Genomic DNA, 113,301 nt, shown 5'->3' on the forward strand with positions numbered 1-113,301 from the left:
AAGTGGCGGAAGGAAGGAAGGAAGTGGCGGAAGGAAGGAAGTGGCGGAAGGAAGGAAGTGGCGGAAGGAAGGAAGTGGCGGAAGGAAGTGGCGGAAGGAAGTGGCGGAAGGAAGTGGCGGAAGGAAGTGGCGGAAGGAAGGAAGGAAGGAAGTGGCGGAAGGAAGTGGCGGAAGGAAGTGGCGGAAGGAAGTGGCGGAAGGAAGGAAGGAAGGAAGGAAGGAAGGAAGGAAGGAAGGAAGGAAGGAAGGAAGGAAGGAAGGAAGGAAGTGGCGGAAGGAAGGAAGTGGCGGAAGGAAGGAAGTGGGGAAGGAAGGAAGTGGCGGAAGGAAGGAAGTGGCGGAAGGAAGGAAGGAAGGAAGGAAGGAAGGAAGGAAGGAAGGAAGGAAGGAAGGAAGGAAGGAAGGAAGGAAGGAAGGAAGGAAGGAAGGAAGGAAGGAAGGAAGGAAGGAAGGAAGGAAGGAAGGAAGGAAGGAAGTGGCGGAAGGAAGGAAGGAAGGAAGGAAGTGGCGGAAGGAAGGAAGTGGCGGAAGGAAGGAAGTGGCGGAAGGAAGGAAGTGGCGGAAGGAAGGAAGTGGCGGAAGGAAGGAAGGAAGGAAGGAAGGAAGGAAGGAAGGAAGGAAGGAAGGAAGGAAGGAAGGAAGGAAGGAAGGAAGGAAGGAAGGAAGGAAGGAAGGAAGGAAGGAAGTGGCGGAAGGAAGGAAGTGGCGGAAGGAAGGAAGGAAGTGGCGGAAGGAAGGAAGGAAGTGGCGGAAGGAAGGAAGGAAGTGGCGGAAGGAAGGAAGTGGCGGAAGGAAGGAAGTGGCGGAAGGAAGGAAGTGGCGGAAGGAAGGAAGTGGCGGAAGGAAGGAAGGAAGGAAGTGGCGGAAGGAAGGAAGGAAGGAAGGAAGTGGCGGAAGGAAGGAAGGAAGTGGCGGAAGGAAGTGGCGGAAGGAAGTGGCGGAAGGAAGTGGCGGAAGGAAGGAAGGAAGGAAGTGGCGGAAGGAAGGAAGGAAGTGGCGGAAGGAAGGAAGGAAGGAAGGAAGGAAGGAAGGAAGGAAGGAAGGAAGGAAGGAAGGAAGGAAGGAAGGAAGGAAGGAAGGAAGGAAGGAAGGAAGGAAGGAAGGAAGGAAGGAAGGAAGGAAGGAAGTGGCGGAAGGAAGGAAGGAAGGAAGGAAGGAAGTGGCGGAAGGAAGGAAGTGGCGGAAGGAAGGAAGGAAGTGGCGGAAGGAAGGAAGGAAGTGGCGGAAGGAAGGAAAGAAGGAAGGAAGGAAGTGGCGGAAGGAAGGAAGGAAGTGGCGGAAGGAAGGAAGGAAGGAAGGAAGTGGCGGAAGGAAGGAAGGAAGGAAGGAAGGAAGGAAGGAAGGAAGGAAGGAAGGAAGGAAGGAAGGAAGGAAGTGGCGGAAGGAAGTGGCGGAAGGAAGTGGCGGAAGGAAGTGGCGGAAGGAAGGAAGTGGCGGAAGGAAGGAAGTGGCGGAAGGAAGGAAGTGGCGGAAGTGGCGGAAGGAAGGAAGTGGCGGAAGGAAGGAAGTGGCGGAAGGAAGTGGCGGAAGGAAGTGGCGGAAGGAAGTGGCGGAAGGAAGGAAGGAAGGAAGTGGCGGAAGGAAGGAAGGAAGGAAGGAAGGAAGGAAGGAAGGAAGGAAGGAAGGAAGGAAGGAAGGAAGGAAGTGGCGGAAGGAAGGAAGTGGCGGAAGGAAGGAAGTGGGGAAGGAAGGAAGTGGCGGAAGGAAGGAAGTGGCGGAAGGAAGGAAGGAAGGAAGGAAGGAAGGAAGGAAGGAAGGAAGGAAGGAAGGAAGGAAGGAAGGAAGGAAGGAAGGAAGGAAGGAAGGAAGGAAGGAAGGAAGGAAGGAAGGAAGGAAGTGGCGGAAGGAAGGAAGGAAGTGGCGGAAGGAAGTGGCGGAAGGAAGGAAGTGGCGGAAGGAAGGAAGTGGCGGAAGGAAGGAAGTGGCGGAAGGAAGGAAGGAAGGAAGGAAGGAAGGAAGGAAGGAAGGAAGGAAGGAAGGAAGGAAGGAAGGAAGGAAGGAAGGAAGTGGCGGAAGGAAGGAAGTGGGGAAGGAAGGAAGTGGCGGAAGGAAGGAAGTGGCGGAAGGAAGGAAGTGGCGGAAGGAAGGAAGTGGCGGAAGGAAGGAAGGAAGGAAGGAAGGAAGGAAGGAAGGAAGGAAGGAAGGAAGGAAGGAAGGAAGGAAGGAAGGAAGGAAGGAAGTGGCGGAAGGAAGGAAGTGGCGGAAGGAAGGAAGTGGCGGAAGGAAGGAAGTGGCGGAAGGAAGGAAGGAAGGAAGTGGCGGAAGGAAGGAAGTGGCGGAAGGAAGGAAGTGGCGGAAGGAAGGAAGTGGCGGAAGGAAGGAAGGAAGGAAGGAAGGAAGGAAGTGGCGGAAGGAAGGAAGGAAGTGGCGGAAGGAAGGAAGTGGCGGAAGGAAGGAAGTGGCGGAAGGAAGGAAGGAAGGAAGTGGCGGAAGGAAGGAAGTGGCGGAAGGAAGGAAGTGGCGGAAGGAAGGAAGGAAGGAAGTGGCGGAAGGAAGGAAGTGGCGGAAGGAAGGAAGTGGCGGAAGGAAGGAAGTGGCGGAAGGAAGGAAGTGGCGGAAGGAAGGAAGGAAGGAAGGAAGGAAGGAAGGAAGGAAGGAAGGAAGGAAGGAAGTGGCGGAAGGAAGGAAGTGGCGGAAGGAAGGAAGGAAGTGGCGGAAGGAAGGAAGGAAGTGGCGGAAGGAAGGAAGGAAGTGGCGGAAGGAAGGAAGTGGCGGAAGGAAGGAAGGAAGGAAGTGGCGGAAGGAAGGAAGGAAGGAAGTGGCGGAAGGAAGGAAGGAAGTGGCGGAAGGAAGGAAGGAAGGAAGGAAGTGGCGGAAGGAAGGAAGGAAGGAAGGAAGTGGCGGAAGGAAGGAAGGAAGTGGCGGAAGGAAGTGGCGGAAGGAAGTGGCGGAAGGAAGTGGCGGAAGGAAGTGGCGGAAGGAAGTGGCGGAAGGAAGTGGCGGAAGGAAGTGGCGGAAGGAAGTGGCGGAAGGAAGTGGCGGAAGGAAGGAAGGAAGGAAGGAAGGAAGGAAGGAAGGAAGGAAGGAAGGAAGGAAGGAAGGAAGGAAGGAAGGAAGGAAGGAAGGAAGGAAGGAAGGAAGGAAGGAAGTGGCGGAAGGAAGGAAGTGGCGGAAGGAAGGAAGTGGCGGAAGGAAGGAAGTGGGGAAGGAAGGAAGTGGCGGAAGGAAGGAAGTGGCGGAAGGAAGGAAGTGGCGGAAGGAAGGAAGTGGCGGAAGGAAGTGGCGGAAGGAAGGAAGGAAGGAAGGAAGGAAGGAAGGAAGGAAGGAAGGAAGGAAGGAAGGAAGGAAGGAAGGAAGGAAGGAAGGAAGGAAGGAAGGAAGGAAGGAAGGAAGGAAGGAAGGAAGGAAGGAAGTGGCGGAAGGAAGGAAGGAAGGAAGGAAGTGGCGGAAGGAAGGAAGTGGCGGAAGGAAGGAAGTGGCGGAAGGAAGGAAGGAAGGAAGGAAGGAAGGAAGGAAGGAAGGAAGGAAGGAAGGAAGGAAGGAAGTGGCGGAAGGAAGGAAGTGGGGAAGGAAGGAAGTGGCGGAAGGAAGGAAGTGGGGAAGGAAGGAAGTGGCGGAAGGAAGGAAGGAAGGAAGTGGCGGAAGGAAGGAAGTGGCGGAAGGAAGGAAGTGGCGGAAGGAAGGAAGTGGCGGAAGGAAGGAAGTGGCGGAAGGAAGGAAGTGGCGGAAGGAAGGAAGGAAGGAAGGAAGGAAGGAAGTGGCGGAAGGAAGGAAGTGGCGGAAGGAAGGAAGGAAGTGGCGGAAGGAAGTGGCGGAAGGAAGGAAGGAAGTGGCGGAAGGAAGGAAGGAAGTGGCGGAAGGAAGGAAGGAAGTGGCGGAAGGAAGGAAGGAAGGAAGGAAGGAAGGAAGGAAGGAAGGAAGGAAGGAAGGAAGTGGCGGAAGGAAGGAAGGAAGGAAGGAAGGAAGGAAGGAAGGAAGGAAGGAAGGAAGGAAGGAAGGAAGGAAGGAAGGAAGGAAGGAAGGAAGGAAGGAAGTAAGTGGCGGAAGGAAGGAAGTGGCGGAAGGAAGGAAGTGGCGGAAGGAAGGAAGTGGCGGAAGGAAGGAAGTGGCGGAAGGAAGGAAGTGGCGGAAGGAAGGAAGTGGCGGAAGGAAGGAAGGAAGTGGCGGAAGGAAGGAAGGAAGTGGCGGAAGGAAGGAAGGAAGTGGCGGAAGGAAGGAAGTGGCGGAAGGAAGGAAGTGGCGGAAGGAAGGAAGGAAGGAAGTGGCGGAAGGAAGGAAGTGGCGGAAGGAAGGAAGTGGCGGAAGGAAGGAAGTGGCGGAAGGAAGGAAGTGGCGGAAGGAAGGAAGTGGCGGAAGGAAGGAAGGAAGGAAGTGGCGGAAGGAAGGAAGTGGCGGAAGGAAGGAAGGAAGTGGCGGAAGGAAGGAAGGAAGTGGCGGAAGGAAGGAAGGAAGTGGCGGAAGGAAGGAAGTGGCGGAAGGAAGGAAGTGGCGGAAGGAAGGAAGTGGCGGAAGGAAGGAAGTGGCGGAAGGAAGGAAGGAAGTGGCGGAAGGAAGGAAGGAAGTGGCGGAAGGAAGGAAGTGGCGGAAGGAAGGAAGTGGCGGAAGGAAGGAAGTGGCGGAAGGAAGGAAGTGGCGGAAGGAAGGAAGTGGCGGAAGGAAGGAAGGAAGGAAGTGGCGGAAGGAAGGAAGGAAGGAAGTGGCGGAAGGAAGGAAGGAAGTGGCGGAAGGAAGGAAGGAAGGAAGTGGCGGAAGGAAGTGGCGGAAGGAAGGAAGGAAGTGGCGGAAGGAAGGAAGTGGCGGAAGGAAGTGGCGGAAGGAAGTGGCGGAAGGAAGTGGCGGAAGGAAGTGGCGGAAGGAAGGAAGTGGCGGAAGGAAGGAAGGAAGGAAGGAAGTGGCGGAAGGAAGGAAGGAAGGAAGGAAGGAAGTGGCGGAAGGAAGTGGCGGAAGGAAGGAAGGAAGTGGCGGAAGGAAGGAAGGAAGTGGCGGAAGGAAGGAAGTAGCGGAAGTGGCGGAAGGAAGGAAGTGGCGGAAGGAAGGAAGGAAGGAAGGAAGGAAGGAAGTGGCGGAAGGAAGTGGCGGAAGGAAGTGGCGGAAGGAAGTGGCGGAAGGAAGTGGCGGAAGGAAGGAAGGAAGTGGCGGAAGGAAGGAAGTGGCGGAAGGAAGGAAGTGGCGGAAGGAAGGAAGTGGCGGAAGGAAGGAAGGAAGTGGCGGAAGGAAGGAAGGAAGTGGCGGAAGGAAGGAAGGAAGGAAGGAAGGAAGGAAGGAAGGATGTGGCGGAAGGAAGGAAGTGGCGGAAGGAAGTGGCGGAAGGAAGTGGCGGAAGGAAGTGGCGGAAGGAAGTGGCGGAAGGAAGGAAGTGGCGGAAGGAAGGAAGGAAGTGGCGGAAGGAAGTGGCGGAAGGAAGGAAGGAAGTGGCGGAAGGAAGGAAGTGGCGGAAGGAAGGAAGTGGCGGAAGGAAGGAAGGAAGGAAGGAAGGAAGTGGCGGAAGGAAGGAAGTGGCGGAAGGAAGGAAGTGGCGGAAGGAAGGAAGTGGCGGAAGGAAGTGGCGGAAGGAAGTGGTGGAAGGAAGTGGCGGAAGGAAGGAAGGAAGGAAGGAAGGAAGGAAGGAAGGAAGGAAGGAAGGAAGGAAGGAAGGAAGGAAGGAAGGAAGGAAGGAAGGAAGGAAGGAAGGAATCTGGTGTTTGCTGGCACCACCAGTGCCCAGATCTGATAATTTGCTGGTGTCAGGCTCCAGATCCGGCAAATTGCCAGTGCTGGCACCGCCCAAGTCTGGCACCGGTACCACCCAGACCTGGCAATTTCCTGATGCTGGGGCACTCAAAGGGTCTGGCTGAGCAGGAAAGGTGATCCTGAGCCAGGAGCTTTCCTTGACTGCAGCAAAGCCTCAGCATGGAAAGACTTTCCTGGAACTCTGCCCTTGGCCAGAAGAGATTGTGCCAGGAGAGCTGACCCTAAATTTCTTCTCCCAGGCAAGCTTTAGGACACGGAACACAGAAAAGCCAGAGCTGAGTCTCAGCTCTCTGCAGTCCTCCATAAAAATCCTGTGTGTGAAGCAGCCTTTGAGCAGGGTTTATATGCCAGGTGGGGGCAATTCAGAGCCCTTTTCTTTCCCTGTAGGCTGATGCTCTGACCCTTGCCCTTTCCAAAGGCCCTAGAGCTGCCTGCCAAGGGGTCTTTTTCACTGGGATGAGAAGAGTCCTGCTGCAAGGCTGTCCTCAACCTGCTTTTGCTGCATATCTGCCTGAGGAGTGCTCATTGCTTTTAGTCTCAGGTCCTGTGTGAGTGCAGGTGAAATTAGGGAAGGAGGGAGCAGCTCTGAAGGGTGGAGTTGGCTTTTTTTGGTGTTTTTTTCTTTTTAATGTACCTTCCCTGTCAGCTCTGGGCAGAGCTATGTAACTGTATCTGACACTTGCCGGTGGCACTGTGGAGGTGGCCAGGGGGACCTTCCCTGAGCCCAGGCCAGGGTGTTCATTGGCCGGTCAGTTCCATTGACTGGCTGTGGCTGTGGGCGCGTCCCTTGAAGCGTCTCCGGGGAGGGAATGCTGGGGCTGTCACCGCTGGGGTGTCACACACAGGGGAACGCTGGGGCTGCCCTGCTCCTGCCCTGTCACCAATAGCTCTGCCAGTGCCTCGAGGGGACACAAAGGCTGAGCCAAAGGGTGAGAATTGCAGAAAGGGCTAAGATGGGAGGGAGCCAGCAGAATCATGGGGTGTAGCCCCTGGCCCTGCACAGACAGCCCAACAATGGCAGCCTGTGCATCCCTGGGAGCGGTGTCCAAAGGCTCCTGGAGCTCCGGCAGCTTCGGATCAATCCAAACACAGCAAGGAGGAGAGGGGCGGGCGGCGGGGAGGTGCCGCCGGGTCCGGGCGCGGGGCGGATTTGGCGCGGGGCCAAGAGCAGGGTCAGGCGGCCAAGGGCGGCCGGACATGCAGAGTCCCTTTCGACTGTCGGCAGCAGCGGCCTGCGGGAGGCACAGCAGACCGCAGTGGTTCCAGGGCCGTAGGCAGGCGCAGCGCCGGCAGCAGGCGCGGCACGGCCGCGGGGGCAGCGCGCGAAGGCGTCGGGCAAGGCTTAAGGGCGGCACGGGGGCGACCGGCATGGGGCTGAGTGGGCCTGTGCTTTGTGGCACGAGTTTGCCGTATCTTATGTACTCGGCTGAGATGAAGCACACGTTTCGACTTTCAGCAATTCATTAGCAGAGATGGCCTTGAGAGGTTTTTAAGATTCTGCCGTCTTTTAGGAGGAAGGCTTTTGCTGCAGGGTTTACTCCGGCACACATCCCACCCCCGATCCGAGGCTGTTGTGGTACGGTGGTGACTGAAGGAAACGGACAACGCCCAGTGGAACATTTCTGAATAAGTTCTAGACAGAAATCTGAATGGAGAATTAACCCTCACACTAACCCTAATCCCTAACCGTAATCCCCAATCCTAATCCTAACCCAAGTTGTTTTCCACGTTGATTCTAAAGAGGTTAGTGTTTGGGGAAGGCCCAATGGATAAACGTGGAGGAACCCGAGTGTATGACAATCATGTCTCTCCTCAGGATTTCCTGGAGCAGCAGCCTTGCAGATGCCTTGCTGGGCCCTCCCCCCTCACAGTGGGTTCACCCAGACGGGCAAAGACCTTCCCAAACAGTCAGGCTCCAAACTGACAGGGCCTCCTCACAAAACAAGGTGAGCTCCCCCAAACAGTCAAGGATCTTCTCCTTGCTCTTCTGCAGGGGGACATACATGCAGGGCTTCATCTGCCCCTCCTCCCCCTTGATTTGGAGTGTTTCATTTCCATTAGCAACCCCTGACATCCCTTGGGTGAAAGATGACACCCCTCGTGTCAGCCATGCTATGGGGGTCTCAGGCCCTTTCTCCCCTCCTGTTCCTCTCCACAACAACATGAGGCCTTTCACACTGCCTGATGTGAGGGAGGCTCCCCGTGTTTTGGTGTGCCATTTAGGGTCTGTGCCCCCTGGGATCTGTGCTGGTTTCCCCTGGGGCTGACCTTGGCCGAGGGAAATGCAGCAATAAAGAATGGAATCTTGAAGCAGATCTGGAGGGCCCCCGCAGCCTGAAGGGGTGCAGGAAGGGGGGAGTGAGAGCAGCCACCTCAACATGGGGTTTCCCCCCTAGTACCTGCCGACCAGTTTGGTCTCAGCACTAGTACAATCCCCTTACATTGGAAAGCCACTTCTTTTGGGGAGGACACAGGGGCCTAAAACAACCCCCACCTCCCAGCCAGGGGGAGGAAGCCTTTTCACCTCCCCATTGGAGTGGAGGGGCTTTGTGACCCTCAAGCTGGGGGATGGGCAGGCACTTTGTGACCTCACCCAGCTGGGATGTCTGTGACCCCCTCAATTTGGGTGCAGGGGTTTTATTATCTCTCCCAAGTTGGAGTGTAGGCACTTTGTGACCCCTCCTCCCCTTTGGGGTGGGGGGCTTTATGAGACCCCACAAACACAGTTGGGGTGTGCTTTGTTACCCTAAAGTAGAGTGTGAGGACTTTGTGACCACTATAACTGGGGTGTGGATGCTTTGTGAACCCCCCAGTGGGATATGAGGTCTCTTCGATCCCCAGTTGAGTTTCAGAAGCTTTATGACCCCCTGAATTGGAGTATGGGGTCTCTGTGAGCCCCCCTGACTTCCCAGGGCCCTCTTGAAACATTTTTGGGGTGCAGGGGAGCAGAGTCCTGTAAATAACCCAACTCTCCCCTGCCCCAGGCAGTTTCTGTGTATTTGCAATTTTGGGAGTCACACAGTGAGGGCAGGGTCACGCAGAGTCAGGAGGTGTCACACACTGAAGGGGTGTCACACACACCTGGTGAGGAGTTAGACCTGGGGGGATGCCAAAGTCTGAGGGGGGTTACAGCGTGTGGAGGCATCACACACAGCCAGGGCATATCAGACATGGGGGCCATTGCACTGCTGGGGGCTGTCAGAGCTAGGGGGAGGGTCACACAGCCAGGGAGGTCATACCTTTGAGGGGGTTCACATGGTGTGTGGGGGATCACACAGCTGGGGAGGGGTCAGGGCTGGGCTGTCACAGCTTGGAGGGGATCACAGGTGCAGAGGGGGCAGAGCTAGGGGGGTCATAGCTGGAGCAGGGGAGTCACACAGCTGTGCAGGGGAGTTGTCACAGTCCTGGGAGGTGTCCCACAGCTGGGGAGGGTCACACATTGGGGGGTTACACATACAGCCAGGACAGGGCCCCTTTTAGGGGAGATGCTTGAGCAGCCCAGGGGAGGGGGCTGTAATTAAAGCCACAATAATTTATTGCGATTTAAGGCAACTCAATACAAACCCACATGGACACAGGCAACACAGCAAGGGAGAACATCAAAACACTGGGGACCCCAGTAGGATCAGCCCAGGTAATGCAGGAGAACCATGGATTTGGGGAGGCTGGTGAGGTGAGGAGGGGTCATGCATCATGCTAGGGGGGCACTCCACATTTGGTGGAGGCTCCTGTGCACCCCAGCTTTCTGGTCAGGCTGCTGAAGACCCCCTACTACTTTTCTAGGGGAAAGGACAGTCCTGGATGGGTATAGGGGACAGTCCCATAGCCAAGAATGCTCAGGCAACACCATCCCAATTCCCCCGAGAAACCCAAAAGCTGGTTTATGGGTGTGGTGGTGGGAACCCGGATTGGGGAGGGGACCCCAAGGTTGTGGAAAGGAGGAGAAGGACCTCCAGTCCCAGGTCCCTGACAAGAGTATGCCTGGATAGAGGGTTCTGGGGTAGGATGAAGGGACATGGTGTGTTGGGAGTGGACAGTCAGGATGGGAGGGTTTCAGGGGACATGGGAGGGATGGGGGTGTGGTTTTATGCCCCGTGCCTTCATGTAAGAGAGGAGCTGGTCGGGAATCTCAGCGAGGACTTCTCGTGCCAGCCCTGCCATGCTCAGCCCCGCACCGGGACCCCCCGTCATGTAGTCACGAAATGGAACAAACTGGAGGGGGGCACAGCGACTGAGGGGGTCCAGGACCGGGAAGGCCCCGGAACTGTGTGCCCTACACACAGCAGCTCCAGTGTCCCCTCCCCATTCCTGATGTCTCAGTGTCCCTCACATCCAGGTACATACTAAGACCCAGTGCTCCCCCCCCCCCCCCCCATCCTGGTACCCCCCCCCCCTCCATGTCCTAATGTACTCCCACATCCCAGTGTTCCCCATTTCCCAATACAGCCCTCTTCATGTCCCAGGGCACCCCCACATCCATGCGCATCCCAAGCCCCAATGCCCCTCCATATCCCAGTGCCTCCCATTTCCCACAGCCCCCACATCCCAGTGTCTCTTCCTATTTCCCAATACACCCCATGTCCCAGTGCCTCTTCCTATTTCCCAATACACCCCATGTCCCAATGCTCCCCCCATCCGGGTCCATCCTGGTGCCCAGTGCCCCCTTCATTTGCCAGCGCACCCTCCTCATGTCCCAGTGCCCCCCACATCCAGGTGCATCCCATATCCCATTGCCTCCCTCCAATGTCCCAGTGTTCCTGCCTGCTAATGATCTGGGCTTCCCCCCACATCCAGGAATATCCTAAGTCTCACTGCACTCTTTTTTCACAGCACAGCCCCCCCCAGAATGTCTTAGTACACGTCCTCTTCATGTCCCAGTGAAACTACATATCCCAGTATATGCCCCTCCATGTCCCAGTGCCCCCCACATCCCAGTGTCCCCCCCTTTCCCAGTACCAACCCCCTTCATGCCAAAGTGCCCCCCATATCCTGATAGACCTCCATGTCCCACTGCCCCCCCATTCCAAGTTACATTCCAAATCTCAGTGTACCCACTTTTCCCAGTGAAGGCCTCCAACATGTACCCAGTGCACCCAATGTCCCAGTGTCTCCCTCCACTGAGGTACATTCCAAACCCCATTCCATTCCTTTTTCCCAGTGCATCCCTCCCATGTCACAGTGCACTGCTTCTGTGTCCCAGCACATCCCTGACATCTCAATTGCAACCCCCCCACTATTTCCCAGTAAACTTCCTTTCACGTGCTATCGTCTCCTTCATGGCTCAGTGCTTCCCATATCCTAATACGCTCCCATGTCGCAGTGCACCCTCATTCCAAGGTACATCCCAAGTCCCAGGGCACCTTCTTTTCCCAGTGAAGTGCCCCTACCATGTGCCAGTGCACCCCCAAATCCCAGTGCATCCCCCCATCTAGGTGCATCCCAAACCCATTGCATCCCCATGTCCCAGTGCCCCCCATGTCCCAGTCCACCTTATCATTCCTCCATACCAGTCCCACCAAGTGCTCTCCAGGAGTGATGGGGCTGATTTGAGCTCCCCAGGGCACCCCCTCACCACCACCCTGCTGGGTGGGCTGGGAGGGGGTCCCCAAATTCCTCATTGGTGAGGTTGGTTACCTGGACGATATCACGCTCAGCCACTTTGCCACGGGAAGAGATGCGGATGTCATCCCCATCTAGCTCCACCATGGCTGGGAGCAATGTAGGGGGGAGGTCAGCAGCACCCCAGTGCCTCCCATCCCAGGATGGGATCCCATTATGTCCCTCTCAACCTCACAGCCAGAACCCCCAAGCTGGGGTGTGCTGAGTCCATTCATATGCTGACACATTTAACTCATAGTTCAGTGGCCAAAGGACCCCGCCCCCATCCCCTCAGCCTTCCCCTAGTTCCCCCCAGCCCCCAGATCTTACCATCAAACTCGGCCTGGCCAACCCCCACGATGATAATGGACATGGGCAATTTGGCAGCCTGAAGGAGCCAGGGGGTAAAGGCAGAGCCATGAAATTTAATGATGCTGCCACCAAATGAGCCACCGCCCCCCTCCCTGCAGCACCCAGGGGTGCCAACACCCCCTCCCCCAAGGATTCCAGTCCCTTACCACCCCCCCATCACCCAAAGGTCTCAGACCTCCCCAATGGCACCAGGGGGTTCCAGGAACTTCCCAGTCCCCTTGCAGCACCCAGGGGTTCCAGACACCCCTGCACATCGAACCCTGGGGGTCCAAGCCCTTTCCCACCTCTCACTGGTCCCAGTCCCTCCTCACTGCCTCCAGCACCCAGGGGTCCACACCCCCCCCAGCACCCAGGGCTCCCAGCCCCTTCCCCATCCCTCCAATATGCAAGGGTGCCAACCCACCCCTTCCCTCTCAGCTTCAGGGTCCCAGCTCCTCTTCACCCATCCCATCACCCAAAGGGTCCCAACTACCCCCAACCCCTCAGAACCCAGGAGTTCAAGCCCCTTCCTATCCCCCTTCTAGCTCCTCCTCAACCCCCCAGCACCCAGGGGTCTCCATCCTTTCCTATCCCCTTCAAGGGTCCCAATCCCTCTCCACTGCCCCCATCACCCAAGGGTCCCAAGTCCCCAGCACCCAGGGGTGCCACCACCCACCCCAATGCCACTATGAGGGTCTCACATTGACAATGGCCTCCTTGGTCTGGGCCATGTCAGAGATGACACCATCGGTGATGATGAGGAGGACAAAGTACTGGGATCCGTCCAGCACCGTGGCCGCTGAGCTAGGGGGACCCTGCGTGACGCCAAGGACACAGGGACCCCACCCCAGGGCATGGGGCCCCCCTTACCGGGCAACATGGTTGACAACAGGGGCAAAGTTGGTGGGGCCGTAGAGCTGGACATGGCGCAGGCTGCGCTGATACGCCTCCAGCACCCCCGCAATGCCATGGCACGCCGGGTTTGATGCATCCCCATTCTGCCGCAGGGTCACCAGGAGCACGGTGACACCACAGCCCCCCCCCCATGGACAGGATGACACCATGCACCCCACCCACAGACAAAGATGGCATTGCCGTGGCCCCCAAATGCTAACAAGGACGATCCCACAATGTCCACAATGTGATAACAAGGGAGACACCAACATGTTCCCAACTCAGTGTCAAGGATGATACTGCCATGGCCCCAACCCAGTGACAAAATGATGATGCCACTATGTTCCCAACCCAAGACAAGGATGACACCACCACATCCCCAACCCAGTGACAAGAATGATACCACTATGTCCCCAACACAGTGAGAATAGGTGACAAGGACAACATCATCATATGCCCGGCACAGTGACAAAGACCACACCACCACATCCTGAACCTGGTGACGAGGATGATACTACTATGTCTCCAACCTGGTGACACTGCCATGACCCCAAACCAGTCACAAAATGATGATGCCACTATGTTCCCAGCCCAAGAATAAGGATGACACCACCACATCCCCAGTCCAGATCCAATCCAAACACACCATATACCCAACTTGGTGATCAAGGATGAGACCACTATGACCCCAAACTAGTGACAACACCAAGCCCCTTCCTAACCTGGTGATAGGGATGACACTGCCATGGCCCCAGACCAGTGACAAGGATCACACCACCACAGCCCCAACCCAAGGACAATGTCCCTCCATGTCCCAAACAACGTGACAGGATGATTCCACCATGGCCCCAACTTTGTGACAAGGACACCACCCTTCATCCACAGTCCTGTCCCGCCTTGGCCCCTCACCAGTGGGAACTCGTGGGACACGTGCCCATCCGGGGGGACCTTGGCACCAAAGCCAAGGGCTGGGAACATTTTGTCACTGTCGTAGTCCTGGATGATGTCCCCCACAGCCCTCAGTGCCAGGCTGTAGGCATTCAGCTGGAAGGGGCTCAGGTAGTGCAGGGACGTGGGCTGTGAGGGGTTCCCTGCACAGGCATGGGGCTCAGCACCCCCACAGCCCCCCCAGCACCCCCATAACACCCCCAGCATTCCCACAACCATGGCACCACTATGGCCCCAACCCAGTGGCAAGGATGATGTCATTCCCAACACGGTGACAAGGACAAGGATGATCCCACCATGTCTCCAAATGCCACCACATCCCCAACCCAGTCACAAGGGTGACACCACCATATTCCCAATTTGGTGACAAAGGTGATGCCACCACGTCCCCAACCTGGTGACAGCTGGTGACACGGATGACACCACCATGGAACCAACAGTGACAAGGAAGACATTGCCATGACCCCAAGCCAGTGACAAGAATGGCACCACCAAACTCAGTGGTGATGATGGCACCAAATCCCCAACCCAGAGACAACTGGTGACAAGTATGACACCACTGTAGTACCAATACAGTGACAAATATAACACCGCCATGGCCCCAAACCCACAATAAGGACAATGCCATCATGACCCCAACCCAAGGGAGTGACAAGGGAGACGCCACTGGGTCCCCAACCCAGTGACAAGGGAGATGTGACCATGTTCCCAACACAACTACAAGGAGAACAACACCATGTCCCCAAGCTGGTGACAAGGATGACACCACCAAACTGATTACAACTGTCCCAAATAAATCCCTCAGGGGGAACACAGTTGCCACTCACCATTGGATGCCGTGAAGTCTATAGCCACTGTGAAGTTGAGTTGGGTCCTGGGGGGTTAAAGTGGCCTTGGGGTGATCTAGGGGGTAACTTGTGGGTTTGGGGTGGGGCACCCCTCTGGCCACAGGCTGGACTGGGTGCACCCATATCACAATTCAGAGCACCCCCAAGTATCCCTGCACTGAGGTGTCAGTGCTGCACCTAAAGGAGTGGCTGCGGGTGCTGAGGAGCCCCAAATGACCAATTTGGGAGTGCTGGGGAGCCCCTGCCCATGAGGGAGCATCTGGGTGGGGTGCTGAGGATTCACAATGGAGAAGATGGGAGTGGTGGGGATCCTCTTTTCCCAAAGGAGCAACTGTGGGTGTTGGGGACCCCAAAGCTGTTGGAAGTGCTGGAGACTTCTAAAGGGAGCAATTGTGGGTGCTGGGGACTACCTGTGAAGCAGCTGTCAGTGATGGGGACAGCCTGCCTGCAAGGAGGCATCTGGGTGGGAGTGCTGAGACCCCCAATGGAGGAGCTAGGTGTGCTGAGGACCCCCCAGTGGAGCAACTGGGGGTGTTGGGGATCCCACAGGGAGGAGCTGAGGACAGCAGGAACACCATCCACCCCTCCCCCCCATCCCCGAGGGAGCAGCTGTGGGTACTGGGGACCTCCAAGGGAGGAGATGGCAGTCCTGGGGACTGCCCTGCCAGTGAAATAGAGGCTGGGGATGCTGGGGATTCTCTGCCCTTGAGGGAGCAGCTCAGAGTGCTGGGTACTCCCAAGGAAGGAGCTGGGGGTGTTCGGGACCCTCAAAAATGCAGCTGGAGGTGCTGGGGACCCCCTCCTCACCCGCCCCTGATGTAGTCCAGGAAGGTGTGCTCAGCCTCCACAGTGAAGGACAGCAGTGTCACCTGTGGGGACATGGGACTCAGGGGAGAAGTGCCCACTCCCCCTGTGTCCTCCCCCTCTGCACATCCCCATCCTCACTGTCCCTGAGTTCAGGTACTTCTTCTTCTTCATCTTCTTCCGGGGGTTCACCACCTGCAGGGATGAGAGGAGAGCGAAGGGGTCTGCTTCTCACAGGGACAGGAGGCTCCAGGGAGCAGTGTAATGGACTGTCACATCTAGGGGGACAGGGGGGCACAGAATACTCTGGGAGGCAGCAGTGGGAGCACTGTACTGAGGTGCAGAGAGGGACCTTGAGAAGCACATGGTAGGCTGTGACACCCACGGGTGCATGTGGGGACCCTGGGGATTGTAGTGCAGCTGGAGATCCATGGTGGGGGCTGGGGACCCTCAAGGGAGCAGCTGTGGATGCTGCACCCCAGGGTGCAGCATGGAAACCATAACACCCCAGGGGTGCAGTGTGGGGATCCCAACACCCTAGGCACAGGGAATCATGGGGACTATAAACCTCTATGGCTGCAGCATGAGCACCCTGGGCATCACTGCACCTCAGAGTGCAGGAGAGGGACCCTTGGGTATATGGCACACCAAGGTGCAGGATTGGGAGGGACCCTGGGGACCACAACATCCCGGGATTGCATCACGGGGATCCAGGGGTATGTAGCACCTACACAGAGACACCGGCACACAGAGGTGCAGCAGAGACGGACCCTGGGGACCATAACACCCAAGGAGTGCAGTGTTAAGACCCCAACACACAGAGGTGCAGCACAGGGTCCCTGGGCGCCGTAACATCTGGGGGTGCAGCAGTGGGACCATGACCCCCATGGGGGGTGGTGCAGGACCCCCATGCCCATGTACCCATCCCCCCTCACCTCGTACACGTTGAAGTGGCTCTGGCCTCGTGCCAGCTCCCGATAACTGGTGGTGAACTCCCCGATGAAGTCGTGGCTGCACAGCCAGTGAATCTCCATCAGTCCGGTTTGGGAGGTTCCCATTAGCCGGGGGATCCCCACCAGTCAGTGGTGTGGGGATGGGGGGCTTCCCATTGCCCAGGAGGTTTCCCATCAGCCAGAGAGTCCCGAATAGCCAGGGGGGATTCCCATCAACTGGGGGGGGGGGCTCCATCTCCCCGGGGATGCAGGGGTGGTGGGGGGTCCCTGTCACCTGAGGGGGGCAGGTGCAGGGTGTGGAGGATCTCCAGGACCACACACAGCTCACCTGCCGTCACGGTCCCAGTCATATACTTCCACCTTGATGGCTCTGCAAGGCAGAGGGGGGGTCACCGACACCCCCAAATCCCAACCTCCTCCCCCCCCTCCCCTCCCCTGGGCACCCGTCACACACAACCCCCCACTCCCTGTGGGATTTGTTTTGACGCCTCTGTGGGCTTTTTCCTGCTTCCTTCTCCTCCTCAGGATATTTTTATCCATCGTTGCCACAGCAACATTCAACATGGGGCCAAAGCAATGTGAAGAGATTTTTGCCAGGACAGTAGCTGATGACACTGGTTTGGGATTGGGGGGGGGAGGAATAGCTTGGTGACAGCTGCGATGCCGATTGCTCAGATGGGTAAACTGAGGCAAAAGGGCAAAAGCGGGTAACACTGGGGGGGCAGGGGGGGGCGGGGGTGTGCTACTGGTACCACAGAGACAGGGGAAGGGGTTCTGGGAGTTGAGGTGGCCACAGAGGGTGTCTCATGGGGCCACAGAGAAGGTGGATGGACAGCAGGGGGTCCCGAGGTACCACAGATATGAGGAGAAGGGGGTAAAGAGGGTCCTGAGGTACCACAGGCACAGGGGAAGGGATTCTGGGGTACTGCAGAGAGAGGGGAAGGGGATCCAGGGGTACCATGGACATGGAGTGAGGGAGGCTCTGAGAGTCCAGAGGTACCACACAGATGGGGACATGGGGTGCAGGGATTCCTGGAGGACCTTGGAGATGGGAGAAAGAAGGAAAAGGGGGTCCTGAGGGCCCATAGAGATGGGAGGAAGGGGGTTCTGGGGGTCTCAGAAGACCACAAAGATGGGAGTGCAGGGTGTCCCCGGGTATGACAGAGAGGGGAGAAGGGGGTTCAGGGGTCCTAGTGGACCCTAGAGATGGGGGGAAGAGGGAGAAGGAGGTCTTTGGGGCCAAAGAGGGGGTGCAGGGGGTAGCAGTCCCCTGACACTCACCGGTCATGGTCCCCGTTGCAGAGGGCACGCACAGGAATGGCAAAGGCTGCCCAGACGGGGTTCAGTGTGTTCCGCACCACTTCCGTCTTGTGGCAGATGGTGAAACTGGGGGAAAGACAAGGAGTAAAAGGGAGTCACTCCCCCAGCCCAACAGCCCCCCAATCTGTCACCCCCACAGTGCAGTGAGGATTTTTAGATACTCCTGCCAATGCCAGCCCATGGGGACGTAAGGGTGTCCTGTGCTGGGGCTGAGCCCTCCCATGAGGTGTGGGAGGGTCACTGCAGTTTTGAAGGGGGGTCGCTCACGTCCCGTCTTCGTTGCTGCGGTAGAAGACCATGAAGGGGTCAGATTTTCCGAAGAAATCCTTCTTATCCAGCTTGTTGGCGCAGAACTGGAGTGTGGCCACGTCCTGGGGGGTGGAATCGGGGGGATCATCCACCCTGCACTCCCCTCAGGGGTGGGATCCTTTGGGGCAGCTGCTCCATGAGGGAAGGAGGGATCCAGGACAGGCGGGATACAGCGTGAGGATAAACAGCCCACACTCTCATCTGCGGGCTAGTGTGTCTCAGCCAACCCCGATATTCCGGGGTTCCCAAGCTACGCCCCCTCCCCTGCCCCGCCGCAGCTCACCCGGCAGTTTCCCAACTCTTCAGCGAGGAGTATGATGGTGCCGCACTTCTTCCCCGGAATGCCACTGCCGGGATGAGATGTGAGCAGAGTGGGGGCACACATGGTGCCCTGGGGGGGTCCCCCGCGCACTGAGCACCCCAAAACTTACACATGGGAGGCAGCCGGGACAGGTCTTCTGCCCCGGGGGTGCATGGTGGCTGTCCCCATCCTGCAGGGACACATGCTGAAGGGTGATGGAGGGGATCCCCACCCAATAAAAAGCCCCCCATTCCCAAAAAAGGAAGTCTACAAAAAAAAAACCCAGCTCCCTCCCAGATTCCAGCACCCTAAAAAGAAGCTGTTTCTCCCCTCAAAAAAGCCAGTCCCCAAAAGACATTCAGCCCCCCCAAATAGTCAATTCCCACAAAACAAACTGCCCCTGAAAAAGCCAACCCCAAAAAGTCAGACCCTTCCAAAAGCCAGAGCCCCCCTAAAAGCCAGATCCTTCAAAAGGATCCTTCTTTTTTCCCAAGAAAAAGCCAGACCCATCAAACCCCACCAAAAAATGCCACTGTTGGCTCTAGGGTCTGAGTCCATCCTGGGCACACCAAAAGGGACCTAGGGAGACATGAGGACACTGGGACCATGGGGGTTCATGTCAAGGGCTTCTCCAGGGGGACATGGGGACACTGAGTTTCCCACTTTTCTCCAAAACACTGGTTTTGGAGAAACCCAGGATTTTCTCCAAAGAGAACATAGTGACCTCAGGGACACTGGGGCACAAGCAGGACTCATGTCAGGAGCTTCTCCATGGGAGAGGTCATGGGGACATTGGGATCAGTGGGGGCGGCAGCTCACATTGGGAGCTTCCCTGGGGCAGAGACATAGGGACCATGGGACACTGGGGACAAGGGGGGCTACCATCAGGAGTTTCTCCAGTGCAGGGCATGGGGACCCTGAGGACTCCGGGGGAGACACTGGACCACAGTGGAGGCTCAAATGAGGGGTTTCTTGGGGAAAGGGAGGGGGGAGGGAGGTGGGTGGGGGCAGAGACATGGGGACTCTGGGGTTCATGTCAGGGGCTTCTCTAGGAAGAACATGGGCATACTGGGGCACAAGAGGGCTCACATCAGGGGCTTTACTGGGGTGGGACATGGGGACACTTGGGGAAAGGGGGGGGGGGGCTCACGTCAGGGGCTTCTCCAGGCGGCTGCCAGCTGAGCCCACGATCTCCCCCAGGGTGCAGAATGCCTGGCCCAGGAAATCCTGCAGGATCAGGAATACTGGGTGTCACCAGGGGGATGCCCATCCCAGGGAGGCCAGGGGAGCAGGGCTGACTGATCCTGCACTTACATGCTTGGAGAGGTCAGGGCTCTTGGAGTCCACATCATACCTGGGGGCAGAGGGAACATGTAGGCATGGAACAGGAAGGAGGGGCCTTGGATGGGACAGGGATGGGAACAGGGATGGAGACAGGGATGGGATGGGAGGGAGACAGGGAGTGGGAGGGATGGAATTAGAAAGGGATGGTACACAAATAGGGATGGATTAGGTGTGGGGATGGGATGGGGAAAAGAATAGCGATAGGATGGGACAAGGAGAGGTAAAGGAATGGGATGGGATGGGATGGGATGGGATGGGATGGGATGGGATGGGATGGGGACAATAGAATGGACAGGGATGAGATGTGGCTAGGGACAGGATGGGACAGGAACATAATGGGGACTATCCAGTCCAGGATAAGGATGACAATGGGACGGGACAAGGATGGGGACAGGGATGTGAACAAGGGTGGTAATGGTCCAGGAATGGGGACAGAACAAGGATGGGGACAAGGACACCCTGAGGGGCTGTGCCAGGGTGGCCAGGGGGTGACCCTGGGGGGAAAGGGGGTTGACACTGGGGGTGACACTGGAACCACAGGGGCCACTCACAGGTCAAAGCGCAGATTCTGCCGCTCCTCAAAGCAATAATCAAGGACAAACTTGTGCAGGAAGTCAGGATTCAGGGAATTGTCGATGACCTCAGTCCGGCCAAACTGGGGGATATAGGGACAGTGGGGATAAGGGAGTGACAGGAAAACATGGGGTGGGGACAGGGACATGGAGACAGAGGGACATGGGGATGTGGTGATTTGGACACTGGGACATGGGGACATAGAGATGATGAGACATGGGGGCATAGGGATGGGAACATGAGAACATGGGCAGGGGGGATAGGGATACAGGGATATCGGGACATGGAGATGCGAAGTCATGGGGGCATAGGGATGAAGACACAGGGACATGAAGACATGGGAACACAGGGATGTGTGAACAGCACCAGAAAACAGGAGTATGGGCATGAGGGTGGGGCATACGATGGGGGCAGTGGGACCTGAGAATGTAGACATGGGGACATACAGATATGGGGACACAGTGACATGGAGACACAGGGACATGACAACATGTGGACGTGGGGCTGGGGACATGGGAACATGAGGATATGGGGACATAGCAACATGGGGACACAGGGACATGAGGACACGAGACTGGGGACATGAGGACACGTGGGCAGAGGAAGTGGGGCAAGGGTGGGCAGCAGGCCCGGGGCGGGCCACGTGTGGGAAAGGGGTGGGCAGGGGCGGGGAGGGCCCAGGTGCCGCTTTGTGCCTCGGGGCTGTCCCACCCCCTGCTCATTACCCCGCAATTAACACACTGTTAATTACAGGGGGCCTGGCTGCATGCTGACAGCTGATTGGCTGGCTGCCCGCACCTCTACATGCTCCCCAGATCCCCAGGATGCTGGTTGGCTTATCGCTCTGCCCCCAGGCATTGATTGGATGGCTGCTGCATCCCAGAATGCTGATTGTCCAGGTGCTGCATCCGAAGATGCTGATTGCTCACTGGTGACTGGCCAACTGGTTGGCACCCCAACACACTGATTGGCCACCTGGCCATCGCCCCAACATGCTGATAGGCCAGAATTTTACATGCTACTTGGCTGGCTGGCTGGCTGCCATTACCCCTGACATGCTGATTTGCCATCTGGTTGGCACACAGACATGCTGACTATTCATTGCCCCAGCATGCTGATGATTGGTTGGCCAGCTAGCACCCCAACATCTTGATTGGCTGGCTGAGTACACACTAACATGTCAACTGGCCAGCTGAGCACAGCCCAACATGCTGATTGGCTGTCCCCCACCAATCGGGTCACTCACCTCCCGCCATTGGTGGCTGCCAGGGCGCTGCGTGTACAGCACACAGACTGCAGGGGGAGGGGTCAGGGGAGGCAGGCACCCCCAGAGACCCCCAAAACTCTTAGAGACACCACCATTCCCAGAGAATTCCCAAAACTCCCCAGAGAGCCCCCAAAACACCTCAGAGACACCCCTGAACCCCCCCAAATCCCCCTAAACTCCCCCAGACACCCCCAAAATACCTCAGAGGCTCCCCAAATCCCCCAGAGATCTCCGAAACCCAAAAGACCACCCAAAACCCCCAGAGACCCCAACACTCCCCAGTGTTCCCAAAACCCCCAGAACCCTCCAAAATGTCCTTGAGACTCCCAAACCCTCATAGAACCACAACAATCCCAGAGACCTCCCAAACATGTCAGAGACCCCAAAAACCCCCAGAGACCACAACACTCCCCAGAGACACCGATGCTCCCAGAGACCCCCCAGAAACCCCAGATACTCCCAAAACACCTCACAGACACCCCCCCCAACCCCCAGACACCCCCAAGCCCCCCAGAAACCCCAAGCACCCCAGAAACTCCCCAAAACACCTAAGAGCCAAAACACACCCCATCCCCCCTGCCTCACTCACTTGGGTCCGACTTAGAGAAGGTGTCCCTGTCCAGGAGCTGCCTGGGGGGCAGAGAGGAGTGAGTGAGAGAGTATGCGTGTGTGTGTGTGTGTGTGTGTGTGAATGTGAGTGTGAGTGTGAGTGTGAGTGTGAGCACCTGGCTGTGTCTATGACTGTGTGTACCCGTTGTGCAGTAAGATGTGCCCCAGAGCACACATTGAGGTGCACAACCACAGGTCGTGCCCTGTTGTGACAGGGTGGGTGGCAGGGTGTGCGCAGCCAGGTGTGCCCCAGGACAGGGATTGGCGTGCAAAGCATGTCTGACACGTTGGGGTGCACAGACACATCTGTGCACAGGGTGCACAGCATGACACATGTTAAGAGTGCCAAATGTCAGGGGTACAGTTATGTGTCAGGACACCAAAAAAAGACCTCAGGTTGCAGAGGGAGGGTACAGGGACTGCAGGGTGGGCAGGGGGTACAAGGGATGCAATGGTGCAGTGCAGCCCAGCCGGAGGATTCAGGAGTTTCAGGGTGGGCAAGGGATACCGGGGGTGCAGGGGATACAGGGTCCAACCAGACCCCCCTGCATCCCCAGAATCCCCCAAACCCGACCTTCTTGCACTCCCAGTCCCAGAGACCCCCAAATGCCCCCGCATGCCCCCCACTCCCCTCATACCCCACACCCTCAGCACCTTTGGCTTACCCAGTGCCCTTCTGTCCCCACACCAAACACTCCCTGTACTCCCCACGCTCCCCCACGCCTACCAGCACATTCACATTCCAGTGTCTTCCAGTGAATCTCAGTGCCTCCTAATGCACTTCAGTGCCTCCGGCGCCAGCTGCCCTGCTTCCCAGTGCTTCCCCGTGCTTCCCCGTGCCTCCCAGTGCTCTTCATTGCCGACTGCACCCTGTTCCCTAGTGTCTCCCGGTGACTTCCAGAGTATTTCAGTGCATTCCAGTACATCTCAGCAATTCACACCACCAACTGCTCCCACTCTCCGGTGCATTCCAGTGCCTCCCAGAGCATCCCACGGGATCTCAATACATCACAGTGAACCCCGGCATCCTTCGACGCCAGCTGCTGTGGCACTCCCGTACCTCCCAAGGCGTCTCATTGCGTTCCAGTGCAACCCAGTGACCTACAACGCCAGCTGCTCCCAGCTCTCCAATGCTTCCCAGTGCATCCCACGGGATCTCAATGCCTCCCAGTGTACCTCAGCACCCTCCAACGCAGCTCCCCAGTGCTTCCCCGTGCCTCTCTGTGCATCCCAGCACCCTCCAACGGCAGCTACCCCTACATCACAGTGCAACCCAGTGCCTCCCAGCACCTTCCAACGCCAGCATCAGCGCCTCCCCGCGCCCCCGCCGCCCGGTGCCGGCTCCCGCCGCGGCCCCGCTACCTGCAGGACACCGTGAGTTCCACGCGAGTGGCCGGGACGGGACTGGATCCGGTGCCCGGTTCCGAGGCGCCCAGGCCCGCCATGCCCCGAGCTCCGTCGCTGCCCCGACACCGGCACCAGCACCGCGATCGGCTCCGCCCCGGGACCGCCCTTGGCACCGCCCGGGGCTCCCGGCACCGGCTCCGGCCCCTCACCGAAGGACTGCCCCGGGGTCTTCTTCGGGACCACCCGCCGGGAGACCGGGACCGCCTTTGGCACCGCCCGGGGCTCCCGGCACCGGCCCCGGCCGCGCACCGAGGGAGTGCCCCGGAGTCTTCTTCGCGACCGCCAGCGGGGAGACCGGGACCGGCTCGGGACCGCCCCCGGGATCGTCCCCAGATGCGCGGTACCGCCTCCGGGATCGCCCCCGGGGCCGCCTCCCCTTCCCCGGTACCACCACGGACTGTCGATACTGCCCCCGGGATCGCCCCGAAATTTTCGGAATCACCCCCAGATTCCTGCGATCTACCGTCACACCGCCTCCAGGCCTGCTTCCAAATCCCCGGTACCTCCCGGGCCCGGGGGACCCCTCCCCCTCCGCCTCGGAAACGCCCCCAGATCTCCGGGATGGCCCCCCCATCAACCCCAGCGCCGCCTCCACAGCCCGGTTCCCCCCTGGAAGCCTGGTACTGCTCCGGGATCCACCCCAGATTCCCGGGATCGCTCCGGGATCAACGCCAAATCCCTTGTACCTCCCCTGACCACTGCCGCCTCCCCCGCATCGCCCGCCGGGCTGCCTCACCATTCTCGGGACCGCCTCGGACCACCGGTACTGTCCCCAGGATAGCTCTCAGATCCTCGGCATCACCTCCAGATCCCCGGCATCAGTCCGAGGAAGTCCGGTGCCTTTCCCTGCATCGTCCCCAGTGCCACCTCCCCGTCCTCAGTGCCCCCCGGACGCGGGTACCAAGGATCAGCCCCGGGATCATCCCGAGACCACTGCTACTGCCCTGGGATTGCCCCCGAGGCTGCCTCCAGACGCCGGTACACCACGGACCATTGGTACTACCCCCCCGGGATCACCCCCAGACCGGACCCCCGGTGCTCCCTCCCCAGTAGCCCCAGCACCCCTCTGACACTCCTAGTGCGCCCCCCTGTGCCATAGTGACACTCTCGATACCACCCACTCCACAGAATGAAGTCCCAATCCCCCTAGTTCTCCCTTACTCAGAACCTTCCCAGTATCCCCACAGCCCCTGCAACTGCAGATGCAGAGTCCCCCAGTCCTCTCCTATCCTTCAGTAGGTCCCAGTACCTCCCCTGCACCATTCTGGTAACATCCAGCAGCTCCCAGTACTGTCCCGGGTCCTGCAATGGGAGCAAGGGGGGTGACATCAAGAGCCAGAGGGGGCACCCATTGCTGGGGGGGGGTTACCCAGTGCTGGGGGGGAAAGCCAGTGTGTGCTGGCTTGAGGACTCCACTGCCAGTTCGAGGCTCCCCAGTGCTGTGTGGGGAGCCCACTCTGGGGGGACAGCACCAACCCCCCCTTTCCACCCAAAGCTCAGTGATCCAATGGGTCCATAGTAGAGGGACACTCTGGGGTGTCCCAGGAAACTTTGAGGAGACACAGACACAACACAATAGGGGTAAATTTGGGTCTCTGGCATCCACTCTGCATGCCCAGGAACTGGGGCCACTGGGAGCTCCATGTCCCCAGGGAGAGACACCCACCCCTCCAAGGGCACCCACAAACCCTTTTCGGGGGGGCTCACAACCTTCCAGACCCCACTATGCCAAAGACATTTCCCCCACCTCCCCCTAAAACCACCACTCTGTGAGGGAGCCCACCACATCCAGCCTCCTTTATTACAAATGAGCAGTACAATTTGGAGGGAGGGCACCCCACACCCCTATCCCGAGGGATATGCCTTGATGACCTTTACATCATCGAGGGGTCGGTCCTGGGAGTTGGTCTCCACCATGGCTAGGCGCCCCAGCACCCCCATTCCTTGGCACACCCTCCCAAAAATGCTGTGCTTCCCATCCAGCCACTGTGCTGGGCCCAGTGTCAGGAAAAATTGGCTTCCATTGGTGTCCGGCCCTGCATTGGCCATTGCCAGAATCCCGGCGCCTGTGAGACATGGGGACGTGTCACATCATGGATGGGGATACAGGGAACATGCCACCCCACAGCCAAGGTTCCAGCATGATAGGGGACATGTCATCCCATGGTAGTATGTCATCTCATGGCCAAGATCCCGGTATCATGGGAAACATGTCACTCCAAGATTGGGATCCTGGAGGGTGTCATCCTATGGCTACGATCCCTGGGACATGTCACTCCATGGACAGGCTGCAGGTGAACCTGTCACCTGACAGAGGGGTCTTAATGGACATCAGTAACAACTTGCTCCCATTGGTGTCCAGCCCCATACTGGCCATCACCAGGATCCTAGTGCCTGTGGGACATGGGCCAAGGATCCTGGCACCCTGAGGGACATGCCATGCTATGGCCAGGGTCTTGGAGGACATGCCATTTCAGGGATGGGGTCCCAGGGGATATGGAGGACATGCCACCCCATGGATGGGGTCTCAGGGACATGTCATCCCCTGGCTGAGGTTCTGGTGTCATGGGGAAAATGTCATCCAATGGAGAGGTCTTAGGGGAACATGAGGAAGAATTGGCTCCTGTTAGTGTCCAGCCTCATGTTGGCCATCGCCAGGATCCTGGTGTCTGTGGGACACAGGGACATGTCACATCAGGAATGCGGAAATAGAGGACAGGGCATCCCATGGCAAAGCTCCTTGGGGTCATGTCACTCCATGGATGGGGTTTTGGGGACACAGAGAACTTGTCACCCTATAGACAGGATCTCGGGGGACAGGGGAGACATGCCACCTCATGGCCAGAGTCCTGGAGGACATACTCCATGACTAGCCTCCTTGAGACATGCCCACCCCATGACTGGAGCCCTGGGAGTCATGTCACTCCTGGGATGAGGACACAGGGGACATCCCATCCCATTCCACAGGTGTGTTCTCAGGGGTTCTGGCCCTCTATAGGTGGGGTCCTGGGGTCCCAGGGATGTCCCTCCAGTGTTCTCCCAGTGCTGGCCCCACTCACCAGTGAACTTCAGGTCCGGGTGCAGCTCATCCTCGAACTGTTTCCCATAGATGGAGGCACCACCACGGCCTGCAGGAGGATTTGGGGGTCAGCAGGAACCCCTGGCACCCCAGGGCGAGTCCCAGGAAGATTTCAGAGGCCTGTGCTCACCAGTACCCGTGGGGTCCCCTCCCTGCACCATGAAGTCCTTGATGATGCGGTGGAACTTGGTGCCATTGTAGTACCCACGGCGGCTCAGCTCAGCAAAGTTCTTGCAGGTGCGGGGGGCATGTTGCCAGTACAGTTCCAGCACAATTGGGCCCATCCTGGGATGGGAACACAGGGAATGGGAACGGGAAAGGCATCAGAAACAGGGAAGTAATCCCCACATCCCAAAGTGGTACCCACATCCCCAGCTTCAGATCAAAGCCAGGGGTTGTGTTGCCAGTGCAGCTCCAGCACCAGTAGGCTCATTCTGTGAATGGAAACAGCAGGAATGGGAATGGGAATGGGAACTGGAGACAGGGTCATCACACTGTGATTCCCACACCCAGTTTCAGACCAGAGCTATGGGCTTTTTCTGCCAGTACAGCTCCAGTACTGGAGAGCCCACCCTGAGAACGGGAAAACCAAGAACAGGAATGACACTGAGAATGGGGAACAGCACCAGGAATGGGAACAGGAGATGGGGTGGGTCACCCTGCTGTGAACTCTTCCACCTATAGGGTCAATTCTTGCAGCTGCAGGGCAGGGTCATCCCACTGTGACCCCCAACCCCGGTTTAAGACCAAAATCAGGGGGCTGTGCTGTTAGTACAGCTCCAGCACCAAGCACGCCCATCCAGGGAATGGGAAATAGGAATACTGGGAATGGGAATGGGAACAAGAACAGGACGGGTAACAGGAAACACCTCAACGTGATCCCCCACTCCCCCCTCATATCCCCCAGGGTCAGTCAGGGACAGGGACCACAGGGGTGAGAGAGGATGGGGGGCAATGGGACACCAGGAGGACATGGATGGCTCTTGGTAACAGGGGAAATAAGCAGGACTGCCTGGTTCTGTGCAGTATCGGGAGACACTGGGGCTAACGGGATACCACGGGATCACTGGGATCTGCCTGGTACCGAAGGGCCTGGGGGTTACGAACACCAGGGGGGACACCGAGGGAACCAGGGGCTCTCTAGTATCGGGGCGGAAACCAGGACTGGTTCATACTGGGGGATAACGGAGCTGTCCCGTTCTGGAGACACTAGGAGTTTCTTAGCACCTGTGGAGTTCAGGGTCCGCCTGACACCGGGGGCTCACGGACACCGGGGACTGCCCCGTACCGGGAGGATCAGGGACTCAAGAACACCGGGGCTGCACGGAAGCCGGGGAGAGAGGGAGCGGACACCGATTTACCGCCAGTGCCGCGGAAGGGGGCGGGACAAGGGGTGGGCAGGGCCTCCCGTGCCGGTACCGGTGCCGGTACCGGGGCGATGCCCCGCCCCTTACGTGGTCTCCATGGAAACGGTGGGGGGCTGCCAGGAGTCGGGCGGGACGGCGGCCATGCTGCGGAGGAACCGATGGCGGAACGACCCTCAGGCGCCGCGCTTCCGGGCCACACCCCCAGCTGTTGGGGGCGGGGCGTGGGGGAGGGGAAGAGCCAATCATCGAGACGAAAGGCGAGGAGACTGGCCAATCAGGATGCACACTTAAAGGGAGCAGGCCAATCGGAACCCGGGGCGGGCGCGCCGCGTTTGAGCCGCAAGGGGAGGGGGAATTCGAACGAGACCACGCCCCTTTCGTTAGGCCACGCCTCCTCGGCGCGCGCGACGAGCGGGAGCCGGGGGCGGTGAGGTGGCGGGGGAGAGGGGGGACGAGGGCAGACCGAAACCCCCGGGGAGAGGGGAAACCGGCGGGGAGATCGGGTGGGCCGCGGAGCGCCGGGTAAACCACCCCATGCGGAGATGGGGAGACGTGGGGTCGGGGTGAGGGGCTGGGACCCCCTGGTAGGGGCTGAGGACCCCCAGGGCTGGGACTGTGGCCCCCGGTGGGGGCTGGGACCTTCTCAGTGTGGGGCTGGGGTCACCAAGGGATTGGGGTGCGCGGCTGGGACTCGTCGGTGGGGCTGGAACCCTCTTAGTCTGGAGTTGGGACCCCCCAGTGTGGGACTGGGGTCTCCTGGGCTGGGGCTGAGTGGCTAGGGGATTCCACAGGTGTGGGGGAGGGATCGCCCCATTATGGGGCTGAGACTCCACAGTGTGCGGCTGGGAGGCCTAGGAGTGGGAATGGGACCCCCAGGGTCGGAGTTTGGGTCTGAGACCTCCGCCGGTATGGGAGCTGGGAGGCCTAGGAATGTGGATGGGCCTCCCTCGGGATCGAGACGCAGAGCTGGGACCCCTCAGTGTGGGGCTGGGGTCCCTGAGGGACTGGGGGTGAAGGGCTGGGATCTCTAGGTACGGGAATGGGGTCCTCTTGCATGGGGATGGGACCCCCTGAGGATCAAGATGTGGGGCTGGGGATCCTCCGGAATCGGGGTGTGGGGCTGGGGGTCCCCCGGGATCGGGGTGTGGGGCTGGGACCCTCTGGGTGTGGAACTGGGGCTCCCCTGGGTGTGGGGCTGCGACCTCCCAGCGGGGTTGGGCCCACTCAGTGTTGGGCTGGGGTCCCCGATAGGGACTGGGAACCACCATTGTGGCACTGGGGACTCACACGGATCAGGGTGCGGGGCTGGGACTTCCCATCGTGGCACTGAGGACACCCGGGCTGGGGGTGCTGGCTGTGGGTTTCCCGGGCAGGGGTCGCCAGTGTCACCCCCGCCTACTGGCGCTGGCGGAGCCATCCCTGTCCCCATCCCAGTGGCACCGAGCCCAGCGGTGCCTGGCACTGGCCGTGTCATCCGCGCGCTGGCTGGTGCCACCGGTCCCCCGCGGGGGGTTGGGGACACGGCGAGGGGCGGGTAGGGGCACGGGTGGGGAACCCCGATGGGGTCGGTGGTGACCCCCCCCAGCTCCCGCAGGTGGCCCCGGTGCCCCGAGGCGATGGCCGAGGACCGAGGTACGGCAGCACCAGTGCTGCATGTCCCCCGTGTTTCCCCCCTGGGGCGGGGGGCCGGGGCTCACCCCCAGTGTCCCCCTAGATGTTCGATTTGTCACCGAGGAGAGCTTCGACTTCGGTGTGCTGTCGCCGTCTGACAGGTATGGGAGGGTAGTGGGGACAAGGGCACCCCATGGATGGGAACAGGGGGGACAGGGCACCTTGTAGTTGGAAACGTGGGGAATAGGATGGGACATGGAGGACAGGGAACCTCATTGTCAATGTCCTAGGGGACATGTCACCCCATGGATGGCGTTGTGGGGGATGTGGCAACTCTTAGCTGGAGTTCTGGGGGCCATGAGGGATATCACACCCCAAAGATGGTGTTCTCATGGGTCACCCCATGAACACAGTTCTGAGGGTCCTGTGGATATGTCCCCATCATAGATGTGGTTCTGGGGGTCCTGGGGGACATGTCACACAATGAATGGAGTCCTGGGTGGCATGGGGGGGGTGTTCTTCTTGGCAGCGGTGTTTGGGGGGCTGACACAGCCATTCTCCCTCCCCCCTTCCTATCTGCAGCCAGGAGGAAGAGGAGGATGAGGATAGCCCGGGCAGGGGGTGCCGGCACGGGGGCAGCAACGGGCGCTGGAGTCCCCTGAGTGGGGCCCGTCTGGAAGAGATGGTGCGGGAGGCCACGCGCCTGGCGGCACAGTTGGAGGGGTGTCACCTGCCCCCTCCCGCTCCTGGAGACCCCCCTGGACCCGGCACCACGTCCCCCAGCACACCCCGCAGCCCCCGCCGCCAGACCTTCGTGGTGAAGGACAGCCCGGTGCGGGCGCTCCTGCCCACCGTGGAGTCTCAGGGACCTGCCCCCATCCCCCGCCCCCCCGCCAAGCCCCGGGGGGCCTCTGCTACCACCAGTGTCCCCAAGGTAGGTGAGACCCGGGGGTAGGGTTCCCAGTGTGGCTGTGTCCCACCTGGACTGAACACCCAGATCCCCCCCAAACCCATCCTGGATGGGGGCAGTGAGTGCCCCCCTTTCTCCAAGGGGCATCGTGAACCCCCCAGCTCTGTGGGTGGTGGAGCACTCACTGAGTGATGTCCCCCACTCTATTTTCAGGCACCCCCCAGCCGTAATTCCACAGCAGCGGCAAAGGGACCCTTGGGTGGCAGGGGGCTCCCCCCAAGCCACGCGGGCCCGCCCCGGCCATGCCCTCCCCAGGGGCAGAGGGCTGGTGCCCGGGGCAGGTCAGAGCCCCCCCAGGCGGGGACAGCAGGTAGTTATGGCAAGGGAATGGGGACACCATGGCCATGGGGGCTCCTGGGCCGTACCCCAACCCCCCCTCTCTCCCCAGGCCAGGCTAAGGTGAGGGGGGGCACAGTCTCCTGCCCCCCCCCAACCCGCCAGCCCCACACCAGGACCACCACCATCCCTGTCCCCTCCGGCTGTTCCCCGGCACCCACTGCCCTCCCCAAGGTGTCCCCTCGGACTCCAGCAGCGGGTGGGAGGACCCCCACCCCCAGAGGTAAGGATGTAACGGGGTTCGGGGGGCGCAGGGGATGCCCCATACCCCATGCCTCAGTTTCCCTGTGGCTTCTCTCTCCTTTGCAGGTGCAGGGGCAGCACGGGCAGCCCCCACAACTGGTGCCTCGGGGTGCAAACCAGGACCCCCTCCCACCCGCCTGCGGCCCTCCCGCAAGACGGCGGTGAGCAGCACCCCGAGGTGACACCCCCAAACCACCCCACACCCACCCAGAGGCCCTGGGTGCACCCAGACCCCCCCTAGGTACCAGCTAAGGTACCTAGGCTGGTGGGGGGCAGAGCCAAGGCCACCCCAGGGATGAGTTGAGACATCCACTGGGTTTTGGAAGGAGGCAGGCAGCACCAGGACCCCCAGGGAGCAGCCAAGGCACCCCTTGGGTTGACAGGTTGGACAGGTTGCAGAGCTGGAACCCCCAGGGACCAGCTGAGGTTGGGGTGGCAGAGCCAGGGGCGTCCCCAGGGATGAGCCGTGGCACTCATTGAGTTTTGCTTTAATTACAAAATGTCTCATCAGCAGTAGGAAACCCCCCACATTCCCCAGCAACCAGGGTCCTCTCATCCCCCCAACACCCATCCCTGCGTTCCCCCACCTGAGCCTCACCCCTGGGCAGGGGGGTCCCGGATTTCCCTCTAACCCCTAGCTGATCCCCCCTCCATATGCTCCCCACCTGGGGGAGTTGTCACCATGGGACACCTTTATGGGAGTTGGCACCTTGGGGGGCAAAGGGGGGTTGGCACAACGGGGGAAGTTGGTTATAAATTCCTTTTTTTGTATTTTCATGTATTTTTTAAATAAAACACTCTGCTGGGCAAAGGTGCTGGGGGTGATCATGGGGGGACAACAGGGGCACCCTGTGCCACCTTCCCAAGGTGTCAATCCCTGCAATGATGCAAAGTGCACTGGGGGGATGGTTGTGTCTCCCTGCTCCTTCCTGATGTCCTCCCAGTCCTTGTGCACCCCCAGTCCTGGTGTGTTCTACCCCCTGCCCCCACCATGCTGGTGCCCTCCCTGTCCTGGTGTCCCTGGCACAGTGGGTGGGCTGCCTGCTGGATGGGTCCCCATTAGATCGAGGTCTCGTCGCTCCTGGTGGGGGGACAGACAGATGGGGGGAGGGGGGGGGGGGAATGGATACAAAGTGCAGGATGGGGGGAGAATAAAAAACAAGACAGACAGATGCTTGATGGAGGAGGTGGACGCCAGGGTGCCCTCTGTGCCCCCCAGCACCCAGCGCCAACCCCTGGGACAAGATGGTGGGGTGGGGTTTGGGGGGGAGCCCCCAGCCCCCTTGGGTTAATGGAGAAAATTAAAAAACAGAAATCTGGGGGGTAGAGGGGGAGAAAAGAGTAGGGTTAGTTCTGCTGTGCCATCTCCGCCCTAGGCATTTGTGGGTGGTCAGGGGTACCCAGTGGGCACCCCAGCCCCCAGTGAACACTCCAATGGGCACCCTGACACCTAGTGAGCACCCAGTGGTCAACGGGCACCTTTGGACAGTCAGTGGGCACCCAACATGCACTCCAACACCCAATGGGCACTGTTAGACCGAAGGGGCACCCAGTGGTCAGTGGACACTCACAAATAATTAACGCACACCCAACAGGTGTTGTTAGACCCAAGGGGCACCCAGTGTGCACACAGAAGTCATTAGGCACCCAATGGGCAGTCAGTGGACACCAAATGGATACATAATGGTCAATGGATGCACAATGGGCATCCGATAGGGACCCATGAACAGTCAACTGGCATCCAACGGGTGCACTTAGACCTGATGAACACCCAGTGAGTATTCAATGGGTATCCAATGGGTATTCTGTGGGTTCCCCAACCCTCAATGGGCACCCAGTAGGAATCTAGTGGAAAACCAACACCACCTTTGCACCCCATGGGCACCCAAGAGGAATCCTGGCACTCAATGACCCGTTGGTTACCCTGGCACCCTACAGACACCCAGCAAACACCCTACATGTGATGGGCACCAACGCGCAACCTGGCACCCAATATTCATTGGATCTGGCACCCAATATTCATTGGATCCAAAGGGACTGCTGGGACCTGATGAGCACCCAAGAAGGAACCCTGGCACCTGATGGGCATCCAAAGGGCAACTGTTGGGCACCCTGACACCCATTGGACACCCAAAGGGAACCCTGGAACCTGATGGATATCCGACAGGTAATGTTGTACCCAATGGGTGTCCAGTCAGTACTGTGGCACCTGATGAGCAGCCAACAAGCAGTGTTGGATCCAATGTGTGCCCAATGGATGGCACCTGAGAGAAACCCTGGCACCAAATGAGAGTGCAACAGGAACCTTGGCACCCTGGTACCCAGCTATCCTTGCATCTGATAGGCACCCCAAGGGCACCCTCAAACCCAACAGGTGCCCAGAGGGAATCCTGGCACCCAAATAACTCCCAGTGAGCACCCCTCAGATGTGGTGGGCACTCACTCAGAGCCAGAGGAGTCCTCGTCTGCAGTGCCTGTGCGGATGCTCATGGCAATGGGGGTGAGGCCGCTGAGCTGCTCCTGGAGGCTCTGCCGAGGCCGGGGGACGGGGGGGGGGGGCCACATCACTGCCTGAGGAGGCAGCCGTGCAAGCAGGAGGCGGTGGGGGTGGCCCAGGGCGCTGGGCACTGCCCCGCTCACTGATGGGGGGCAGGCACTTCTTCTTCAGTATCCCTGCAGGAGCAGTATCACTCATGGGTGGGGAGGCCAGATTTGGAGTGCCCACCCATGCCATGGCAGCCCATACCTTTGTGGGGGTGAGGCAGGGGCAGCAGCAGGGGGTCCCTGGAGAGTGCCTCGCCGTTGGGCCGCGGGGAGTCACCGCAGGGGTGTCCCTGCCCCCCTGCTGGCTGCACTCGCAGCCCCTCGCTACCTCCTGGGCCCTCACTCTCGCTCGCTGTTGTCACAAACTCCCCTGGCCAGTATGGGCATCCCGGGGGCACTAGGGGGTCACCTGTGGGGAAGGAAGGAAGCTGGGACAGGCAGGACCAGGGACCCCTCCCATCCTCACTGGGTGCCCCCATCACCACATAGTCAGTGTGAGAAATGCACCCAAACCCATTGCATCAGTCCCATCCACACCTCAGACTGGACAAGGGGCCATCTTTCCCCCCTGGGAGCCCCAGTCAGCACCTCTGACTGCATGAGGAACCCTCAAACCTTTTAGATGTCTCCCATCACCACACCAGACCGGACAAGGGACCCTCTCCCTCCTACCCACTATACCCACTATGTGTTTATCAGAACTCCAGGCTGGACCAGGGATCCTTTGTCCACTGTGTGCCTCCTGCATCAGGCAAGATGAGAGACCTCCTCCCACCCCCCCAAATCTATTCAATGGCCCTATCACCACTCCAGACTGGACAAGGGACCCCTACCCCCACCAGGTGCTCCCCATCACTGTCCTGGATAAGGCGAGGGACCTCCCCCAACCCATTGGGTGCCCCCCATCAGCACCCAGCCAGGCTGAAGGTCCCCCATCTCCATGGGGTGCCCCCTGGGGGTGTTACCAGGGCCGGGGGGACTTGTCAGAGCCCCGGGCAGGGGGTCCCAGCCACGTGGGGCCTCATCCTCGCTGTCGGAGGAATGTGTGGAGCCATAGGATCCACTCGGGTCATCCAGGGACAGGTCACTGTCCGACTCTGTGTCGTGCTCTGGGGGGGGTCACAGGTCAGGAGGTGCCCAGAGACACCTCCTGCCCCCTGGGCTGAGGCTAGGGGCACTTGCCCCATGGGTGAGGCCATACCCTCGGGCTGGTCCTGGGCGTCAAGGAAGAGCCCCCCAGGCTCGGGCAGCGGAACTGGCCCCGGGCTGCCTGCCAGACCTGAGTCCTCCCTGTGGAGACACAATACCCATCAATACCTGATCCCCACTCACAAACACCTACCATCCACTGTCACCCACTGACTGACACCAACCCACTGACACAATATCCATCCACTGACACTGCCAACACCCCAATATCTACTGACACCCATCACCCTGACACCTACTCCTGCCACCTCTTCACCCCAACACCCTCTCAAGCCCCCACTCTGTGACCACCCTGCCACCTCACCACTCCATGTGCATGACACCCTGCCACTGTAGTGCTGGGCACCCATGCCACTGCCCCACCACCCAGCCATCCCAATACCCCCACAAGCACGCCACCCCACCATCCACCAATCCCAACACCCCCACAACTATGTCACCCCACCACCCACCATCCCAATACTCCAATGCCATGCAATGCCATATTGCCACCCCAACAACCCACCACTCAACCACCCCAGCACCCCGCTACCCCACCATCCCATCACCATTCCATCTTGTCATCCCAGTGCCACACCAGCTCAGGACCCCACAAAAACCCATGCCCCGGTCCCAGCTGTGCCCAGTACCGCCGCACAAAGGGGATGTAGCTGTGGTGGCTCTTGCCCGAGCGTGCAGTGCTGTGCAGGGACCCCGAGGACCCACCACCTGGAGGGGGGTACAGTCTCCCTGCCACGTATGTGCTGTCCCTACCATAGGCCTGCCAAGGGCACAAGGATGTCATGGCCATGGCACAGGTTGCCCTTCTGTTCCTGGCACCCCCCATGTGGCCCAGCACTCACGGGAGTGAGGGTGGCCTTGGTGGCCAGCGGTGGGTGGTGGCAGCGGGCACAGCTCAGACGAAGGCTCCTTCGCACCTCCTTGCTCAGCACCACACAGGACAGGAAGATGAGGGGGCCCTGGGCAGAAAGGGGGCGGGGGGACAAGGAAGGGTGTGTACAGCCTGGGAGGATACCAGCAGCACTCTGGACCAGTCAAGGGGTCACCATCCAGACTGGGTGCATCCCATTGGCACCTCAAAGAGAATGAGCATGCCCACCACTGATATCTCAAATTGGATGAGGGACCCCCATATGCACTGGGTGCCCTCCATGGGCACCACGGAGTGGTTGAGGTGCTCCCGTACACACTGGATACCTCCCATTAGTGCCCTGGATATGGCAAAGGACCTCTCTGTGCCCACTGGGTGCCCTACAAATAGGTGTGGGACTCTGGAGGTGCCAAGGGTGTGAGTTTCAGGGGGCTCTGGGATCTCTGGGAGTCCCAGGGGTCATGGTCATTGGGGCAGAGGCTTTGGGGTTCTGGAGTCTTTGGGGGTCCCAGGGGCGGTGGCTCTGGAGGTTCCACGAGTGGAGTCTCAGGTGGTTCCCACTGACCTGGAGGCAGTTGGAGGCGGCGAACAGGTAGTGACAGAGCAACGTGTCACTGTTGACTGAGAGCAGGGCCAGAAGCCAGGCCAGGCTAGGCATGGCCAGCAGGACTGCAGCTGTGCGCACCCCAGACCTGAGCACCCCAATGGCACCCAGTGTTACCACAATGACATGTCATAGCCCTCTGTACTTCTGATCCCTGGGGTTGCCCCAGCCCCTCATGGCCCCCTCCCCCTCCAGATGCCCCAACTTCCCCCTGACCCACTCTGCCATCCATGGGTGCTCCAGCCCCCTGAGCTCCCCTGTTCCCTGTGGGCCCAGCCTAACCCCAGCCCCCTGTGCCCCTTGCCCCAATGCCCTTCTGCCTCCCCATGGGTGCTCTGTAACCCCCTGCCCCCCTAGATGCCCCAATCTCCCCTGACCCCCTCAGTCCCCCATGGGGGCCTCTGCCCTTGATGCCCCCCTGACCTCCACAGGTGCCCCAACCTCCTGTGCCCCCCTGCCCTCAACAGATGCCCCAGACCTCTCTATCCCCCAACCCACCATGGGTGTCCTAGTCCTTCCTGTGCCCCCCTGCCCTCCACAGTCGCCCCAACCTCCCGTGCCCCCATGCCCCCATTGGCTCTAGCCCCCCGTACCCCCCTGCCCCCCATGCCCCTTTGCCTCCCCACGGCTGCTCTGCGCCCATAGATACCCCAGACGCCACTGTCCCCTCCTACCCCTGCCCCATAGGCAGCCCAGTCCCCAGTACCCTCCTGCCCCCCATGGATGCCGCAGTCCATCCTGTGCCTCCCTGCCCTCTCCAGGTTCCCCAAAAGGCCAGCTCCCTATGTGTGCCCCCCAGCCCCCAGTGCACCGCAACCTCTATGGGTGCCCCAACCTCTCATGCCCCTCTTAGGTAACCCCATCCCCGCTGTGTCCCCTGCCCCCTGCAGGTGACCCCGCCTGGGTGACTCACGCTGAGCCCTTTTTCTGGAAGCCTTGGGGGGTGGCACAGGTGGCCCTGGCTGCCAGCACCAAGAAGAAGATGCCGACCTGGGGGTGCAGGGAGTGAGGAGGGTGATAAGGGGTCCCATGCCCTCCCCAGCCCCCAGCCCTGTACACACAGCAAGGGCGGCAGCGCAAGGCCCAGCCAGGCTCCACACCAGGCTGTCGTGCAGGGCCAGCCAGCAGAAGTCGGGGTTCCCGTAGCCCTCAGGGTCCAACCCCACCGCCAGCCCTGCAAAGGAGAGATCAGGAGTGGGGCCAATTCAGTGGATGGGGCTATAAAAGTAGACGGGGCTAAGGTGGGAGGAGCGGGGCTAAACATTGTGAAGCTATGGCAGGATGGGGCTCGTGGAATGGCAGGGAATGGCTCATGGGCAGCACAGGACTGGCGAGAAGGTGCTGCTCTTGGGGGTGTGGCTATGCTGGGTAGAAACAACGCTATGCAAATGAGATTTGCCTAAGCTCTTGGACATGTGGCAGTGTTGGTGAGAGCAGGGATATGGCACAGGGGGCTTGTCTAAGAGGTTAATACAGATCTAGTCTCTGGAGGTGGGGTTATGCTGATGAGGGCAGGGCTAAGATCCCGGGGGAGTATCTGACTACGATTGATGGAGAAAGGCTATGGCCCTGGGAGCATATTGAAGACATTGGGAAAGATGCTCTTGGGGTGGAGATATGATGGATGAGGGTGGGGCTAAACTCTTGCGGTGAGGATAAAATGTTCGCCAGGGTTATACTCTTTGGGAGGGGGCTATGACCCCAGGGGTGTGTCTGAAAGTTTGGAGGCAGAGCTATGATGAATGAGGGTAGGATTATGGACCCAGGGGCCTGTAAAATCTTGGGGACTGGGTCTGATAGACAAGGTGTTGAAGATTGCAATGCAAGTTGTTTTCCATTACCATCTGTATGGCAGATTACCTTTGTCAAGTGGGCAGTTTGCTTTATCTCTTTGAGTGACCACAATCACACCTCCCTGGGGAGGGGACATCTGCTGATAACAGACTATTGAATGTCACTGCATGACTGATAAGAACTATAACATCCCATTGTGAGATGCTCTGCCCAGAGGGAGGAGCCAAGCATTGCTACCCAGATATAATCCAGAAATTTTTGAGACACCAGCATGGCTTTCTCCACGGGATTCCCCAGAGAAACAGCAGCTGCCTCTCCTTCCACTGGATCTTCAGAGGCAGAATATCCTTCTCTACAGATTCCCCTTGCTCCAACAGAACCACACCTGATACTTCAGGAGGACTGCAGCCACATTTCCAATTGGACTGCCACCAACCCTGACCTGTAGGGTGTCAGGTTGGGTTCTCACTTGGTCATTGTTGTTCTAGTGGACTGCATTTTTTATTTTATCCTTTTTTTTTTTTTTCTTTTCCCTATTAAAGAACTGTTATTTCCTGCTCCCATATTTTTTGCCTGAGAGCCCCTTAATTTAAAATTTATAGCAATTCGGAGGGGTGGGGAGGGTTTACATTCTCCATTTCAGGGGAGGCTGCTGCCTTCCTTAGCAGACTCCCGTCTTTCCAAACCAAGACACAAGGGCATAGCTATGACTCTGCCTATGTATCAGGGTGGGGCTATGGTGGTTAAGGGTGGAGCTAAACTCTTGGAGTGGGGCTGTTTTGGATTGGGCATGACTATTCTGCTGGACGCAGGGTTATATCCAGGGGTGTGGCTATGATGGTAAAGATGGATTTGGGGGTGGGCCTATATTCTGGATGTAGGGTTACACATGGAAATAGGACCCCACCATGCATCAAATTGATTGCGGGAGTGAGATTCAGGCAGCAGGCCATAGCCTAGAAGGTGTGTAGCCACCAAAAATTGTTGACCCAGGTGGAGGTGGGCAGCTGGTGGTCCAGGGCACGGGGTGAGAATGAGAGCAGGGTTTCACAGCAGGGCTCACCGGTGATGAAGGCAGGCAGTCCCCAGCCCAGTACATGGTAGAAGCGCATGGGACCACGGTCGACATGACGGGGTTCACTACGGCACCGGTACAGGTGCAGGGCCTCCAGCAGCGCCCAGCCTACCGCACTCAGGTACAGGAACTGCAGCAGGATGGCCACCACCGTGCACGCCAGCTGCACCCGCCCCATCAGTGCCAGCCCACAGCCTGTACCCTGGCCGTGCCCACAGCCTCACCCATCCAACCATATGCACAACCTCCCGAGCTCCCCCTTTGAGACATCACTCCCCTGTTGAGGTCACACTCCTCTAAAAGGTCCCATTCCTTTTATGGGCCTCACCCCTTGAGTGCCCCACCCCTTTGATGGGCCCCACCCCCTTGACAGCCAACCCCTTTGAGATAAGATGTATCCCTTAGGGAGCCTCACCTCATTTATCAGACCCTCTGCTTTGCAAGCCCCACCCCTTTATACAGACTCCACCCCTTCAGATCACTACCCCTTTGACAGGCCCCACCCATTATAGTCCTCATGTCTTTTAGCTGCCACCCCTTAGGCCCAGCCCACCATGGCCATGCCCACTCCTTAGCCCCACCCATTTCAGCCCCACCAACCCAAACAATTCAAAGGCAACAGATCCCCTGACCCAACCACCCCTTCCCAGTGATCCCCACTCCTTCCCTCCTTTCCCAGCCCCCTTTTCCCACACACCGGGACATCGGCCTGGTTGATGCCAAGCAGGAAGACAAGCTGTGCAAGGAACAGTGCAGCTGTGCCATGCCGGCGGATGCTGTGGCGGTTGGAGTGCAGCCGCCTCAGGGTCCCCAGGGCCAGGACCACCAGCGCCAGCCCCGCCAGCCCCACGCCCAGTGAGCCGTAGGTGAGTGCTGCCAGCGGCAGCACCTCCCCGTTCTGCAGCACCAGGATCGGCATATGTCAGGCATGTGCTCAGTGGCACGCACCCCCAGACATCCCCGTCATACAAAACAATCAGTCCCTGGGCCTGGGAAGTCCTGCCCACAATGCATAGCCCAATAGGAAGCCCTGCCCACATTATTCAGCCCCGCCCCTGGTAACCCCACCCTTTGAAATCCCTATCACAGCACTTCAACCATGCCCCTCAAAACCCCACCCACATCTTGTAGCTCCACCCTTTTAAACCTCTCCCATACCACTAAGCCCCAGCCCTCAAAGCCCCACCCACATCTCTCAGCTCTGCCCCTTTCAACCCCACCTGCACTGGACCCTGCCCCCTGAAGCCGCACCCACAACACTGACTGCACCTCCTTATGTCCCACCCACAGTTTTCAACCCCGCCCCAGGAAACCCTGCCCACATTATTCAGCCACAGCCCCTGAAAACATGCCTGCATCACTAAACGACACCTCTTGTAACCCCACCCACATCAGCTCTGCCCCTTGGAGACCAACCGGCCCACCCTGCTCAGCTGCACCCACTGGAATCCCACTCAGGCCGACTGGACCAGCACCTGGGGGAGCTCTGCCAGAACTGACATAGCCCCGCCCATCCCACTTAGTTCTGCCTCAAGGGAGCCCCACCCACTGGATTTAGCCATACCCCTTGGATTTAGCGCCATCCCATTTAAACCCCACACTTCCCTCAGTTCCACCTCCATGAGCACTCTCACCTCCACCCTGACCCTGCCCCTCCTATCCCTGTCCCTCCCCTTTTATCAAAATCCCCGCCCTTGTCCATAAAGCCCTGCCCCTGTGCCTGGCACGACCTGACACCCTGTGCCTATTTCTGCATGTGTCTCCATCCAGCCCCATGTCCCCATCAGGGCCCTCACCCTGAGTCATTCCATTTCCCCAGGGTCACTGTGTCCCCTCACATCCCACGTGTCACATCTGTCGCCCTGTGGCCCCATGCACCCCTCCGTGTCCCCCTATGTCCCCACCTCTCGGCGGGAGATGTCCATGAGGACGGCAAAGCTGGTCAGATGGTGGCACTGGCAGCTGACGTGGCTCTGGTTGCGGAAGGCGACTTCGCAGCCTCGTGCGGACCAGCCACCTACACTGCCCGCCCTGCACAGCACCAGAAAGTGACATGAGCCGCGAAACCTGCCAGGACACCCACCGGGACAAACACATACACGCACACTGCAACACCCACCAGGGACACCCACTCACCCACTGGGGACACCCACGAGGGACACCCACCGGGAACATCCACTCCCACCCAGGGACATGCACCCAACCCAGGACATCCATCCAAGGCATCACACACTTGGACACCCACCAGCATTCACAGCACTTCAACCATGCCCCTCAAAACCCCACCCACACTGTGGAGCTCCACCCCTTTAAATCCACCAGGGACACATGCACTGGGGACACCCGCTGGTGTCAGCCTCCCACAGGGACTCACACCCACCAGGTACATCCACAGACAACATACACCCACCCACTGGGATATCCATCCACCCAGCAGAGACAACTGCTGCCACCTGGGGACACTCACCCACCAGGGTTAGAACTGCCCCCTCACATCCTGCTCCCATGTTACTCACCCATGACCCACAGGGTTATTAGGGCATCCATCCTGCCCTGTCCCCTATTCCCACATCCCCTGTTGCCTCAAGGTGTCCTTATCCCTGTTATTATGTCCCCTGTCTCCATGGGATGTCCCCTTCTCCATGCTCCCTGTACCTGCAGAGTGTCCCCATCTCCTTAGGGTGTCCCCATTCCACATCTGCTGTCCCCTCTGAGGTGTCCTCATCTCCCTGGGGTGTCCCTATTTCCATGGCCCCTCTCCCCCCACAGTGTTTCCTGTTGCCCTGGTGTGTGCTATGTCCCCTGTTACCTCAGCATGTCTGTGTCCTCCCATGTTGTCCCTGACTCCCCAAGATATTCCCATCCCTCCAGGGTGTTCCTTGTGATATCCTCTGTTCCCCAGGATGTTGCTACACCCAGATCTCCTGTCTCCCTGGGGAGATCCCTTGTCCCTCTGGAGTGTACCCATCTTCCCCAAGGTGTTCCCATCCCCAATCCCATGTCCCTCTCTGCTGGGATGTCCCAGTGCCCCCAGGGCGCTCCTGTCACCCCTGTGGTGTCCCCTGTCCTGCTCTCACCACAGAGAGTGGTTCCAGAAGACGCAGATGGGCTTGGAGCGCTCCTGGGTCTCCAACAGCCGGAACTGGAGGGTGATGGGCTTGGCCAGCACCCGGGGGGTCCCCATGCCCCCCACGCCATCTGTACCCCCCGTGTGCACGCTGATGCTCACCACCGGTGTGTTGATGACGGGGCGCTTGGGCACCCTGGGGGACACCGGTGTCAGGGAGCCCACTCAGGGTGCCCCAAAACCCACCTTGGTGCCACAGAGTGTCCTGGCACCACACAGACACTGTGAGGGCACCTCTTTCTACCCTGTCCTCTTTTTTGGGCACTCCTTTCTCCCCTGTGCCCTCTTTTTTGGGCACTCCTTTCTCCCCTGTGCCCTCTTTTTTGGGCACCCCATGTGCACCATCCTTGGGCATCCCTTGAGCCCCCTCCCCAACCCTCTGTCCCCCATCCTCAGGCACTCTCTGTGCCTCCCAGCCTTGGGTACCCCATGTGTCCCCTTTACCATTCCTCCCCTGGGAACCCTCCAGACACCCCTGGCCCCATCTCCCTTGCCCCCTAGATGCTTGGTTTTGCCCTCACACCCCATGTGCCACCCCCAGCCCTCCAGGCCCCCATCCCCAGTGGCACCGGAGGCTGCGCTTGTCGGCGTCGAAGTGCTGGGGCAGGAGACCGGCCAAGGTACGGTAGATGATGACACTGACGATGGCCTGGCCCTCACCCAGGGATGGGTGGCGCTTGTGCCGGGTCACCACCGTCATCCCTGCCTCCTCCTCTTCCACTTTCTCCTCTTCGCCTGCTTCATCTTCTTCCTCCTCCTCCTGCCCACCTGTGGCCTGTGGTGCCTGCCCATGCCCGGTTGAGGAGCCTGGGGGGCCATGGACAGGGGGCAGCATAATGCTCTGAGACCTCATTGGGGTCCCTATGGCCACCCTGGAGTCCCCAGCTCTGCCAGTGCCATGACCACAACAAGGTTCCCCCAACACTTCCAGCTCCAGGGGTCCCCATGTCCACACCAGGGTCCCCAACCCTGTCAGCTCTATGACCACAATGAGGTCCCCATGGTCACATTTGTGTCCCTAACCCTGCCCCCCGCCATGGCCACACCAGGATCTCTGATGCCATCCTGGGGTCCCTGGTCTTTGCATCCTTACCAGGGTCCCCAGCCATGCCAGTACCATCCTGGGGTCCCAAATCTCCCAGCCCTGTGGCCACACTGGACTCCCCATGGTGGCACTGGGATTCCCAGCCCTGTCAGCCCATGGGTATCTGGGGTTCCCCCATCCCTGCCAGCACCCAGCCAGGGTCCCCAGCTGTGCCATGTCTCCATGGCCAAATGGGGAGTCCCCCAAGCTCTGCCAGCCCCATGGATGCAAATGGGTCCCCAACCCTGCCCCCTGTTCCCCCTATGCCCCAGACTCACGCCTGTCCTTGAGGGGCCAGAAGATGTTGTCAGGCAGGATGACGGTCGTCTCCAGATCTGGGAGTTTCTCCCCCCGCAGCGCCTCATACCGTGGCAGGCGGGCACCCGCAAAGCTGCTCTTGTCCAGCCGCACCACTGACACCACTGTGGCACCACGTCACCCACGGCCCAGCATGGCCCCACCAACCCTGAGGCACAGAGACCCAGCACCCACCAACCCCAGCGCACACCGACCCCAGCATTCACTGATCCACTGATCCCAGGGCGCACCAGACCCAGTACACACCAATACCAGCACCCACCAATCCTGATACCCACCAAGCCTGGGGAACATGGACCTTGGCACCCACTGACACCAGGATACACTATCCTCTGCATTCACTAATCCCAGGGCACACCAAGCCCAGCACAAACCAATGCCAGCACCCACTGACCCTGGGGCACACTGACCCCAGCACTCACCAACCCTGGCACCCATGAACCCCAGAGCCATGGATCCTGGGGCACACAGAGCCCAGGACCATAGATCCCACCACCCACTAATCCTGTGGCACACAGACTCCAGAACCCAGTGAGCCCAGCACCCACTGACCCTGGCATCCAACGGCCCTGGAGCAATGAATCCATACACCCAAAGACACTAGCAGCCACCAACCCTCCCATGTCCCTGGGCACATGGACCCCAGCACCCACTGACCCCAGCACCCACCTACCCTTGAACACACAGAACACAGCACACTCTATACTCATCACCCACTGACCCCAGGGCACACAGACCACAGCCCATGTCCCCAGGGACACACACATGCCTCTAGCATACCCATGTTCCCCAGGACACATTCCCCAGCCACACAAATGTCATGTCCCCAGCATGTTCCCAGGTACCCATCAGACATGCATGCATGCTCCCAGCTCACATGTCCTTGTGCACACATACTCCAGGTATATACATGTTTGTGTTCCCAGACACACATCCATGTCCCCAACACACACACATTCCCTAAGCACACACATGTCCATTGTCCCCAGCACATACATCCCCCAGGCATATCCATACCCATGTGCCCAGCACCACACCAAGAGCACGTGTGTCCCCAGGCAGACACATGTTCCCAGCAAGCCTATGTTTCCAGGCAGATGCCGCCCACCACAGCCCTCTGGCCACACACGTCCCCACTGACCGATGTTAGGGGTGACAATGGTGAAGGGGCTGAGGTAAGTCTGGGGCATATTCCGTGCCAGAGCTCGTGCATACTCCTCAAAGTGCTGCAGCAGCTGGGCTGTGCCACCCTCTGTCTGCTGGATCAGCTCCCAGTGACGCTTGTTCCCCATGTCCAGCAGCGCACTGCCGACCCGCAGCAGGTTCTGGGGGCAAGGCAGAGGTAGTGGCACTGGGAGCTGGCACTTTAGGGTCTGGGCAGGGGGTCCCTAACCTCCCCTGCAGGACTCTATGGCTGGGGCACCCTGGCACTGGCAGTGGGGAATGGGGGTGCTGAACCCCCACAAAGTTGAGGCTGCACCCTGAGCCACACCAACACCCGCTGCTCAGGGCTGCCCACCACCCTGGTATCAAACCTCCTACACCAGCATTCCTCTCTAGGTGGGTGCCCATCACCCTGGTGCATGGGATCCCTCATCAGTACCCTTCCCAAATGGGTGCCATTCACCCTGGCACCCAGATTCCTGCACCAACACCTCCCCCCTCCCCCTGCAGATGCCCATCACCCCAGTGTTTGACCCTCTGCCCAAATACGGCCCTCCCCAAAGGGGTCCCCGTAACTCCTACCTCTCTTCCTTCTCCCTCAACCTCCCTCCGCAATGCCTGTCACCCGGGTATCTGCTCTCCTGCCCCAATATCCCTCCCCAACAGGCTGCCCATCACCCTGGTGTCTGGGCTTATGCACCCACATCCCCCACCATGAGAGCGCTCATCATCCCAACCTCTTTTCCGCTTTGCCCATTCTCCCTCCAGGCATGTCCCCATCTCTGTGATCTCAGGCCCACCTCAGTGAAGTGCACATCCTGGGTGGCAGCGAGGCGGAAGCCGCGCTGGCGGCTCTCGTGGCGCAGCAGGGCCCCTGCCAGGCGGTATGCCAGGTGCACATCACTGCCGAAGTACCCGCGGGCCTCACGCGTTGCTTCGCGCAGTGCCAGCGCCACACGCCGGGACTGCCCTGCATCCCACCGGGACTCATTGCCCACCAACTGCTCCGCCTTGGGGGGACACATACAGAATGAGGGAAGCCCCAGTGGCACTGTCGCATGGCTGCTGCTGGTGTTCCCCAGCTCACCCAGGGGCGAAGGGCAGCAAAGGCCAGCGTGCTGCAGTTGAAGAGGTTGGGGGGCAACCAGCCCTTGTGCTCATCACAGTGGCGCAGTGCTGTGCCTGTGGGATGGGGACACTGAGTGCACCATGGGGACAATGGGGCAGCCTCACCTCACAGCACGCTAGCAGTGCTGCCAGTGTCACACTCCTGCTCCACCCTGCAGTGATGCCAGAGCGGTGCCCCCAGCCTTGTCCCAGTGGTGCCAGGCCCTGTTTCAGCTGTGCCACCACAGTGTCACACTCCTGTGCCACCCCCCAGTGACACCACCATGACAGTCACCAGTCCTGATGCCACCAGTGTCACACTCTTTGCAGTGACATCACAGCCTCATCTCAGCAAGTCCACACTTAGGTCACCCCTACTCCATCTTGGTAGTCACCACCAAGGTGTCACCACCCCTAACCCATCCTAGCAGTGCCACCCCAGTGTCACCTCCCGGTACCAACCCAATAACACCACTACAGCATCACCCCCCTGCCCTGTCCCAGTGATGCCCCATGGCGCCACCCCACCCTAGCTCCATCCAACTGGTGCTACCACCAAGATACACCCCAGCCTTGTCCCACTGGTGTCAACATCCCATAGCAGTGCCACCACCATATCACCACCCTGAAGTGACACCATGGTGTCCTCTCTCCCCACCATGTCTCAGCAGTGCAATCACAGTGTCACCTCCCTGTACCACCCAAGCAATGCCACCCCTCTAAGCCCCATCCCAGTGATGTCACCACTGTGTCACCCCCAGCCGCATTCTGGCAGTGTGCCCAGTGCCACCCCTGTCCTGTCCCCACGTTCCCACGTACCGACAGAGCCCTTGGGGCACGGGGCTGCAGCTGGCAGCCCAAACCGAGTGCGGGGCCACCAGATGTTGGCCTCGATGGCCCGGGGACAGCTGTCATAGTTCACTGCAAGACACAACAGGGCATCAAAATGGGGGACACAGGGTGACAGTAGGGCAGCAGTGGCACCTGGTCACTGGAACCCAGGGTAACACAGTGTGACACAGGCTAACAGCATGGTGACAGCAGTGGCAGAGCAGAATGACAAAAGGATAACAAAGGGTAAAAGTAGGGTGACATAGTGGCACAGGGTGATAGCAAAGTGACAGCAGTGTGACACAGGGTGACAGTGGGGTGACACAAGGTGTCAATGGGATTGCACCAACAACCAGGGTGTTGGTGGAACTCATTTGCCAGCAGCCAGGGTGACAGCAGGTGACACAAAGCAACCAGGCGGTGATGCAGGGTAGCACAGGGTGACAGCAGGGTGACAGTAGCATCCAGTCACTGGCACTTGGAGTAACACAGGGTGACACAGGGTTGTAACAGGGCAGAGTAGGGTGACACAGGGCGATACAGGGTGACAATGGCACTCTCTGGCACCCAGGATGACAGCTGTGGCAGAGCAGGTGAACATCAGGATGGCATAGGGTGGTGTAGGGTGACACAGGATGACAGCAGGGTGACACCAGTGTGACACAGTGACAGTGGGGTGACACAAGATGACAATGGGGTCAGTAGGGTGACAGCAGAGTGACAGTAATACCTGGTCACTAGCACTCAGAGTGACACAGGATGACACAAGGTGGCACAAGGTCACAGAGAGTAATGGAGGGTTACAGCAGGGTGACAGTGGGCACTCAGGGTGACACAGGGTGACACAAGTTGACAGTCCCTTACCTTCACAGCCGCTGGCTGTCACCTCAGCAAAGGGATTGTCACAGCGGTCACAGTGACGGCCGATGACACCAGCTTTGCAGGGGCACTGTCCAGTGTTGGCATCACAGCGGCGCGACAGTGACCCAGTGGGGTAACACTCACAGGGGTGGCACGTGTCCCCTCCTGGTGGGCGGTAGTGGTTGTCCTGGGGAGACACAGGGTCACTGCAGGCACGGGGATGGGGTGACAGGGGGCTGACAAGGAGGTTGTCGGGGGCATGAGAGGGCATGACAGGGAGGTGACAGGGTGACAGTGGGGTGGCAGGGAGAAACAGAGAGGTGACAGGAGGATGGCAGGGATTGGCGGGGGAGGTGACAAGGGCTGGCAGGTCCCACCTTGCAGCGACACTCGCCCGTGGTCTTGTTGCAGTCTGGGTCAAAGCCATGGGCGACGTCACAGCTGCAGGGGCCGCACGTGGGGTGTCCCCACCACCCCCGTGGGCATGGCTGCGCCTCCCTGGGGACAATGGAGCTGGCACTCAAGCACCATGCCAGAGTACTCCCACAATGCCACTTGTAAACTCACATGGCTCCTTGTACACCCTCACTGTCCCTTGCATACCCACATGGCCACTTGTACCCTCACAGTGCCACCTGTACCCCCACAGTGCTCCTTGCACCCCTACTGTGCCACTTCTACACCCACAGTACCACTTTTCATCCACAGTGACCCCTGCATACTCACCACAGCTCTTGCACAGCCATTGCACTTTCCATGCTCCCCCTGCCTTTTGCACACCTCCCACAGCTCTTGCACATGCACTATGCCCTTTGCACACCCACCCTGCCCCATATGCCCACCCTCCTCTCACCCCACACCCTGCCCCCGATGGCCCTCACTGTGGCCCCACTCCCCCAGGTGCTCCATGCCCCCCCCAGAACACGTGTGTGCCCCACAGTGTCACCAACCGGTGCTGGCAGAGGGCCCCAAAGGTGCCTGGGGGACAGTGACAAGCATAGCCGGGGGCCGTGCCTGGATGGCGAGTACAGGTGCCTGGAGGCTCGCAGGGGTCCAGGGCACAAGCACTGACACAGCTGTCACCAAAGTACCCTGGGCACAGGACAGGATTGGAGACAACAACGGGGGACACTGACAGGGGACAGGGATGGAGGTGAGGGGCAGTGCCCAGGGGTGACAGTGATAAGGAGTGGCAGTGAGAAGGGAGGGTGGCAGTGCCTTGGGGACAGGGGTGGAGGGGTGGTGCCCAGAAAGGGTGGTGTTGTTGGGGCATGTCACAGGGTGGCAGTGCTGGGGATGGCAGTGTCTCAGGGTTGTCAGGAGGTGCTGGGGGGGTTTCCACTCATGCGGGTGGCAGTGGGGGTGTCAGAGGGGTGACAGTGTCTCAGGGGGTGTTGGGATTTGTCGGAGGTTCCAGGAGGTCTCTGGTCACGAGGGTAGCAGTATGGGGTGTCACAGGGGTGTCTCAGTGGTGTCAGTGTCCCACGGGGTATCAGGGGATGTCAGGGTGTCTCCATTCAAAGGTGTAGAAATGAGGAGTGTCACAGGGGTGTCAGCATCCTGGTGGTGTCAGTCTGTGTCAGGAGAGTGTCAGGGAGTGTTGGGAGGCTGCTGGGGGGGTCTCAGAGGTCTCAGGGTGTCCCCATTCACTGGGGTGGCAGAGGGGGTTGTTACATGGGTGTTAGTTCCAGGGCTATTGGGGGAAGTCTGGGGTGTGTTGAAGGGGTTTCAGGGGTCTGGGGGATCCCTGCTCACCGGGGTGGCAGCGGCATGAGAAACTGTCCCAGTCGTCACTGCAGTAGCTGTGGGGGGGGCAGGGCCCCGAGTCGCAGGGATCGGGCAGGGCACAGCCCCCCTCCACATTCACCTGCGCCGCCTGTGCCAGGCTCAGGGCATCCGCAGTCACCACAGGGTCCCCAACACGCAGGCCCTGCAGGGTCACTCATCAATGTCTTCACTAAGACCCCTGAGCCACCCTGGACCCCCCAACACAATCCACTCCATGCCTCAGTTTCCCTCACCATTCCCCAGAGACACCATGAGAATTCCCTACACAGTGTCACCATCAGTGTGATCTCACCACCACACAGGACCCACCATGTCACCCTAAAATCCACTGCCCCACTGCCATCTCTACCTTAGTGTCCCCTGCCACAACACAGGACACCCCAGGACAACCTGGACCACCCTGCAGTGTCACCCCCTCCTCAGCTTCCCCCACCATGATACTGGACCCACTGTGCCACCCTAAAGCCCCTGCGTCATGTCACCTGTCATCGTACCTCAGCGCCACCTGGTGACACCCTCGTGTTACCTGCAGTGACCTCTCAGTGACCTGGGACACCCCTTCACCCCAACCCAACTTCCTTGTGTGGGGTCACCTGACAGTGACCCCAGTGATGCCCCAGCCACCATGACCCCTCCTGCCCTAGTGCCATGCCCACTCTCAATGTCCCTCACTACCACCCAGGACCTTTTGTGTCACCCTTTTGTGTCACCCTGTTCAGTCTGTCCCCACAAGACATGACACCCTGAACCCCACACCAGGACCCACTATGTCACTCCAGACCCCCTCTCCAGTCACGTCACCTCTGGGTGCTTCAGTGGCCCCAACACCAGCTGGTACCCCCTGTACAACCCATGACCTCCCCAGTCACACCCGTGTCCCCACAGCCATGTCCCCATCCTGCCCAGGCCCCATGTCACTATGCAGTGCATCCCCAATGTCCTGCCCACACAGCCGATGTCTCCTTGTCCTGCGTCATCTCCCTGTACCCACATCCCTGTGCCCTTCTCCATCCTGCCCATGTCCCCATGTCCTGTGCTATGCCCCACTCCACGTCCCCAAATCCTGTGACACGTCCCTGTGCCTCCCACCCATTCTGGGCTATTGGGGGAAGTCCCCATGTCCCCCTGTCCTGGTGCACATCCCTGTGCCCCGTACTATCCTGCCATGCCCCCACTTCTCTCTGTCATGTTCCCAAATCCCATGTCCCCAAGCCAGTGCCAGGTCCCCAAGCACTGTACCCATGTCCCTGTGCCCCTCTTCATCATACCCTTGTCCTCATCCCCAAGGTAAGGCCCTGCTTCATTGTGCCCTGTCCTCACCCTGTGCCACATCACCAGCATCTGTGCGCACATCCCTGTGCCCATTCCCCCAAGCCCTATGCTATGTCCCTGTGTTCATGTCCCTGTGCCGCCCTCCCATTGTGACCATGTCCTTATCTCCTCTTCCACATCCCCAAGCCCACCCTCCTTCCCCTACACCCTCCACCCCATGCTCCCCACACCCTCGGTGCCCGCACCTCCATACCTGCAGACACCCCTGGAACCCCTCCTCCACGGTGCCACTGTCCCCCAGCAGCCCCCCGAGGCTCAGTGTGCGCAGCCGCAATCCCTGCAGCTCTCCAGGGACATCGCCCAGCGCCTGGGGGGCACAGGGACCCCCGTGGGTGCCTTGGGGTGCCACAGGGGGTGCCATGGTGGCACACGGGGATCATCAGAGTGGATGCCCCCTGTGCCTCAGTCTCCCCATACCTGGTGGCGGCCATAGTCGAGGGTGAGAAGGAGGAGGGTGGCAGAGGGGCTGTGGCCAGGGCCCCCCCGCAGCTCCAGCTCCACGTGGTGCCAGGCACCGTCATTGACTTTGGCCTGGGGCAGACGCAGGGTGGCCAAACGGGCCCCCCCTTGCCAGGCACCAGCCTCCACCTGCCCCTCGCTCAGCTGTGGGGGTAGACATGTCAAGGACCCCAAAAACCTGATGGGCACCAGGCACTGCCCACTGGGAAATACGATTTCCCCTGGGACAGTAAGACAACCCCTCAGGTAATGCCCCCTCAAGGAGTGACAACCCCTTGCACTGTTCCCCCCCCCCACAGCAATACCGCCAATGCCAACAGACCCCCCCCAGGGCAATAGAATAGGGGAGTTACCCTGGCGCAGGGTAACTCCCCTATTCCAACTTCCTATGCCACTACCTCCCCGTGGCCATATATAACCCCCCAGCAACACCTCCTATTCCAATGACCCCCCCAGGGTAATAAACCCAACAACTCCCCAATGCCAATAACACCTCCGTCCTCAGAGCAATAACCCCTGGCACTGCCCCAGTGCCGACCCCCCTATACTCCTGCTCAAGTCAATACCCTCCCAGGGCAACAACCTCCCTCCAAAGCTATGACCTCCCCCATGCCAATGACACCAAAACCAATACCTCCCGTGGCAATGATCCTCACTCAAATCAATAACACCCCCATGGCAACCACCTCTCCTCCCCAGCCCCTTCCTCAGGAAAACTCCCCTATTCGCCTCCCCGTGCCTTCCCCATGCCTCCCCCGTGCCCACCTGAAGGATGAGGGTCAGGCGACCTCCGGCCCCCGCCCGCAGCAGAACCCCGCGGGGGTGCCGGGTGCGGAACATGATGCGGACTGGCCAGGGCAGGGAGAGGGGCAGTGCCAGCCCATTCCACGCCACGCGGCTGCTGCCCATGAACCGCTGCGGGCCCACCATTTCTGCGGGGCATGCACATGGGACAGGGGGCAACTCCATGACCCCCCACAAGCCCACCCCAGGGACGCCCGTGCCATGACATGGCCATGCACCACAGACCACCCACACCCACCCATGGACTCCCCGCACCCCACCCAGGACCCCCCACAACCCCATGTGGCCTCTCACATACCCAATCTCAGATCCCCAGCACCCACATGCGGACCCCATGCACATCTCCCAGATGCCAACACTTCCTCCCACAGATCTCCTGCACCCACCCACAGATCCCCCATACCCCCGCATGAGCCCAAAACAACCCCATGGACCCCCAAACACAAGCAGGAATGCCCCTCACCCTCTTCCCACACCCCTCACACCCACCCAGAGACCCTCCCCATGCCCCCCATGGCCCCAAAACAAGCCTATGGATGCCACACAACCCCACCACAATGTCCCCCCAGGCCCCCCAGTACCCTCCTGGCAGGTTTTTCCCCCAAAGCCCAGTGGGCAGCGGCAGCTGAACCCCCCCCATTCATGCACGCAGGTGCCACCGTTGTGGCATGTGTTGGTGTCACACAGGGTCTTCTTGGGAGGACAACCTGTGAGGGGGCACAGGGGTCACATGCCACACATGACTTGGGACCGCCAGTCCCATGGGGCACAGACATCCCCACATCCTTGAACCCTCATCCAACCCCATAGTCCTAGTACCCCCTGAGCTCCCACCCCACATCCCCAACCCCTAAGGGGATACCGCCCCATCCAGCTCCCCAGTCCTGGCACCTCCTCACTCCAACCCCAGGGGACACAGCCTTGTCTGTGCCACCCACTCCAGCTCGATGGCCTTGGCAGCCCCTCACCCCCCACCCCAAAACCAGGAGACACAGAATGCTCTACCACTGTGTCCCTGGACCCCCATCCAGCCCCATGAGCCTGGCACCCCCTCCCCACACCCACGGGACATAGAGATGCCCAAGCACTGCCCAGACCTGGGCCCCCAGCCAGCCCTCAAGCCCCACCAACCCCTACTCTATACCCCCCACCCTGTGGCCCTGGCAACCCTGAACTCAAACCTGCACCCCCTGATTTCCCATCCCACACCCTGGGGAGTCCCAGCCCGTTCCCTGGACCTCTCTTTAGCCCCGTGGCCCTGGCATCCCCTCACGCCCTCCCTACAGCTCTGCTCTGTGTCCCGTGGACCCCCATCCAGCCCCATTACTCTGGCACCTCCTCCCCACACCCAGGGGGCACAGCACCGTTGTCCTGGTACCCCTCAACCCACACCTGCACTCCCTTCACTCCCATCCAACACCCAGGGAGCACAGCATCCCCCACACCCCTGGACCCTCATCCATCCCTCCAGCTCTGGAACCCCCTCCCATCATTCAGGGGACACAGCCACACTTCTCAGGTACCCCTTAACCCCCCACCCCATCTGCCCCTGCTGGAAGCAGCACAGCCCCTCCCCAGCCCCTCGCCAGCGTCCTGATCCCGGAGCCCACCGGGCAGGGTGCCATTGTTAGCAATGAAGGCTGCCATGTCCACGGGGCGCTGGTCAACGTGGAGGTGACGCATGCACCCCACAAAGTGCCGGCTGCGGATTGGGAAACTCTCGGGCAGTGTTGGGACCCCCCCCAGCAGCAGTGGCCCCGTCAGGTCCAGCGACCTGCAGAGCACACCATCACCTCAGGGACTCAAGAAACTCCCGAAGGACCCACAACCCATGGGGACCCTGATGGAACCTCAAGGGACACCCAGCCATCCCCCATCCCATGGGAGTCACAAGGGGACCCCAAAGAACACCCACTCACCCCAAAACCTATGGGGACCTGAGGGACAACCCGAAGGGTGTTCCCCCATGGGAAACTCAACAGACTCCCAAGGGAGTCCCCACTTCTCCCCAGTGCCATGGGGACCCCAAGAGAACCCCCCAAACCCATGGGGACCTCCAGTGACTCCCCCATCCATAGGGATCTGCCACCCCCAAGGGACCTTTCACCAGTGAAGACTTCAAAGGTAGCACACCCTTAGGGACCATTCACCTACAAGGGACCCCTCTATGGGTACCCCAAGGGACCCCACCCATGGGATCCCCAGGCCCCTCTCACTTCTTGCTGCCAGTCTGGGTGCCCTGGGCAGCGCAGGAGTAGTTGCCAAGGCGGGGCCCGAAGCGCAGGGCCATGGCTGTGTCACAGTCGTCCACAGTCACCACAGCCACCTTCTGCTCTGAGGGGCCCTGTGGGACCCCTGAGCGCCCCACAACCGGCTGGGGGACCCCGTATTAGGCAGGAGGGCCCAGGACCCCCATCCTGCAGCCTCTGTCCTGCTCCTCATCCTCCCACTGCCCTCTGACCCCTCAACCCTTACTGCACTCCCATGTCCCTCCAGCCCACCAGCCCCCCACCCTTCAGACCCCCCAACACTCCCCTTCATCCCTTCAGCCCCCCTTAAACCCCTCAATGGTCCCCTTCATCCCCCCCAAGCCTCCATCCCTTTGACCTCCTCTTCCTCCATCCCCCCATTCCAATTCCTCAGGGGTCCCTACAGGTGAGGAAAGTACATGGGATTCTTCAGGGGACCAATGGGTGAGGAAGTGGGTGATCCCTTGGGATCCTCATGGATGGGGGCATCTCTTGACAGTCCCTTGGAGTTCCCCAAATTTCCTCTCTATTCTCATCCCTCCAACACCCTCTTGCCCTCCACTCCTTTCTCTTCCTCCGTCTCCCATCTCCATCCCTTAGGACCCCCATGGGTGGGCACATCCCTTAGGGGTCCTTTAGGTGCCACAAATCCCCTACCTGACCCACCCCATCTCTCCATTCCCCCACCCTTCCCCTCCATCTTCCTTTCCTCTGTCTGCCCCAAACACTCCCCCCCAACTGTGCCCCCCATGACCCCCTTCCCCCACCTTGTTGTAGTAGTGCAGCTGCACCCGGTGCCACTGCCCATCGCTGACTCCTCCTGGCACGAAGGGTGACACTGTGGTGGTGGTCTCACCTGTGGGCACAGCGTCAGGGCAACACAGCCAGAGGCAAGGAGGGGTGATGGTGCCAGGAATGGCATGCCCAGTATGCAGTGCCAGGGATGCAGTGTTGGGGACATGATGCAGGGGTTGCAGCTAGCAAGGGAATGTCCAGGATGTAGTGCCAGGGACGCAGTGTCAGGCATGGGATGCTGGGGATGCAGTGTTGGGCAGCACAAAGAATGGCAAGCCAGGGATGCAGTGAGGAATGCAGTGAGGAATGCAATGAGAGATGCAGTGCCAGGAATATGATGCCCAGGATGCAGTGCCAGGCAGTGCAAGATGGGATCTCTGGGATGAAGTGAGGGATGCAGTGAAGGATACAGGGCCCACAAGGGTGTCAGGGTACAGGGCCAGGGCACGTCAGGGGCAGCATGTACCTGCTGAGAAGGTGAGCTGCAGCTGCTCGTCCACAATCTCCAGTGCCACGAAGTCATGCCGTTCATTGAAGCGCCCATTATACAGCAAGAGCCCATCCCGCTCCTGCGTGGCAAACCTGGGGGACACAAGTGCAGTGCCAGGCCCCAATACCCTGCAAAACCACGTGCCTCCCTGGCACTCCCCAACACCCCCTGACCCTGCCATGCCCCAAGGCACACCCCCACGCCCTATCCCATGACCTTGTATCCACTGTGAGATGTTCATACGCATCAGCCCCTGCCCTCACAAGGTGTCCCCCATCCCACTGCCCTCCATGCCAAGGGGTCACCCACACCCTTTGCTCCTACTCTGTGCCCTCAGGGTGCCCATCACCCAACACACAATCACCCCACAGCCCACATGATGCACACGGAGTACTGATCACCACCCATCCCACATGATGCCAATGAGGTATCCCCACCCCGTCTGATGCCCTTGTGACACCCACCATCCCACATCCCGAATTATGCCAATGAGGGCACCCATGCAGTGTCCCCAAGACACCCATCACCTCACACCCTATCACCTCATCTCATGCCAACAGGACAAACATCACCATCTAACCCACACTCCATGTGACACCCATAGGGGCAGACATCACCCCCCACCTCCCCAGATTCCCCCAGGCTCACGTGAGGCCCAAGGTGAAGTGGAAGCGCTGGCGAAGGCCACGAAAGGTGAGGAAGGAGTGCGGGGGGAAGCTGCGGGTGCTCATGGTGCAGAAGGGTTTCTCATAGTGCCCGGGGGGGCACTGACACCGGAATCCCCCCACCAGCAGGTTCAGGCAGGTGCCCCCATTCCGGCAGACCCCTGGGGTGCAGCGGCCCCCTCGGGCACTCAGCTCACAGTGCTCCCCTGTGTGACATCCAGAACCCCAAACCTGGGATAAGGAGTCCCATCTTCCCCCCCACACCTCCCTATTAAACCCAGAGTGGCCCCCCTCAGGTGCTCAGCTTGCAGGGTTCCCCTGTGTGATACCCCAATGGCACCAGAAATGGGGAGCGGGGGTCCTCTCTCCTCCCCATCCCCCAGTAACCCCTGAGTTCTCCCCCCAGCCACTCACAGGGCTCCCCAATGTGACACCAAGCGCCCTAAATGGGAGGGTGGAGATCCCCTCTCCCTCCCTGCCCCCCAGTATCTTTATCCCCAGCTCTATTACCATGGCAACCATCTCCCATTACCGTGGAAACCCAAAGACACCTCCTCCTCTCATATGCCCTCCCCCACCTGGCTGGCACCCCCCACCAGGGGTCCCGTGGGGGCTGGAGTCCCAGGGTGGGCGCAGGGGGTATGGCCCCAGTGCCATCAGTCTACTGGCAGAGGGACGGAGGGAAGGAGGGCTGAAGAGGAGCCGGATGAGGAAATATGAGGATGGACACCACGAGGAAGGGCTGGCCAGTGACTCTAACCAGTGAAGTCTTCGTGGCACTCGCAAGTGTATCCACCCTCACGACTCCGGCACCGCCCGTTGTTGCCGCAGGGGCTGGAGTAGCAGAGGTCGATCTCGGTCTCGCAGTAGTCGCCGGTGAAGCCAGGCGGGCAGCGGCAGCGCAGGCCCGTGACGGGGTGGATGGGGCGAAAAAGGATCGTGTCGGAGGCGAGGAAGGGCGCGGAGCTGTCGAACTGCAGGACAGAGACACAGCGCATGTAGTTCTCGCAGGGCTCGCGCAGACACACGTTGTCATCAAAGGGCAGGACTCGCTGGGCCGTGGTAGCTGCCAGGAGCGATCGGTTAAGGTACAGCCGCTCCTGCAGCTCCTCCGACGAGAAGAACCGCGATGCGCCCGGCACCGCCTCCGGCAGCAGTGCCGAGAGGCTGACATTGAGGATCCGCGCCGGCCCCACGTCTGTGTCCGCCTGGATGTTGAAGAGGACGACGCGGTGGCGGGGGGTGGCCAGGACAGCGGCCACTCCCTCCAGGAAGCGGCTGAGTAGCGGAGACAAGAAGCGTTCTTGGGACATGTCGGCCAAACGCAGGGTGATGCTGTTGCTGAGCATCTCATCTGTGATCACCGTCACCCGCAGCGTGCACTGTGCTGTTGCACTGTAAACGCCATCTGGAGACAAAGGGGGGACACAGGAGGGAGTCAGTGACAGCAATGGACAACTCTGGGAAAGGATGGTGCGAGATATGTGCTCTGGACAATGGACAACACTGGGAATTGTGCCAGTTATGGGGCAACCAAGCAAATCAGCTGCTGTTGGACGGAGACGGTGCTATGGGGCTTGACCCGCTTGACCACCATAGAATGGGGACAGCACTGGCCATGAAACACCTGGCCCATGTAGCCACTGTGGAATGGGGACAATACTGGCTATGAGGTGCCCATCCTGCTTGACCAGCATGGAATGGATACCATCAGGTGGGGACAGTGCAGGCTATGGGGGACCTTTCCTACTCAGCCACCAAGGCATGGAGACGGTGATGGTTATAGGGTTGGTGCTAGTTATGGGGCTGGTACTGTTTTTGGAGTGCCCATACCACCTACCCAGGGTAGGGACAGCAGGATGGGGATGGTGATGGCAATAGGGCTGGAACTGGTTACAAGGCTCCTATCCCACCTGGCCACTATTGAATGGGGACAGCGCTGGTTATGGGGCTGGTGCTGGTGGTGGGTGCCCATTCCACTTGGCAACCATGGAATGGGGACAGTGTGGGTCATGGGGTGCCCATCCTGCCTGGACACTGTGGGGTGGGGCATGTAAATGGGGTTGGTGGTTGGTTATGGGGTTGGGACTGGTTATGGGGCTGGTTCTGTCTATGAGGCGGAGGCTGGTTATGGAGTCAGCACTGGTTATGGGGTTGGTGCTGGTTTCTGGGGTTGGAGCTGTTTCTGAGGCTGGAGCTGGTATGGGGATGGTGCTGGTTAAGGGGCTGGTGCTGATTGTGGGGTTGGTGTTGGTTGTGGAGCTGGTGCTGGTTGTGGGGCTGGGGCAGCAAAATCTCTGCTAAGCACTGGGGCACCCACCTGTCTCCTCTTCTTTGCCCTCCCCCTGGCTGAGGGCAGTGGGATGCAGGACAGATGGGGAGCAGGCAGACAGATGGATGAAGGGAACATGGGGACAGGTGGGGGGCCAAGCAGGCAGAAGGAAGTGCTGCAGGGGATGGCATGGGCCAGGGCTGCCCAGTGGCCCATGGCCAGTGACTGGTAGCCAGTGGCTGGCGGGAGGGGGAAGGTTACCATGGCTGCGGCCGCGAGGGCCCAGCTATGGCTGGACCTTTTGTTTCCCTCCCGCCTGCCCCTGCGCTTGCGGGGGGACACGGGGGACTCCCTGCCCCCACCCTTTGTGCCCTGGGCCCCCTGCTTTTTGTGGCCAGAGCAGGGACCCCTGCCAGGGGAAGCTGTGGGGTGATGGGGGCCATGTGGCTGAGGACAATGGACATCAGGCATGGCCTGTGACCCAGTTTCCCCTTGACCTGGGGGTGACTAAGGAAGTGTTCATCCACCTTGGGGTGACTCCCATCCCCCAGAAACACCTCCTGGACACCCCACCACCCAAATGGTGATGACAATTGATGGCACAACCTCCCTTATCTTGTGATGATCCCCCCCCACACTGGGTTTGGGGACCTCTCAGTGGAGGCCAGGTTGTCCCCCCGAATACACACACCAGGCCTTGTGTCTCCTGCACTGAATTCATTCAAGTGGAGTCTCCTGGAAACACAAGCATGGCAGTGCCAGGACTCCCCCAATATTGCACTGCACCCTGAGCCTTCCCAGATTCACCCATCACACTCTCATAACAAGCCCCCAAGGGTACCAGGACCCTGCTGGCCCACACCAGCCTCTGCTCCCCCAATACATGCACTGGGTCCTGCCCCACCCTGCTCAGTGACAGACAGAGAAGTGCCAGGACCACCTCTGGACAGCACGACAGCCCAAGGGGGTGGGGAAAGCAAAGGGGGTGCTAGGGACCCCGATAGCCTCCAGCTTGGATGTCTGGGGTGTGAGGGGGGCACAGCATCCCATTATTCCCCCTTCCCATATATTTGGAGGGTGGAGGCAACCAGGACGGGGTGGCGGAACTCCAAAACACCTCAGTGGGGTCATGGGACCCCACAACGCATCATCCCTTCTGATCTGGAGGGTGGGGGCAGCCAAAACAGGGTAGTGAGACCCCATAACACCTTGCCTCCATGCAGAAATAGAGGTTGATATACCCACAAATTTCACTCCCCCTGCAAGGTGCCTCTATGGGTGGGGGTCTTACCAGAGACAGACACCCTCATGATGGCCTCAAGTGGGCGGTTGTTGTCCAGGGCCGGGCTGAGGCGCAGGTCCCCACTGTGTGGGTCCAGCAGCACGAGGTTGAGCTCATTGCCCTGTTCAAAAGCATAAGTGAGGTGGTCAGAGACATCAGGGTCATAGGCAGGGATGCGGCCAATGACACCCCCAGGGAAGCTGCCAGAGCGGTTGGTGATGTAGTTGTTGAAGAGGATCTCGAAGTTCTTGAGCTGGGGGCTGTTGTCGTTGGTGTCACGCAGGCGCACATGGATGGTGGCCCGACTCACTAGTGGTGCCGAGGTTGCCTGGACCACCATGATGTATTCAGCCTTGGTTTCATAGTCCAGGTCAGCCAGGGCGGTGAGCTCTCCAGAGAAGATATCCAGTTGGAAGACCTCAGGGATGTTGCCCTCAACGATCTGGTACATGATCTGGGCATTGGTGCCCTCGTCAGGGTCGGTGGCAGTGATCCGGGCCACCACCAGCCCAATGGGGCTGTTCTCCTCCACAAAGATGTCAAACTCGTCCTGCTCGAACACAGGCGGGTTGTCATTGACATCCAACACTGTCACCTGGATCTCTACTGGCGTCCGCCGGGCTGGGACCCCCTTATCCACAGCAAATGCCTGCAGGGAATACAGCGGCACATTCTCCCGGTCCAGACGGCGCAAGGTGCGGACAATGCCTGAGGTAGACTCAATGATGAAGTCACCATCACCATCATCACCCCCTTGGAAGGTGTAGAAGACCCTGCCATTGAGCCCAGAGTCACGGTCAGTTGCAGAGACCTGGAGGACGCTGGTGAAGGTGGGGACATCCTCATAGATGGATCCCTGGTAGGAATGACGGAGGAACTGGGGTGCGTTGTCATTGACATCACTCACCAGGATCTCCAGGTAAGTTGTGTCAGATTTCTGCGGAATACCATTGTCCCGCGCCGTGATGGCCAAGGTGTAGGACACCTGGTCCTCATAGTCCAGCTCCATCTGGGTGGTCACAGCACCAGTATCAGCAGCAATACTGAACTGGGGTATGCTGTCCTCCATCAGGTAGGTGATGCGGGCGTTCTCCCCCGTGTCCTCGTCTGTGGCACTGATGACCACCACTGTTGTGCCCACTGGCCGATCCTCATTGATGTTGATGGTGTAGTGGGAGCTCTGGAAGACAGGGCGGTGGGTGTTGGCATCAGTGACATTGACAACCACCTGGGCAGTGTCCTGGCGGGTGCCATCAGAGGCAGCAATGGTGAGCAGGTACTGCCGCTCCAGCTTGTAGTCCAGGGGCAGGGCAAGGGAGATGAGCCCACCACCGCTCTGGCTGGTGATGGAGAATCGGTTGCGGGTGTTGCCGCTGGAGATCTGGTATGTGATGACGCTGTAAGCGTCACGATCGACAGCAGAGACAGTCAGGACACTGGTGCCCACTGCCGCATCCTCGTTCAGGCGGGCGCCATACTCCCGCTGGGTGAACTCAGGGCTGTTGTCATTGACATCCAGGATGGTGACACTGACGCTGGCTGTGGAGGCCATTGGGGGGGTGCCATGGTCCTGCGCCTCCACCCCAAAACTGTAGAAGTCAACTACCTCCCGATCCAGCTCAGAGGCCACCACAATCCACCCGGTGCTGTTGTTGATGGTAAAGGGGAAACTGGTGCCAGTCTTCAGCAGGGTGTAAACTAACCGGCTGTTGTCACCTGAATCGGCATCAATGGCTTGTACATGGATGACGGAGTAGCCCACAGGGACATTCTCCAGCACAGTGGCCTGGAAGGGTGTGCTGACAAAGATGGGTGCATTGTCATTGACATCCAACACCTGGATGGTAACCAAACCGCTGATGTTGGAGAGAGGTGGGCGGCCACCGTCCTGCGCCCGGATCCTCAGGGTGAACTCCTTGGTGACCTCGTAGTCCAGAGGGGTAACGACATCCAGCGTGCCTGTCTGTGCATCAATGTAGAAGTGCCCACGAGTGTTGCCGCTGACAATGCTGTAGTGCACCAGTGCATTGCTGCCTTTGTCACGGTCGGTGGCCATCACCTGCAAAATTGCCACATTGGGCACCACATCCTCAGGGACCTGTGCCACGTAACGTCGCTCGCTGAACTGCGGCGCATTGTCATTGTCGTCCTCCACAGCAATGCGGACAGTGGCTGTGGCACTCCGGGGACCTGGATCCTGGCCCTGGTCTGTGGCCTCCACCAACAGCTCAAAGGCATCCACTACTTCCCGGTCCACAGGGCCACGGGTGCGGATGACGCCTGAGCGGGAATCGATCTCAAAGACCTCATTGGCATCACCGGCATTGAGGAGGCGGTAGAGGACGTTGGCATTGGGACCAGCGTCACCATCGGTGGCCCGCACTGTCAATACCTCATAGCCCACCTCCAGATTCTCTCGCACACTCTCCCGGTATTCTGGTTGCTCAAAGGCCGGGTCGTGGTCATTGGTGTCGCTCACTGTCACTGTCAGTGTGGCCATGGCACTGCGCCGGGGTGTCCCGTGGTCCACTGCTGTCACACGGAACACGTGAGTGCTCTTGCTCTCACGGTCCAGCAGTGCAGCGGTGCTGATGGCACCAGTGACAGGGTCCACGGTGAAGAGGTCATCGGAGCGGCTGTCAAAGAGCGCAGCCATAGAGTAGTGCAGCCGGCCTGCATCCCCCTCATCAGGGTCCTGTGCTGTCACCTGTGTCACTGGAGTGCCAGCTGGCCGGTTCTCCTCCACTGTGGCCTGGTAGCTGGAGGGCTGGAACTGTGGTGCTGTGTTGGGGCTGCGGCAGGGACGGTGGTGAGGTATGGGGGGCCTGGGGACTGCTGTGGTCTGGAGCTCCACAACATCCCCAGTGTCTATCGCATCCCCAGTGCCACTGGTCTCCCTGGGGATATTGGTGTTCCCAGCATGTCCAGTGTCCACAGTGTTCTTGACATTGCTAGGGACCTTCCCAGTCTCCCCATTATGTTCAGTATCTCTGATGTTCCCAGTATCCCTGGGGACTTTCCTAGTCTTGCCAGCAGCTCTGGAGAACCTCCCAGTCTCCCCAGTGAGTACAGAATTCCTGATGCCCCTGGGGACTGGAGTGCTCCCAGTGCCCCAAACACCCCCAGTGCTCAGCATGTTCCCAGTGCTCCCAGAGTCCTCCGTGGGGATGCTGGTGTCCCCAGTGTGTCCAGTATTCCCACCACTCCTGGTGCCCCTGAGGACATGGGTGCTTCCAGTGTCTCCAGTTCCTCCAGTAACCCCGGTGCCTCCACTATCTCGGGTGCCTCCAGCGTCCTTGGTGCTTCCAACGCCCCCAGTGCCTCCAGGCTTCCAGGTGTCTCCAGCATTCACGGTGCCTCCAGCGTCCCCGGTAATCCTGGAACCACCGATACCTGGGGACCTCCTAATGCCACCGCCGCTGTCCCCACTGGAAGAGCCGGTGCCTGGCGCCATTCCATCGCTGCCGGTCGCGTCCGGTGCGGGCCCAGCGCTGTCGCCGCTGTCCCCGGTGCTCGGCGGGGTCCACGCACCGCCGCTGGAGCCAGTGCCTGGTGCAGTCCCATCGCTGCCGCCCGCAGCCGGTGCGGGCCCAGAGCTGTCGCCGCTGTCCCCGGTGCTTGGCGGGGGCCATGCGCCGCCGCTGTCCCCGGTGCCGTCGCGGAGCTGGAGTGGCGTCGTTAGCGTGCTGGACGGACGGGTGCGGGTGCCGGTGCCGACGCCGATGCCGGTGGCGATGGCGGGTTCCGGTGCGAGCAGCGGCAGCAGCAGCAACAGCGGCAGCAACCGGAGTGTGGCCCGGCGGGTGGACGGAGGGCCCATGGCCGCTGCCCCCCGGTGCCCCCGGTGCCGATGCCGGTGCCCGCAGCGACCCGCTCCGCCGCCTGCGCCCCGCCCTGGCCCGCGCGCGCCCGCAGGGGCGGAGCCGCCAATTCACCGGCCCGGCCGCTCTTAAAGGAGCCGCCGCCGCCGCCCCCGGCACTCGCCGGCGGCACCCGCAGCCGCAGCGGCACCGTCAGCGCGGGGGCAGCGAGCGCGCACTACGCGCAGGTTGCGCACACACGAGGTGCGCAGGTTGTGCACGCTCGTGTGAGGTGCACACGTGCGCCCTGCGCGTACACACGTACATACACAGATGTGGAGGGCCTTGCACGCACCTGTGCATTGCAGGCATGCGTGTTGCACACGGAGGGCACACAGGCATCAGCGATCACATATGACATGGGAACCATGTATGTGACACACACAGCACATGTGAAACACACAGGGAGCATACACATGTGAGACAGAGAGCACGTGTGTCACACAGCACAGAGATCATGTGCGTAAACGCCCAGCACATGTGTGGCACATACAGCACGTGTGACATACGTCCCCCAAGGCCCCCTTGTCCCCACTGCCGGCCGTGACTCCACACACGAACGTCCATCTCCCCTCACTCCGTGCCACATTCCCCCCACCCCCAGATCCCTCGTCCCACCGCACCAAGACCGGGGGCAATAGAACAGACTGGGAGCGACTGAACCAGGCTGAGGAGGACTGGAGATGCTGGGGGGCACTGGGACAAACTGGGAGAGACTGGGGATGTCGGGGGCGCTGGAACAGACGGAGAGAGACTGGAGAAGCTAGACGGGGGCGGATCCGCGCGGTCTGTGGTTGCTGCTCCCCCCCCGCCGCCCAATCCGGCGCCGGTCGCGTGGGTGCAGGCAGGCGGCGCGGAGCCGCGTCCCCCCCCCGGCGGAACGGGTCCGACGGGTACCAGGGAGGGGCCCCCCAGCGCCGGGGAGGCGCTTGGAGCGCCGGAACCCCCGCGCCTCCGCCGGGGGCTCCGGTGACTCACTGGGCCGCTCCCCGCCGGTTCCACCCGACAGCCGAGGCCTGCCGGGGGTTTCCCACGCAGAGCAGCGGGCGGCAGCCAGGCCTCCCTGCATGGCGATGGAACGGGGCAAAGGGGGCAACCCTCCCGTGCATCACCCCACCCCGGAGCGGGGGGCGAGCAGCAGCTGAGGCTGAGGCTAGGGGCCCTCGGCCCCACTTAGCATCACAAAGGGGCTTTGTCTGGAGCTTTGTGTGGGGCTGGCAGGAGGGAGGGAGAACGAGGAGGAGGGAGGTGCGGGGGGAGGGGAAGGGTGGTGTGCAACGGATACACCTCCCCGGGCTGGACCCCCCCCCCATTCTTTCCTCGGAAGCCTCCAAGAACACACAGCTCAGCAGCTCTTGGCTTTATTTTGGACGGAGGAGGGTCATGTTATGTGGGCACGGGGGTCCCCAGCACCACTCAGAGTGAGGGGGACACATGGGGGATCGCAGCCCGACTCAGCAGGGTAAGGGGGACACACAAGGGAGAGGGGCAGCGCCCTAACAGTGTCAGTTCTTTGTGGAACAGGGGGGACAGACGGTGACTCCCCTCCAAGCAAAGATGATGATGAAGGGCACAGCCTGGCAATGAAGGTGAGATGACTTGGGAGGCCCTCAAAGTCCTTGGGGTGCAGGGGGACACCCTCAGACCTCCATGTTCTTCATCTGATCCTCCAGCACCTGGTCGCGTCCCCCCCCTGCCTTCTTCTTGCCCCCTCCTTCCTGCTGCTTCTTTTGCTTCTTGGAGAGCTCCTGCTCAATGGGTGCCGGCTTGATGAATGGAATCAGCTCCCGCAGGTCTGGGGGGACAAGGGACCACTGTCACCCCCCCCCCCCCCCCCCCGCCAAGAAGCAGGGGATGGGGAAGGCACAGGGGGATGTTACCTGGAGGCATGAAGTTTTGGAGCTTTTCAGGGATGCGGATGCCCTCAGGAGTCTGGTGGTTCTCCAGGATGGCACAGATGGTGCGGGTGGTAGCACACATGGTGGCATTCAGCATGTGCACAAACTCTACCTGTGGCAGGGGGACATAGGGGACACCTGTGACATGGGGAAAGCAAAGGAACAGAGGAAGAACTCCCCTATGCCCACTAGCCTCACCTTGTCCATCATCTTCTTTGTCTGGCCATAGCGGATGCGCAGGCGCCGGGCCTGGTAGTCAGTGCAGTTGGAACAGGAGACAAGCTCACGGAAGGCGCCAGAGCCAGGGAACCAAGCCTCCAGATCCAGTTTTTTGCTGGCTGCATGGTTCAGGGAGCCTAGAGACGGAACAGTGCTGAGTGGGGGGTCCCACTGCCATCCTGAATTTTCCTTTCTTGGGGCAGAGCGTAGGGTGAAGCCTCCAAAGTCATTCCAGCAGCTTGGTGCTGATCCAACATAGATTTCTGCTCTGCCATAGTGATGTGGGGTTACATCTCAGCCATGGAAATGTGGGGTACCCACTTGGCCACAGGGTCAACAAGCCACAAGCTGTTTGGTCATGGGGACATGGGGGTGTGGGATACCTGCCCAGACACAGGGAACGGGGAACTCCTGCTCAGCCACAGGACACTGGGTTCCTGCTGTGCCATGGGGATATGGGGATTCCGCTTACTCACAGGAATGTGGGGGCCTCTCTCAGCTTTGTGGATGTGAGATTCCCACTCAGCTATGGAAACACAGGGCTCTTTCTCAGCCACAAGGACATGGGCTTCCCACTTGACTATGGGAAGGTAGGATTATGCTATGGGGATCTGGGATTCCTGCTTGGACACAGGAACGAGGGATTTCTGCTCAACAGTGGGGATGTGGGGTTCTCGCTCTGCCAATGGGATAAAGGGGATAAAGTTCAGCCACAGGGAGCTTTTCAACCAGATCTTTTTCCTGTGAGCATTTCCAGGAGGAGCTGGGACACTCCAACTGTCCCTCTGGAAGGGACAGCAGGGACAATCCATCACAGCAGTGTTCACACCCGTTCCCATGGACCCAGAGCAAGGCTGAGGATTCCACAGAAAGCAAAAGGTCCCCTTCTCTTCCTCTGTCTCAGGCTGGGGACAGCAATGAGCCAGAGACAAGAAATTGCCATGCAGGAAGCAGGTCAGGGCCCCCCTCAACCCTCCTGTGGCACAGGAGCCCCTACCTGAGACGATGTTGACGATGTGGTAGGGAATCCCGAGGGACTGGTAGAATTCCTCAGCTGTGGCCATCATCTCCTCAAATATCTCCCAGGATTTGTTGTCATGGGGGGAGGAGTAGACGAACTGCTCAATCTGCAGGAGAAGGAATTCCAGTGACACCAGGTATAGCTCCAATTCCCACGGGAACCCCACGGTGACACCAGGTACAGCCTGAATTCCAACTGGAACCCCACAGTGACACCCAGTACACCTCAAATTCCCACTGGATACCTGCAGTGACACTGAGTATAGCTGAAGTTCCCATCAGAACCCCACAGTGATACCAGGTACACCCTGAATTCCCACTGGAACCCCACAGTGACATGGGGTATACACCCCAACTTACTAGGGTGCATACCATGGTGACAATGGGTACACCCTGAATTCCTGCTGGGTATGCTGCAGTGGCACCAGATACACCATGAATTTCCACTGGAACATGCTGAATTCCCACTGGAACCCCACAGCAACCCTCAGTACACCCCAAATTCCTCCCAGGACCGCTCCTTCACCTTCTCAAACTGGTGGACGCGGAAGATGCCGCGGGTGTCCCGGCCGTGGGATCCCACCTCCTGGCGGAAGCAGGTGCTGAGCCCCGCGTACTTGAGGGGCAGGTCCTCCGGCCGCAGCCACTCATCGCGGTGCAGGGCGGCGATCGGCTGCTCTGATGTGGCGATCAGGTACTTCTCATCGATGGAACTGTCCTCCGCCCGCTCACTGCCCTTCCCAATCACCTGCAGGGGACATGAGCCACTGGCCTTCTTCTAGCTGCTCCTGCACCTCCAGAGACCAGCAGGGAGGTTTTCCAGTGCCAGATGGTTTGGGAATTCATCACAGGGGGAGTTTGTTGGTCATTCAAAGGGGCTGATGGCAAGGACGAGTCACCTGTATCACCCGTGGAGATGGACTCCAGAGATGAGCCACCTCCTTGTCACGTCATCACCATCACAAGCCACCTCCTTATCACCTATGTCACCCATGGAGATGGCCCCCAGAGCATGTCACCTCCTTGTTACTGCACTGCCATCATGTGTCACCTGTGCAAACGGATCCCAAAGATGAGCCACCTCCTTGTCACCTCATCACCATCATGTGGCACCCATAAACATGGACCCCAGAGATAAGCTACATCCTTGTCACCACATGTCACCAATGGAGATGGACTTGGGAGACCAGCCATTTCCTTGTCCTTCATGGCCATCCCAGTGTGTCACCCATGGAGATGGACCCAAGATGAGCCACCTCCTTGTTATTGCAGTGCCACCCATGGAGGTGTTTCCCATAAAGGTGGACCCCCAAGACAAGCCATCTCCCTGTCACATCATCACCATCACAACGTGGAGATGGATCCCAAGGAGAGGGGAAGGAACCACTGCTACCATTGCTGCCACCACCACAAGCTTGCCAGGGCAGAGGGGACCCCGCTGCCTCCCTCTCCACAGTCCCATTGGGGTGCTTGCTTCCAAGTCCCAAACCTGGAGTGATCCCTTACCTTGTAAAGCTCCTCGTCAAACTGGCTGAGCTGGGCCACCTCCTGCATCACCTCCTTGCGCATGAAGAAGGGGGTGTACACCGGGGTGTACCCCCGGGCACGGAGGCTCTGCAGTGCATACTGGATCAGTGCCTGCTCCAGGAACACCAGCGGGCCCTGGGAACAAGGGTCACACTGCCTGTCACATACACACTCTGTTGGGCCACTCCTCCTTGCTCAGAGGGTCCAGGAGGCCTCTGGAGGCTCTCATCATCAATCCCAGGGGAGGAGAACCCAAGGCCCCTGTCCCTCCTCGTTCCTCTCTGAACCCAATCATTCCAGGGTCACAGCTCTCACCTTAAGGAAGTAGCCACGGCTGCCAGCCACCACGGCGCCCTTTTCCCCCTCATAGCCATCCACCATCACCACCAGATCCACATGAGAATACTTCTTCCTGCAGCTGCAGTCACCCCACACCCGCTCCACCTTGTTGTCCACATCCTGCAGGAGCCCGGAGAAAAGAGAAGCAGGAGCCTATAACCTCCTCAGTGCCCTGGAATGCTGTGACACCAGTCCCTGAACCACACTGGGCCCACTTTGGGAGCTCAAACTCCAGCCTGTAGCTTATTGTGCAGCCACTTGGCAGCAAGCCTGGCCCAGTTGTGCTCCCTCCGGGAAAATATTCCCGTGGGATGAATGGAGGCAGCAGAGGGAGACCCTGTCCTCACGGCAGTGAGCAACTTTCCCATGAATTCCCCCAACAATGGTGTGCCCAGTGTTGTCTGAGCTGCTCTTTGTCTGATCCGGGTGGGAAATGCTGGCTTGTCATGCAGATTTCCCTCACCCGCCCACCCAGACAGGCTTGGGGGATCCCCTGCTGGGAGCCCCCTGCTTCCCACTGTGAGCTTCCTAGCCCCTCTGACCCAGCCCCACCTCCCTTCCCGTGTCCCACCTCGTCGTTGCTAATGGGCACAGAGGGGTGGAGGAGGTTCCCAATCTCCCGGAGGCTCTCAAAGCGTTCAGCCTCCAGCCGCAGACGCTCAGAGTCGCATTCCAGGATGGCCTCATCAATGAGCAGCCGAATTTTCTTTATCTGGGATACCTGGAGACACTGCAGAGAGACCTCCAGATGAGGTGGGGGAGAGAGAAGACCACTGGGAAGAGGGTCCTGTTCATCCAGCACAGGGAATCCTGGGCCCAGCATGGTGAATTCTGGACCCTCCACATATTCTGGAGTGAGTCCCTGGGCTGGACACAAGAACAGCCTGAAAGGATAAAGGGGTGACAAGCTGGAATCTGGAAGGCCTGAGCTGCTCCCATGGCAGCCAGCATTGCATTCATTAACCAGGGTGACTACCAAACTGGGATGGAAGCAGGCAGGGAGGGACACAGTGAGGACACAGAAGGACTGAGACTGCTCAAATTCCCAGGGATGAGCCCTTGACTGACACAGGGTGATGCTGGAGAGATCAAGGACACTGAGGAAGAGTCAGTTATTGCTGGTGTGGGAATGAGAGATAAAGGATCATCCCAGATGGGGCAACAGGCAATCCCCCCTCATTTGGTGGGCACTTTAGGCCACCAATTTGGGCAATTCCAGGCAAAGCTCTGGACAAACTGTAGGCACAGTGGAGAGAGTTGGGGTCTCACTCACCCCCAGGACATCAGCCGTGAGTTCATCCAGGTTCTGTGCAATCTCTGGTACAGATTCATCCGTCCCTACTGGCTCCTTTTTCTGCAGCAAGAGGAAAAAGGAACCCCAGGACAGTTAAAGAGTAAAATTCCAGTGGGAAAACATCCCTCAGTGACACAAGGGAGAGACTAGAGGGCTGGGAGAAGGAGAGATGCCACCAGCTGGTGATGTCCCACCATAAGGTGACCCAGGGCACTCGTGCCTCACCTTCATCTTGTCCCCAATGGTTTTGCTGCACAGGTTCTTCAGCTTGTTCAGGTTGTCGGCACGAAACCTGCCTGGAAAGGAAGGTAGGCGCTGTCACCTGGACTGAGAGAAGGGCTGGGGCCCCTATCTGGTACAGAGAGGTGATATGGAGCCCCCATGGGAGCAGCAGGGGGGGTAGCAGTTCCTGGAATACCCACAGGCACCATCCCTGGGGTTTTTGGAAGGACAGAGGTTAATCGTGTGGAGCAGAGCTGCAAGGAGTAGGGATGTCACTGGAAAACACCTGGAGTGACATTGCACTGGGAGCTCCATGCCAGGCTGGAAAACCCCATGACTTGCTGAAACCATGCTGGGATGGGACACCCCAACTCTAAGATGAGCACCCTACACTGAGATTCCCCGTGCTGGGCTGGGACCCCCGCAGTGGGATAGGACCTTCACACTGGGACCCCCATGAGGGGATGAGGTTCCCCCACACTGGGGTGAAAGTCCCATGCCTGGCTGGGAACAATGTACTGGAATGGGATCCCCACCCCATGCTAGGATCCCCCACATTGGGCTGTGACCCCTATGCTGGACTGGGAACCCCACCCTGCCAAAATGGGAATCCCTCCACCAGGATGGGACCCTCCACATCAGCACAGGCTCTCCATACTTCACTTGGACCCCCCCAGTGCTGGGCTAGGACCCTCATGGTGGGCTGGGACCCCCACACCATGATGAGATCCTCCTCACGCTGCACTGGGACGCCCATGCCAGGATAACATCCCTCCCTCCACAGGCTCAGAGCCTCCCATGCTGGGACCTCCCTGTTAGGATGGGCCCCCGCACTGTGCTGGGACCCCACATTGTGATGAGACACCTCCCTCAGCGGGATGGGATTTCTAAGGACTGAGCAGACCCTGGGATCTGAGGCCACAATTACAAGATTCAGGGGGTGTTGGATGAGGAGAGCATGGATGTTCCCCCTTTGTGACCCCAGGGCTGGGAAGGGCAGAGCCCAGGTCCCGGGGCAGCTCAAACTGGGGGCACCTACGCTGAGAACGCGCCACCCTAATCAGCGGGAGGGATCAGTCCCAGGGGATCCAGAGCCAGGGAACACCAACAGAACACAGCATGGCACAGCACGGGCTCCACGCACCGGCGCCGTGGGATTGCATCAGCCAGCACGACCCGCCAGCCTGCCTCACCCTGCAGACACCCGCCATTCTCCAGCACCGCCGTCCTGGGGACACGGAGCGGGCGGGAAGGGGGCTGGGAAGCGGGTGATCCCTTGGACATCAAGGCGAACGGGAGCATTAAACGGGAGCCCCAAGCGCCGCTTTCATTCCGCAGCAATGGAACGCTGGGGTGCCCTAGGAACGGCGGGGTTTGGGGGTACCCACTCCTCCCGCCGCCCTCCAGCTCCTCCCCACATCCGGCACCCACTGACGGAGCTGCATGCGCTTCCCGCTGCCCCATATCCCGCCGGGAGCCACGAGGAGGAGGCTCCTGCCCCCCACCCCCCTAAGCTGCCCAGGTGTGGGTGTACCCCAAATCTGGGGGTGGCACTGTCTGGGATCCCCCCCGCCCAGCTGCATTCTGCGGCAATGTAGGGAGCGGATCCCTGGGGATCGCAATGGGACGGGATCCAAGTCCGGCTAAGGGGAACCTGGGATCTGCCCTCCAGCCTGGGAGGAGAGACGGCGGGTCTAGTGGGAGAACTTCTCCCACCTCAACCCCTGGAATTAGGGACGAGGGGGATCCACCCAGGGACAGGCCCTCGGTCTCTGCTGTGACCTACCCACAGGATCCAGTCCCAGAGGGCAGTGATCCACCGAGGCGATCCCCGAGGGTTGGGGATGAATAGACAAACAGCTGGGGAGGATGGGAAAGACTTCCTGAAAGGTCACCCCATCTCATCGGGGATCCTCCATCCCCGAGGAGGGGCCATGGTGGGGAGTTCCTATCACCTGCGGACCGGTCACCAGGCTGACGGGGTGGACGGAAAGGCACCGGGAAGGGGAGATATGCCCGCGTGTGACAAGGGGGTCCCCCAGCCCGGAGGTTGCCTCCAGTCACCCACCCGCCCCCACGTACACCTCCTCCAGGCGCCGTCCGCTCGCACCAGCGCATCCACCAGCCCGGGGTCCTTGAAGCGCTTGCGCTGCATGTCCCGCACCATGGCGGGGTCTCCGCCCTTGTCGGCGCGGAACAAGTCCAGGTCCAGCACCATGACCGGTGATGGCGACGATGGCACCGGGAGCGCCGGCGGGGACAGCTGGTCCGCGCGCGTGCGCGGAAGGGGCGTGGCCTCGACCATGCGGGCGGGGGCGCAGCAGCGCCTCTTGGTGGCCTGGAGGTGGCGCAGCAGGGCGGGCGGGGCACGGAGCGGCAGCGATGGGGAGCGTCGGGGGCCAAGCAGCCCCGACCGCCGCGAGGGGCTTCCGGCGGGCCGGGAGGCCCAGGCAGAGCGGCACGACGGGGGTATCGGGAAGTGTTGAGAGGGTTTGGGGAGGATATGGCGGGGTCTGGAGGAGCCCGAGCGGTCCGAGCATCCTTGAGCCCCCCCCCCGCCAGAGGGGTCTTGGCCCTCGCACCCCGAGGATTCCTGGGGTTCCTCAGCCACATCCCAGGCATACTGGTGGGCTCTGCGGATCTCCTACCCGAGGACACCTCGCACCCCTCTGCTCATGGGGCTCCCAAGAGCCACCCTATGCCCCTCTACAGCACCCCATGGCACGACTGTGGCCATCCACGTCACCCCATGTCACCCCACTGTCCCCTCCTTAGGGGTCCCGGCGGGGTTCTGGTGCCTCCACCCATGTGGGGGACCCTACAGCAGTTCCCCCTTTGAGGGGCCGTGCAGATAGAAGTCAAAGTTCCGCTGCTCCCTCACTCCATCCCTAGGCACCCACTCCCACGCGTGTGACACCCTGCGGACACCCCCACATCCTCACCCCACCCATTTTTGGAGCCCACGCTCAACTCCCCGCATCCCCTAGGCGTGTCCCCCCGCCCCCGTGTGCCCACACACATGGAGCCCTTATACAAAACCCCCCCGCCCCCATGTGCCCACACACATGGAGCCCTTATACAAACCCCACTCCTGTATTTGGCATTTTTAGGTGCTTGGGATGGGGAGGACACGGTGGGGGGCACGGGTGGGGACACACGTACAAAAGCCGTAACGAGGCTCCGGTCCGAAGCGGGTCCCTAAGGCCACGTTGGGGGATGGGCCGTGGGTACCCCCCCTTCCCTTCACAGCTGTCCGGGGCCGGGGTGTCCATGGGTGCCCCTCTGGCCCGTCACAGCTCCTGGGAGGGCTGCGAGATGCGAGGGTGCCCCCCGTCCTCTTACAGCTCCCGATCGGTGCTGCTGGATGAGGTCTTGAGCGGGACCGAGTCGAATCCATCCGGCATCCGCTGTGGGGTAGGGAAACTGAGGCCCGGAGCCTCTCGGGGTGGGGAACTGAGGCACAGAGCCCCCCTTGGAGTAGGGAAACTGAGACACGGAGCCCCCCCGGGGTGGGGAATTGAGACATGGACCATCCTCAAATCCCACCTCCACCACGGCTTGTCCGGTGGCTACTCCAGGGTTGTTTCTACCCCCGCTACCCACCCCACCACTCACCTTGGCCGTCAGGGCTTTAAGTTTTCCAAAAAGTGACATTTCGGTGGCAAAGAGCAGCTCGTCCTCCGCGTCCTCCCCCTCCATGATGGCGCAGCTATCGGGCGACGTCGCGTCGGTCTCCCGGGCCGCCGCGTCCATCACCAGCTTGGAATACTTGTATTCCAACCTGGGAACGCAGGCGGTGCCATCACCCCCCCGTGACAGTGCTAGCCCCCGTGTCCCCAAATCCCGCTGCCAATTGCTCACTTTTGAGTCTTTTTCCAGAAATAAGCGGCGAGCGCGGCCAGCAAGACGGCCACGCACGTCCCAGTGGAAATTCCCACTTTTAGCCAAAAATCCACGCTCCGGCACGCCTGGATCACCTGCGGCGGCAGGGCGTCTCCGCCGTGGCACAGCCGGGGCTCCCGCCACACGTAGGTGGTTTTCTGATGGGGGGAAAAGGGGGATCAGGGGCCGCAGGAGCCGCAGCCCAGCCCGGGGCACGGGGCGGTACCTGAACGCCGCCGATACAGGCGCCGACGATGGGGCGGCGGTGGGAGCTGGAGCAGCGGGGACATCCCTCGGCCGTCACCCACAGGAAATGGAAGGTGCAGCCGTCGCAGGTGCCCTCGGGGCATTTTCTGGGGAGGGACAAAAAGGGGGGGGCTCAGGTGACGGTGACACTCCAAAGTGGGGATTACAGCTAAGGTGACACCCCAGGGTCGGGACAGCATGACAGCAGTATCCCCAAAGTGAAGCACTCCAAAGAAGTATCTACCGATGACAGCAGGGGATCTTGAAGGTTCCCAAACCTCCCCCGAGGACTCCTTTCTTTCACTGCCAACCTGAATACACGCAGGGCGCCGGTGACACAGCCAGGATGACACCTCAGGGTGAGGGAATCTGACACCATGTCACTGTCGTCCCCAAACAAAGCACCTCAGGGACATGCCCACCCGTGACAGCAGGAGCTGTTTGGGTCACTTTGGGAGTCCCCTAAGCCCCCCTTGGTGTCCCCAGTGTCGCACCCCCCCCACCCCCCCCCCCACCTGGGAACAGCCGGGGTGACACCTCAAAGTGAGGGACACTGACACTGTGACTATGGTGTCTCCAAAGCGAAGCACCCCAGGGATATGCCCAACCCTGACAGCAGGAGATGCTTGGGTCACCCAAAACCCCCCTCGGGGTTCCCCGTGTCCCCTCCCCACCTGGGGACAGCCAGGGTGCCAGTGCCGACACGCAGGGGGTCACAGCGTAGGCGGATGGTGGTGGCCCGGCCACCACTGCAGGGCTGTGTCATGTCGTTGGACCTGCCAGAGGACATGGGAGGTCAGGAGGACAGTGGGAGTACAGTGTGGTTGTCAACCCCCTGTCACCTGCCTGCACCTGAAGAAGAAGATGATGTCAGGCAGGTCAGGGTGGCTGGGGGGGAAGAGCTCTGGGGGAGACACGATGCCGTCCAGCACGGAGCTGGTGGTGACACCTGCAGGGAGAGAGGGGTGTCTCCAGTCCCACTGGGGTGTGTTCCAGTCCCAGTGTCCTAGTGCCACCAGAGGGTCCCAGTCTTACTAGGGTGTCCCAGTGCCACCAGGCTATCCCAATCCCAACAGGGTGTCCTGGTGTCAGTGTCCCAGTCCCACCAGCGTGTCTCAAGTCACATCATGGTGTCCCAGTCCCACTGGGGTTGTTGGTGACATACACCAGTGACAATGTCCCAATCCCAAACAAGGTGCTCTGTAGTGTCCCAGTCCCATCAGGGTGTATTTCAGTCCCATTGGGGTGTCCCCATGGCATCAAGGTATCCCAGTGCTGCTGAAATGTCCTAGTGCCAGTGTCCTAGTCCCAGCAGAGTGTTCCAATCCCACCAGGGTATCCTACTCTCAGTGCCACTGGGATGTCCTGGTTCCTGTGCCGCCAGGGTGTCCTAGTCTCAACAAGGTGTCCCACTCTCAGTGCCGCAAGGTTGTCCCAGTTCCTGTCCCACACATGTGTCCCAGTCCCCCTGAGGAGTCCCAGTGTTGGTGTGCCAGTGCCACCAAGATGTTCCAGTGTCTGTCCTGCCCATATGTCTCAGTGATCTTGGGGTGTCCCAGTGCCCCAGGGTGCCCCCCTCCCTCCCTGCTCACCCAGCAAGTGGTCACCCAAGCTGACAGGCTGAGAAGACACAGCTGCACGGGCACCGGTGACATCAGGGGGCACCAGAATGGCCTGGCACACATAAGAGGTGACCACACGGGCAGGGCCCCCCAGACCGGCTGTCACATTGTCAGCGCATGAGGCCATTTTCCTGCCCTGTGGGGACATACACGACACACGTGTGTGGAGTGAGACTGTGTGTACAAGGGACTGGCACTTGTGTGTGCAGAGCCATAGGTATACAGGTGTGGCTGCACAAGTGTCCATATGTGTTTACACGAGTATTCACATGTGTCTGCACAACTTTGCAGGTGTGTTTCTGTGACTGTGCACAAGTGACTGCACAAGTGGGTGGGTGTGTAAGTGCAGGTGTGACAGTATGTACACCTGTATTTGCACACCTGCATGTGGGAATGTGTGTTTGCATACACATCCTTGTGTTTGCATGACTATGAGCACATATGCACGTGTGTGTCTGTGTCTGCCCACCTGCATGCCCCGTCCCATCTGTGGGCCCAGGTGTGTGCCCGTGTTCGCCCATCCAGATGCCCATGTGTGCACGTGTATTTGTGAGCCCTCCTAATTGTGGTCCTGTGCCTACCCTCCTGAGTACCCACCCATTGTGCCCATCTTTGCGCTTGTGCTTGTGCCCACCCACTTGTACACCCACCTGTGTGCTCGTGTTTGTACTCATGTGCCTGTGAGTGCACACACCCCCCTGTGTGCTCGTGTCTGCACTTGTGTACCTATGACTACCCACCCATGAGCCCAGTTGTGTTCCCATACATTCATGCATGATCCTCTGCCCTCCTGTGTGTGCCCTTGTGTGCCTTCCCAGGTGCGTTCCCATGTCTGCATGCATGTTTCCATGGCCTCCTGCCCATGTGTGCCTACTGTCCTGAGTGCCCACCCACGTGCCTGTGTTTGCACTTGTGTGCCTGTGCCCACCCCCTGGGTGTGTTCCCATGTGTGCACGTGTGTTTTCCCACACAGCTCTCACCTGGTGCCCACAGAGGCTAAGGCGGAAGTGATGGCTGTAGCGCAGCCCTTTGGGGGTGAAGCTGGGCCCAGTGCCCACCCCGGCACCTTGGCCCAGCGACGGGAACTCGAAGTGCAGCATCCGGCCTGGCAGTGCCAGTGCCAGGCTGCAGTTGTTGTAGCATAGCGATCGCAGCTGGGAACAAGGACAGGGAGCTCAGGGATGGCCATGCCACCCACTGGGGACACCCTTGTGGGAGACTCTGGAGAGCTGGCACCACCCCTGAGAGACAGCAGGGCCATAGTGGCACCCACCAGGGTCACCCACTGCCACCCACCACTGTCAGATACTGTCACCCATCTGGGATGGCTGGGAGGGGCTGGTGTCATCTCTCTGGGGACAGCTGGGGGACTGGCATTACCCACCCAGGATTAGACATTGTCACCCACCTTGCCATCCACCCAGGATTGCCACAGGGCTGGTGTCACCTCCCTGGAGGTGGCCAAGGAGGGCAGGCATCACCCACTCTGGGTCAGACAGTCACCCACACTGCCACCCATCCTGTCACCCACCCAGAATGGCTGTAAGGTGCTGGTGTCACCTCCATGGGGACACAGTGTCATGCACCCAGGATGACTGGGGGAGGCTCGTGTCACCCACCCGTGATGGTGTCACCCTCCTGGTGCTAGCCAGTGCCACCATCTGGGACATCCTGGCTCTGGGGGAGGCTGGTGTCACTCCTCTGGGGCCCATTGGCATCACCCATGGGGACACATATGGACACTTGGACCCCCTGCCATCCCCAGTCACCTGGTTGCTGTGTGTGCCAGGGCCACAGGGGTGGCAGGTGGGCGTCCCGTCGGAGGGGTGGCCCCGCAGGTAGGTGCCAGATGGGCAGGGCTGGCAGATGCCCGAGCTGGGGTCCACAGTACTGCCAGGGGAACACGGGGCACAGGACCCAGTGGGCTGCGGGGCACAGCGGCGGCAGAAGGAGGCCACCCCCCCCTGCACATTGGTGACGTTGATGCTGTACAGCTTGGCCACATCACTGGTGAACCGCCGGCCCTGGCACCGAGAGCACCATCACCATCTGCCCCTCACCCCCCACCAGACCCTCCAAAGTGGGGACCCTCCAGCCCTCTCAAAGCAGGGTCCCCTGTCCCTCACCGCCTCGTGGTAGGGGGTGCGCTGGAAGGCCCAAGTGAAGCTCATGGTTGCGTTCTTCTCCACCAGGTAGGTGTAGGATTGTTTCCCTGTGGAGCCTGTCCATGTCTCCACCGGAGTGTTGGTGTGTGAGTTGACACCCTGTGGGGATGGGGGAGGTGGCACCATCCAAATTCACTGTGCCCCCCCAAACTGCTGTGTCTCCCCACTCACCACCATAAAGTAGAGCTCACAGCCAACGCTGCACAGCGTCTCGAAAACGAAGGTGATCCTGGCCACCTCTCTGCTCTCTGTGTCCTCCAGCACTGGGCTTGGAGGGCTGGGGACAGCGTGGGGACACTGCTAGCTCTGCTCCGTGGCCGTGTCCCCCCTGCTCCCTGGTGGTGGCCCCCACCTCACCTGAAGCCAGGGACCACCAGCGTGAGGATCATGAAGTCGCTGTCAGAGGCTCCAGCTGCTGTGTAAATGTAGTCCCCAGCTACCTCCCAGCCTGCAGGGGTGCAGTGACACTCAGAGATGTCCCTGGCAGTGCCCCGGCAAGGGACAGGGAAGGGACAGCCCTCTGCCACTACCTGCAATGCCCTTGTACTCGAAGTTGATGCCGCTGAGCACAGTGGTCTCCATGTTGGGGGGCAGCACGTTCCACCACTTGTACTCCAAGCCCAGCACTGGCTCGGTGCCCTCTGGGCAACTGAGGCAGGCTGGCGAGAGAAGGCAACAGCCCTGTACAGGGGTGGCACCCACCTCCCCCTCTGTCAGCTTGATGTGCCCTGATTACCCCTTGAGGCCAGTGATGGGGACAAGAGGGGACAGCCCTGCACTAGAGTGGTACCACATTCCCCTCCCTGCAGCTTGGGATGACCTGGTAACCACCTCTTGGGGACAATGGTGGAGACAGGAGAGGACAGCTCTGTACTGAGATGGCACCCACCTTCCCTAGGCAGCTCCAGGGATCCCAGTTACTTACTGGGGACAATAACTGGGATGTTCTTACTGGATACATAGGGACAGCCCTGCACCAGGGTGGTACCACTTTTCTCTCTGTCAGCTTTGGGTGCCTTGGTCACCACTTTGGAACAATGATGGGAACAGGATGGGACAATCCTGCACTGAGGTGGCACTCATCTCCCCCTGGTAGCCCCAGAGACCCCAGTTATTCCTTGGGGACAGTGGTGGGGGTGTCCTTATTGGAGCCATGGGGACAGGAGGGGACAACCCTGCACTGGAGTGGCACCCACCTTCCCCCATCAGCTCAGGGTGCCCCAGTCACACTTTGGGGACAATGACGGGGCCACCTTACCAGAGCCGTTGGAATAGAAGCCATAGGGACAGGGCTGGCAGGTGCTGCTGTTGCCTTTGGCGAAGCCAGGGTTGCAGGGGGGGCATCGTGTCTTGACCCCCGAGGATGGCAACCGGGTCGCCTGTGGCAGCTCCTCACTGCAGATCTTGGGCTCTGCCCACTTGTACATCAGCTGGGTCTGCCGGGGGAGCGAGTGAGCTGGGGGGGACACCGGGGACAGGGGGCCCACCCCGGGTTGCCCCTGCATTACCTCCCCACGGGCGTCGCAGGCCGTGTGGGTGTAGAAGAAATCCTTGTCCGTGCAGGGCGGGCGTGGCTTGCAGGACCCCGAGCCGGGCTCTGCCGAGGGGGAACACGGCGGGTGAGCCAGCACAGCCCGGGGACCCCAGCGCTGTTCCCACCACGTGGGGTGTCTTTGTCTTCCCTCCCAACCAAGGGGTGGTGGGTGCTCCCTACTCCCCACATTATCTGTCCCTCCCCCAGGGCCACTCCTGCAGTGCAGATTGCGGGGACAAAGGGACCCCTAAGGGTGTCCCCCCTCACCAGCATAGGTGTCAGGTTTGTCAGGGGCGCCAACACTGTCGCCACCAGGGGATGTCAGGTCACCCCTGCTCCCCACATCACCCCTTCCGTTCCCAGGGTCAAATACTAGAGGGACAGCTCTGGGCGGGGGGAGCCCCGGGTGTCCCCTCTCACCGGCGTAGGTGTCAGGGTCGCAGGGCTGGCAGGCGGTGGCCCCTTTGCCAGAGAAGGTGTCGGCGGGACAGGGCTGGCAGGCGGTTGAGCCGGCAGCGGGGGCGAAGGTACCGGGCTTGCAGGGGAAGCACTCGGAAGTGAAGGCCACCCCTGGGAGCGGGAGGAGTCTCAGGTAGCGGGGACGGGGGTGCACGACCCCCGAGATCCTCCTTCCTGCCCCCACCCACCTGTAATGCCGATGTTCCTCACCAGCACCGGTTTAGGCACCTTGGACCAGACGGAGAAGGCGGTGGTCCGCCAGTAGAGCACGTTGTTCCCACGGCTCAGCTCCACCTGGGAGAAGGATCCCATGGGATTGGGTAATCCCACTGCCAGGGATGGGTTTGGCACCGTGGGTGGGGGATCCTGCTGCCGAGGAGGGGGCTGGCACCAGTGGAGGGGTGTGTGTGGCACCCCCGTCTGTCACCATCCACTGCCCCCTCCTCAGCCTCGTGGCGCATCTTCGTCCCACGGGAGGGACAAGAAACGCCGGGGCAGCACCGAGGGACCTCCCCCCCAGTGTCACCTCCCACCGAGCACTCACGCTGTGGAATTCCCAGCCCTTCTCTGTCGTCCGCATCCAGCGGGACTCCTCCACCGTGGGCTGGCACTGGTCGTTCTGCACCTGCAGGGTGAGTGTCAGGGACTCCATGTTCACAGGGACCCTGCATGTCCCCAGGGACACACCCCCATGCTCCCAGGGACCCTCCATATTCCTAGGGACCCCTCCTCATGTCTCCATGAACCACTGCTATATCCCATGGGGCTCCCTTCATGTCATCAGGGTCCACTCTCATGTCCCCAGGGACCCCTCCATGTCTGCAAGGATCCCCATGATGTCCCCAGGGACCCCTCCCATATATCCAGGGTCCCCTTCCCCATGTCCCCAGAGACCACTGTCACATCCACCAGAGATCCTGCCATGTCCCCAGGGACACACATCATGTTCTCAGGGACTCCTTCCATGTCCCTTGGGGACCCCTGAGGAGTTCCCACAGACCCACTCAGGTCACAAGGGACATCTCCCATGTACCTAGGGACCCTTAATGCCATCTAGGATCCTCTCCCATATCCCGATGGACCCCTCCATGTACCAAGAGACCCCTCCCATGCCCCCAAGGACCCTCCCATGTCCCCAGAGACCCACATCCTCCATCCCTGCCCCTGTCACCCACGAAGAATTCGAAGACGATGCTGCTGTCAGGGTAGATGTACTCGAAGGTGACAGTCCCCGACTGCTTGAGGCTCACAGCATACATGAGGGTGGCTGTGCACTCATCTGTGTTGGAGGCGATGTAGTCCCCCAGTGGCACCCACGTTGACCTGGGGCAAGTGATATATCCTGTCACCACTCTCAGCAGGCAGGACAAGGATTGTAGGGCTAGCTGGGAGGGTCCCCAGGAAGCAGGGGAGAAATGGGGGGCACAGGGCTTGGGCACATCTTAGGGACATGTCAAGATGTGATGGCTAGACACATCTCCCTCGGGAGACTCCCCTGGCCTGCTGAGAGCCGTGTGGACTGCAAGAAGAGAGTGGGGTCCCCCTCTTCTGGGAATGTGGCTGGATGAAGAACATGCTACTGGGAGTAGGGAATGCCTAAGAGGGGCATCAATGGAGCAGCGTGGTGGTGCCAGTAAAACTGAGGGTTTGGTGGTTGTTGGTAAATCTGGGAGGGTTTCTTGGTTGTTGGTACAACTGGGAAGGCTCAGTGGTGTGGTACAACCAGGAGGGTTTGGTGGCTGTTGGTATTTGCTGTGTACCAGTGGCTGCTGGTACAACAGTTGGTGGGAAATTCAGTGGCAGTGGAACAACTGGGAGGGCTTGGCAGCTGCTGGTACAACTGAGAGGCCTTGATGGCTGTGGTACAAGTAAGAGGGGTTTGTGGCTGCTGGTACAACTCGCCAGTGGGATGTTTAATGGCTGTGGAACAACTGGAAGGGTCTGGTGGCTGCCAGCACAACCAAAAGAGCTCAGAGGTTGCCAGTGAGGATCAAAGGGCTGTGGCAGTAAAGGCTCTTGCTGGTGGCACAGGGTGTGGAGATCCCCATGGGTGCTGTAGAGACCCCCATAGGAGCTCTGGGGACCTCCATGGGTGCTCCGTCTCCAAGGAATATTGATGTGGAGGTCCCGTGGGGTTGGGGTCCTGCCACACCTGGGGGGTGGGCGATATAGCTGGGTGTTCCCTTGCTGCGACCACGGTGCCCCTGCTGGTGTCACCTCCCAGGGCAGGATGACAGAAGGGTGTCGGGGCAACTGGATGCACAGGGGCGCTATGGATGCACAGGGGTGTCACACCCATCCTGCTCGCTGTGCCCCGCACCCAGTCCTGACAGGCCAAGTGCTCATGTGCTGGCATCACAGCCAGTGACACAGTGACTCACGCGGTGCAGTTCTCTGCCGCATCGCCAAAGCCGTCATCCACCTCCAGGTTGGTGGCCACATTGGCAAAGCCATGGGGCACCTCGTCCCACTCATCGAAGCGGACACCAGTGCCCAGCGAATAGGTGCCCACAGCGCAGGGCCGGCACGTCTGCGTCTGCATCTCCAGGAACTCACCCGCCTTGCAGGAGAATGCTGCCAATGGAGACAGGGGCACAGGGTGTGGAGGGTCACCCCCAATCCTCCTGGTGCTGCTACAGCCTCATCACCCTCAGCTCTGCACTTCCAAGTGCTCCAGCTGGTGGAGGTGCTGGGATCCCCAATTCTTACCATTCCACAAAGGCAACCCCCCCATCCATGAGGTTTGGTACCTGATGCCCAGCTCTGCCCAATCCAGGCAGGATGTAACACTCTACCATGGAACTGGGACACCCCCAGGCTTTGGGGGGCATGTGTTTGGGATTCCCATCCTGCTCATCCCTCCTGGTAAGTTTGTGTGAGGGGGATTCTCACCTTGCTCAGCCATCCTGGTGCATGTGTGTGTGGTGAGATTCCCATGGCTGTCATTCCATTTGGTGACTGTGTGTGTGATTCCCCTCCCATCCTGGTGCATGTGTGTGTGGGATTTCCATCTCTCTCATCCCATTCAGGTGAGTGAGTGCTCATCTTGCTCATCCTGTCCTGTTGCATGTGTGGCATGAGGGGATTTCCATCCCAGTGTGTGATTCCCATTCCTCTCATCCTATTCCATGACTTTATCTGTGATTCCCATCCCGTCCTATCTGTGTGTGCATGTGATTCCCATCTGTCTCATCCCGTCCCACTGCCTCCGTGTGTGTGGTTCCCATCCCTCCCATCCCATCCCAGGGAGTTGCTGTGTGATTCCTATTCCATCCCATCCCAGTGCTTGTAGTTCTTCTACCATCCCACTGATCCCATTCCATCCTGCCTGCACTGGAGCCAACAATGGCTGTGCTTGTCTCCCCATTCTCTCCCTCCTCTCGCCCTCATTTCCCATCCCCGCCATTCCCACCCCCTAGCCTAACCCCATGCCATTCCTGGTGGCAATCTTACAGCATTCAGTGCCCCTGACAGGGTCAGGCAGGCCAGTGCAGAGTCCAGGTGTGTGTGGTACAGCCACCCTCCAGCGCGATCCTGAGCTGTCACAGGCTGTGTACTCGTAGTGGTACTCGGACTGCAGGAGACACAGAGGAAATGTGCAGGGAGCTGCACCCCGGGCTGCCCCCGGCACCCTTTGCTCCCTGACAGGGGCTGGCCCCTCGGCCCTGCAGTGCCTTCAAGGGATGGTTTTGAGTTAAGGTGTGGCAATGTCCTGTGGTGCCCAGGGCCTGGAGAGAGGGGCCTGAGAGAGTGCTCAGAGTGGGGGGATACTGGGGCAGGGGAGAGTTCAGTGTGGGGGGATGCTGGAAAATGGGGGTGATTTGGGTGGGAGATGCTCTGGATTGAGGGGAGCTGAGGACCAGGGGGATGCTCAGAGTGGGGGAGCATTGTGGCAGGGGGAGGGAGGGCAGTTTGAGAAGATGCTGGGAAATGGGGTTGCTGTGGGTGGGGGGATGATCTGGCTGGGGTTGCCCAGGAGCCTTGGAGCAGCAGCAGCCCTGCACCCCTCCCTGGTGTGAAGGGGAACCCCTGCGCCCCCTCCATGCTCCTGGGATCACATGGCACCGTCACGCCCGTTGGCGCGGCTGTGACACACTTTGCTCATCAAACAGCTGTGGCACAACCCGGATCCAGCCAGGGAGCACCCCGGGCATAGGGCGGGAGTGCAGGGGGGGCCAAGGGGAACCAGGAAGTGCTGGAGACAGCAGAGGCACCGTGACCCCCCCCATCCTCCCAGCTGCACCAAGTTGAGACTGGCTTAAGGCTGGTGAGGAGACGCCAGGGACAGACAGCGTGGGCAGGGTGAAGGACACATCTGGTGGTGGTGTTGTGGTTTGGGGTACAAGGGGAGCTCCCCATCCCCCTGCAGCAGCACTGAGGTGTCAGAGCCGGTGCTGTGGCTTCATGTCCCAGTGGCTGCTGGAGCGTGGCAGGTTGATGAGAAAACAACTGCTTTGATGTTCCCATCAGCTGGAAACACAGCAATGGGGGGGGGGGAAGAGGGGGATGGGGGGGTGTGAAGGGGAAAGAGGGATTGGAGAGGTAAAAGGGGGGTGGAAAAGGAAAACTGAGGACAGAGAGATGCCTGCAGCATGCCCTGCCCATGTACAGGCAGCATGGAACCCCCCCTGGCCCTGAGATGGGGACACAGAGAAAGGTCCCCACCACCCTGGGGGTACCCGGAAGGTCACTCCAACTTTCAGCAGCCCTGAACTACCACATTCCTCTCAGTCCTGAGGGATTTCCCTGGGGAGAGGGTATTTTTTCTCTCTTCCTAAACTTTTCCATGTTTTCATTAAATCTACATAAATTGACCTAATTCAGCCCCAGGGTGGCTCTGGGGGTGGAGGGCACCCAGTTACAGTTTCTGCCACTGTAACTCTGCTCTGGCCAGGGGAGGGAGAAGGGCTGTCCCTTGTGAAGGACAGGGGACACCCCCTCTGGGGGACTGATTGCTCCTGGGGCAGGTGCCAGCCCCAGTCTATTGTTTCCAGCTCTGGATCATGGAACACGGACAAAAATAATTGGATCAGAGAAAAAAAAAATCCTGGCCCAGATTAAAAGCAGACGTAGGTCTGAGGAGGGGGGAGGAAAACTGGGGGGGAGGGGGGGCAAGACAGACAACCCAGGGAGAGCGTTTGGGGGTTCACCCGCTGTCCCCAAGGTGGACAGATCCTGGTGAGTGACAGTTTTTCTTCACAGAATACCATGTGCTGGGCTGGAAATGACACGTGGCCATTGGGATTGTCCCCCCCCGCTCCTTGTCACCCCCCAGCAGCACTCAGGGAGACCCCAATGTGTCTGAGGAGTAGGGACTTAGGGACGATGATGGGGTGACACCAGTTGGGGTCCCAAAGGAGACCCTCGGGCTCTGGCCGAGCCACTGGGAGCAAAGACTGCTCCCCGGGCCCCCAGGAGGTCGGCCAGTCCCTCCCCCCTATAGGAGACACCCCATCCCCGGTGCCACCGGGATGCCCAACCCCCACCTGTCCCCTCCTTGTCCCCCTCATCTCATAGGGAGCGCCCTCCCCATGCTCCGGGACTCCGTTTCATCGGTGTGTGGGGGGAATTTGGGGGTGGTTGCAGCGGTGCTGGTGTGTTACCGGTTGCCCACCCCCCCATCCCCCCCCGCCATTCCCTGTGCCGGTACCTCCTTGCAGACGTGTAGCTGCTCTCCGGTGCGTGCCGGTGACACGGTAACAGCCAGACACAGCGCCAGCGGCATCCACCGGGCTCCGGTACCGGCCATGGCGGCGGCAACGGCGGTGGCAACGGCGGCAGCTCGGCCGGTGCGAGCACCGGCGCCGCTGCCCCGCCCCCGCCAACGGCCCGGCCTCCGCGCACCTGCCGCTACCTGCCCCCGCCCCCGGGAACGGGAATAGGCACCGGGAACAGAACCCCTGGGAACGGCACCCGGCATCCCCCCCGGGAACGGGAATAGGCACTAGGAGAGGAACCCCCGGGAACAGCACCGGGCATCACCTCCGAGAACGGGCACCGGGAACGGTGGGAATGGCACGGGGCATCGTCCCAGGGAACGGGAACGGGCAGTGGATCACGAATAGATTCCCTTGGAACGACAACTGGCATCGCCTCCGGGAAAGCTTGCCATGAGAACGGCACCGGGAATCGGTATCGAGAATGTTATTCATGGGAATGGCACCGCGTATCGGTATTGGGAATAGATACACGGGAAGGGAACTCCCAGGAACAGCACGGCCAAGGTTACACTCGGGAATGGTACCCTGAGATTGGCATCAGGCACCGGGACCAGAGTGTTATCCGTGAGAACGCCGCCGGGAACCCCATCATCCTTGGGAGTGTATCCCCGGAAACGGGACTAGGAATGTAATCCCCGGAACGCGTTCCCGGGAACGGCCTCGGGAATTTATCCTTGGGAACGGATTTGGGAATGTTACGCCAGGGACAGCACCGAGACCGCCTCGGGGCGTCACGCCCTCGCCTCCCGCCCCCGGGAACAGCCCCTCCTCCCGCCGCCCGGGGCTGGGGGAGGACCGGGACACGGCGAGGGGGGGTCGAGAGCCCCCCGCACCCCGGAGCTGCCTCCACCGCACCGGAGACTGGGTGCCACTCGTGTGCCCCTCAGGCCATGTCCTCATGGAGCCGGGCCAGCCCCACTGCACTGGGGACAGCACAGGAGACATACATGGCTGCATATTCTGGGCATGGAGGACATGAGGGACCGAGGGGGTACAGGGGATATAGGAACACGGGGGACACAGGAACATCAGGCACACTTGATACAGGGACACGGGGAACACAGGGGACATGGGAGAATGGGGGACACAGAGGGACACAGGATACAGGGGATATCTGAACATGAGGGACATAGGAACACAGCTGGTAAGGGGCTGCAGAGGGACACTGGGTACACAGCTGACACGGGAACGCAGGGAGATGGGGGACATAGGGGGACATGAAGGATATAGACAACATGGGAACACCAGGGACATGGAGGACACAGGGAGATGGGGAACACGGGCATATGGGGGCCACAGTCACGAGAGAATATGAGGGACAGAGCTGCTAAGGTGATACAGAGGTCTCAACTCTCGTGGCAAAGGGTCACCCTGTGGGTTGGAGGACACTAGTGACACATGTCCATCTGTGGTGGCACAGGGATGCCAGCAAGTACCACGGGCAGGGGGGACACGGCCACAGGAAGGACACATTCCTGTCCCTATGGCAGCATGGGGACAAACCCCACGCCTACTTGTGCCACAGCTAGAGACAGAGGCATGGGGTAGCCATGCCCCACGGCATCCACAGTGTCACCCTGGCAGATGAAGCCTGCCAGGCACTATTAAGCTGGTGACCTCCTCTCCGAGTGTCCCCACAGCAGGGCCACCATCAGCAGCAACCGCAGCTGCTTCTCCCAGTAATGGCAGAATCACTGCTGTCCCCTCATCACCACCACAGCCGTCCCCTTTTCACCTCTGTGGCTGTCCTCTCAGGCTCATCCTCTTGTCACCACTGTAGCCACCCCTCGGTCACCCACCCTTACTGTCCCCTTGGCATAACCACGGACATCCTCTTGCTATCACCACAGCTGTACTCCTGTTATGATCGTGGCCATCCTGTTACCAGCACAACTGTACTTTTCCACAGGGGCTGTCCTCTGGTTACCATCACAGCTTTGTCAGCACCATGGGCATCATCACACACCCTCAATAAAACACAGAGGCCATGTTGCATGAAGCTCGTAGGTCTAATGAGAGTCCCGGGTGTCCCGCGGGGCCAGCAAGGTCCGCGCTCAGCTCACAGACATGGCACGGTGTACAGACAGCCCCGTGTACAGCCTTTGTGCCGCACACAGCTGCAGGGCCCGGTGAACCACTGCCAGCACGGCACGGCACGGAGCGTGCAGGCCCCGCAAGGGCAGCACGGAGCCCTGCAAAGTGCGAACGGAGCCTGCGGCAGGGCGCATTTCCCGCCTCCCCGCGTGGCCCGGATGGCTGGGCCGGGATGAGGCTGGGGCGTTTCGTCTTCCGCCGCTGTCGGGAGCGGCTCGGTGTCGGCCCCGGGGCTGCAGACGTGGGCGCGGGTCAGAATCGCAGGGCGCTCAGCGGCCGTGGCCTCGCCTATCTGATCGACTCATCCCGCCCGGCCCAGCCGCACAGCGCCCGAGGGCTTCGCGGCGCTTTCTTCTCACCTCGGCCCGGCGGGGCCCGGCCGATCGAATAAGATCAACGTGTAGGGAGGGAGGGTGGCTGGCGCCTCACACAGACACGGACACCCCTGACTGACACACACAGACACACACACACACGCATGCATGCGCGCACACACGCACATACACGCACACGCACATACACGCGCGCACACACACACACGCGCACAGCCACAGCCACTTCCGGTCCGGCCCTTTATCTACCGTAGCCGCGCGGAGCACGCCGGGACGGTAGCGCAGAGCTCTGGTGCGCCCCCGGCCGATCGGAGGACCGCCGAGCATCGCCGAGCACCGACCGCGTCTCCCAGGCACACGGCCGGCACAGCGACGGGCGCAGGCGGGGCCGGGCGCACTCACCACGGGCAGGGCACAGCCCTCCGTGCCCCTCGCTGCGGGGCTGCATCACTCCCGGCCCCAGAGAGCTGGACGAACCGGGCAAGGAGGCTTCAGTCAGCAATTCCCCACCCCACAGCCCCCCCCCGCCCCCCGCCACTTTATTTGCACAAATCCTCCTAACTCCAGGACCCATATCTACAGGAGCCCTCCACCCCATGGGAGGCAGCCTCCAAGGACCTCCTCACACACACCCAGTGGGACCCTCAACGCATACCACAGGACACCCAAGCAGGGCACCAACCCCACAGGACCCCCAGGCCATCACTGCCACAGAGGAACCCCCACTTTATTTGCATGTGGTGGTCCAATATTTACAACCCGGGAGCGTCACCAACCCCCCACTGCAGAAGGAAACCCCCCTGAGGGCCCCCCACGCTGCAGGGGCATAGGAAGATCCCACGGATCAGGGGGTACCCTGCCTGGCCCCCAGAGCCTGCCATGGTCTCACTAGGACCCTGCTCAGCATCAAGAGAAGGGGCTCACAGGGCAGAGCTGGGTCCCCCAGTCCTGGGGGTCCCTTCACCCACTTCTCTTCAGAATTCACAGGAAATCTTTTTCCAACAGTCTAAAGGTGCCCTGTTGGCCCTCACAGTTGCCCTTGGTGGGCTCAAGGAGGGTGATGGGCCATGATGGTCCCTCGGTTGCCACACAAAGGATCCAGGTTGCTGCCAAGGGCAGGACCAGGGGTGGTTCAGGGTCAGTACCAGGGTCTCCAGGATCAGTACCAGGGTCTCCAGGGTCAGCAATGGGGTCTCTGGTTGGTACTCGGACACTGGGGTCAGTACCGGGCTCTCTGGTCCATACTGGGATCATCAGATTCAGTCACAGGATCTCTAGTCGGTCCCAAGTCTCTCTCAGGTTGCCAGCAGGTCCCCATGTGGTCACTTTCCCACAAGGACGTAGAAGGCCATGAGAAGACAGGACATGGACACAGCCACGTGCAGGCGGGTCCCAATCACAGCAGCTGTGGGTGGGACAAGGATGGGGTGAGGCCCCATGTCCCCATCCCAGATGCATCCTGAATCCCTGTGAGCCCATCCCAGACCCCATGTTCCCATCCCAAACCCCACTGTTCCCATTCCAAATCCCTGTGTTCCTATCCCAGACCCCAAAACCCCCATCCCACATCTCTGTGTCCCCAACCTGGACCCAGTGCTCCCGTCCTAGACCCGACCCCAGAGATCCCAGCATCCCCATCCTGTACCCCAGTGTTCCAAGTGTCCCATCCCAGTGTTCCCAGCACCCCCACGCCATACCCCAGTGTCCCAAGTGCCCCTCACCCTTGTGGCAGACTCCCCAGATGCCCCTGCGCTCAGACAGGAGCCAGGTGCGCAGTCGAGGCACCTTCCGCAGGTACGCACAAGTGCAAACCAGGAGCAGCCCGAACACCAGGAGCCCGTCCAGGGAATAAACTGCGGGGAGATCGGTTGGGGAGGGGTCAGGGGAAACTCCGGGCCCCTGCCCAACCCCCTCCAAGGAGACCCCCACACTCCGTGTGAACAATCTCCCGTCTCTGCCCCTATGAGGGGATGCAGACTTCCCGAGATCCCCCGGAAAGGGACTCAGACCTGCCCGTATCCCCACCGACGGCACTCAGAACTGCCAGTACCCCGCCCCCGAAGGGTCACAGTCTCCCAGCCGCCTCCCAAAACTTCCTCTCAGTACCTCCCCCACATCAGCCCTTTCTGCCCCGTCGCCTGTCGGTACCTGAGTGCTCTCCCCATGGTGCCTCATCAGGCCCCCCGCCTTCGGAACCCCCAAAACCCCCCTCCCTCCATGGTCCTTGAGGCCCCGAACCCGCCCGGACGCCCCGGCCCCTCCACTCCCCAGTTCCCACCACCAGCCATGGTGGCCCCAGGACCCTCCGCCCACAACCCCTCGTTCCCCCGTTCCCAGCATTGGTTATGCCGGCCCCGGCTCTCCCTAGGCCCCCCTCGGTAGCCCTTGGCCCCCCGTTCCCACCGTTGGTCATGGCGCCCCCGGACCCCCCCCGGCCCCCGCGGCGCCGACGCGACAGCGGAAGCGGGCGACAGGCACGGCCAGCCGAGCGCCGACCCGCGCGACGCGCATCCTGAGGAGCAGGCAGCCTCAATGGAGCGCCTATCGGGGAGGTGCATGTGCCGCCCCAGTCCGGCCCAGCAGCCTCAGTGACCCGAGCGCTGCAGGAGCTGCCGGTGCGCCCAGCCGCGTGTGAATAGCCCCCATCCCGTCCCCAGTGACCCCGCAGTATCCCGCAGTGCACCCAGCCGCGTGTGAATAGCCCCCATCCCGTCCCCAGTGACCCCTCAGTATCCCGCAGTGCACCCAGCCGCGTGTGAATAGCCCCCATCCCGTCCCCAGTGACCCCTCAGTGTCCCACAGTGCACCCAGTCCCCATTCCAGTCGTCCCAGTAACCCACCAATACTCCCAGTAACCCCGATCCTCCCAGTACCTCCCCAGTGCAACCAGTCCCCATGGCAGCAACCCAGTAACCCACCAGCACTCCCAGTAACCCTCAGTCCTCCCAGTATCCCAGTACCACCCACGTGTAACCAGTCTCCATTCCAGCCCTCAGTGAGTTCCAGTCATCCTAGTAAGCTCCCAGTACAATCTGACCCCCAGGCTCCCCTGTAACTCCCAGTCTAAACCTAAGGCCCCTTCTCCAAGCACCCAGTCCCCATCCCAGCTCTTCCAGTACTTGCCAGTCCTCCCCAGTAACCCCAGGTCCCCCAATAAATCCCAGTGTCTCCCCAGTAACATCATGTGCCACCCAATCCCCATCCCAGTATCCCCCCATAAGTCTCCCAATTGACCCCCAGTGCACCCAGTAACTCCCTGTATCTCCCATAACACCCAGTGCATCCAGTCCCCAGCCCAGTTTCTCCAGTAACCCTCAGCTCCCACAGTAACACACACAATCCAGTGGTCCCAGTGCAGCCAGCATCAGTGTTCCCAGTGCTCACAGCACCCCCTGGGCCCCCAGGGTTCTCAGTGCCCACCAGTGGTCCCTGTGTTTCCAGTGCCCCCAGTGGACCCCAGTGCCCCAAGCTGTCCCAGTCTTCCCAGTGACCCCAGTAGCCCCTGTGTTCCCAGTGCCTCCAATGGCCCCAATGTCCCCACAGTAGTCCTGGTGCCCCCAGCAATCCTGAGTGCTCCCAGTGTTCCCAGGGCACCCATCAGTCACAGTGCTCCCAGCAAACCCTGTGCTCCCAGTGCTCCCAATGTCCCCAGTGTTCCCAGTGCCCTCAGCCAACCCAGTGCTCCCCAAGTGAGTCTGGTGCTCCCAGTGCTCCCAGCAGACTCCAGTGCCTGTCCTGGAGTTCAGCCTGAGGACCCTTTGCCCTCCTTGGGTTCCAGAGCTAACATGGAGAACATCCATTCTCCTGCTGCTCCCTTGCACCCAGCCACCATGGCCAGCCACAGCTCCCAGCAGGAGGGACATCAGGGGTTGATTTATTTGGTCTCCACTAGTGACGCCTTGGCCAGGGTGACAACAAAGCCTTGAGGAGCAGCACAGTGCTGGGGGGCTGCTGGCACTAGGGCATGGGGCTGTGGGACCCAGGGGAACAGGGATGGGGCGTGATAGGTATCCCAAGGACAATGGGGATGCCAGGGGTGATGGAGACACAGGGACAACAGGAACCTGGACGTTATGGGGACTAGCGGGTGGTGGAATCCTAAGGGTGATGGGAACCTGGGGTCCTCAGGAGCAACGGGGAACACAGGGACAATGGGGATGCTGAAGGCAATGGAGACTTCAAGGACTAATGAGGACCCTGAGGGAAGATTAACACCCCAGGGGTGATGGGGATCCCAGGGACAGTGAGGACTTGAAGGTTATGAGGACACACAGTGGTGACACCTGGACTGATGGGGACTCCAGTGGTGTTGGGAACCCCACTGGGGATGAAGGGGACACAGGGACAACAGGACACCAGTGGTGATGGGGATATTGGAGTGAGGGAGACCCCAGGGACAGTAGGCACCCTGAAAGTGAGAGGGACCCCAAGAAGTAATGAGGACCTTGAGGGATAGTGAACCCCCCAGGGGTGATGGGGACCCCAGGGATAATGAGGACCCCAGGAGACAATGGGGACCTGAGAGGTGATGGACACCTGATGGGTGGTGGGTACTTCAGGGATAATGAGGACCCTAAGAAGAGATGGGAAGATATGGGGTGGCCTGAGACCACAGGGTGGCCTGGGACAGGGACACTTGCAAACAGGGACCCTGAGTGTGCTGGGAGCAGCATGTGAGGACTCTGGGCTGTGCCACCACAAGACCACAGGGGCTGGGGGACACAGGGGCTGATGTCCAGGATCTCACCCTATACTGGCATGTGGCTCCTCCCCATCCTCTGATGACTCTGTCCCAGGTTGTGCCATCCCTTGTGGTGACCCCATCCCCGATGACCCTTTCCCACTGGTGACTCCATGCTTCTGGTGACTCATCCCCTGGTGCTCCCATCCCCTGCTGATCCCCTACTTCTCAAGAAGGTGACAGGAGTGATGTTCTCTCCCTGGACCTGGCCCCTGATGGCCACAGGAGCATTATTCAGCCTGAGAAGGTGCCAAACCTGATATGGTAATCCTGTAGCCACCAGGACCTGCACTAGGAGCTACTCTTCAGCCATAGCAGGTGGGCCTGGGGGGAATGGCCCATGGGAATGGGCCTGTCTCCAGCTGGGTGTCCGGGTGTGGTGGCTTGCTGAAGCCTGTCCATCACCACAGGGGGATCCTGCCCTGGCACAGGGCTGAGCTCCTGAAGGTGCTGGAGAGCTGGTGGCTGAAGCAGCTGCAAGAGGAGCTGCAGGGATGCCCACCTGACCTGGAGCAGCAGCTGAGGAAGTGCCACCACAGACTTGAGGAGGTCTGTGATGATCCTTTGTCCTTGTCTCTCTGTCCCAGCCTCCATCTCTGTATCCAGGCCAGTTCTCCTGCCTTCACCTCACCATTTCCGTCCATTCATCCACCCATGTATCCATACATACAAGCATGAATCCATCCATCATCCATCCATGTACCCATGAATCCATCCCCCCCCATCCAACCTCCATACATGTATCCATCCATCCATCCATCCATCCATCCATCCATCATCCATCCATCCATCCATCCATCCAACCTCCATACATGTATCCATCCATCCATCCATCCATCCATCCATCCATCCATCATCCATCCATCCATCATCCATCCATCCCTCATTCATCCATCCATCCATCATCCATCCATCCATCCATCCATCCATCCATCCATCCATCCATCCATCATCCGTCCATCCATCCATCCATCATCCATCACGCATCCATCCATCCATCCAGCCATCCATCATCCATCCATCCATCCATCCATCATCCCTCCATCCATCCATCCATCCATCCATCCATCCATCCATCCATTCTCCATCCATCCATCCATCCATCCATCCATCCATCCATCCATCCATCCACCCTCCACATGTCCATCCAGCTACATATCCATGTCCTTCCCTGGGGACAGCCAAGTGCTGATCAGGCTCTTGGGGCAGTTCAGCTGAGGAACGTCCAGGGAAATTGAGGAGTGGCTGAAGGAAGCTGGACAGGGTGGACATGGGTTAAGGGGTGGCCAGCAGTGACCTGGTCATGGTGACAGCTGAGGGAACGCCTGTGTCAGGAGACAATTGGGTCATGGGGAGGGCTGGGAGAATCCCAACCAGACCCCATGGCTGCCCCTCCTGCAGCACGAGCAGGAGGTGGCTGAGCTAGGGCCAGACCCTCGTCCCAGGTTCCTGCAGGTGTGGGACAGCCTGCAGAAGATGAAGCTGACAGAGGCAGGCGCCTGACACATGTAAGCCAAAGCCAGCCCAGCAGAGCTCCCTGAGCCCCCTGGCACACACTGGGCTGCCCCCATCCCCAGTACATCCTGGCACTGGGAACATCACCTGGCACTGCCATTCTGAGTGAGCTTGTGGTTGGGGGTGAGTCCTGGAGCCTTGGTGTCCCCATGCTGGTGACAACCAAGATGCCAGGGTTGGAAGGAGGTGGTAACAACAGGGCAGTGCCAGGGGTGATATGGGGGATGCAGGCAACACTCTCCCCCTGACCTGCACCTGCCCTGACTCCATGAACCAGAAAACAACCAAATAAAGTCTTTTATCTGGTTTTCTTGATGGAAATGGGACAGAGACAAGGATGGGGTGCATTGCCTTGGGCTAATGGTGAATGGTGGGGATGGAGGGTGGTCATGGTGGCCAGTGGCTCATTTTACCAGTGGTGCCACCAGCCCAACTGCAGTTGGTGTCCATCCAAGGCCTTCAGCCATCCCCTGGTGGCTTACTCCTTCAGTCTCCCTCTCCTTTCTTCTCTGTCTTCTCCTGGTGTTTTTTTCCATTTCCACAGTTAAATGTGTTTCACCCCTGCCCTTTCCACCTGCAGCTGGGAGGCACCAGGAGGGATGAAGAGACTCTGGTTTGAATAGGTCTCACACCAACAGCCCCAGGCTGACAGCACCACCCTGGGCACCCAGGCAGGGAACAGGCCATTGTTCTGGGGAATCTGCACCCCAGACTGCTCCCTGCACTCCTGGCCTGCCCCCTGCACCACCCTGCCTATTCCCTGCCTTCTCAGCCCACCCTGTCTAGCCCCATCCCATGAGGATTCTTCCCCACCCTGCCAGGTGTAGCAATGCAGGATGTGCCCAACTAACTCTAATCCAGCTCAGAGGGGCCACAGTGTCTTCAGCATCATTGCCTCACAGCCTGGGAGAGCCTTGACATCATCCTGGGACAATGGTGGCACCATCCCGGCACTGTCCTGCTGTGCATGGCCAGGGCCAGGACGGGGACAGTGGTTCTTGCGCTTGGCCTATGCCTACATGGCACTAGGGCTGGAGCCTCAGCAAGCACCGTGCTAGGCTGTGCTGGGCTGTGGTGCCACACCACACCGAACTGCACCACCCCCTGCAGTGATGTGCTAGCCATGCTGTGACACATCTATATCGTACCATGCCATTCCATGCCATGCCACAAATGTGCCATGCCGTGCAGTGCCGTTCCATTCCGTGCAGCGCCGTGCGGTGCAGACGCTGCAGGGCCGTCCGGCGGGGCGGGGACTGGGGCAGATGTTGCTCACCCTGCTCCTCCCTCCGCTCAAGCCCAGACCCGTCCGTGCCCCGGCGCAGCAGAGCCGGCAGCGGCGGCGGGCTCAGGTAAGGGATTCTCCCACCCCGCCGGGACCCCCGGGGCCTCCGTCCTGCCTCTGGCCGCCCAGTGCGACGTGGAGCGGGCTGGGGAAACTGAGGCATGGCCAGGCGACGGCGCTGGAAAAGCGGTGTGAACCCCTCCCCCCCGTCCCACTGCCCTCCTTTCACTACCTCCCCAAGAGTTTGGGAGTCTTGGGGTGCTGGGGACCCCCTTTTCCGAGGCCGGCGGTCGCTCCCACCCCTGGATCAGCCACCAGCCCAGATGGAAAAGAAGACTGGGAAAGGTGCCCAGCGAAACCAGCTGGGGCGGGAGCGAGGGGCCCCTCGGCCCTCCCCGCCACCGCACCCCGACCACCTTTGACCCCTTTCGAGGGTGTCACCCTCCCCCCGCCTGGCGCACCGCACCCTTTATTTATGGTAGGACCTACAAGAAGGCAAAGCAAACACAGCCTCGCCTCCCCTCCACCGCCATCGCGGCACGCCCGGGGTGACATGAGGGATTTTAGGGGTGCAGGGTGGGGGGCACCCATGGGTGCAGCGTGGGGACGAGCTGTGTCCCCGCTGTTGCCCGCAGGCTCTCGGCGCGGCATGGGGGAGGCCAGTGACATGGACAGCGGGATCGTGCTGCACTCGGGTGAGAATGGGGTGTGGGGCTGAGGGAGGTTTTGGGACGCCCCTGTTGCCCAGGAGTACTCTGATAGACGTGTCCCTCCTTCCTAGGCAGGGAACGGAGCACTTCGGTGCATGGGGACACACTAGGGACACATGAGCTGCCTGGAGAAAGCTTTGGGGAAATGAAGGGATGGAGGAATGGAGGCTTCCCCTGCTTTTCGGGAGGCATCCCAAGTGTAGTGGGGGTGCTGTGGACAGGATTTGACTCAAATGGGTTTGGCTTGGGACGGCTGAGTCAGACTGAAACCTTCCTCCTGTGCCCCCCCTCCCACCCCCAGCAGGGACGTCACACGTGTCCCGGGGGGGGCTGAAGCACCCATGGTGCTGCTGGGGGAATTTCATGCATACCCTGGGGCATTGGAGGACCCATGGGTGCTGCTAGGGGAGGAGTTCCTGGATACCCTGGGGGGTTGGAACACCAATGGGTGCTGCTGGGTAGGGGAAACAGGTGTTCCCTACAACGGGAGTCAGTACACCCACGGATGCTGCTGTGGGGGAAGGGAGGCACAGCTGCTTTGGGGCAGCTGGAGTGCCCATGGGTGCTGCTGGGAGGGTCATGGCTGCTTTTTCCTCCCCCTGTGGTGGAGGGAAAACTAAGGCAGGGAGGCTGTGGAGTGGTGGAGGATGGTACCTGGGTGCTCCCATCCCTCCAGATGTCCATGTATCTGTTCCAGGCCCTGACAGCCTGGTGTCCCCCCCGAAGGAGCGGGTGCTGGTGGGGCAGCGGCAGCAGCAGGCACTGGAGGCCCAGCTTGATGGCTGCATCCAGGAGCTGCGACAGCTGTGCCTGCGTGAGGCGGTGAGCAGGGCATGAGGACCCCCTGCCCACCTTCATATACTGCCATGGCTCTGCTCAGTGTCCGTGTGCCATCCTCAGGAGCTGACGGGGACCCTGCCCTGCGAGTACCCCCTGAAAGCTGGCGAGAAGCCCCCCAAGGTCCGTCGCAGGATCGGGGCTGCCTTCAAGCTGGATGAGATCGCCGTTCTGCGTGGGGTGGTGAGGCAGTCCCTGGGGTGCAGAGGTGGTGGGGACCCATCCCATCCCATCCCATCCCATCCCATCCCATCCCATCCCATCCCATCCCATCCCATCCCATCCCATCCCATTCCCTCTGCTGTAGAAGATGCCTGAGGGTCACCTGGAAATGTTGCCATCCCCATCCCATGGGTGGTGGTTGGGTGCCAAGTGCTGTAGGTGAGAGGGGCAGGGGGGTGCTTTCAAGCATGAGGTGGTGTTGGGCTGTTGAGTTAATGGGGTTATCATGGAGTCCTAAACATAATGTGTGGGGTTGGGGTGCCAAGGTGATGGGTGTGGGGGGGTCCCAGGTGTATCAGGGTGCCAGAATTACGAGAGGAGGTGAGTTCCAAATGTTATGGCTAGTGGTGGGGTCCTGAGCATGATGGGTGGTGTTGGGTTCCAAAAGCGATGCTGGGTGTTGGGGTCCCAGATGAGATACTGGGAAGGGTTGGGATCCCAAGTGCTATGGGTGGTGTTGGGATGTTAAGTATGATGGGGGGCTCGGGGGTGTTGAGGTGCATTTCTGAGCGTGTCCCCCTGCCCCCAGGACCCTCTGGAACGGGAGCGGGCACTGCAGCTGCAGATTGCCGAGGCCGCCCGCCGGCTCTGCCACGAGGAGAACATCGGCCGGCAGGTGCGGAAGAGGCGGCAGACGGCAGCACTCCGGGAGGAGCAGAAGCTGCGGGATCTGGAGCAGGTCCTGAGTCAGCGGCGGCTCCTGGCAGGGCAGCGGGACATCAGTACTGCCAAGGGTGAGTCCCTCTGAGCCCCATGATGGGGGGGGGGATGCTGGAGAGCAGGGAGGGGTGCTGCTTGGTAGGATGTCCCTGGGGAATGCATCTAAATTACCCATTCCTTGTGAATACACCCCACTGGATGCTGCCCAGTCCTTCATCCCAAGTGCATGCACCCCTCTGGATGCATGCCCCTCTATCATTCCCCTGTGTGTCCCTTCCCAATATCCCATCCAAAATGCTGCACCCCAGTCCCCTGGTGAATGCACTTCCCTGGATGCACCCCAAATTCCCATTCCTGGTGAATACACCCCTTTGATGCACTCCAACTTCCCATCCCCTGTGAATACAACCTGGTTCTACATCCCCAATAAATGCACGCCCCCAACACCCCCTGGTGAATGCACCCCAATTTCCCATCCCTGCTGAATATACCCCTTGGATGCCCCCTGGAAGGCCATCCCTGGTACATGCACCTTGATACGCTCTCACTGTCAATGCACCCTTTTGAAGGTACCCCAATACTTCATCTGGTGGTTGTACCCTTGTGAGTGCACCCCAAAAAGTAGTCCCCAGTGCATGCAACCCAATAACCATTCCTGGCATATGTACCCCCTGAATGCACCCCAAAAGTCCATCCATAGTGCATGCACCCTGATAAATCATCCCCAGCAGTACCCCACTGAATCCACTCCAATACTTCACTTCCGTTGATTGCACCCTTCTGCAAGTACCCTAATAGTTCACCCTTGCTGCTTGCACCTCATAACTATCCCCAGTCACCTGTCCTCAGCACCTGCCCCCAAAGGGGGGCAGGATGTGGCCCAGCTGCTATGTCCCCATCCCAGTGGCAGCCATCCAAGGCAGTTCCCATTCTCTCCATCCCTGTCCCCTTCAAGGAACCAGGCCATGGTGGTGGCGTCTCCTTCCCTGTTGGTGCCCCCAGCCTGCCCATCCCAGGCAGGCTGGGAGCTGCACACGGCTCAGCAGAGCCGGCCTGGCCGGTACCGCTGCCGTCCCGGAGCGTGTTGGGACAGGTGGCGTGGGAGGGGGGAGTGGAGGCCCGCGGGGACGTGCTGGGTGGTGGCGGGGCCGTGGGAGCGCTTTGGCACCTGGAGGCGGCCCCAGCTCTGTTCTCACAGGGCCCTGCCCCATAGAACTCAGTGCCTCTGACAAGAGCTCCATGTTTGACACTGGCCTGCTGGAGGAGGGTGAGGGGGCTGTGGGGACCAGGGGAGATCCCTGGTATGTTCCCTCCATTCCAACTCTTCCTGTGTCCCCTCTATCTCTACTCTCCCTGTGTCGCCTCCATCCCGTTCCGCTGCCGTCTATCCCCTCCATGCTGTTCCCCTGTGTGTCTCTTCCATCCCAACCCCCCATATCTCCCCTCCATACCAACTATCCACCTGTTCCCTCCATCTCAACTCTCTCTTTATGTCCCCTCCATCCCAACCCTCCATCTCTCCCCTCCATACCAACTATCCACCTGTTCCCTCCATCCCAACTCTCTCTTTATGTCCCCTCCATCCCAACCCTCCATCTCTCCAGCAGAGGACACACGGCCACCAGGACTTGCCACTCCACAGAGGTCCCCATCTCCCAAGGACCCCACCAAGGAGGAGGAGGAGGAGGAGTCAGGGCTTCTGGTGACCCCACCCATTACCTGGCAGGAGACCAGCCTGGACAGACCCTACGAGAGGACCAAAAATCCCAGCATCGACCCTGAGGATGGGGAAACCCAGAGCTCCCAATGCTGTCTTGGGTCCCTGATGGCTGCCCCTGCCAGCTCCTTGGCCCCCAGCAGCCCTGACCCTGCAGGTCCCCCAAAGTCCAGGACAGGGGACCCTCCCTACCGGTTTGTCCCCATCCGGACCCTGGTGCTGTGCCGGCAGGCAGGTTCCAGTGCTCCCAGCACCCCTGAGCCATCAGGACGGCAGGGACAGACCCAATCTCTGAGGTATGTCCTGAGCTTGGGGAGGATAGACAAGGGTTTCTGCTAGGGAGGATGTTGATAACCCCATGGAGAGGGGGATGGAGATAATCCCATGTGGAGGATGGAGCTCAGTCCATGGGAAGGAGGATGGGAATGACCCCGTGAAGATGATGGAGCTCAGCTTACGGGGAGGATGTTGGAAATAATCCCATAGGAAGGATGGAGATAGTCCCACTGGCAGTAAAATGGAGCTAACCCTGTGGGAAGGAGGATGGGAGTAGTCCTGTGGGAGAGGATGAAGAGAACCTCATGGAGATAATGGAGCTAAACCCATGGGGAGGAGGATGGAGATAATCCTATGGAAAAGATAATGGAGAGAACACCAAGGGAAGTGTGGACCTAACTCTATGGGGAGGATGGAGAAAATCTTTTGGGGAGGACGGACATAATCCCATGGGGAGGGGATGGAACTAACCCCATGGAGATGATGGAGCTCAGTCATTGGGAGGATGGAGACAATATTATGGGGAGGATTGAGATAATCCCAGAGACAGAATGAGGATAATCCTATGGGGATGTGGGAGAAAATCCTGTGGGGAGGACGGACAGAAGTCCATTGGGAAGAGGTTGGAGATGATCCCATGGAGAGGATGGAAGTAAGCCTATGGAGACTATAGAGGTCAGCCTCATGGGGAGGGTGAACTAATCCCTTGGGAGGAGGCTGGCGACTGCCCCTCAGGAAAGGTGGAACTAATCCCATGGGAGGAAGTTAGATGTCTCCCCACGGGGTGGCTGGCTGTACCCATGGGTACACCTTTCCCAGGGCTTGCCCTGGCTTTAGGGTGAGGGGAAGGGTCCTCCTGCAGCCACAGTGTCTTGCCTGCAGGGTGGACCCATGCTGGCAGCCAGCTGAGCCACGGGGCCGCAGTGCCGCACCCCGCCGGCGCCCCACCTACTACACAGTCACTGTGCCCACCTCCTGCATCCTGACCCCCGGCCCTGCGTGCCGCTCTGGCTCCGATGACAGCATCTCTGACCTCTCCAGCATCTCCCACGCCACCTCCCTGGGCAGCAGCAACCCTGACATGTCCTTCGCAGTTCCGCTGCCCCTTGCCGAGCCTGGTTACTACCCACGGGGTGCCCTCCAGCTCCTGCCACCTGCTGGCCCCCTGACTTTCCTGTACGAGCAGGATCTGGCCCCACTGCGGTACCAGCGCCTGGTGCCCTCCCGTAGCCGCATCGTGCGCACCCCCTCGCTCAAAGACTACGCGCCCGCCGGGGCCCGGGGGCTCTCCAAGGCCGCCGTCACAGAGGAGCTCAAGTCATGGCACCAACGTGCCCGGCTGAGGAGTGCCCGGCCCCACTCCCTCGACCGGCAAGGGGCTTTCCAGAGACCCCATGGTGGGACCACCAGGGACGTGCCCATTGCTCATGGAATCCTGTCACTGGTTCAGGTATGACATGGGGTCTGGCTGGGAGTGGCCATGTGGGAGAAGGGGGATCCCCTGGGTGCTGTCCTGCAGGTGACAAGAGTTGTTACCCTGAGGTAGTGTAGGGACATGCAGCTCTGGTGGGGTCCCATGAGGATTTCTGGAGCAGGAGTGAAGTCCTGAGGGAGTCCATGGGGTACTGTGAGGGTTGTTGGGACAGGACTGGGATTCCAGAAAGGAGCCTGGGGCAGGAACATGGTCTCAGGAGGGTCCTGAGGAGAGGATCAAGGTCCTTTAAGATCCTTTGAGGCAGGATTGGGACCTTCTGAGGGTTCTCTGAGCAGGTCCAAGGTCCCATAGGTTGGGTCTGGAGGGTCCCTGATAGTTCCTGCGGCAGGACCAGCACCCTGAGTGGATCCCCATGGGAGATTAGGGTCCTGAGGGAATCACAAAGGAAGAATTTGGGTCCCAGAGGAGTCCCTGGGGCAAGACTGGGTTCCTGAGGAAGTCCAACAGCCAGGACCAGGGTCTTCTGTTCTTGGGAACAGAAGTAAGGTTTTTAAGATCCTTCGGGGCAGGATGAGGACCTGCTGAGGATCCCATGGACAGGTTTGGAGTTCCGTGTAGGTCCCAGGGGCAGAACCAAGACCCCCTGGGGCAGGACTGGGGTCCCATGTGAGTCCCTGGGGTAGGGCCAGGACCTTAAGGGTGTCTCTGGAGCAGGACTGGATTTCCATGTAGGTCCCTGCTTTCTCTTGAAGATCCCAAGGGCAAGACAAGGACCCCATGGGGGTTCTTGTTACAGAACTGGGATCCCATGGGAAAGACCAGAACCTTAAGGGGATTACTGGGGCAAAACTGGGGTCCCATGAGAGTCCTATGGGAAGGACCAGGACTTCAGGGGGGTCCCTAGGGCAGGATCCATGTGGTTCCCTGTGGTAGCACTGGGGTGCCCTTGAGCAGGGAAGGATCCCTGCAGGCATTTCAGTGACTAGCTCCCCCTTTCCACCTGGCAGTCTCACTGGGACAAATGCACCTGTGGCACAGCTGGGACACAGGCTGGGCAAGTGAGGACCTGTGGCCATGCCCCCACAGCTCCTCCAGCCCAACCCTTGTGCCAGGACGTGCCCCCAGTGGTGCCCCTCCGACAAGGTAGGATGCCAACACCCACAGGGTCTTTGTTCCCCCAGGGTCCCCCGGTGCAGGTGCTGCGGCGCTCAGCAGCCGGTGTGCCCGTGCAGGTCTACATGCCCGAGAACGGCGAGATTGTCACCCAAGTGTGAGTGCCGTGTCCTCACCCCGGGGCGGGGGCACATCCTGGCTGGCCCAGGGGCGGCAAGGACGTCTCATGCCTCCCCACCCCAGTGTGGGGCACAGGAGGGAGCCACAGTGGGGTGGCAGGGGCTGGCCCCCACCCTGTGTTCCCTCACTGGCACTGCAATGCTGATAGGGACACTGTGACCCCAGTGCTTATGGTGACCTTGGTGTCGCCATGACCCTGAATTTGAGGTTCTGGTCTCTAATAAAACTGGTTTTTGGGATACGTCACTCTCAGGATGTGTCACCTCCATGTCCCCTCTGAGGTCCCCCATCCTTGGGTCCCGTTGGCATTGCCAGGATGGGACTCTGTGGATTTGGGGTCTGGCTGTGCTCGGGGCAGTAATGGGGTGATCCCAGTGGCAAGAGGGTGCCCCAGATCCAGCTGTGCAACCCTGGCACCCAGTGACCCAGGCTGGGAAAGGGGCAAGGAGTAGAAAGGAAGGATGGAATGGAGGTGAAGGGTGCGGGGTTGGGGTGCATGAGGGTGGGCAGGAAGGGTGCAGTGGAGGGCTGCAAGGATGGGGTGCAGGGGGAGGAAAATAAGGTGCTCTGGGAAAGGATGGGGTTGGAGAAAGGGTGCTGTGAATCAAAGTGATGGGGTGCAGAGAAGGGATGGGGTGCAGGGTAGGCAAATAAGGAGTGCAGGGGTGGGATGAGGTGGGAGAAGGGGTGCTGGGAGGGGAAATGATGGGGAGCAGGGGGTAGGGAAGGGATTGAATGTCGGGGATGGGGTGCGGGGAGTGGTGCAAGGACGAGCGAAGAGATGGGGTGCAAGAAGAGGGGAAATAAGGGTTTCCGGTGGGGGGTGCAGTGGTGGGTGGGCAGTGCCAGAGACACTCTGGTCCCCGCATTCCCGCCCGGCCCTGCCAGTGCCCGGGGCCAGCGGCGTCGCTCCTCCCGGTGGGGGCGGGCGGGGGCCGGTGGCTGCGGCGGGAGGCGGCGCCGGGGGGACGGGAGAGGGGAGGACACCGGGCAGCAACCGAGCGCCGCCGGGCTGCGGCGTCACTGCGGGCCTGCGCCGGCCCCGCACCGGCACCGAACGGCACCGGGAGACACCGGCAGAGGGAGCGGCCCCGCGGCACCGGCACCGGGCGGCACCAGGACCGGCCACGGGAGCGGCCCCGGTCCCGGTGCCGCCGCGCAGCCGCCGCCCTTGTCCCGGACAGCTCTGAGCGGGGACACCGGGCCCGGCCCCGGGATGGGGCCCGGGGGCCCCGGGAGCGGCTGGCCCCTGGCCGGGACCCTGCTGGTGGCCGTGGCCGCCTCGATGGGTAAGAGATATACGGGGACCGGGGAGGGCCGGGGGAGCCGGTGCCACCCTGCGACTGGACACGGTGCCACCATCTGTGACACGGGGATCCCGCTGGGTGGGAGGGACTAAGTGCCGCCAGCCGTGACTATGAGTCGTGTCACACACGGCCCCTTTGACTGGGGGTTGCTTGCAACAAAGTGTCCCCCTGGGCACTGTGTCTACTCCCCCCAAACCCGCCTCTCATTTGCCGCTTTCGGGGTGACCCCGGGAGCAGCAGGCAGGGAGACGGTGGCTGACCGAGCCGGGATGCCCAGCCCCGGGGAGTCTGGGGGCTTTCCATGCACGAACCCTGTGCCTCAGTTTCCCCACTTGTCCCTGAACTGCCGTGATCCCATTTTGGGATGTGTGAATAATGCCATGTGAGATTCCCGCAAAGCCCATTTCCGTAGCTGCTCCGGCGCCTCTGGCCGCCCCCGGACCTCGGCCCGCGGCTATTTCTGGGAAGACAGGTGGCTCCGGACAGAAATAGAGTGGGAAGTGCCACTGGAACACGCGGAAGGAGGGGAAGCTGGGGAGATCTGGAGGAATCTGGAGGGGTTGGAGAGCTGGGTGGGATGGAGTGGCGTCTGCAAGGATGTAGGGTTGGATGGAGCCAAGTATGGGGGTACATAGGGGCAGGGTTTGGAAGGAAGTCGAGTGGGATGGGGCAGGATATGGGGGTACACAGGGGCAGAATGGAGCAGGGTTTTAAGGGATATGGGGCAGGTTGGAGCAGAGCAGGGGTTGGGGGGTACATAGGGACACCGTTTGTGGGTCCATGGGGCAGGACACAGCAGGGTATAGGAGATGTGGGGCTGGGTATGAGGGACAGGGGGACAGGAAGCAGCAGGGTATTTGGGAGTGTATAGGGGCATACTTTGGGGATCCATGGGGCAGGATGGACTGGGGTACAAGGGGAATAGGACACAGTGGGATACAGGCTGTGCTCATGTGGGAGAGGAAGGGCATGGGGCGCTGCTGGTGCCCCTGAGGGTGGTGATGGCGAGGTGCTCCAAGGCCCTGGTGGTGGGTGGCTATCCACAGTGGCCGGGGGTGAAGACTGCCTGTGGTACGTGGACAGAAACGGGTCATGGCACCCTGGCTTCGACTGCGAGTTCTTCACCTTCTGCTGCGGCACGTGCCACCAGCGGTACTGCTGCCGAGACCCTCTGCGCCTGCTCACCGAGCGCCAGCAGCGCCATTGCCTTGCCTTCAGGTGCCACAGCTGGGGCTGATGGGGCTGGGGGCTCTCCTGGGCAGCCTGGGTGCTGGGACTGGGTGATAGGCACTAGTACTGGGTGCTGGGGATAGGCAGTTGTACTGGGTGCTGGTCACTGTATGCTCTGCACTCGGCAGTAGTGCTGGACACTGGTATTGGGTACTGGGCAGTGGTATCTGGGCTCTTGCAGTGGGTGTGGGGTAGTGGGTGCTGGTCACTGGTACTGGGTGCTAGGCACTGTTACTGGGGGTTGGACATTGGTACTGAGCAGTGGCAGCGGGTGCTGGGTGCTCTGCACTGGTACTTGCTGGGGGCACTGGGTGTTGGGCACTGGGCACTGTTACTGGATGTGCACCGGTTCTGAGCACTGGGGAGTGATACTGGGCACTGGGCAGTGCTACTGGGTTGCCAGGCTGTTGGCTCTGGGTGCTGGACACTAACATTGGGTGATGGGCATTGAGTGCTGGGTGTTGGGCACTGGGCAGTGGTACTGGGTGTTGGGTACTGGTACTGGGTTGTTGGTCTCTGGCCAGTGGTACTGGGCATTGGTGCTTTGCAGTGGGTGTTGGGACTCCTACTAGGTGCTGTGCACTTGGTACTGGTACTGGGTGCCAGGCTCTTGGCATTGGTACTGGGTGCTGGTATTGGGTTCTGGGTGCTGGACACTGGTACTGGGCACTGATACTGGGCACTGCACATTGGGGGATGGATGCTGCAGATTGGTCACTGGTACTGGGTGCTGGCACTGGGTGCTGGATGCTGGTACTGGAAACTTGCACTGGGTGCTGGGCACTGGTTACTCCCACTGGATGCTAGTCACTGGGCAGAGGGCACTAGTACAGGGCATTGGCACTGGGTACTGGGCACTGCTACTGGGTGGGCAATGCTACTGGGTGCTGGGCAGTGGTCACTGCTACTGCTACTAGGTGCTGATAGCAGTGCTGGACAATGTCACCGGGCATTGGTTCTGGGCACTGGGCAGTGTCACTGGGTGCTGGGCATGGGGCACTGGGCACTATCAGTGGGTGCTGGCTGGGGGTGTGTGCTGCGGGTGCCTCCCTGGCCCTGCTCCCCACGCCCGGGGGTCCCGCAGCCCCAAGACCATCGCGGGCATCGCCTCAGCCGTGGTGCTTTTCATCGCCATCGTCACCACTATCGTCTGCTGCTTCATGTGCTCCTGCTGCTACTTGTACCAGCGCCGGCAGCACTCCCGCACACCCCTGCAAGGTGCGGGGCTGGGATGGGGGTGCAGGAGGGTCCTGTAGGAAAAGAGGGTGGAGTGGGGTTGAGGGGGCCTAGAGGATTTCAGGGGGAAGGGGGGTCTGGTGGGGGGCTGTAGGGATGGGGGGATGCAGGGTGTGCAGGAGGAGAGGATCAAGAGGGTCTTGCAGGTAAGGAGGTGCAGGGTTAAGAGGACCTGGGGGAATGGGAGGGTGCAGGAATGGGGGATGCACGGATGGGGGGTGCAGGAGGAGGCTCGGTGCATGATGATGCTGTAGGTACAGGGTGGGGGATTGGGGGGGCCTGGACAGAGGCCTGTGGGAATTGCTGTGTGTGTGGGGGCTATACGGGTGGGAGGTGCAGGAGGGTCCTGTAGGTAGAGAGTGGAGGGGTTTGGGAAGAGGCAAGGAGGGTGTTGGGGTAAAAGGTGGAAGCTGAAGGGATGAGAGATGAGAGGGAGCAGAAAAATCCTGTAGGTGTGGGGTGGGGGGAATGGTAGGGGAGGCAAAGAGAAGGGGAGCTGTTGGAATGAAGGGGGGGATCAGGAGGGTGGGGGGTGGACTGCAGGAATGAAGGTGTAGGAGGAGGGGTAGGGTACAGGGGTGGGGAGAAGGAGACATCCTGAGGTACACGGTGGAGGGATTGCGGGGGGAAAATTGGGCACTGTGGTGAGGGTCTGGATGACACCCCAGTGGCCACCAACCTTAGGGCCACCACCACTCTTAAGCACCATCCCTGTCCCTGTGTCGGGGTGCTGCAGACCTCCCCAATCTCTCCCACAGGCCCGGAAATTCCCCTGTCCAGCTACCACCCCGCAGCTCCACCAGCTCCCTTCCCTGTGGACCCCAAAGCCGGCCCTACACCTCCCCAGCCTGGCTTCACCCCCATGGCCATGTACCCCCCGCCTGGCCCTGCTGCCCAGTACCCCATGTACCCCTCCGGCCCCCCTGTCTACAACCCCACAGGTGAGCACTGGGGGGGAACAGGGACCCTCCCTATTCCCCGGGGGGCCTGGTGGCCTGGTGACACCGCATCTGCTCCCCCTGCAGCACCACCACCCTATGTCCCGGCGCAACCCAGCTACCCTGGAGCATGAGTCCCCGCGGGGACCCCCGTACCCGCCGCCGGCCAGCGGGCCCAGGCTGGGGACCCCAGGGACCCCCCCTGGCGCTGGGGGGCTGCCTTAGCCAGCGCTGGATCGGGCTCTTCCCAGCCATCCTGGGGTGATCCGGTGCCAGCAGAACAGGGTGGCCCTTGTGCCACACACTGGGCCCTTTGTGGGCGCCTTCTCCCCTGGCTCTGGGTGCCAGTGGCCCCGAGCACCCGCGGAGGGGTTCCCAGGGGGTCCTCCGAGGGCCGTGCACCGCTGTCTCCCTGCACACTACCCCTGGATTCACCCCCGGCTCTTCCCTCCGGGGTTGGCATTAAACCACGTCTTGTGCCCACAGCCTGGTGTTGTCTCGGTGATTCTAATGGGGAAAAAAGGAAAGGCAACGCCCCCAAACCCTTCCCGCGAATTGTAATGTGAGGAAACATGAATTCTGCTCTGTCCCTTCTGCTCCCGAGACTTCTCCCTCCCAAAATTGTGTTGGGATGGGTAATTCCCACCAAATCAGCCGCTTGGATGAGCCAGCCTGGAGTGCTGGCTGCCCACTCAGCCCCCATCACTCAAAACGGAGCGTGAAACCACCCCTGGATTCTTTCGGGTGAGAAAACAGCAAACTCTGTGCCGGGATTGGGACTGTGGGCGTGTGAACAATTCCTCTATCCATGCCCCCTCCCCTGGACAGGAATAAGCGGGGGAGGGTGGGTGGTGTGTTACCTCGATGGTTGTTCCTGGTGGGATTCATCCCTGCCAGCACTGCTGGCTAAATTTGGGACCAGAGTCCATCAGTCCAGAAGAAAAGCCAGGCAGAGCCACCTGGAAGGACAAACCCCTGTTCCATCCTGTTCCATCTCCCAGCCCTCTGCATCATCCCCAAAAACCATCTGAGGTGCCTGGAGTGGGGGGAGCCATGGGGGTGCAGCTCCGAGTTTTATTGAAGTGGGATGGACAGGAAAAGAAATAATAATAAAAGTAGCGACGTGGGTTCTGGAGTGTGTGTACACAGCCAGCTGCGTGGGAGGCTCAGGATTTGGGGACCCCCCGCTCCCGGAGGTAGAGGTCACGGATTTCGGTCAGGCTGCGACTGAGCCCGCCCAGCGCCTGGGCGATGCCGCGCAGCACCGCCGTGGTCTCCCGACGGCTCTCGGCGTATTCCCGGCGGAACGCCCGCATCTCCTGCACCAGCCGCTCATTGGACTGCACGAGGCTGAGCTGCGGGCGCTCGGGGGTCCCGTCCAGCCCCCCGGGGGGCCCTGCCTCTCCCGCGCCGCAGTGACTGAGCTGCTCGGCCTCCTGCTCCAACAGCAGACTCGGGAAGTCGGAGCCCAGCGGCTCCTGCTGCCCGCGGAGGTCGCCGAGGGAGAGTTCGGAGGGTGCGGAGCGCGGGGGGCTCCGGCTCCAGCCCTCGCACAGCTCGTTGGGCGGGCAGATGCCGGGGCGGGGCAGCCGACAGTCTGAGCGGCGGCCGGGAACGCCGTCGGCAGCGGGGCCGTGGAAGGGCTCAGTCTTCACCTCCAAAGGCTCCTCCTTTACCGGCTCCTCCTTTACACCTGTGGGACCGAGGGCGAGCACAGGGCAGCTGCAGGGATCTCCCGTGTTCCCGGTGCCCCACGGACCAAGTGACAGACCCTGTTGTCTCCATCCCTGTGCTCATACATCCCATCTCCTGCACCCAGTCCCAGTTCCATCTATACTTATCTCCATAGTTCCGTGTCCCTCATGATAGTTCAACCCCATCCCCTGTCCCTTGTCCCTCTCCTGTCCCCAGTACTCCCATACCCCTGTCCTGAATGTGGTGTCCCCATGTGCCTGTATGGTCCTGGTACCCCCACGTCCCTGCCCCAGTCCACCCATATCCCTGTCCTGAACATGGTGCCTCTATGTCTTTGTTTGGTCCTGGTACCACCACGTCCCAGTTCTCAGCCCACTAACCCTCATGTCCCTGTTCTGGTCCCAGTATGGAATGTTCTTTGTCTCTGTCTTGGTCCTGCCCCATGTCACTGTCCCAGTCCCACCACATCTTTGTCCTGTTCCCAGCCCCTTCTTATCCCTGTCCTGGTCCCAGTAGCCTGTGCCTTTTGTCCCTGCCCTAATCCCAGTCACCCATATCCTTGTCCTGATCCCGGTACCCTTCTGTCCTGGTATAGGTGCCCCTGTTACTCTCCCTGTCTCCTGTGTCCCTGTCCTGGTCCTCCCACATCCCTGTCACCTGTCCCAATATTCCACGTTTGTATCCCTTTGCCCTGACTCTATGTTCCCTCTGTGTCCCTGCCCCACTGTTCCTGCCCAGTCCCTCCATTCACCTGTAGTGGTCCCAGTGTCCTGGTCCTGGTTTTTCCCACATCTTGGTCCCAGTCCCTTCACATCCCTGCTCTTTTTGCCTGGATCTGTGTCCCAGTCCCTCCATGTATCTTCCCAGGCCTAGTGATGCCTTAGCATGCCTCCATACCCCTCATGTTCCTATCCCAATCCTCCATGTCCCTGCCATTGTCCCCTGTATCCATGTCCCTGTCCCCCATGGCATGGTCCCAGTGTCCCTGTCCTAGCCTTAATCTCCTGTGTTCCTGTCCTGGTCCCTCTACACACCTGTCTTGCTCCCAGTTTCTTGCTCCTCATCCCGTTCTCTTGGTCCTGGTCTCCTGTGTCCCTGTCTCAGAACCATGTTTCTGTCCTGGTCCCCTGTGTCCTGGTTACTCCATGTCCCTGTACTGGAGGGACCAGTGCCTCTGTGCCTCTGTGTCCCTGTCCCAGTTCCTCATGTCCCTGTCCTGATGCCCTGTATCCTGGTTCTCCAGGTGCTGATCCAGGTCCCCTGAGTCCCCATCCCCATCTCCCCATGCACCTGCCCCTGTGTTCTGGTCTGGCTGTGTCCCTTTGCTGGTCCTGGTCTCCTGTGTCCCTGCATGCACCTCCCCTGGTTCCAGTGACCTGTTTCAGTCTCAGTTCTCTTGCATCCAAGTCCCAGTCACTCATGTCTGTGTCCTGGACCCCCATATCTTGGTCACAGTATCTCCATGTCACTATCGTGGTCTCCTGTATCCTGATCCCCTTGCTTCCTGGTCCCCTTGTGTCCCTCTTCCTCCCAACCTCTCCCAGTCCCAGTGGCCCTGTGTCTGTGTCCTGGTTTCCCATGTCCATGTCCTGGTCCTGCATGTTCTGGTGCTCGTCCTTGTCTCTCTTGAAACCAGGGTTAGATGGGATACTGGGGAGAAATTCCTCCATGCATATGTCCTGGTCCCAGCGTCCCCATGTACCTGTTGCTTGTCCCCACTTCCTAAACCCATTTCTCCAGGTCCCATTCCAACTCATCCGTGGCCCCTATTTCGTCCCCCATCCTGCCCCATGTCTGTGTCCTGGTTCTTCATGTCCCTGTCCCACCATACACCTGTGCCGGTCCCTCCGGAACCCGGTCCCAGTGGAACCCGGTCCCAGCATCCCCGCGACCCTGCCCCGCTCTCCCCTGTCCTAGTCCCGGTCCCGCATGTCCGTGTCCTCCGTGTACGTCTCTCCACTCTTCCGTCCCGGCCCAGCATCCCCGTGTCCCTGCCCCGTCCCGCTGCCGCTGCCCGCACATTCACCGTGCTGTGCCGACCCCTCGGCGCTGCGCATCGAAGGGTCGGTTCCGGCGGCGCCGCGAGGACCCCAGACGGGGGCGGGGGCGGGCCCCGGGCCGGGCTCGGCCGCGCCGTTCCCGTTGCTCCCGTTATTCCCGGTGCTCCCGGTGTTCCCGTTCCTGGCGGCGGCCCTGCCGGCCGGGCCCTGCCGCTCCAGCCGGTGCCGGCTGATCTTGTCCCCGGCGCGGCGGCGTAGCCCCCGCCAGCGGTTCTTCACCTCGCCGATGTCGCGCTGGTGGCGGCCGGCGGCGTTCACCTTGTGCGTGATCCGCCACCAGATCTTCTGCTTCTCGTACGCGTTCACGGTACCGGCGGCGGCGCCGAACAGCAGCGGCTCGTACCGGAGCACTTCGCTCATCAGCACCTCCAGCTCCTGCAACGTGAAGTTCGGCTTCCGCTTCAGCAGCCCCCGCCGCGCCCCGCCGCCGCCCGCCGCCGCCATGCTCTCCGCCGCCTCCGCCGCCTCATGCCGCCGCCCGGCCGTCCATCGCCGCCGCCGTGTGCCCTACACCGGTTCCCCGGTACTGAGCGGGGGAAGCGGAGCCGGACACCCCCGACAGCCCCCGCCCCGCGCTGCCGCAGCCGGATCCGGGACGGACCGGAGACCGGACGGGCCGGGGCTGCACCGGGCCCCTGCCCGCCCCGCCGCGCGCCGCTCCGCCCCCGGTGCGTTAACGGCGGCCCCGGTGCATTAGCGGCGCCCCCTGCCGGCCCCGCCGCGTACAGCAGCGCCCCCGGCTCGGTTACGGCGCCCCCTGCCGGGCCCGCTCCCTCCCCATCGGGGGCTGCACCGCCCCGCACCGCCCCGGCCCCCCGGTTTCAGTGACACCGTCGGTGCTCGGGCGACGCCCCTGGTGCTCTCACCCCGGGGCCGGTCGGATTCTCGGTGTGGGATGTCCCAACGGCCCCGTGGTGCCCGCGTTAGCAGGGGCCTCCCAAGGGGCAGGAGTGCGGGGGCAAGGGGCATGAGGACCCCGTGGTGCGGATACTGCTCCTCCCGCTGGGGCCACGGCTCTGCGCGGCTGCAGAAATACCCCCCAAAACGGCGTTTCACCTGTACCGGGAGCCGCCTCTCAGCCACGCACGTGGGTGTCCCGGAGCAGGGGGAGCCTCCCAGGGGACACCCGTGTGCTGCTGCATCCCCAAAACGGCCCCCGCCCCGTGGTGCCAGGGGGGAGAACAGTTCTGGGTGACCCCGGGGATTTGGGGTGCTCAGTTTTGGGGTCACCCCGGAGTTTTAGGGTGATCCTGAGGCACCCAGTTTCGGATTACCTTGGAGTTCGGGGTGACCCTGGGGCAGCCCCAGGATTCCCAGTTCTGGGTGTACTCAAAGGGTTTTAGGTGACTGTGGGGTGGTCCTGGGGTGTTCAGTTCTTCATGACTCCAGAGTTTTGGGGTGTCTGCATGGCTCTGGGTGCCTGGTTGTCTGTGTCCAGCAGCAGCAGGGTGCCCCATTTGCGGGGTTTGGCTGTCCCATTTGGGGGGTCCTGGGTGCCCCATTTGCAGGGGTTCTGAGTGGGTGACCAGGGACACCCAGGTTAGGTTGTCCAGGTGTCCCAGGGTGCCCAGTTCAGGGTGGGCTATGGGTGTGGGAGAGGGAAAAACTGCCCCTGGCTGAGGTTGCTGAGTCCATTCCCAGACACCCCCTGCGCCTCAATTTGGGGTCTGGGGGCATGGACCTGTCCAGAGGCACAGGAAGCATTTGGGTGAGCTTTATTGCTGATGCAGTGGCCACAGTCAGACAAATCGTGATCAAGGTGTCACGACAGGAAGGATGGGGGGAGGAGGATGGGCATCACATGACCCCAAAACCCACTGCCCCCCTTGAGCTGGTGCTTTCCTTGCTCTCTCTGAGGTGGATTTGGTTTCCATGCTCTGAGAGTTCTGGGGGTCCCCCTGCAGTACTGTGGGTGCGTACAAGATACCTGAACTCCTGGCCCCAGCCTGGCTCCCTGTGTCCCACCACTTCCATGCCCCCTCTCTCCCTGGCTGCTCCCTTCTCCCACCCTCCCATTCCTCCTGACGTCAAGCCTGAACCCCCAGCTCTGCAGCCACTGCTGTGCCTGAATCCCAAAACTCTGCTGGCCACCCAGAAACCTTGTGGTGATGTGATGATGGTCTGGGTATCCCCTGCTCCCCCCCATGGCTGGGGGTACTCTTGCTCACCCCAGGCTGGACCCTG

General features: G+C 60.4%; 10 protein-coding genes and 1 non-coding gene across 28 annotated transcripts; 3 read left to right on the plus strand and 8 right to left on the minus strand.

Annotated features, from left to right (window-relative positions):
• Positions 1-9,182: 9,182 nt before the first annotated feature.
• Positions 9,183-23,980, minus strand: LOC139601116 (copine-5-like). Of its 9 annotated transcripts, none has more exons than XM_071449882.1 (21): positions 23,933-23,980; positions 21,770-21,810; positions 21,160-21,206; positions 19,892-19,995; positions 19,311-19,350; positions 19,147-19,223; positions 18,127-18,186; positions 17,979-18,042; positions 17,654-17,757; positions 17,348-17,452; positions 16,395-16,436; positions 16,049-16,124; positions 15,255-15,308; positions 15,117-15,178; positions 14,289-14,335; positions 13,423-13,604; positions 12,490-12,617; positions 12,321-12,423; positions 11,599-11,656; positions 11,305-11,378; positions 9,183-9,882 (listed from the first exon to the last, which is right to left on the minus strand). In XM_071449882.1, exons 7-21 carry the CDS (start codon positions 18,183-18,185, stop codon positions 9,724-9,726), a joined length of 1,317 nt encoding a protein of 438 aa, XP_071305983.1. In that variant the 5' UTR covers position 18,186; positions 19,147-19,223; positions 19,311-19,350; positions 19,892-19,995; positions 21,160-21,206; positions 21,770-21,810; positions 23,933-23,980; the 3' UTR covers positions 9,183-9,723. The 9 variants fall into 9 exon arrangements, 8 of the variants coding, with proteins under 8 accessions (XP_071305983.1, XP_071305977.1, XP_071305984.1 ...); XM_071449876.1 differs by lacking the exon at positions 23,933-23,980 and adding an exon at positions 23,346-23,728; XM_071449883.1 differs by lacking the exon at positions 23,933-23,980 and adding an exon at positions 23,152-23,485 and having other exon boundaries at positions 17,979-18,086; positions 18,129-18,186.
• A 998-nt stretch (positions 23,981-24,978) lies between these two features.
• PPIL1 (peptidylprolyl isomerase like 1) lies at positions 24,979-27,858 on the minus strand. Of its 3 annotated transcripts, none has more exons than XM_071450236.1 (4): positions 27,730-27,858; positions 26,406-26,560; positions 26,256-26,324; positions 24,979-25,262 (listed from the first exon to the last, which is right to left on the minus strand). In XM_071450236.1, exons 1-4 carry the CDS (start codon positions 27,783-27,785, stop codon positions 25,042-25,044), a joined length of 501 nt encoding a protein of 166 aa, XP_071306337.1. In that variant the 5' UTR covers positions 27,786-27,858; the 3' UTR covers positions 24,979-25,041. The 3 variants fall into 3 exon arrangements, with proteins under 3 accessions (XP_071306337.1, XP_071306339.1, XP_071306338.1); XM_071450238.1 differs by having other exon boundaries at positions 27,637-27,773; XM_071450237.1 differs by lacking the exon at positions 27,730-27,858 and adding an exon at positions 26,643-27,616.
• Positions 27,859-27,990: 132 nt separating this feature from the next.
• PSRC1 (proline and serine rich coiled-coil 1) lies at positions 27,991-31,613 on the plus strand. Of its 6 annotated transcripts, none has more exons than XM_071450360.1 (6): positions 27,991-28,069; positions 29,237-29,274; positions 29,357-29,414; positions 29,836-30,187; positions 30,377-30,782; positions 30,869-31,613. In XM_071450360.1, the coding sequence occupies exons 2-6, from the start codon at positions 29,259-29,261 to the stop codon at positions 30,982-30,984; spliced, it is 948 nt and encodes a 315-aa protein (XP_071306461.1). In that variant the 5' UTR covers positions 27,991-28,069; positions 29,237-29,258; the 3' UTR covers positions 30,985-31,613. The 6 variants fall into 6 exon arrangements, with proteins under 6 accessions (XP_071306461.1, XP_071306464.1, XP_071306462.1 ...); XM_071450363.1 differs by having other exon boundaries at positions 28,056-28,074; XM_071450361.1 differs by lacking the exon at positions 27,991-28,069 and adding an exon at positions 28,083-28,164.
• CELSR2 (cadherin EGF LAG seven-pass G-type receptor 2) lies at positions 31,275-63,539 on the minus strand. Its single transcript, XM_071450365.1, is given in 36 exon segments — positions 31,275-31,883; positions 33,246-33,356; positions 33,358-33,475; positions 33,549-33,755; positions 34,312-34,455; positions 34,548-34,636; positions 35,185-35,315; positions 35,398-35,514; positions 35,992-36,118; positions 36,944-37,020; positions 37,092-37,204; positions 38,888-39,062; positions 39,597-39,797; positions 40,804-40,930; positions 41,977-42,162; positions 42,596-42,833; positions 43,389-43,532; positions 44,570-44,753; positions 45,393-45,602; positions 45,680-45,774; positions 46,519-46,620; positions 47,395-47,578; positions 47,769-47,889; positions 48,342-48,483; positions 49,147-49,321; positions 50,705-50,818; positions 50,929-51,114; positions 51,736-51,902; positions 52,356-52,481; positions 53,385-53,548; positions 53,991-54,148; positions 54,791-54,879; positions 55,285-55,400; positions 55,957-56,179; positions 56,734-57,381; positions 59,537-63,539. Coding segments are annotated over 36 exon segments (9,342 nt in total). The 5' UTR covers positions 63,348-63,539; the 3' UTR covers positions 31,275-31,861.
• A 1,193-nt stretch (positions 63,540-64,732) lies between these two features.
• Positions 64,733-72,194, minus strand: SARS1 (seryl-tRNA synthetase 1). Of its 2 annotated transcripts, none has more exons than XM_071450062.1 (11): positions 71,989-72,194; positions 69,910-69,980; positions 69,664-69,744; positions 68,962-69,120; positions 68,367-68,510; positions 68,031-68,186; positions 67,051-67,272; positions 66,502-66,631; positions 65,484-65,767; positions 65,268-65,397; positions 64,733-65,182 (listed from the first exon to the last, which is right to left on the minus strand). In XM_071450062.1, the coding sequence occupies exons 1-11, from the start codon at positions 72,122-72,124 to the stop codon at positions 65,028-65,030; spliced, it is 1,668 nt and encodes a 555-aa protein (XP_071306163.1). In that variant the 5' UTR covers positions 72,125-72,194; the 3' UTR covers positions 64,733-65,027. The 2 variants fall into 2 exon arrangements, with proteins under 2 accessions (XP_071306163.1, XP_071306164.1); XM_071450063.1 differs by having other exon boundaries at positions 65,484-65,641; positions 71,989-72,193.
• Positions 72,195-72,980: 786 nt separating this feature from the next.
• Positions 72,981-86,929, minus strand: ELAPOR1 (endosome-lysosome associated apoptosis and autophagy regulator 1). Its single transcript, XM_071450068.1, has 22 exons — positions 85,465-86,929; positions 83,268-83,388; positions 82,196-82,388; positions 80,990-81,137; positions 80,359-80,439; positions 80,003-80,108; positions 79,776-79,925; positions 79,330-79,418; positions 79,080-79,257; positions 78,352-78,480; positions 78,179-78,269; positions 77,993-78,098; positions 77,783-77,920; positions 77,426-77,680; positions 76,637-76,810; positions 75,627-75,792; positions 74,887-74,983; positions 74,709-74,810; positions 74,015-74,141; positions 73,768-73,946; positions 73,522-73,687; positions 72,981-73,313 (listed from the first exon to the last, which is right to left on the minus strand). Exons 1-22 carry the CDS (start codon positions 85,732-85,734, stop codon positions 73,245-73,247), a joined length of 3,135 nt encoding a protein of 1,044 aa, XP_071306169.1. The 5' UTR covers positions 85,735-86,929; the 3' UTR covers positions 72,981-73,244.
• Positions 86,930-87,875: 946 nt separating this feature from the next.
• Positions 87,876-88,176, minus strand: LOC139601433 (small Cajal body-specific RNA 2). Its single transcript, XR_011682916.1, has one exon. It is a non-coding gene; the product is annotated as a small Cajal body-specific RNA 2 (non-coding RNA).
• A 454-nt stretch (positions 88,177-88,630) lies between these two features.
• Positions 88,631-90,496, minus strand: TMEM167B (transmembrane protein 167B). Its single transcript, XM_071450069.1, has 3 exons — positions 90,364-90,496; positions 89,682-89,813; positions 88,631-89,365 (listed from the first exon to the last, which is right to left on the minus strand). The coding sequence occupies exons 1-3, from the start codon at positions 90,371-90,373 to the stop codon at positions 89,283-89,285; spliced, it is 225 nt and encodes a 74-aa protein (XP_071306170.1). The 5' UTR covers positions 90,374-90,496; the 3' UTR covers positions 88,631-89,282.
• A 5,654-nt stretch (positions 90,497-96,150) lies between these two features.
• LOC139601400 (innate immunity activator protein-like) lies at positions 96,151-102,632 on the plus strand. The gene is made up of 7 exons (XM_071450442.1): positions 96,151-96,196; positions 96,909-97,033; positions 97,112-97,231; positions 97,800-98,004; positions 99,538-99,943; positions 100,806-101,373; positions 102,540-102,632. Exons 1-7 carry the CDS (start codon positions 96,151-96,153, stop codon positions 102,630-102,632), a joined length of 1,563 nt encoding a protein of 520 aa, XP_071306543.1.
• Positions 102,633-103,582: 950 nt separating this feature from the next.
• SHISA4 (shisa family member 4) lies at positions 103,583-107,847 on the plus strand. Its single transcript, XM_071449966.1, has 5 exons — positions 103,583-103,940; positions 105,005-105,176; positions 106,273-106,406; positions 107,183-107,365; positions 107,450-107,847. The coding sequence occupies exons 1-5, from the start codon at positions 103,868-103,870 to the stop codon at positions 107,494-107,496; spliced, it is 609 nt and encodes a 202-aa protein (XP_071306067.1). The 5' UTR covers positions 103,583-103,867; the 3' UTR covers positions 107,497-107,847.
• Positions 107,848-108,403: 556 nt separating this feature from the next.
• Positions 108,404-111,802, minus strand: LOC139601177 (myb-related transcription factor, partner of profilin-like). Of its 2 annotated transcripts, none has more exons than XM_071449965.1 (2): positions 111,084-111,802; positions 108,404-109,055 (listed from the first exon to the last, which is right to left on the minus strand). In XM_071449965.1, the coding sequence occupies exons 1-2, from the start codon at positions 111,559-111,561 to the stop codon at positions 108,529-108,531; spliced, it is 1,005 nt and encodes a 334-aa protein (XP_071306066.1). In that variant the 5' UTR covers positions 111,562-111,802; the 3' UTR covers positions 108,404-108,528. The 2 variants fall into 2 exon arrangements, with proteins under 2 accessions (XP_071306066.1, XP_071306065.1); XM_071449964.1 differs by having other exon boundaries at positions 111,078-111,802.
• Between the last annotated feature and the right edge of the window lie 1,499 nt (positions 111,803-113,301).

Source organism: Agelaius tricolor, unplaced genomic scaffold (genome assembly GCF_023055355.1).
Source record: "Agelaius tricolor isolate 1412-34295 unplaced genomic scaffold, bAgeTri1.0.p SCAF_30, whole genome shotgun sequence".
Classification (NCBI taxonomy): domain Eukaryota; kingdom Metazoa; phylum Chordata; class Aves; order Passeriformes; family Icteridae; genus Agelaius; species Agelaius tricolor.

Bases quoted from the DNA above. Each gene is read 5' to 3' on its own strand.
- PPIL1 (XM_071450236.1), bottom strand. From the start codon at position 27,785: ATGGCCGCCGTCCCGCCCGACTCCTGGCAGCCCCCCACCGTTTCCATG. The intron at 26,561-27,729 runs GTAAGGGGCGGG...TTCCCATCCCAG, and splicing joins ACCGTTTCCATGGAGACCAC to GATGGGCCCAATTGTGCTGG. The intron at 25,263-26,255 runs GTGAGTGGGGCC...CATGTCTCACAG, and splicing joins CCCGGACCTGAAGTTCACTG to GCGCCGGGATTCTGGCAATG.
- ELAPOR1 (XM_071450068.1), bottom strand. From the start codon at position 85,734: ATGCCGGGTGCCGTTCCCAGGGGTTCTGTTCCCGGTGCCTATTCCCGT. The intron at 83,389-85,464 runs GTACCGGCACAG...TGTCTCCTGCAG, and splicing joins AGCTACACGTCTGCAAGGAG to TCCGAGTACCACTACGAGTA. The intron at 73,688-73,767 runs GTGAGCAATTGG...CTGCGTTCCCAG, and splicing joins TTCTGGAAAAAGACTCAAAA to GTTGGAATACAAGTATTCCA.
- LOC139601400 (XM_071450442.1), top strand. From the start codon at position 96,151: ATGGGGGAGGCCAGTGACATGGACAGCGGGATCGTGCTGCACTCGG. The intron at 97,232-97,799 runs GTGAGGCAGTCC...CCCTGCCCCCAG, and splicing joins TCGCCGTTCTGCGTGGGGTG to GACCCTCTGGAACGGGAGCG. The intron at 99,944-100,805 runs GTATGTCCTGAG...TCTTGCCTGCAG, and splicing joins GGACAGACCCAATCTCTGAG to GGTGGACCCATGCTGGCAGC.
- LOC139601116 (XM_071449877.1), bottom strand. From the start codon at position 23,770: ATGGGGGGGCCATCCCGGAGATCTGGGGGCGTTTCCGAGGCGGAGGGG. The intron at 19,351-19,891 runs GTGAGTGGCCCC...CTCTGCCCCCAG, and splicing joins CAGAATCTGCGCTTTGACCT to GTATGATGTGGACTCCAAGA. The intron at 19,224-19,310 runs GTAAGTGCAGGA...CTGATCCTGCAG, and splicing joins GCCCTGACCTCTCCAAGCAT to GATTTCCTGGGCCAGGCATT.
- SARS1 (XM_071450062.1), bottom strand. From the start codon at position 72,124: ATGGTGCTGGACCTGGACTTGTTCCGCGCCGACAAGGGCGGAGACCCC. The intron at 67,273-68,030 runs GTAAGGGATCAC...TGTCCCCTGCAG, and splicing joins TTGACGAGGAGCTTTACAAG to GTGATTGGGAAGGGCAGTGA. The intron at 65,398-65,483 runs GTGAGGCTAGTG...CCCCTGCCACAG, and splicing joins CAAAGAAGATGATGGACAAG to GTAGAGTTTGTGCACATGCT.
- LOC139601177 (XM_071449964.1), bottom strand. From the start codon at position 111,561: ATGGCGGCGGCGGGCGGCGGCGGGGCGCGGCGGGGGCTGCTGAAGCGG. The intron at 109,056-111,077 runs GTGCGGGCAGCG...TCGGTCCCACAG, and splicing joins GTCGGCACAGCACGGTGAAT to GTGTAAAGGAGGAGCCGGTA.
- SHISA4 (XM_071449966.1), top strand. From the start codon at position 103,868: ATGGGGCCCGGGGGCCCCGGGAGCGGCTGGCCCCTGGCCGGGACCCTG. The intron at 105,177-106,272 runs GTGCCACAGCTG...GGGGTCCCGCAG, and splicing joins CGCCATTGCCTTGCCTTCAG to CCCCAAGACCATCGCGGGCA. The intron at 106,407-107,182 runs GTGCGGGGCTGG...TCTCTCCCACAG, and splicing joins CTCCCGCACACCCCTGCAAG to GCCCGGAAATTCCCCTGTCC.
- TMEM167B (XM_071450069.1), bottom strand. The intron at 89,366-89,681 runs GTGAGGGGCACT...TCCCACCCACAG, and splicing joins CTGGGGAGTCTGCCACAAGG to CTGCTGTGATTGGGACCCGC.
- PSRC1 (XM_071450358.1), top strand. From the start codon at position 29,202: ATGGGGTCGGTGGTGACCCCCCCCAGCTCCCGCAGGTGGCCCCGGTGC. The intron at 29,275-29,356 runs GTACGGCAGCAC...GTGTCCCCCTAG, and splicing joins GGCGATGGCCGAGGACCGAG to ATGTTCGATTTGTCACCGAG. The intron at 30,188-30,376 runs GTAGGTGAGACC...CTCTATTTTCAG, and splicing joins CTACCACCAGTGTCCCCAAG to GCACCCCCCAGCCGTAATTC.